General features: G+C 35.3%; 14 protein-coding genes, 1 long non-coding RNA gene and 1 pseudogene across 23 annotated transcripts; 8 read left to right on the plus strand and 8 right to left on the minus strand.

Moving 5' to 3' along the window:
• Positions 1-4,809: 4,809 nt before the first annotated feature.
• LOC113737967 (7-hydroxymethyl chlorophyll a reductase, chloroplastic) lies at positions 4,810-14,388 on the minus strand. Its single transcript, XM_027265099.2, has 19 exons — positions 14,280-14,388; positions 13,958-14,066; positions 13,706-13,790; positions 12,269-12,380; positions 11,440-11,524; positions 11,279-11,320; positions 11,080-11,158; positions 10,118-10,169; positions 9,959-10,021; positions 9,626-9,723; positions 8,962-8,997; positions 8,820-8,881; positions 8,372-8,399; positions 7,346-7,425; positions 7,134-7,203; positions 6,992-7,049; positions 5,714-5,778; positions 5,529-5,623; positions 4,810-5,443 (listed from the first exon to the last, which is right to left on the minus strand). Exons 3-19 carry the CDS (start codon positions 13,718-13,720, stop codon positions 5,353-5,355), a joined length of 1,131 nt encoding a protein of 376 aa, XP_027120900.2. The 5' UTR covers positions 13,721-13,790; positions 13,958-14,066; positions 14,280-14,388; the 3' UTR covers positions 4,810-5,352.
• Positions 14,389-15,749: 1,361 nt separating this feature from the next.
• LOC113736259 (protein BLISTER) lies at positions 15,750-30,230 on the minus strand. Of its 2 annotated transcripts, none has more exons than XM_027263147.2 (13): positions 29,811-30,230; positions 28,082-28,778; positions 27,437-27,870; positions 26,727-26,846; positions 25,604-25,669; positions 24,197-24,307; positions 23,047-23,123; positions 22,042-22,109; positions 20,673-20,786; positions 18,673-18,854; positions 18,517-18,585; positions 17,220-17,375; positions 15,750-16,327 (listed from the first exon to the last, which is right to left on the minus strand). In XM_027263147.2, exons 1-13 carry the CDS (start codon positions 29,865-29,867, stop codon positions 16,247-16,249), a joined length of 2,232 nt encoding a protein of 743 aa, XP_027118948.1. In that variant the 5' UTR covers positions 29,868-30,230; the 3' UTR covers positions 15,750-16,246. The 2 variants fall into 2 exon arrangements, with proteins under 2 accessions (XP_027118948.1, XP_027118949.1); XM_027263148.2 differs by having other exon boundaries at positions 27,437-27,819; positions 29,811-30,225.
• A 6,947-nt stretch (positions 30,231-37,177) lies between these two features.
• LOC140038614 (uncharacterized) lies at positions 37,178-38,128 on the minus strand. Its single transcript, XR_011842189.1, has 2 exons — positions 37,592-38,128; positions 37,178-37,509 (listed from the first exon to the last, which is right to left on the minus strand). It is a non-coding gene; the product is annotated as an uncharacterized lncRNA (long non-coding RNA).
• A 6,416-nt stretch (positions 38,129-44,544) lies between these two features.
• LOC113737968 (uncharacterized) lies at positions 44,545-47,948 on the plus strand. Of its 5 annotated transcripts, none has more exons than XR_011842431.1 (4): positions 44,545-45,244; positions 46,749-46,853; positions 46,985-47,111; positions 47,479-47,948. XR_011842431.1 is itself a non-coding variant. In XM_027265100.2 (4 exons), the coding sequence occupies exons 1-4, from the start codon at positions 44,846-44,848 to the stop codon at positions 47,536-47,538; spliced, it is 621 nt and encodes a 206-aa protein (XP_027120901.2). In that variant the 5' UTR covers positions 44,545-44,845; the 3' UTR covers positions 47,539-47,948. The 5 variants fall into 5 exon arrangements, 4 of the variants coding, with proteins under 4 accessions (XP_027120901.2, XP_071940688.1, XP_071940690.1 ...); XM_027265100.2 differs by having other exon boundaries at positions 47,055-47,111; XM_072084589.1 differs by having other exon boundaries at positions 44,547-45,244; positions 47,042-47,111.
• Positions 47,949-51,727: 3,779 nt separating this feature from the next.
• LOC113736260 (chaperonin CPN60-2, mitochondrial) lies at positions 51,728-56,998 on the plus strand. The gene is made up of 17 exons (XM_027263149.2): positions 51,728-51,911; positions 52,040-52,064; positions 52,168-52,299; positions 53,014-53,173; positions 53,312-53,487; positions 53,901-53,996; positions 54,557-54,661; positions 54,779-54,865; positions 54,971-55,060; positions 55,143-55,223; positions 55,304-55,372; positions 55,511-55,588; positions 55,701-55,796; positions 55,920-56,123; positions 56,250-56,355; positions 56,453-56,531; positions 56,640-56,998. The coding sequence occupies exons 1-17, from the start codon at positions 51,874-51,876 to the stop codon at positions 56,743-56,745; spliced, it is 1,728 nt and encodes a 575-aa protein (XP_027118950.1). The 5' UTR covers positions 51,728-51,873; the 3' UTR covers positions 56,746-56,998.
• A 382-nt stretch (positions 56,999-57,380) lies between these two features.
• Positions 57,381-61,041, minus strand: LOC113736261 (PHD finger protein ING1). The gene is made up of 7 exons (XM_027263150.2): positions 60,887-61,041; positions 60,693-60,764; positions 59,783-59,970; positions 58,954-59,017; positions 58,724-58,820; positions 57,733-57,922; positions 57,381-57,637 (listed from the first exon to the last, which is right to left on the minus strand). Exons 1-7 carry the CDS (start codon positions 60,912-60,914, stop codon positions 57,524-57,526), a joined length of 753 nt encoding a protein of 250 aa, XP_027118951.2. The 5' UTR covers positions 60,915-61,041; the 3' UTR covers positions 57,381-57,523.
• Positions 61,042-65,985: 4,944 nt separating this feature from the next.
• Positions 65,986-71,663, plus strand: LOC113737167 (uncharacterized). The gene is made up of 13 exons (XM_027264426.2): positions 65,986-66,038; positions 66,620-66,968; positions 67,370-67,446; positions 67,946-68,105; positions 68,318-68,342; positions 68,850-68,939; positions 69,207-69,378; positions 69,695-69,768; positions 70,348-70,417; positions 70,553-70,624; positions 70,776-70,909; positions 70,997-71,070; positions 71,426-71,663. Exons 2-13 carry the CDS (start codon positions 66,731-66,733, stop codon positions 71,497-71,499), a joined length of 1,260 nt encoding a protein of 419 aa, XP_027120227.1. The 5' UTR covers positions 65,986-66,038; positions 66,620-66,730; the 3' UTR covers positions 71,500-71,663.
• Positions 71,664-73,033: 1,370 nt separating this feature from the next.
• Positions 73,034-74,254, minus strand: LOC113737969 (F-box protein At2g05970-like). Its single transcript, XM_027265101.1, has one exon. The coding sequence runs from the start codon at positions 74,252-74,254 to the stop codon at positions 73,034-73,036; it is 1,221 nt and encodes a 406-aa protein (XP_027120902.1).
• Positions 74,255-77,062: 2,808 nt separating this feature from the next.
• Positions 77,063-77,929, plus strand: LOC113736263 (dirigent protein 18). Its single transcript, XM_027263152.2, has one exon. It carries the CDS (start codon positions 77,063-77,065, stop codon positions 77,807-77,809), a length of 747 nt encoding a protein of 248 aa, XP_027118953.1. The 3' UTR covers positions 77,810-77,929.
• Positions 77,930-78,513: 584 nt separating this feature from the next.
• On the minus strand, positions 78,514-81,377 carry LOC113736262 (hydroxyethylthiazole kinase). The gene is made up of 2 exons (XM_027263151.2): positions 80,875-81,377; positions 78,514-79,077 (listed from the first exon to the last, which is right to left on the minus strand). Exons 1-2 carry the CDS (start codon positions 81,304-81,306, stop codon positions 78,688-78,690), a joined length of 822 nt encoding a protein of 273 aa, XP_027118952.1. The 5' UTR covers positions 81,307-81,377; the 3' UTR covers positions 78,514-78,687.
• A 2,356-nt stretch (positions 81,378-83,733) lies between these two features.
• On the plus strand, positions 83,734-87,941 carry LOC113736554 (beta-glucuronosyltransferase GlcAT14A-like). Its single transcript, XM_027263584.2, has 4 exons — positions 83,734-84,526; positions 85,248-85,323; positions 85,495-85,610; positions 87,129-87,941. The coding sequence occupies exons 1-4, from the start codon at positions 83,917-83,919 to the stop codon at positions 87,635-87,637; spliced, it is 1,311 nt and encodes a 436-aa protein (XP_027119385.1). The 5' UTR covers positions 83,734-83,916; the 3' UTR covers positions 87,638-87,941.
• Positions 87,942-88,329: 388 nt separating this feature from the next.
• On the minus strand, positions 88,330-94,821 carry LOC113736264 (protein PAM71-homolog, chloroplastic). 2 transcript variants are annotated; one of them, XM_027263153.2, is made up of 10 exons: positions 94,390-94,821; positions 93,276-93,432; positions 92,577-92,760; positions 92,022-92,069; positions 91,182-91,278; positions 89,682-89,845; positions 89,401-89,466; positions 89,000-89,050; positions 88,811-88,915; positions 88,330-88,722 (listed from the first exon to the last, which is right to left on the minus strand). In XM_027263153.2, exons 1-10 carry the CDS (start codon positions 94,556-94,558, stop codon positions 88,657-88,659), a joined length of 1,107 nt encoding a protein of 368 aa, XP_027118954.1. In that variant the 5' UTR covers positions 94,559-94,821; the 3' UTR covers positions 88,330-88,656. The 2 variants fall into 2 exon arrangements, with proteins under 2 accessions (XP_027118954.1, XP_071940692.1); XM_072084591.1 differs by lacking the exon at positions 92,022-92,069.
• A 5,798-nt stretch (positions 94,822-100,619) lies between these two features.
• On the plus strand, positions 100,620-106,659 carry LOC113736266 (RAF-like serine/threonine-protein kinase PRAF). Its single transcript, XM_027263154.2, has 8 exons — positions 100,620-101,315; positions 102,246-102,314; positions 103,461-103,607; positions 103,714-103,874; positions 103,958-104,105; positions 104,361-104,483; positions 104,598-104,685; positions 106,105-106,659. Exons 1-8 carry the CDS (start codon positions 100,857-100,859, stop codon positions 106,278-106,280), a joined length of 1,371 nt encoding a protein of 456 aa, XP_027118955.1. The 5' UTR covers positions 100,620-100,856; the 3' UTR covers positions 106,281-106,659.
• Positions 106,660-109,879: 3,220 nt separating this feature from the next.
• LOC113736916 (protein ROOT HAIR DEFECTIVE 3-like) lies at positions 109,880-117,137 on the minus strand. 3 transcript variants are annotated; one of them, XM_027264123.2, is made up of 13 exons: positions 114,190-114,214; positions 114,043-114,111; positions 113,889-113,936; positions 113,757-113,818; positions 112,407-112,463; positions 112,067-112,216; positions 111,886-111,954; positions 111,687-111,778; positions 111,243-111,321; positions 110,941-111,097; positions 110,722-110,843; positions 110,450-110,589; positions 109,880-110,264 (listed from the first exon to the last, which is right to left on the minus strand). In XM_027264123.2, exons 4-12 carry the CDS (start codon positions 113,814-113,816, stop codon positions 110,485-110,487), a joined length of 891 nt encoding a protein of 296 aa, XP_027119924.1. In that variant the 5' UTR covers positions 113,817-113,818; positions 113,889-113,936; positions 114,043-114,111; positions 114,190-114,214; the 3' UTR covers positions 109,880-110,264; positions 110,450-110,484. The 3 variants fall into 3 exon arrangements, 2 of the variants coding, with proteins under 2 accessions (XP_027119924.1, XP_027119922.1); XM_027264121.2 differs by having other exon boundaries at positions 110,701-110,843; XR_003459856.2 differs by lacking the exons at positions 109,880-110,264; positions 110,450-110,589; positions 110,722-110,843; ... (2 more) ...; positions 111,687-111,778; positions 111,886-111,954 and adding exons at positions 116,097-116,167; positions 116,323-116,434; positions 116,586-116,652; positions 116,761-116,901; positions 117,002-117,137 and having other exon boundaries at positions 112,105-112,216; positions 114,190-114,253.
• A 9,800-nt stretch (positions 117,138-126,937) lies between these two features.
• LOC140038615 (RNA-binding protein 1-like) lies at positions 126,938-128,176 on the plus strand (annotated as a pseudogene).
• Positions 128,177-129,325: 1,149 nt separating this feature from the next.
• On the plus strand, positions 129,326-138,803 carry LOC113736727 (protein ROOT HAIR DEFECTIVE 3-like). The gene is made up of 19 exons (XM_027263807.2): positions 129,326-129,616; positions 129,778-129,879; positions 129,973-130,110; positions 130,218-130,284; positions 130,463-130,574; positions 130,730-130,800; positions 134,720-134,783; positions 134,860-134,928; positions 135,030-135,077; positions 135,147-135,209; positions 135,549-135,605; positions 135,795-135,944; positions 136,053-136,121; positions 136,231-136,316; positions 136,693-136,771; positions 137,351-137,507; positions 137,634-137,755; positions 137,882-138,021; positions 138,460-138,803. The coding sequence occupies exons 2-18, from the start codon at positions 129,876-129,878 to the stop codon at positions 137,984-137,986; spliced, it is 1,461 nt and encodes a 486-aa protein (XP_027119608.1). The 5' UTR covers positions 129,326-129,616; positions 129,778-129,875; the 3' UTR covers positions 137,987-138,021; positions 138,460-138,803.
• Positions 138,804-141,153: the final 2,350 nt, after the last annotated feature.

Here is a 141,153-nt window from a genome sequence, read left to right on the forward strand (position 1 = left end):
GTGTCATACGACTGCTCCAAGCCCTTTTCATCCAGAAATTTCTTTCTCAAAGTCAAAATACAATACATACGTTTATCCAATTTGCGAAATGTCATCTTTCATTTCTAGCACAAAACGGATAGAGATAAACATTGATGCTCCACAGTCAATACCGCCTAACTCATAAACAGACATGAGCGTAATGTTCCATGTGAGAAGTGAGTAATAGCTAACTTATCTGATAAATTATTCTTTTCCATCCAAACAGAAAAGAAAATCAATGTAACATAATCTTGCTTTCTTTTCATCACTTTATACTTCAGATATAAACAGGAGCTAAGTAGATTTCTTCGCATGTTTGCTCACAAACTCTCTAAATTCAACGAACAATTAGTGAACTCAATTTTCGGTTTGCAGATCCAGCATAATTTCATTTCCGATAGAGCAATCGACCAACATGGGTTCTTTTAACATAGAACTTGGAAGAAAAAGTTAAAATGCAGTGCAAAAATATAGACACCCCATATGTGCACCCATGCTGTTGATTCAACCATGCATTAAAGCCTTTATATAAGTGGCCCATCTAAAGTTGCTCCACCACCACACAGTAAAATCTCATTAGAAAATACAAACTTGTCAACCTCAAACCTTAATGAACATGAACTTAAGCTCACCTTAGTCAACTTGGCTCCACAGAAAGATCGTGTTTGAATTTTGCTCTAGTTCCAGTCAGTGACATGGAAGCTACAGTTGTACTTCTGTCTTATTGCATTGGAACATTCTAAAGTTGTTCTCAGTTCTGCAATGTCCTACTTAGATATTGCTATTTCCAAGAGAATAAAACACACGCGATCTGGTCACAAACACTACTCAACATCCTCTAGTTCATTAAAAAAAGACCCCCATTCCTACTTGTTTTGATGCATCTTGACAGATATCTGTTGATAGCTTCAAAGTCCTGGAAATTTGATGGTGGGCAAATGCCTTTTGTCCTTCTTCCAGAGTTACCTTCGAAAAATATAACCATTTCAAGTTGCCATATATCTACAATTATTTCCAAGATGTTTTCACGCTTAATTTTGTCCTTTAATGGCTACAAGGGATAGAAATTAGACGGTGGGTACTTTGTGTCCTTTGGTCATTTAAGTTCTGATGTTTCCTTAATCATACCCAAAGCATTCGTGCACTTCATTTTGACTATATCTCAATGTAGTCTAGTACAGGTTACATTAGCTGGATTATGAGCTTAAATCAGATGAATTACAGGAATACATCAGAGGACTGTACTAGGTACATCAAGAAGCCTTACTGTCAAAGGACTTACAAGGATGAAGTTTTTTAATCATTTTTGGCATCCATCTTGACAGGTTCCAGACATTTTCTCAGACTTCAGAAGGAAAAAAAACAGGAGGACAACAAAAGAATCTAAAACCATTCCTATACATGACTAAACAAACTTCCCTTCCCTCCCCAGTAAGATGTGAGTTGTCATCTGAGTTCATCAGTGCAGAACAGTTGACCTAATGAAGACTATGAACTAGCTGCGGCACTCTGGATTATACATAGCTCAAACTAGTTTGCAGACTGAAAACTTTAATAGCAAGTTTTAACAGATTTAGTCAATTGATTTCAAGCAACAAACTTGATCAAGTACTAATCTACCTATCTGAACCGGAACAGTTATCAGCAGTCATTTGCAACCCCAGATAAAAGACCACTGTATTGTCAAAGCATGAGGATAACAAAAATATTCGTGTGAGGAAACCAATTTACTTGAGCTAAGAAAATTATATACTCCATACAGGACCTGTCTCAGTAAACTAGTAATTCCCTCTAGGAAGATTCACAAATAATACTAAACCTGATTAAGGATGTTGGAGAGCATAAACTACACTGAGTTATTAACAGAAATCCATGCAAAATTTACCAGTAAACAAACTTATTCTTCAGATTAAAAACTCTCTATTATGTATGCTCAATGTGAACATTCCAACATGGCGATCTCTTTTGAAAGAAAAACTAGTCTGAACGCTAATAGAAGTTGAAGTTCAGAATACAATGAGCAAAGTTAACTGGAAAATCATGGCCCTATCACATTCTTAGTCATGCTAGAATTTGTGGAATATCTATCTGAGTCACACAGCTTAGTTGACTTCTAAACTAACTGTCGATTAAATACAAAATTTACATTTATAAGGGCCTGGAACATGGAACATATGGGACATGAACTATGACCAAGTTGAAAGGTGCTGCTACCATTGTTGACAACAATGCTCATTCATCTGCGTAAGATATAGCGAACATTCAACATGGAAGAAAAATCAGTTCCTTCACTTGTTCTACTCATTAGAAGGTTTATCAAGCTATACATGCTTGAGCCCACTTTTATCTTTCTAGACAAAAGACAAATTGCAAATCAGACGATTGCTATGGTCCCTTTTTAAAATGGTTATGACTGCATGTTGTGCATTTTCAGGCTACACAACGTTTGGACTTTTTAAAATTTATGTCCACAGCAAAAATTTATGCTGTGGACAGAAATTTATGTTGAAAAAAGGTACTATAAATTTATACTTTTTATGTCAACATAAACTTATGTCAAATTTATAAGGGCCTGGAACATGGAACTTATGGGACATGAACTATGACCAAGTTGAAAGGTGCTGCTACCATTGTTGACAACAATGCTCATTCATCTGCGTAAGATATAGCGAACATTCAACATGGAAGAAAAATCAGTTCCTTCACTTGTTCTACTCGTTAGAAGGTTTATCAAGCTATACATGCTTGAGCCCACTTTTATCTTTCTAGACAAAAGACAAATTGCAAATCAGACGATTGCTATGGTCCCTTTTTAAAATGGCTATGACTGCATGTTGTGCATTTTCAGGCTACACAACGTTTGGACTTTTTAAAATTTATGTCCACAGCAAAAATTTATGCTGTGGACAGAAATTTATGTTGAAAAAAGGTACTATAAATTTATACTTTTTATGTCAACATAAACTTATGTCAAATTTATGTGACAAATTTATGTGACTAAATTTATACACAACGTCAAATTTATGTCCCCAGCAAAAAAAGTACACATAAATTTGACTTTTTAAGACTATCCAATTATCAAGTGACTCTCCCAACCACCAGCTCTTGGGCTGGTGGCCAGGGGAAGGGGTTAAAGCCCTTCCCTGCTGACTGGTCAGGCAATCAATCCCCTGGCCAGCCAGTTGGGGTGGGAGGGAATTGGGGAGGGGGGAAGGGGGAAGGGATTCCCAAAAAAAAAAAAAAAGTGACTACTCATGCTACTGTCATTGGATTCACTAGTTGTCCTCTATCAATGCACTACACAGTAGCATCAGTGTGATCTACCACCATCTCACCTGTCCTAAGCGTTGACGGGATATCAGGTGAATGCACTCAAATTTCAAGAATCCACTTAAAGAAATACTCATATGTTCTGGCTTTCAAAGGATGTGCACTTAACATGCCTAATGCAAGGTTCCTCCGAGTGATTCTAAAACAACATGCAGAGTCTTGTCTTAAAAACACATGTATTGGGATGATGCAAAATTCAAACTATGGTTATGTGAGCTTGGCAAGGAAGGTTATATAAGTATATTTCTGTCCTCCTTTCATTGTGTTCACAGGTTATTATACCCATCGTTACTTTATTGGTGCACAAGAACAAGTGCCAATGCAAGATATATGCAAAAGCAATACCAAACAATTTAACACCACCAAGTGGAAGCTAATAATGACTTAACAAAACAAAAATCTTAGATAGGGAAGGTCGCAATGTTTCATAAGTAGAGTGGAGACAAGCGAGAGGTACCTTTTAGTATTAATAGACTATCCCAATTAAATTTTAAGAAAAAAACTATATATGGAATCTTCAGTGAGCCATGTCTGAGATAATACTATTACTCACGGATCCCCTCACTTTCTGGTGAAATAACAAGTAATGAATTGATAATGAGAGAAATAAGAGAGGGTTGTTGACAAACCGAAGACGATTTCCTTACTTTTGGAACACTAATGATCCATAAAACAATCAATATTTTTGTTTTTAAGATTTCAATACAATTAACAACGTTATGTGAAATAACCCCACATGTACCCATATGGTTTATTGCTATTCAATTTTAACTTTTTCCTATTATTCTTTATCTTTCTTTTCTATTAATCTGCTAGTTTGTTTTATGAGGCATAGATAAGAAAGATAGACATTATAAAACTGAAGTAGAATATATAAAAAGACTCTTTGTTTCTTCTGATTTACTCAATTTTTAACAATTACTTAACAAAATTTGTTTACAGCTGCAATTCATGCTTTGACATCTATCTCAAAATTTTTAATGTTAAACAAATTAATTACGATTCAAAGGATTAAACAGCTCTAAACTATTCTATTAAAAAATAACAATCACTTGAAGAATGAGATAGCATGATTTAAAAATGACAGATCAAAATCTCCATTCAAGGCCATAAACTGTTTCTCTAGAAATAAAGTCCATTTTTCAGTGTGCATCCAGTAATTTAAGAATCAAGTGCCATGAGGACTCAAACTCAAGTCACAGGTACTTGAGAAAAAAAAATCACGTGATATTGCCTTTATGAACTACCATAGGGAAAACAAATTTCATTGTATCCTCAGATTATGATGTGTCTTAGTGAATCGCACATTAAAAAAGGAACTGGTTCAGTCAAACTTTTCTTTATCTCCTTTCTTTGGAATAAAAATTACTAAAACATTTGAATTGGTTTGGAGTTCATGCATAATAGAAAAACAGTTGTTGGCTAGGTTGGTTTCTTTTCTAATTAGTGCACTACTGATAATCAGAATTTCTTGATCCAAGTTTTCATACAAGCATTAGTTTGACTTGCTGTGAAGCAATGAGTTTTGTGCAGAACAGTCAAGTATCTCTAATTACAAAATCTAAAGGAACACTTGGTACTACTCTTTTCTGGAGACGAATTAAGATGGAGGGCAAAAAATTAGACGAGTTGAACTCAATCTAACACAAGCCTAGGGAATGATAAGGGTCAGTGAGTGAAAATATCATTTTGTACACAATTCAGACAGTTTGAAATTTTACAACTGCCAGGATAAATGAGGGTCCACCAAATAGGCCAAAAGCCCATTTCCTCAGAATTTAAAACCTTTTCTTCTATTAAATGCTGGCCACTTCAGGTACTGATGAAACTTGGAGCGGAATAAAGACTGACCTCAAATAACTATGATGTTTGCCTTCAATGTGGCGTTATCACTACATGGCCACATTTCAGGAGCCCATCACCATATATAGAAGCAGCAATGCACGGAAGTCCTCATACATGGGAATGTGAAGGGAATTTCCACCTTTTGCTGTGTTTTCATCACTTAGTCAAGAGCATTTGATCAATTTCCCCATTCTGGTTATAAAAAGAAACAATTTTCTTTGCATATGATGGCATGTGCCTATCAGCTCTGCATACATCAAAATAAGATATAAACCAGAAAAATTAGAGAGAGAGAGAGAGAGAGCCTTCAATCTTATGCCAGGAAAGGATACCTTTGTTTTCCCCATGTGCGATTTACATGTAGATAATTTCTGATGGTATGGTAATCTAATGAATAACGAGCAAATTCCAGACCTTTTGGGCCAATCTGAAGCAAACGGAACAGTAATAATGGTAAACTTCTGTACAGTCACTCCGCTTGACAAATAATTAAGCAAGTGGAATTGTTACTACTTACTAAGTTCAATACAAATGCTAAAAAGTTGCCAACAAACTTTGGGGCAGGTTGAGAAGGACCCTGTCCTGGGAAATCAATAACAATATGCATGGTGGAAATATTCAAAAGTAAGAACTTATAAGTTAATCTGGAAACTACAAGTTGTCATGCATTTCTTTCATGATTTAAAGACAAATTTAATCTTGAATCTAACAGAGATCATGAGAAAAGCACTAAATCTTGTACTGCTAGAAGGTTATGCCAATGCCCACAAACAATCAGCATATCAAATTGGAACTTTTTATCTGCCATGTCCGATGCAAAAACAGAGTCATTAAAAAAGAGAGTTGACTGGCAGATAGATAGCTATTCAGTTCTTACACAATAGTATCCTTGTAGATAATGCGAATTATGTCAACATCGAGTGTGTAAGACAGGCAAAAGATGCATTTCCTTGTTACTAATATGTCTCTTTAAGCAGGGAAAAGTTGTTCTCTTCAAGTTAGATCAAAAGACAGTAGCTTGAATCCGGGTAGAAGGATGTTATCACTGCTCAATTATATATTAAATGGCCTCTACTCTATGCATTCAAAGCTCTTTTAAAACTTCTAATCCATTGGAGGTATTGATGTAGCACCAAAAAAGAGAGATTATGGACAGAATTTATTGACAAAATATTAGTTGTAGAAACTAGCAAGGCCAAAATGACAGGAAACCAGGGAAGAAAGTAGAAAAGCAAGAGACTCTAAGCAATTCTTTATGATAAAATCAAATCCAAAGTACTTTTCATTCCTTCATAAAACAATTACAACTCATTTACCAACAAAAAGACATGGAGGCCTGCATTGACGAACTTAATATCCAAAGAAACTAAACGGTTTAAGGATACTTGAAGATTAAGGAAAATATGGATCCAAGTTTGACTTGAAGATCTAAAGATTGACATTAAAAAGTCTACTTTCAGGAATTAATTACTTGCGTGCCTAGTAAAGCGATATTTCAGTATTCACGATAAGAGAAAACGCCCTCAACATTCCAAACTCACGAAACACATCGAAAAAACATAGAATGAAAAATAAACAGAGAATAGTGATTATGGTGTTACTACAGATCAGAAAAAGAATACATTAGAGAAGCAAATAAATGAGAGGGACAAACATAATGAGCAGGCATTCTTTGATCTCAAATCCAGATGCTAGAGGGCCAGTACTACTATAAAGGAAGAGTGAATATATTACTGCTTCAGGTCAAATGAGATGCATTTCTTGAATAAAATGGACAAACTTAATCACAACATACCCAACTTGGCTTTATCGTCTGCCTTCACTGTCTCCATGACAAATGGTTGTCGATTCCCCTGGATAACAAACATATTTGAGTCAATTTCACTGCTAGGATTACTTGAAATCAAAAGCATACTAGCTGGAGTATGGTGCATTACCAGACTAGTTGTAGGAGTAATTTCCAAAAGGTTTTCAACAAGTTTCAGCATTTCTCGTCCTCTTTCATTTCTTCCATTTGAATAAAAGGAAAGACAGCACCTTAGGAACTTTATCTCAAATTAAGGTATGACAGGAAGAAAAAATACTAAATGTGCCAGCTAAGAAAAAAATCACATAATGCACAGCATAACAGCTGCTAGCACTGGTTTACCTGACAGTAACATACTGTGGATGCTGTGTCATGCTGACACCACTATACTTTGGCACACCCATGTATCCCACCACCAAATCCTGATGTAGTCAAAGAAGAGTAGTAAGACGTTTCACTTGACATATGAAGAAGACAAGCTACAATTTCAAAGGGATATACAATTTTTATCAATCATGACAAGGCCTCTGAAGATGTTTATTGTTATTTTCTAAGGGAAAGGAGATGAAATCACCAGTGTATAGAGAAAGATGGGGAACGGCTTTCTTTCAATTTTTTTTTTTTTTTTTTGGTGTTTGGGCAGGGGGGAGAGGGGAGGGGGGACGGAGTGGTGACAAGTAGGGCTAGTCCGTAACAAACTAGGGGAAAATACTGTTAGTGACTGGCCATAGATCAAGTAAGGTAACATATAGAAGTGCATTTAAAACAGTAAAAGGTTATGAAAAAAAACATCAGAATTTATTATGTATATAATTGAAAAACTAGAAAACGCAGTTACATTACAGAACCTCCAATCCATCCCTTTCTGTCTTCAGAGCTAGAAAAAGGCATTTTTTTGAATGTTTTTAAAATTCAAAATTTCAGCAGCAACCAGAAAAGGAGGAAGTGGCCTACCCAAACTTATATGTCTATAAGAGATTTAAAGGACACATATCCAGTGAGAAGACTTACAAAGGATGTGTTTAAGCCCACAGGCTTGTTCGGTTGATCATTTTAGCTGAATATAGATTCTGATTTTAGATAATCAGTTTTTTCTGATGTTCTCATTTGCTTTTGCATTTAGCTTATAGATCCAAAAAGCTAAAATCCCTAATCTACCAAGGAGTAGCTTTTGCTGATTTTGATTATTTGCTACAATCACTTTCATAATCAGTTTTGCAAAATCTAAAGCAAATGAGAACAAGGCTGCAAATCCAAATTCTCTAACTTGGCACAGCTGTAAACAACAAATAGGCACATATACATTCATTATATATGAATTACATAAACATCAAGCCTCTATCCCAGACTCGGGTAGAAAAAACTCACCGCTAAACCATTTGTGTAGTCAAAACAGCTGTAAGACACAACAAAAGCTAATAGTTTAGCACGAGCTTATATGAAAGAATAAGTTGAAGAGTACCACAACTTTCTGACAGAAATATAAACATTTTAAAAGAACAAAATCTCATAAAATTGATATAAAAACAAAATTTATCAACAGCTGTGATTACAGCAGCACATTAAGATGGTGAATGATAATCACCATCATGGTACAAAATTAACACGTAGGACTAGGTATTACCATTTTCTAATCCTAACTGGCTTTGAAAAACAGGCCTAGTTGCAAAGACAATCTTTCTTGACCAAATGCATGACACCCACTTCATTGACATGTCAGTTATATGCATCATGAATCTCTAGGAGGTAATTACAATTAAATGATAATCACGCAGTTGAATAATTCCAATGAGTTCAATAACCAACTAGCAATTACCTGTAGCAAGATGGTGCAATGACATCTACTAAATCATTTGCTGGTAAACAGAAATAGGGAACCTGCTTTAGTGAAATATATATTTCGATGAAGTGGCATACTACCAAGAGTTTAGAAGCTAAAAGAAGGATAAGGGTGTTACCTCTTCAATATGTCCATCCAAATGCTTCAAATGAACCTATCAAAGTGTTAGAGAGAGAAAATTCTTTAGCATAGGGAATCGAAATATGTAAGCATCGGTAACTATAGTGGAGCAGCACTAATATGTACTTTTTCCTTCCTAGAAATTTAAGAACATGTGCTTATAGATAACCAGCAAAACTGCTCATAAGTATCTTAAAAGTCAAATTCATTTGGAAAAAGCAATTTAGATTAGCTACCCAATTCTGATTTTATTTTGTCGAGGAGAATGAGTCATAGGAGGATAAAATATACACACTAATATAGAACTATAGGTAGACAAAGAGATAGTTCAGAATTGAAAAACTACCTCACAACCAAGTATTGCATCTCGAAGTTCACCAGTTGAACTCCAAAAACTCCAAGACACAAACTTTTCAGACACCACTAGACTCGAATAATTGTAAGCATTTTCATTAAGTTTGATATGAACTTTAGTGTTCATCATGTTCAAAAGAAACCAAAACTGCACATTTTTCTACTGTTCAACGTTGGCAAGATTTCAAACTTGAAAATACTATTTCAGTTCTATAATTTTAGTGGAAGAAAAAACAAATTAACCATATAATTCTGCTGCCAAACTGTTAGGTTGGAAGCACAAAAAGCAAGAGTAAAAGATATAGAACCTTATAATCTTGCATAAACTCGTAATGGAGGACAGTTTCTGGCTCACTGCTAGCTGCTTTCAGGAATTTATCTAAGCCTTCTCTTGTTCCGTTATCAACTATAGAAAATAGGAAAAATAAGAATCAGTATCCAAGACCTAAGCAAACATACTGGAGAAGAAAATGGGAAAGATTATTTTAATCCCCTCAAACAACAAGCAGAACTACTACTACAGATCAAGTACAAGTTTGAGGACTAAAAGCAAAAGGATATCTAGCAAGCAGAACATTGGGTCACTAGAGAACTCCAATTCAATTCCAATCATGTATTCCCATGATTGAGTTTCTACTTACCACAATTAGTACCTAGAACATAAAGCTTCTCCAGATTCAAGTGGTGCTCAACAGATCTCAATGCTGCAGTTTAAAAAATTACTCTGCATTATGATAGTAATAGTCACAAAAAAGAAACTGGAGAAATCAGCACATACCCAGATGATAAACATGTAATACCTTGCACTTGGCACCCTACACCACAAAAAAGAAGGCGTTTCACTCCAGCTGCCTGTCACAAGGAAGATCCAAATTAATAGAGACCAAAACCAAGATATGTATATGCAGAAGTGAAGAAGTTACATGAAAGACCACCAATGACTCACTTCATCAAATTAAAACATAGAAACACAGAAATCCAATTATAAAAAGGAAAGACTATACTAAAGAAGATTTAGAAACTAATGCTTCCAGGAAATACAAAGAGAAGATCGAAAGGAAACATTGCTCAGCTCATGCATTATTTCTGAATATTGACATAGTATTCTCTTTTTAATGCATGTAATCAAAACTAACAGAGGCAATTCAGCAATTAAAATTCATCTCGCAGTCCACAAGTAACAAACATGAAGAATTACTGAAATGGGAAGACAAATGAAAAATGTGGATGCTCACAATTGAGACTTTTGTCATCACTAACCAAGAAGAAAACATTCGTGTACAGATTAAAGGCTCAAATACTTGGTCGTGCATATCATTGCAGACAAAAAGGAACTCAACTCAAATAAACCAGCAGAAGGACCTTCTGTACAGGTTAAAGGCTCAAATACTTGGTCATGCATATCATTGCAGACAAAAAGGAACTCAACTCAAATGAACCAGCAGGAGGACCTTCAAAAAAAAAACCATGCGAGATGATTTAAAAATTGTGGCAACTTTCATAAGCACATTTTGTGGGCAATGGTTTGGCGCAAAATCGCTCTTGATGAAATTGAAAATTGAAGCACTTTTCTATGAGAAGCACTTCAACACTTACAACTCTCTCAGTTTACTTTCTCAGTTCAACAAAGGCTCTATCGCATACCATCTAATGTCAGCTAAGCTGAGTTAGTTTATGTCAAGTAACAATAAGTACCACAAGTGTAATATATGTATAAAGATATAAACAGAAAGTAACAATGCTAAAGAGCTGTAGGAAGAACCTCAACAAGGGCCAGGGTGTTAAGATTAGGGGATAGTGTAGGCTTAACACCTTTGGCTGCTATGACTTCCTCTGGTGTCCTACATGTACATCAACATTAGACACAAGAACATAAGTAGAAGGCAATTTGAAAAGATTTAATGAAGAGGTCTCTTAATAAATGAAGACTAAGCTGAAGTGAGAAATTGAACTCAGCAAACCTTGCTAGGACAGGTCTTGGGGTAAATCTATCTTCAGGATCACTTGAGCAAATTAAAGAGACAATTAGGAACCCAGACAACAGAAGAAATGAAAACTTTTCAAAATTAAATCCATTGTAGAATAAACAAACTTCTTGGAACATCACGAAATGGTAAACTACCTCTGGACACAAATAACAGCTTCTACCATGCCAGTTTTAAGCATTTCCACGGCAATTGTTGTAACTATTCCAGTCCACTGAGCTCCTACAAATCAACAGCATAAGTCAAGACATATGAATCACCTAATGCATCTCAAAAAGAATAAAGGACATAAAGCTGTCCAGCAATTCAAGATGCCACAAAATCAAAGCCGCAATCACCAGAGCCATGAGTTATTCAACAGCATTAATCAGGACATATAAATCACCTAATACATATCAAAAAGAATCTGTCAGGTAATTCAAGATGCCTCAAAATCAAAGCCGGAATCACCAGATACACGGATTAAAAAGAATTCATCATAACTGTTAGCTTAAGACAGGTATGTTTCGACAGAAAACCAACTTCAGCCAATTTTTCACCTACGAGAATAGAAAAATCACAGACATAGAGGGGCAAAAGAAGAAAAGTACAAAAGCGTCTGGAAGATCCTCGCTGCCTGCATTCCGATTCTATTGGCCAAATTGATTATATACACAGTTTAAATGTAACATACAATAATTTTGTAACTCTTATTAAAACTCTTATATTATAGATTTATTTAAAAATTTTGGAATATAGAAATCTTGAGAGTGAAAAACATTAATGATAAAACTAAATGAAGGGCATTTTATTTAATTAGCTATAATATTTTATGGAATCACCAAACTCCTTCCAAATAAACTCAGATGAGCCTCTATCAAGAAGTAGCAGCACCGGATAAAAGACAAAAGCATCAAGTTTAAGTTAGTTATCTAGCATCTAAATTTCTCTACTTATAAAATGTGTTCAAGAACTCAATATGCTTACCATCAACAGGCTTAATTTTTCGAGCATACAAAAGATTCTCATAGACCCCCAGGTACACCTCATCCAGCGAATCTGCTTTCCTCCCTCGGCCATGGACCATCTGTTCTAAGGCCTGAGGCAAAACGAACAAGAAAACAGCACAGACTGTAATTCACAGTCAAGAAATATTTGTTATTGCAAGATACTGCACGCACAAAACTGGAAACTTTTTACCGATCTCAAAGAGTCACTATTGCTAAACCAGGGCTTAGGAGGAAATTCCTAGGACACTTTGAATGTAAAGATATACAGCATTATGGTTATCTCTTACCATGTGAGAAAACATTTATTTGGTGCATAATTTCAATTGTCTACCACATCCAAAAAACAACTATGCAGCTTAATTGACTTCAAAAATTTAATTCTTAAATTTAGACATAACTCTATCCTGAAGCAAATGCCAATGAGAAATAACTTAAATCACGACTAGAGTCACAAGGTTTGTAGAAAAGAGAAATTTAACATCCTCTTAAAGAATCTGGTTTTTTTGCATATCTACAGGAGTTCATCTACTTCACGTGACTATAAATTTAAATATTTCACAAGAATCTGTGCTGCATAACATTAGCACCAGTACAAACTCTATTGATGGCTCAGAGGCCTAAGGAAGAAAATGTGGCACATCAAATAAGACTTGAATGTTGGACAAACCTATCTTTACATGCTAAATAGCTCGTCAAAATGAACATCGGATAGTTTAGAAAGAGAAAATTCTTTGATTTAGTAGAAAATTTGTATAGCTAACTACTTTCTTCCTAAGCTAAAAGTTCCAGAGTACTTAATCAAACAACATTTGTACTTCATTTTTCCAATTCTCAAAGATTTCATATGCAAGAATTTTTTGACTTCAGAGACAAAGTTTCAGATCACTGAACCACCAAAGGACAAGCTAAAATGTACTAGGTGGGTGCCAACAGACTTCTGTCTAATGCTCCACTTTGGCTATTAGAGACTACCACAATGCACCTACAAATTACAGAATCCTAAAAGCTGCACCATGCACGGTGGGAGCTACCTTTAGAATCCTTACAGGTGACATAGGGAGTTTGTGGAGGGAGATCAAATTGCATTTATTCCAAATAGATTACTTAGAGATTCTTTTATAAGTAAGTAAAACTTAGGATGGTATTCTTCCAGCAAGCCACTCCGTTCGGGCTGTTACAATATACTAATACTCAATAAGCCTCTCACTTTAATTATGATTGCCACCTGTTATCTCATTCCAATAGATGGAGATTAAGAAATAATATCACTCCCCCAGCTTTATATTGCACGCTCGAACAGTTTAAACTGTTAAATAAAACATTAGTTCCATATCATACAAAATATTATCCCCGTATGCTACAGAAATTGGACAACTAAAAAGCATGATAAATAGACAAAGCTGGAAAAACTCACTTCAATTCTGGACATGCCATCTCCTAGAAAAGCACAAGCATTCTTGACATGGGCAATATAATAAGTATCACACAACCCGCATTTACTGCCAAACCAAGAAATCAAGGGAACCAATTTCAGCCACTTCAAAATTTAATTACCGTTACTGTAACTAAGCATAAAGAAACAAAATCCAAGTAGATTATTCTTTATAAAAATAAAAAATACAATGATTCCCAACAAGGGCTTTCAAGAAAATGCGAAAATTTAAACCTGCAGTGGTCCTTTGCTGGATAGACCCCACCAGGAGGAATTGGTCTGGACTTTTTCCTCCAGTCCTCCCTTAATTTCACTGACTTTGAGCTTGAATTTGAACTTGTTTCTGCAAAATTCTCCGCAGCATTAGCAAAAATGAGCATAAAAGAAGAACATGTACAACATATCTATATTTGAAGAGAAAAAAAAGAAAAGAAAGAAACTATTTTTCAGCTTTTTATCAAACATTTTCTTAAACACTCAAGACGTGTCTTTTTCTGTATAACTTGCGTGAGATTTTGTGTGTGTTTTAGAGTGTGACAGAGAAAGAGTGAGGGACCTTTGGAGGAAGAAACAACCGAGAAGGAGAAGGGGGGAGAGGGAAATGGGCAGTACGTTCCACTGACTACGGCCGTGGAGAAAGGTGCAAGGACTGAAGAGAAGTGTGTGTTCTGTGTGTAAAAGCTACTTAGGCACCATTAATATTGGATAACGGTGAAAATGAGCCACGCCAAGACGACGATGCCGTTTTGGATCCTGTAACTGTATTGGTAAACTGTAATGGCCTATAGGTGTAGAATTGACAGCGCCTAAATTTCAGCATACATACTTTTAGTCTCAGAAAAAGGAGAAAAAAAAAACTACATTCATTTATTTTATTTTTTATTTTTAAGGTAATATTTATTGATATTCCATAAAAATTTAAAGCTTCTTTGTACTGTTAGAGTTTTATGATTGTAAGAGACGAATAAAATATATTCAGAAAATATTAATATGTAATTAATATATATGTATAACATGCCTTAAGTTGAACTGTCTACATTATTCTAAGGTTACTAATGTATTAAGATTGAACCATATAAATAAAAATATTATATTTGCGGGCATTTCATGTATCCATCTTATGAGTAATCTTCAATATTTTCTCTTTCTTTTTCTTTTTTTTTTGGTTTTTATGTAGAAGAAGAAATGTGAATCTTTCATTTTTCATGATTTATTCTTTGGTGGAAAGTCCATAATTATAAAACACAGTTCGATCAAATGGCCAAACTGATCAACTAGGTGAACCGACCATAGAATCGGATTGGATTACTAATTAAACCAGTTATACAATGTTGACCAATTAACGATTCGACGGTTCAATCAATGAATTAAAAAAAAAATCGTCCATTGAACCACTAATTTAAATTTTTATAATTTAAAATGTATTATTATATTATATAATATGACTATTATGCAACGCCCGATTAAACCAATGATCCAATGACCTCTATGAGTTGAGCTCCGGACTAGGTTTAATAACTATAACTTAAAACTTGTAAATAATTCTGTTTGGAGGCTAAAATGTAAATGGGGACCTAATAATGATGGTTTAGATAAAATTAGACTTAAGTGTCATAGGGCAATGGGAAATTCATGTTTCAGTAATTGCCCACATCATTTTACTATCTGCTTAGCAGTGATGAACTGACTGCTAAGGTTGGACAGATTACTAGAAAGTAGAAACACTTGCATTAAAATGTGAAAGATATTTCTCTAAGATGGGATCACCCCTTCAAAAGGTAGACAAAGGCAATGGTAAAAGATGGGGGGAAAGTTTACATGAATCTACTGAACAAAAGTTGCCCCTTAGCAAGGGCGTAACATAAAGAAAATCTGCTCAAGGGTTGGGGGCTGGGGCAGGAAGAGGTCTGCTCTGTATTCTCAGAATAGATGTGTCCAGCTTCAAGTTCAACAAAAGGAGGGAAAGCAGAGAGAAAACCTGATAACGAGTCCATGTACAATCTAAGATCTCTAAGGAGATCTGAAATTCTCAAATGTTCTTTCTTTCATATATTGGCATTTAATCTTTCAGTAAGTGTAACAAACTACAAATAGAACTGTAACTGGAAGAATAAAGAATACAAGTCACTTTCTCCAAAAGAACCAAGTACATTTGCCTTTCTTCCTTTTCAACTGTAACAAAATTATGATACAATCTCACGTTCCTGCACTAACATCTATCTTTCTAACACCTGTTTCAAATGTTTACCTTGTGGTTCACAATCGATGCACCCAATAGCTTTTCATAGACCCATCTGTAGATTTAAAATGAGCGTCTATCTTTATTGCCAACTCTTTCAAGAAGTGACAATAGCATTTCCCAATATTACCAACAACACCATTGTCTTTCTGAGACAAAAGAATGGACTATATCGGTCACTCACAATATACAACTGCAACCGTCATCTTGTACAAAAATTTGATTGTGTTTGAACCAAAACACATCTGCTAGAAGCCCCAACTAAGAAAGTGTCCACTGGAAAGTCAAAGTAGCTTGCTACTTCGCCGCCTTGATGGCCCTCCAGGAAAGAGCTTCATAATCCATCCCAATACCCTTTCCACCACCTATTCCAGACAAAGGAATCAGCAAATTAATTCGAAGAGTCCAACAAATGAATCAGCAAAAAAAAAAAATTTGACCACAAAAAAGAAATTCTAGTAGCTATCAAGATGGACTAATTTGGCTGATATTATGGAAGGAAAATATTCGAGGATCAAGGACTTGCTTCAAATTTTATCATGTGAGTAAAGCAAAACTAAATTAGCCAGTATCTAGCAGCTCCTCAACATAAATAGCAGTCCATTTACTTGTAATTATAAGTAACAAATTTCATTGCCTTAACACATATAGAGCTTATGACTCATCTATCTGAAAGGTTTCCATAGTGGCTATCTATTTAAATAGGCTTCTTAGTCTACTGATGCTTTGTCTACCCTTACCCCTCATACCAGATGAGACAAATTTCTTATTTGAAATTTCAGTAGGCACCAAAACATAAACCAAAAATTGAGATAAAAAACCAGAGAGAACAGAGCATAATTCAAGGAGAAGAGATCATAGAGCAGAAGACAACATTTAAAACACGAGTAGATTTTAATCACATGATCCCATTTTGGAAAAGGTGTTCATAGAAATACTACTGTTAAGGATCATCCTTTCCCTCTAATTAGCAAATCACAACTGAGAATGCCCAACCTACAAGCTTATATCTGCCAGTCCAAATGAAATGTCCAAAACTAATTAATTACCAAAGGTTAAGCCCAACCCTGACAATTTGAGTAGAATTTGAATTAAATAAGTATCACTACCACAATATCAGTAGGATGAGTAAATAAGACTCAAATCAATCCTTCCACCATAAAGGTATTATAATCAGAAGACTCCTAAAAATAAAATCATAGAGCTGGAGTAACTGAAATGTCTAAGGAAGCTGAATGAAGGAAATAGATTAAGTACCTCATCTCCTTCATCTGCATATGGAATATTATCGTTCACTGTACGAGTATCAGGTTGTCTTACTGGGATAACGTCATTCACCATACTCTGGGCAGTCAAAAGCTCTAATCTTTGAGTTTGAACTTCAAGTTTTCGAGTTAACTCCTTATTCAAGTCCTTCAGTGAGACAAGTCCAACAATCAAATTTTACAGAGGAATCTTCAAATGCAGCACCAAGAAGGAATCTCTATGATAACACAGTTTCATGCAACTACAATATGCTTTAGTATGCTTGTAACCTCAAGGAAAAAATAATTAAAAAACAAAGTATACTTGTAACCTCAAATGCCCTAAAGCAATTGTGGCAACTTTCTATTTTAAAAACTTTTTGGAATGTTTTGTATTAGTTACACGAGTTAGAAAACAAGCAATAGATGGAAGCATCAAAAACTCACCTATCACCGTAGACAAAAAAAAAATTTATAACATTTAGTTAAAAAAGACATTCCTTTAGCTAGTTAATTCCATCAACTACCGTTTGGCCCAACTTAAACTAATTCTTTTCAGGGCATTATGCAGAACCTTTTTTCCCTATTGCTGGTGACAAAATGAAGTTGCCGATGAAATGAATAGCAGCAAAGGCTTTGCAGAGCTCTAAGATGCCTAGTACACTTGTTAAACACTCGTTTGTTGGGGTTGGGGGGGAGAGGCACTCATCTAGGCTAGGTATCCAAAATGCCTCAACCATCAAAATGATTTTTCAGCAAAGTTGAATCATTGGCAGACTCCTACTGTCATTTTTTTTATTTTATTTTCAAACTCCACTAGACATAACAACATTTCTCGACAGGAGATAACTAAGTTTCAGAACACTACCTTACCTCTTCAAATGAGTTTTATTTACGTGCATGTATTTATAAACGTACATCAAGAGGAGGAGATTTTGAGTGAACTATGTGATGACAGAGATAAAGAAGAGATCCATAGCCTTCTAAGCCAACTTCCATAATTGCCCAAGCGAGAGTTTGAAAAACATGTCATCGTGAGATATATGGTCTAAGTCATCTTAGGAATAAGATTGATATGACCCTCTGTTACAGTATAGAGGGTCAGGTACCTAGCTTTACCTATTATTTCAAACTTCACTGATCCCACAAATAATCAAATTTAATGTTCTGTAACCTTCCTTTCCATACTTCCACCCCACTCCACCAACCACTATACGGTCCGATTATAACACTACAACTATTTGCTTCTAAGCATGTTTGACGATGTTTTTTGACAATGTAACCATTATGATCTGGTTGGAGAGTAATACCTTAAGCTTAGAGCTTTGAGACGATTCAACAAACAAGGCTTGTGCCAACTCTTCTTTTTCCAAGGTTAACTGCAGTTACAGAAGTGCCACATAAGATTAAAGAGCAAAACTGAAAAGCATCTATACAATAAAAGGAGACAAACTACAGAAGTCAACCTCTGAAATTAATGTGTTAATGTTCTCAATCATTCTTGTCTGGTCAGGAGGAATAGCCAAAGATAAATCTTGAAGGTTGAAATCCCTGTTATCATGCAGAAGTGGAATGCTGGAAGAATCATTTCCATGATTGCCTTCCATATTAGAAGTGCTGGTGCTGGTATCTACGTCGTGGTTTTCACCTGAAGAGATAATATATTTTTGGAAATAATAACATGAAAAGAAAGTCTAGACAAACAAAAGGAAAGGGAGTCAGAAATAGTTATTCAAGGAGTACAAGGAAACAGAGCATCCCCTTCGGATAATTTATAAAGCCACCTATAGAAAAATAGTCCTAGTAAGATCCAGTCATAGGAAAATACTAGCAACAGAGTTACATAGTTCTTAAAATAGTGACTGCCCCTGTTTAAACAATCAATCATTTGAAGTAAAAACCACAGTAAACAGCATTGAAAATAAAAAGCCAATGCATAAACCCATTCTAGGTAGAAAAGAGAATTCCTACAGAGCCCAAATCTCCCCACCTTTTTATAAATTAGGAGCCCGTGATGGATTTACTCCACATTGAAGTAGGCAAAGGAAAGGAATCAGACTTGGAGTATTAGAATACTAAATGTTCAAGTGCACAGGGGAGAGAGATGAAAGTTGAAGAATTGGACGACAATTTCAATCTGAGCTAATTGGAACACAACAGGATCCACCCTTGTCTCTTTAGACCTTTTGGTGTGAAGAAGAGAAATTCAGAACCCACTGCAGCTTTCAGTGAGTATATGATCCCCTTCTTCTCCTCCCCCCCTCCCCCTCCTCCTCCCCCAAAAACCTTCTTCAAAACTTAAAAAAAAAATGAAGAGATGTCTACCACAAACAATGCCTTATACCATTTCAATTAACATTTAACTGTTGATCAGAAAATTCCTCATACCCGCTGTCATGGGTTGGGTCTTTCTATAAGTGCTAGACAGTATGTAGATCAAATAGGATAAGATCAAATAGGATAAGGAAAAAAATATTAATGCAGGGAAATTTATGTGTAGAAGCTGTTCTATAGATCAAAATAAGGTGCATTATAGAGCAGGGTTGGGTAAAAAAACCCAGTCAATGATGTCTAAGATATAGACCAGGGAAATAATGTTAAGAATGTTGGATGGTAAATTTTCTGAAATATAAAAATCCTGCCCTGCTGCCATGTTGTTGCATGAAACTAAGCAGATCTAAGTCTACCTGCCATTACACATGGCAAATCTATTTGACTAAAACTAAAACCTCCAAGATCATGATTGTCCAAATGGTGCTGAGGCTTGCACTTACCTCATTCAGCTTTCCGAATGAGAACAAACAGATAACAATTTGTAATATTTAATTTCTTTAATATGTAAGCTTGTTGATCCAATAGGATGGCATGCTTGAAAATACAAACAAAGCTCATTGGAGGCTTGGAACAGTTTTTGATGGGAGTGCCAGCACAGCCTATAAATGGTCCACCAAATTGACAGTGTGGAGAAATTATTCAATGCATAAAGCAGACAAAAAAAAAAGCATATCTTTTTCTTTAACCTGATGCACAGCCAGATGAGTCAATGAACGGATGTCGATTATTGAAGTGTCTGTGATGTACACACCTTGGTTCGACAAATTGGTTTTTTGAATTGGTTAGGCTCTGGATCAATTTTAATTATGCCTTTGATGGAGATCGACAAATTAATTGTAAAGGAAAGATAAACATACATCATAAAGTGCTACAGGCAGAAAGATATCAAAGTATCATAGCTTCCAATACCTTCTTGTAATTGAAAAACAGGGTACCTGAAAATGGTTTCAACACCAATGGCAAATTGAAATAAAATATATGACATATTGCACAAGGATTTCAGTTAATGGGTTTTGTGTTATGCCAACAGCCACAAACAGCAAAAGGATCAATAAAGCCGCGGATACAACTCAAACACGAAAACATATACATCCATTCTTTCATAGATAAGAAAAGTGTCAGAATAACATACCAAGATCTTCTGTCGAGGTTGAAACATCTTTCTTACTAGTTGGGCTCTTGCTAACCTCAACAGCCTTACCACTTCCAGATGCTTTTCGTAGCTTGGACTGCAACAGTTTCTTTTCTGTCCAAGAGAAATTTAAATATAGTAAAAAAGAAGTCTAAAATATGTCATGTGGAGTAAGTCAAATTGACATACGAGTTTATAGGTTATACTTCACGAACATAAGTGGCAAATTTCATGGAAATAACTTAGAATGACTCTGGATACATCAAAAAACCCAGCAACCAACAGCAATCTCCACTGATAAATTTGACTTGGCAAAGATTCAAGAACAGAATATTTAGTGAAGCTTATGGAATTTCCAATACCATACTCTTGAATGTTATGGGCCACCACATCAATTTGTTATGCATCAAATATATCAGATTTCAACCAGATATACTGTGAATTCTTTACAGTATCACATACAGCACATTCTGCAGAGTATATGATCATTTAACCTTCATGCAAACAGAACTACTATGAGTTCAAGCAATCCTAGCAAGAATTTCCATCAAAGTAAAATTTCTTTTCACTGCATGGTTTATGAGATGCTTATCATTGCCTAGTCTTTGAAAGCAATCTCAATGCTATAATCATGCCCAATCAACAAATGACACAAAAATTGGCGCATAGAAAGAAGAAAAACATGGACAAAATATTGCCAGGCAAATGCAAATTTATGAACTGGTGAATTCAACATACAAAGGTGTTCCTGCAAACGACCCGTCTATATAGATTTTGTCATAACCAAGAAAAGAGAGTGTGTGTAATATAGCTGTCCAAAAAAGCAGGAATGGTGGACCAAACAAACTCAAGCTTATCTCAGCTTACAAAAATTAAACTTTGTGTTGAATGAGCAAATCATGTGCTACAAGTATGCAAAATAAAGTCATAAATTGATTCATTGACACTACACAACCACCTAGCCTTCAAATTATTAAATCAGAAAACTGTTTCACAACTACTTAAATAAAAGTCCAGAACATGCCAGGTTCAACATCTTTCCCAGTATTACCTTTAAAAAGATTGTTGGACTTTTTCTTCAGACAATGCTAGAGCAGAAGAGCAACCACTACTAGTAAGTTTTATGTCTAGCTAGTCACATAAAAACAGAGTGATATTTAACAAGCTCTGTAAGTAGAAGAAAATTTTTAATAAATCATCTTGTTTGCAGCAATTCTAGGTGTTGTCCTGCCAGAACTCATAGGCATGTACAGCATTTATTTGTGAAATTCTGCAAGATTTACAAGGCACTACAGAGTAATTTCATGAGAAGGAAAAATTAATGTGGATGCAATGATAAGGACATATACCATAGAAGGTTAGGCCTTACCTTCTTGTAATGCAGCAATCGTCGATTGCAGATCCTGACGGTCCTTCTCAAGGCTTGACATTTTCTTCCTGCATAATCCAATTAGGAAACTTTTTTTAAAAATGTCTGATATTTAATGTAAAAAAAATGCCAAGAAAGATCAATTCATGTACGTTAAAGGCATCAATTCACTTTGACCATGCAGCCCATGTAACATCAATGTCAGGGCCAGTTATGTGGAAGAAAGACATTTTACACATAAACCACCAGACAAAGAAATTTTAAAAGATAAGAAAAACAGGCAGCAGCCTTAAAAATCACAAATCTATGCTGTTATGACCTTTGCATAAATCTCTAACAGTCAAGCAGATGGTAAATTGCAACACCCAGAGCCAATATGGGCAATTAAAAAGCGTCAGAATCCATAAGAGTCTGAAAAACACACAAATTTTATACTTTATCCAAACTAATCCTACCTGCCAAAAACATAAAACATCTATGGATCCTAGATATGCAAGTCTTTTATCTCATTACAACTCCACAAAAACCTTTACCCACTACATATGCTTTTCTTCACCTTTACACAAGGAATTAGCAGATCTTCCACATTAGATATAGAAAATAAAACTACATAATATGACCAATTACAAGCTTCATCCAGTGACATATATAACATTTTAAGCAAAAATCAATTTGAACTTGCAAGTTTATTCAAACCTCTGATATAAAAATTTTTCAACTGAAGTTTCAGATACAAGCAAGAAATATCAGAAGCAAGGAAAAACAATATTGAACATTCTTCTCATTGTTGGCCAAAAACTAACCCAGTCAAACTCCTTGTGTTATACTGAAAGAAAACTATCATAAAGTAACTATCATTTTTGTTCAGAAGATATAGCAACTTTTTTAACATTAAATTTGTCAATAAATCATTTATACATTTGCAGATCAGGTAATATAACAACCCCCCCCCCCCCCAAAAAAAAAAAGACACTCATTATCAACACCCAAATGTGAAATTCATACTTGAAAGAAGAAATTTCAGCTTGTGACTCCTCCAGCTGTCTCTCCAGTTTTAGCTCATTAGACCTCAATCGAAGAGCCTAGACAAATGAATAAGCAAATTTATATCACCAAAAGGTTCACAATATCACAAGAAGTTGTTCACCAGGCCATATAAACATATACAGAGTAACAAATTCAAAACCCTTGATGTTAGGCAGCACTCTAGACAAAATAAAAATCATCTTCCCACTGCAGGCTATTCTCAACAAGATAAAACAAGGACACTATCAGGAAATTCTCCAAAAAGTACAGAATTTTTTCTTTTTCCAGACTAAATTCTGAAAGAAACAGACAGTTCACTGGCATTTATCATCCATTTACAAGGAAAGTGAATCTACATAGTTGAGTAAATATCCAAAGGTCCATCTAAAACAAAGAAGTCACTGGTAAGAAGAAGTGCAATTCCAACACCAAACCTGATGTCAAAAAACTCTCTTCCGACTTGAGATATAATGCTCACATAATTCTCTCAAATTAGGGTCTAATTAGAGGTTATCACATCAGAAATCTTTATCAGATAATCAGGTGTTTATTTATTTGCATAATACCTTCAATAATGTCAGTCCACCGCAGAAGTATATTTCAAAGATTGCCTTAAATGACCATTAAAATTTCGCAGAGCCATGAGCATGATATCTTCTAACTTGATTTAAAAGAAAAAAAAAAAAAGAACAATGACAAATTTGAGTCCTATTACTCAGCATCTATTGAAGACAGCATTCCAAAGACTGAAAAAGAAGTTCAAAATTAGGGAAATGGATAAAAGCGTCTCTAATCAAAAGTGATTCACTTTTTGTTACATCCTCTTCAAAACTACAACACCCATTACACAGACCACAAGAGACACCTAATTTCCTTTTTTTGTATCAAAATATTGAGCATCAAGATAACAACACACGTCATTGTATATAATCAAAATCAAACAGCCAATGAAAAAATAAAATTAGCCCTGTGCAGCAATCACCTGTTCAAATTATTACACTAGTAGAGAGATTACTTTATACTGAGTACCTAGTCTATATTTTACCACTGCCGTGCTTTCCTATCATCAAAAGGACCTAAGAATATATGTAACCTGGCAAATTATTGCCATAAGATAAATAAAAAATACCTTCTCTTCCAACCCTATAACTTCAGATGCCAATAACCTGGCACGCTCATCTGCTGCATTACATTCCAATTGTGCGTTTCCATATTCTATTCTCACAGCTTCCAGCTCCACCTACGAAGAGAAATTATTTTCAGAAATAAAAATTATACACCTGAAGAAAGAATGTACAAGAAGTTGATATCATATTATCCATCATACAATGATGACAGAACAGATGGTTGCAATCCCTAGGTCGAAAGCAAAAAAATGGGAAACAAAAATTATTCAAACCTAGTTATCAAACCTGTTTTGGACCCTAAATCGAAAATAGAAACAGTTCCCTTCATAAACTCCTGATGCGTGGAATTATGGCCAGTCAACTAAGTCAATAGATGTTATTCCCTAGAGGTTACACAAGCTTCAGTGACGGTGGCTGGTAATGTTGACCTTGGCTCAAGGTTTGAGTTATTGCCACACATGTCAGACATCCCAGTAAAGCAAATCATGGAAGCCCTCGAATTGAGGTTGTGTCTAATTAATAACAAAATCTCAATCAAATGCCCTAGGGTTGTATCAGCAATCAAAAAATAATCATATCAGAGAAGTTAATTTTATGCATATAATGAGCATGGAGTAAATACAAAACCACATTGATGAGAAAAACACCCTTAGTATCAGCTTCATTGTCACTCTGTTCCTGTTAATTGCCAGAATCTACCTAAGCTGGTAATTACATCTCAAGAACTTTCAGAGAAACCCACCACTATACAGATTACTTGCTAACATTTCCATGCCGACCTTTATGTCCAAAGGAAGACACGGTTATTCTTTATGACTTAAATGATGCCAAAAGATTATGAGGAGAACTTTGTTCCAATTTACTTTTGCACATTGCTAAATTTCCTTAATATTGTTCAAAAGCCAAATATCTACCCAAAAATTGAATTAAGCTTAAAAATTTAGAGAAATATACACTCTCAAAAATGAAAGAATCAAATACTGCAAGAACTGGTCATGAACTAGCCAAAACCCAACTTCATTAAAATTTAGTCCCATCTTTTAACATTCAGCCACACCAATTGTACGGGAAAAATGCAATAAAAGTATAAATCCAGCATCAAAATTGCTTGTAAGATAATCTTAGTTGTATTTTACATCAAGGTAACCATGTTTATGGTCAAGTTTTTGGACAACAGCACGTAAGCAGTTTATGAATAACTCCATCGGTTTATCCTCATATTGTTACAAAATCTAACAATAGAAGATGCAATGCAAATGGCCCCAGAAAGTGTGAGACTCTGAAGCTGTATGGTAATGATGTTGTTTATGAAGCAGAGTAATTTCTGATATAATTGAAAAAGAAAACGTAATATTCAGCAGCATAGAATAACTCAGTAGAGGCAAGGACATTAAACTACAAATGCTAACCAGATTGGCTCTAATTTCCTCTTGTAACTTCTCCATGTCAGATTTTAGTTGGTTCACAGCACTTCCCTGGACAGAAAGAACAAGTCTTTTAAGCCAAAAACACAGGTGACATCGAAAGTTCAAAATGGATACAATAAAATGAAAATGGCCAGTGGGAATAATAAAAATTAATAACATATAAATTGAAATTTAAAAAAAAAAATACAATACAAACAAAACCCACAGCACCGTGAATGGAATTTTACAAAGTCCATTTATAGATAGTCCCAAAATCAATACACTAGAAAATAGTCGATCACAACTGCACTTAACATTCCTTATGATTTATAACAGTTGCATTTGTCAGCGTCAAACCAACTTGAAGATAAAAAAGAGGACAAAAAACACCCCAAAATGATCTACCTTCTATCAAAACTATAAGGCTGCTATACATAGGGATTGAACCACATCATCAGCCAGAAAAATTATTCTAAATATTGCGGTGGACACCACCAAAATAGTAGCACAACCAAAACTATACCCCTTAACACAACACCAATCCAGTATTTAATAACAACAAAGACTGCCCCACCTTTGTCCCTTCAAGAGCCAAAGGAGATTTTTAATCTGTCTTTCCTGTCATTCTCACTATCAATTCTCCAGAAGGCTAATAATTAACAACCAATATAGAAGCTATGTTGGGCTGCCTCCTATGCAGGCATTGTAACAAAGACTCCAAAACCTTACTGATGATAAAGAAAAACTAATAACAATCAAATTTTTCTAGAGATCTTCCAAGTAAAAAATTTGAATTTTGAGGATACAATATGCAAAGAGATGTAAAGTAACAGAGGCACAATAAGTAAAGCATACACATAAAAGAGTCAGTAAAAGCATCATAAGTAAACCATCAATAAAATATGCAAGCAAGAAAAACAGTCAGTAACTTATTCTTATCCAGGCTGTACAAGCTTAATCAGAACATGTAGTTGAATAAGAGACATTGACCAAACAAATCTAAGAAACATACTTACAATCACATAAGCATACACACAATTTTTAAAGAAAAGTAGCGTGTACTTGAAAGAACAATTTCTACAAATAGACACAAAAGTCAAAACGCACAGGTTTGACAAGAAATAACCTGTTGATTATAGTTATCTGTAAGAGCTGAATTTTCAGCAGCCAAGGACTCTGCCAAAGCTCGTGAAGCATCAAGCGCACGTTGCAAAGAAAATTTCTCTTGTGTTAAATCTTCAATATGCTGAAAATCGAGAAGATAGTGAAAACAGAAAAGAAAATAATGTTAGAATGTCACCAGAAAAGCCTGAGTCCATTCCACTTTAATCCATACTACAGTTACATTTCAATGCAACTTCCATGGCTACTTTCATCAATTGGTAAATCGCAATTAGCACATGTGCCACAGCAGTATACAATCATCTCATGCAATTCACTGCCCATGTACACTTACATCTAATTTTGGTATATGAACAAGTATATCAATTTATCCATCTCCAATTGTTCTTCAACTAGCATGTACCTCTAAAAAACAGACCACAACAAAGGTATACATGTATCAGTCACAAAAGAAAACATAGACTCCAACCAAAACCTAACCCAAAATGTCCTTTACATGCTTCAAACAAAAACTCTAAAATAGATCAAAGGTTAAGCCTTCCAATTTGATCTCCCTTTATCTACCCAGTTTTAAATAGAAAATGATTACTTAGAAAAGCTACTGCAGCATAACCCAAAAGGACAAAATAGAATGAAAATGAGCGCCCACATAATGAATGTATAGATGAAGTAATGTTCAGCAATACAAAAAAGAGGGAAGAAAACACTAAAAACCTGTTCTAGCGCAGCAAAATCTTCATCTTGTTTCCGTGGATAAAGCTCTTGTCTATTATCCAAGCCTTTGTCCATAACTTGCTTGAACATGTCCGCCCCATTACCCAAAGCAACGGAAGATTGTGTTGAGTTCTGTGCAGGATACGAGCTTAAAGTGTCCTCTGGGTGTACTTTTGAACCAAGTAGCTCAACCTTTGGTCCAGACATAGGAGGCGATGCAGAAGGACCTCGTGATATATTGATGGAATCAAGGAAAGATGGACGAGACCTCCTGACATTAGTTTCTGAGGATAGAGTTTGTTGCCTATAATTTGATGAGCTCCATGGAGATAAATTATTGGCACCAGACAACTGAGCTGAGCCGCTATTAAACTTGCTCTCTCCTAGACCAGAAACCATGAAATTATTATAGTCATAAGCGCCCATCTTCTCCACTACAAAAGAAAAGTAGTGACTATTACTCATTGTGGACTGCATGGAGACTTCCATTGAAAAACAAAAAGCCTTAGACAGCTTTGTCAGAAAACAACCATCCATTTTACAAGAAAAGTTCTAGGTAGTCAAGAGCAATGGATATTTCAATTATGTGTTATAAAATCACAAGAATGCATCGACACAAAACCAATTAAACAACAATGGAATTACCTCCAAAAGATGAGGACATATGGTTGCTAAACATGTGATTCCCATAACCTGAGTTTTCAGGTAGAAAAACAGTTCCAGAATCCTCAGGAAAGCCATTTGCAGTGAAAGAATGAGACCTTTTAGAATTAGTTACTGAGAGATCTTTCAAGTAACTATCACTGTTACTAGACAAGGTATCATACAACCCATCATAACCAAAGGGTCTTGAAGTACTGCCAATGTTCTCAGATGGCAGATGAAGAGCAAAAGTTTGATCTATTGCAACTCCAGATGATGTGCTGTCTAAGGCTCCATCAATTCCTTTTTTGTTTTGTGGGCCATAATCCGCATTAAGTTGTGAAGTGTCATCACCTCTAAATTCTTTGTCTGATGACTGAGAATGCAATGGTACAAAAGTGTTAACTGCAAATTCATTTACAGGAGGAAGGTTTGCACTTTCATCATGAGAAAAAGTAAAGCTACTTTTCTGGGATGCCTCAGTTTCTTTGCTATCTTTGTTAATTACTACACCAGAAGGTTCTGAAACAGCTGCTCCAACTGCATCAGATGTACCAGCTACATCAGAATCAACAAGCCGTACACGTTCAGAATCCGAAAGTTGCTTCTCATGGGACCCCCCATCAGAGGTGTTAATTTGGGTAACAGAGGTAGTCTTTTTGGACCTTTCAGCAGCTTTTTTTTTACGGAACTCCTCTAGCTGTGAGGCAATAAATAAGGTAGTCAGAGTGATCAAAACATCACAGTTTGTATCCTACTTTTCTATATAACAAGATTCCTTTAAATTTGCCATTTACTATGATAAACTATTTAACAAGGGCTAGACAACATCTGAAAAAATTTGAAATGCATAAGAAATTTCATTCCAACCAGTATATTCCTTAACCTTTACCACACAGGTCACTGAACAAGAAGTAGCAAGAACAAATCCACTGAACAACAAACCCACTATTGCCTGAGTATATATTTCTATATTTTTTATAACTCTTCCCCTTAGATAGGAAAGTTACTCCACACAACAATCCCTTGATGCCCACAACATAAAGGAGCTGTGCCAAGACTTGTCTTGTGGTCTAGTACCAAGCAACGACCAACAAAACGAAGTGGAAAACCTGGCTGTTTAGCTAACAAAACAAGCTATGACTTCAAAACAAAAAACTCCATCTTGACCGTATCAAAAAATACTTCTTTTGACAGCCTAAGTTTCTCGTTTCTAGTATGATATTATTCAAAAAGAACTCTTTAGAGCACCCATGTTAGTATATTTCTTTTTCCAACTTTTGCTAAAATCTAGAAGCATAGAAGAGGAGGGAAGAAGTAGCCAAGCAAATGTGGGATGGTGTCGGCAGGAATGGAACTTTTTCTGAAACTTTAAAACGTGGACCAAAAAAATCTTAGTTAATGGGCTACATACGCAATGCAAGGTTTAATTGGCTTTAGTCTTCCTATTTGTGAGCACCAGTTACACGCTGCAACAGATGATATAGACACCTAAAGAACCATAATCTCCCAAAATACAAGATAAACAAGCACATATGCAGCTAGATCAATAAATTCAAATTGAAAATGCTACCACAATCTTTAAACTACCATTATTGAATCAGCCATCATCCACCTTCCAACAAATATAATCCCAGAAAATATATCCAGAGAAACAATGTAACTTCAAGCAAGTAGCAAACCCAATTGGAAATCCAAAAATTTTAACTAAGAAATTAAACAAATTTGGCACCTTTCTTTTTCCAGCTTCCAAATGGTCTTGCTTTCTCATAACCTGCGCCGACGCCATTCAAATTCTTCAATTCCAAAAATCTTCCCCTTACCACTTCCACCTTCCCCCTTCTATATCCCTATCAAAAACCTTGAATTTGAGAGCAACCCTAGTTTCAAATATTACCACGACGATCAAATCAAATGTGTATATACAAATACATTCAGGTACGAGTAAATTCCGAAAAATAAATTGTTCTTTTGAACAGAAAAACGGTCGAATTTTCACCCAAAGATTTCAAAATTTTGAAATCAGAATTCTGGCAAAAGGGTAAAAACCGTGAAATTTTCGAATCCGATCTGATCGGAGAGAGAGAGTTCCTTTTTCTTTTTCCTTTTTCGGTTTATTTGTTCGAGCAGATCTCCTGTTCTCTCTCCATTTCTTAATTTTCCGGTAATGTTTGTACATTTATTTCTTCTTTTTTTTTCCGGCTTGCTTTTTTTTCCCGTCCCTGGTGGCTGGTCATGAATTTCACTTTTAGTCCCTTACGTTCAATACTAGTTCCATTTTAGTCCATAATGTTTCATTCCAAAACATTTGTTGTTTTTTGTTCAACAAATTTTTTTTAGACATGAGCATTATAAGGAGGAAATTCTATGGGAGGCAATAATTGAATTGTCCTATGTGTATTCTTAAAAATGAAAATTTTTAATTTTTTTCTTGATTTTATCTTATTTTTCCCTTATGTACTACAATAATGAATTGACCAGGTATGATTATACCATGAGTTGTACGCATGTTATTTCTTGAAAAACGAATTTACATGCGTCACATAAACAATTCAAATTGAAGAATATTGACTTTACTCATTTTAAACATTTATTATTCAACTCTCATTCGTTTTGGCATTCTAAATATAAACTCTATTAGTTAAAATTTTGATCATATGCATATTTGCTAATTTATCTATCATTGTTGGAGGACAACAAACAACTTACTGAGTCATCTTAGACTCTTTGAAAAAGATCAAATGTGTTAAAGTTTAAAAATGAAAAACTTAGAGTCTGTTTGGAAAGGCATTTTTCTCATAAAATTTTTATATTTTTCGTGAACACATTTTTCAATTATCCTCTTATCTCACATACATTAAATTATTACAGTATATTTTTTTGTAAAAACTCCAAAGAAATAGCAATCCAAACAAGGCCTTAGTTACAATTAGTACAAATATATGAACTTAAAAATGTTAAACGAATACAAGTGAGCTGAAAAACAAAATACAGTAAACATAAAGGATGATAACTGCAATTATCCCTTATGATTTAGGTAATATACTAGTACTCTTAGATTCGAGGGTGTTACACATACCTGTTGGTTACGGTGAGCTAAGATTGTGACGCATTAGAAGGCAAGCTAAGAGGACACGTGTAAAATTATCGATTCGGTTGGTGAGGTTTGGAAGGTGACAGATACGGGGCTGGCTTCCATCAGGTTGGAGCTCTAAACCGGTTTAAATGGGTTTCAACTTTTCGTCCATAAATGGGTGTAAAGGGAAAATCGCCAATTTAGTCCCTAAACTTTTTTTTTCCGTCAATTTAGTCCCTATATATTATTTCTAGCCAATTGGATCCCTAAACCTATATATCGGTTCCAATCAAGGATCTTTGCAGCGGCGCCACCGTATAATTTCCATTAGGTTCATAATCGTGCAATACAAAAGGGGCATTTTAGGGAATTCCATTCTGGCGCCTTTTCCAATTAAAAAGTAAACGAAACAAGTCTGCGATAAATACACACCCAAAAATCCAAAATGAAAACAAAAAATGTCTTGGACAAAATCCAGGGCTTGAGTCGATGATCTGCTAAATAAAATCAAAGCAAATCGTGTTAAATAAGGAATCGGAGGGCATAAGAAAGCAAATGATGGAGGCAGTGGGGGACAATATGCAGGAAAGGAGCAATGTTGAGGAGAGGAAGTCAAGAAAAGCAAGTAAGTTTAAGGACTATAATGCTGTCTGTTTTGTTAAGTTAATAGCATAATCATGGTTGGTGGGGTTATCTTATGTTAACTAGCAAACATTTTACTGCAACTGATGGTCGGGAATTTGTTTAGGTTATTTTTTTTGTCGTTGTTTGTAGAGATGGGTTCATGTGGTCCCTATCCCTTAAGTTTAATGTGTAATGTTGCTTTCATGTTGTGAAAAAGGTAGACAATGGTACCCTAAATCATGTGCTTGTAAACTACTAGATTGTGGTGTAAATTAATTTAATTTGTTTGAAAATGAAACAGGTGCTGAGTCGGCTGAGTTTACTCTGTATGTCTACTATGGTGGGGCATATTTTGAAAAACCAGAAACAAAATATTTGGGTGGTAGCATGGAGCTTTTTGAGGGGGTTTTGGCCGAAAAAATTAATATGGCTGCTGTCAGAGGTTTTGGCTACTTACTTGGGTGTCATGCAGATGCTAACTATAGGTATAGAATCCCAACTGAAAATGGTGGGTTGAGACTTAGGCAGATAGATGGTGAAGATGATGTAATAGACATGGTTGCCATAGGTAAACAAACTGGAAAAGTTGAAGTTTATGTTGTATATGACTTTCATATTAGATCCATAGATCTTGGTTTGAAGAACTCCTCACCTGTTGAAAGTGAAACTAAGAAGGAAAATGAGGATTTATGGAATGTGGACATCACATTTGATGACTTCATTGGGAATGAAGAACTTCCAGTTCATGTTCCCGTCCAAGAATTGAACAATGGTAAACGGAGAGGTCCTGAAACTGAAGAAGAGGATGGTGCTGAGGCTAAAAATGAGGCAGAATCTGAGTCAGGTGATGATGGTGAAGGATTTCATGATAGTGACTACGATTTTAGTAAAGATGAGGATGACATAATATTTAATCATTGTAGTACTACTGTTGACAATGCAATTGATGGCCAGAATGTCATATGTAATGTTGGTGTTGGAGGGAAAGCTGGTATACCAAATGCTGAAGAGAAGAAAGTACCAGTACAATCACATAGGCAAGAACAAGCAAAAGTAAAAGAAAGTCTTGCTGCTGACTTGCATTTTGATGTTTATGACGGGGACCAAATTCCTGTCCAAGAGGAATCAGATTCCATAAACACAGAGGAGTTACACAGTTGCCATGATTCCTCAGATGAAAACACTTCAAGAAGTAAGCCGAAATATGTGAGATTTAGGCCAGAAGTTGACATGCAGAAACCTAAATTGTTTGTTGGTTTACTGTTTGACACAAAGATGCTCTTTAAGAGAGCTGTTGAATTATATTCTGTGCAGTGGGGTAAGGAGCATACTTGGGAGAAAAATGACCATAAAAGAATCAGGGCAAAATGCAAGAATAAACAATGCATGTGGTTTACTTATGCTGCAAAAGAACCAGATTCTGATGCATTCGTAATTAGAACAATGGGACCACAACATCAGTGTGGTAGAACTTTCCATCACAAACATGCGAACTCTGGTTTTTTGGCTAGATATTACATGGAGTTTTTGCGCATGAATAGAAAAGTTACAGTTGGTGCATTTAAAGAGAAGGTGCATAAGGAGTTGAATGTGAATATCACAAAGGATCAAGTCTACAAGACCTTTGCAAAAGCCAAAATCCTGATTCAAGGGAAGTATCAGCAACAATACACAAGGATTTGGGACTACTGTGAGGAATTATTGAACTCAAATCCAGGTTCCACAGTGCATGTCGAGACAGAGGTTGATGAGGATAGTGGAAAAGAAAGATTCCAGAGGTTGTATATTTGTTTTGCAGCCTTGAAAAAAGGTTTTAAGGAAGGTTGCCGCCCTATACTTGGTGTTGATGGCTGCCACCTAAGAGGACCACACCCGGGAGTACTCTTGACTGCTGTAGGTCTTGATGCTAATGATTGCATCTATCCTATTGCCTATGCAATTGTGGAGACTGAAAACAAGATGTCTTGGAAATGGTTCATCGAGTTCTTAAAGTTTGATCTTAAAATCCATGACCAGAAAAGATGGACATTTATTAGTGACAGGCAGAAGGTGAACATTTATGTTTTCTAATAATACTACTGTTGCAAAAAAATGTGAGTTTATACTAATTTGTGAACTTTTTTTTTTTTTGTAATTTCAACATCAGGGATTGGGTTCTGCAATCCAAGAAATTATTCCAGGAGTGGAGCACAGACATTGCGTTAGACATCTACACAACAATTTTAAGAAGCACCATCCTGGTGAAACTATTAAGGGAATGTTTTGGGCATGTGCAAGGAGCTCATATGTTAATAAGTTTGAAGCTGAAATGGAGGGATTGAGGCAATATGATGAGAGTGCATACCAATGGCTGGTTGATAACACATCACCCAACCATTGGTCAAGGTCACATTTTAGGACTACTTGCAAGTGTGACATACTTCTTAATAATGTATGTGAGAGCTTTAATTCTGTGATATTAGAGGCAAGAGAAAAGCCCATCCTTGGTATGTTAGAAAATATTAGGATATACCTAATGGAAAGATTGAGAACAAAAAGAGAGTGGATGAGAAAAAGAAATGATGTTATCTGCCCAAAAATTCAAAAAAAACTTGAAAAGATTAAGGAGGACTCTAGATCAAGTATTGCTAGGTGGTCTGATGAATCCAGATTTGAGGTGACACCTATGTATGGGAGTACATTTGTTGTTGATTTAAAGGCAATGACTTGTACATGCAGAAAGTGGGAGTTGACTGGTTTACCTTGCTCTCATGCTGTTGGTTGCATTGCATTGACTGGAGCTGCACCAGAAAGTCTAGTGCACCAATGTTATTCTAGAGATGCTTATCTGAAAGCTTATGAGCCAGCTATTGGTCCAATTAATGGACCTAATAACTGGAAGAGATCTAAAAACGTCCCTATGTGTGCACCAAAGAAGTTGAAGCTGCCTGGAAGGCCTAAAAAGGCAAGAAGGAGAGAATCTGATGAGCCAAGGCCTGATTCTAGAGGTTGTACAAAGCTATCCAGGAAGGGTGTCACACGGATGACTTGCTCAAAGTGTCATCAGAAGGGTCACACTAAAAGAAAATGCCAACTGAATGTTAAAGGAGATAACAGCAGTGAAAGAAGACCACCTTTGAACATTAACAAGTGCTCAAAGTGTAAGGTGCTTGGTCACAATGCTAGAACCTGCCCAATGGTTGCCAAAGGAGAAGAAGATATTGATCATGTTTCTGGTATGGATCAAGACGATGCTGATCATGTTTCTGGTATGGTTCAAGAAGATGTTGATCATGTTTCTGGTATAGTTCAAGAAGATGATAATCATATTTCTGGTATGGTGCAAGAAGATGCTGATCATGTTTCTGGTAAGGTTCAAGTGTAATGAAGTTCATTCAGTTCTTTCTTTTCTTGGATTAGTAATACTTTTGTTGTTGTTTATTTGGTTTTGGTTATTTAATGAAGTGCAAGCTACTGAAATTGCTGAAGAAATTGATGTACAACTCAGTGCACCGACTAAAAGCTCACAGAGGCCAAAGAAAAGGACTATGTGTTGTTATTTTTGTCATATTCCAGGCCAGAGCAAACGTACTTGCACTTGTAGTCAAGCACAATCTTGGCGAAAAAGGATGGCTGTTGTGAGTAGAAGAAAACTCAGAGTGAGTTTTTTACTTACTATTGTTACTATTGTTGTGAGTAGAAGGATGGTTGTTTCAGTGTTACTATTGTTCTTGTGTTTCTCACTAGACATGCATTTATAGGCTCATAGGATACTTGATGAGCAAGATGACCAGTGAAGAAGAATGGAATTGATGTCTGCTGACGTAGTTGCAAGCTGGAGATGTTCTACTTTGTTTGCTGCTGAAGATATATAGATGGAAAGCTGTCTTTTGTCCAATTTTGTATCCATCTGAAAGCTTTTGTACTAGCTTTCTTTTGTCCACTTTTGTATCTACTCTGGTTTTGTGGTCCTTAATCAACAACCGAACCTAGTTCTTTTGGCTGGTAGGACTTGGATTACTTTTGAGAATTGTACAGCTGAAATCAGTTATATACTTTTGGGAAATTGATTACTTTTGCTAGAAATTGATATATCAGTTGTTGATTATATATTGCATTGTTCCAATTGAAGATGTTCGTATTAGCCGATGACTATATATTGCATTCATTCAAGCAATGGTCATCACTTCTGCAATATTTTTAAGTTGATGAATATATATTGCATTCATTCAAGCAATGGTCATCACTTCTGCAATTTTTTTAAGCTGATGACTATATATTGCATTCATTCAAGCAATGGTCATCACTTATGCAATTCACTCAAGTTGATGACTACATATGACTCGACTGAGCAACAATTTTTTAGGGTAAACAACAAAAAAGCCCCCTGTGGTTAAGCAATCATACATAAAAGCCCCATGTGGTTTCATATCATACCAGTCGATACCCCGTGGTTTGAATTAATCTGAAAAGTGGACGGAAATCGGCAAAACAGACGGAGCTGAGTGAATAGACGAAAATACCCTTTTGAAGAACGCAGCTTGCATGTAAATTTTTTTTTTTTAAGTAATTTGTTAAATAGCCTGCCTGAAACCCGCTTGCGGGTTTCCCCCTTATGTAAAATGACTAAAAGCTGCGTTTCTGTTCTATTTATATCAAACACATACTCTCAAACCCTCACCTGAAGGGTGAGGATGAGAGGGGAGGTTTGCTGGGCATCCTAGGGCCCTCCGATGGGCATGTGCAACTCAACGCAGCTTGCATGTAAAAAAAATTTTTTTTTTTTAAGTAATTTGTTAAATAGCCTGAAACCCGCTTGCGGGTTTCCCTCTTTTTTTTTTTTTAAAAAAAAATAAATTCTATGCTAAAATGACTTAAAACAAAAATAAAAGACTAAAAGTAAATAAAAACTAGCATGAAAAATAAAAATAACAATAAATAAAAATACACTAAAAATTTGGTGTCTACAGTAGTTAATGAATAATCTGGAAACAGATTGAATGAAGACTCAGAAGAAACGGAAGCTGGTCTCTTATTATTAAAGAGTGAAGGCTAAAATAGGCATATCAGGTGAAAGTTTGTGGTGGAAATCTGTTTTTCGCATATGCACGCGCCTTTGCAGTTCGTTTAAGACACACGCCGAATATTTGACGATTTCCGTCCACTTTTCAGGTTAATTCAAACCACGGGGTATCGACTGGTATGATATGAAACCACAAGGGGTTTTTATGTATGATTGCCTAACCACAGGGGGCTTTTTTGTTGTTTACCCAATTTTTTAATGGCCATCACTTCTGCAATTCTTCCACTTCAGTCAACATTGTCAGCATAACATTGAACTTGTCACAGAAACTTACATGAGCAATCCAGATGCAAAACAGAGTAATAACAAATCCAGAAGCAAAACAGAGTCAAACATAGATGAAAACTCAATTGTATTTACTTCATTTTAAAGTACAGATGAACCATACAATTCCATACATTCTTCAAAACTACTGCAACATCTTCAATTCCAGCAAACCTTGTTTCTTCCTTTCCTTGCCTCCAAGTACAAAAACAAGTAAAACGCCAAAACAGATACAAATTATAAACAATATTTTCACTTTTGCCTTCAACTTGTTCATTTCAATCAATAATGCTGCGTTTTCTCTCTCAACACTTCTCAGGTCCCTTAAAAGTGCACCCATTATATTTTCATCTTTTGGGGTATGGGTGGATCATACCACAAAAAAAATCTGCAAGCACCACGTTTCTGCATTTACCACCATTTCATAGTTAAAAGACAAGAAATATTTTAACAAATTCTAAACTTTATGCACATACAAAAAAATTACCCCATAATTTCTGCAACCATGAAACCTTCTTGATGGATTTGCCTCTGTCCAAGCAGTCACAATTCGGCATTGTTCTTGGCAATAGCATCGCACGATGTTGTCTCCACTGTAGTATTTCTCGTTTCCTTCATAAATCGAGTTTCCTGTTTCTGAACCATTTGATCCTTTGACGGTGTTAATAAATTGATCACTGGCTGAGCTTGAGGATGCTTTGTCCCAATTCTTTCTCGAATGCATTGAATTACAGTGCTTTTTCTACGCGGGTCTGCAAAAATTGGACAGCTCTCTTTGGTGCAAGAGAGGTAGTACCTAGATTTGGGCTTTACATCGATTTACTTTTTAATTGGAAAAGGCGCCAGAATGGAATTCCCTAAAATGCCCCTTTTGTATTGCACGATTATGAACCTAATGGAAATTATACGGTGGCGCCGCTGCAAAGATCCTTGATTGGAACCGATATATAGGTTTAGGGATCCAATTGGCTAGAAATAATATATAGGGACTAAATTGACGGAAAAAAAAAGTTTAGGGACTAAATTGGCGATTTTCCCTGGGTGTAAACTTTTAAACCAATTAAATGGTTTTAAGGAGGGTTTCAACTTTTCAATTTTCTTCACAAATTTATTCGGGTTATACATATCCGATTCTAAGCAGCTTATGTCCCACATGATTTAGCTCCCCCTGGGGTTGCAATGCATTTATCCAAAAAAAAAAAAAAAAAAAAAACCCCCACTTTTAAGCACTAAATTTTTTTTTAAAGTGTTTGGTAATTAATTTTTCATGATTTAAGGAATTGAACTTTTGATAATTTAAAGCACTTGTGTCAGACATAGTTCTTTATAAATCATCGCAATTCCAAACAATACCTTAGAATAATTGAACTTTTATGAATTTCTTGTTGTAGGAAACATGACATTTCAGTATTTCACATAAGACTTGTTATTCATTGAACCTAATGTTTACAAGTAATTATGCTTCACTCGGATCCTGGTTCTTTTGATAATCAAAACTGTAAAATGAAGGAAAGTAAAAAAACAAAAAAATAAAGTTGAAATTTAGACAGCTAGACCTTATTGTGAGTTAGTTATGAATCTGATTCACTAGAAGTCCTTGGTCACCAGATTTTATTTTATTTGGCTCTTTCAACTTTGATTTCTACGGTTCAAGCGCTAATGCTTAAATTAGTAAGTTGCTGCTCAAGTGCTCATTTCATTAACTATTGCTGCTCATTACATCAGATATATTCTACTTTAAACACAAAAGCTAATTAGCTTAAAAAGTGCAAAGTGCCACTCAGAGAAGTGTGCATCACATTTCTTACCTTATTACTGGGTGATGGCTAAATATTAAAGACAAGATGGCGGTTAAGCAGGTTGAGAGAGAGGAGTGATAGGTTGGGTGGTATTAGGAGAGAAAGCATAAGTAAGAAGTTCTGAATTCGAAACCTTTCACTTACACTAAAAAATGATAGGATAATATGAATGGAAGCTACATGTAGATCCATAGAAGGTAACCTCAGGAAAAGAAAATTTTGTTTTTTTGGGACTGGGAAAAGAAAATTAGACACTAAAATACCATATATAAGCACGGATTTCTTTAATAGTTGTAGTTAGTATACTAAAATTAAAAAAGCATTTTCAAGAATTCGTTAACACATTTAAAATTCACCTAACCTATCATGTATGTATATACACATACTAACAATCATTACCTTCTCTTGCATATATATATTTTTTCCATTTGATCTTATATACCCTCTCTTATATTTATTTACTTTCCCCAATTAATCTTACTTTTTTAAAAATATAACACATGAAATATATCCAAGCGAGTGCCCGGTGACCCTAAAAAAATTATACTTAATTATACTTGACTTATTATGTAAATGCATATATTCATATTTAATATATGTATTTAAGACACTCTCTCATATGCGGACTTTGTGTACCAATTCAAGACAGTTAGAATCGGTATCTAACTTTTGCTTTTTAACCAAAAAACAGACATCATAAGTAACAGTTTATACACATTCATGCTATATCATAAATTAACATGTATACATTCAAGGAATAGGTATTCCTTTCTGACTTTTTTTTTTCAATAAGTAGAAGATTTTGAATATCAGATCTTTTATTTACAATCCTTCCCACCCTTACCCAGAGGTATAAATGAGACTAATCAAACCAAATACCCTAGTGTTCAAATTTATTTGATTATTTTAACAAGTTTGAAATTTTATTCAAATTTAACATGTTTATTTGCCGAATCGAATTTGAACGAACTTTTTATCAAATTTGAATGTTATTAAACATAAAATGCTTTTCAATCTTGGTTTGACTAGTTGGTGAACCAAAATCTTACCAAGTTGAGTTTGATTCGAGTATCAAGTAGTTCTTTTTAGTTTGATTCATCTTTCAGATATAACTTTAATATCCAACTTAATATTTCCCTCATTCAAGGAATATTTATAATTATCTTTTCATCTACAAATTTAGCTCTACATTTTTTTTTGTCATATAACATACTCTTTACTAATAAGCATTCAATATCATTAGGCACTCATTAAGAGGGTTTTCAAGTGTCAGTTTTCTGGAAAATTAGTTAATTTGAAAAAAATCACAATTTAGGGATATAACAAATGTGAGTGTATGTATTATTTACATAGTGACTTAAGTGTGATTTAGGTGTCTCAACGAGCATCCAATTACATAATAATTTAAGTGTAATTTAGGTGTCTAGATTAGATTCTATAACATATAACATCCATTGTATTTTTGCAACGATATGTAAACTTACGAGCCAAAAAATAATACCCCCTTCATCCCATTTTGATTGTCTTGATTTTTGTTTCACGCAGTTAAAAAAAACTAGTTAACTTTGTTAGAATAGTAAATATAGCCATCTGTTTTTCTAAAATACCCTTACATTAATATTAGGAGTACCACTAATCACTATACATTTATATTAATTAGGGATAATTGCAGAAACCTCCCCTGAGGTTTCTGACATTTGCACTGACCTCTCCTGTGGTTTGAAAAATTACACTAACCTCCCCTGAGGTTACTAATCCTTTACAAATTTAGTCCAAACGATTAAAATATTGTTTTAGGGAGTGAAATTAGAATTTTTTACCAAATTTGTCCTTTGTACTACATATCCAATGAATGACAAAATATTACAAATCAATTAACAATTAATAAACTTTAAGGAGTATAATTTATAGGCAAATACACATTACCTATTTAAAGTACCGGCTCTTTATGGGTATTTTACTTTCAAACATTTAATTTAATACAAATATTTACGCGGTATTTACTTTCAAATATTTAATTTTTATTAAATACAAAAACTATCAATCTCTCTTCCGTAAAAATATTAATATAACACTTTTTCAATTTTAGTTATAAACATTTATGTATTTAATATAAATTAAATGATTCAAAATAAAATACCCATAAAGAGCCAATACTTTATTCATGTAATGGATGAAAGTCATAAAGAATTAATACTTTATGGGCCATTTCTTTTTTTAAAAAAATATTTAATTTATATTAAATAAATAACCTACCGATTTCCTTTTTGCAAGAATATTACTGTAACACTTTTTGAATTTTACTTACAAACATTGATATATTTATCAAAAATTAAATGTTTGAAAGTAAAATACTCGTAAAAAATCGGTACTTTAAATGAGTAATGCGTGTTTGCCTATAAAGAGGCGATAACTATTTAAAGTACTGGTTCTTTAAGGGTATTTTACTTTCAAACATTTAATTTAATACAAATATTTACGCTCAAATACAGATTTGTATTTACTTTCAAATATTTAATTTTTGTTAAATACAAAACCTACCAATCTCTCTTCCGTAAAAATATTAATATAACACTTTTTCAATTTTAGTTACAAACATTTATGTATTTAACATAAATTAAATGATTCAAAATAAAATGCACATAAAGAGCGAATACTTTAATCGTGTAATGGATGAAAAACATAAAAAATTAATACTTTATGGGCCATTTATTTTTTAAAAAAATATTTAATTTATATTAAATAAATAACCTATCGATTTTCTTTTTGCAAGAATATTACTATAACAATTTTTGAATTTTACTCACAAATATTGATATATTGATCATAAATTAAATATTTGAAAGTAAAATACCCGTAAAGAACCGGTACTTTGTCAGAATCAAGCACTTAGCATTGCACCAAAAGCTATAGCTATTAGCAAAGACACAATTTTATTTCTTTAACCACAATGGCAGCACAAAGCATCGTACCACGCTCGACCAGCATGAGGGGCTGGACCCCTGAGTGCCACGGGTTGGGCGGTTAGTCTTTTTGATCCGAGATCTGAAGGATGTTGCTGATTAGGCCAACATACTTTAAATGAGTAATGCGTGTTTGCCCATAAATTATACTCCTTAAAGTTTATTAATTGTTAATTGATTTATAGTACTTTGTTATTCATTGGACATGTGGTACAAAGGACAAATTTGGTAAAAAATTCTAATTTCACTCTCTAAAATAATATTTTAATCGTTTGGACTGAATTTGTAAAGGATTAGTAACCTCAAGGGAGGTTAGTGTAATTTTTCAAACCACAAGGGAGGTCAGTGCAAATCTTAGAAACCTCAGGGGAGGTTTCTGCAATTATCCCTATTAATTATAAACCAATATCATGAAAAGTTTTATTATTCAAAACGTGAATCAAAACAATTATCGAATAAAGTAGATCATACTCACTAATAACAAATTACATTAAATAAAGGTATTTTATAAAAGTTACAAATTAACTACATTTTTAAATTGAAATGTGGCCAAATCCATTCCCTACCCTTGGTTCCACCGACAAAACAGATGTATTTAATAAATAAAATTTTTTTTCCAGAAAAAGATTCTGCAAAAGTGCATGGTTTAGATCCCTCCTCCACACGTGCAGCCTCAGACATCGTACTGACACGTAGCATTTTCTGTATCCATGTGGCGTTACATGATTGGTGGTTCTCGTGAAAAGGTTTCCGCTTTCGGCAACCATTTACCACGTCAGCAAAAGCTTCCCCGTGTCGGCTGACTTTTACTCCACCAGTCCACGGAGGCACAAACGGTGCACAGAGTTGACAGTTCCAAGGGAACTACTGCTAAGTGCCAAATGACAAACATTAACATTTCTAGTTCTCGAGTTATAAGATCGTTTTTAATTTTCCCCCAATCTTTTTTCTTGTTGCCAAATTAGAACCTGGATTAGCCATAAGATTCACGTTCAAGTTTAGATGAATCGATATGATAATTCTTTTATTTTTTGGAGAAAAACAAACCAGCATAATGTATGTTGCTTGGTTGATGTTAGAATTAGCCATAGGATTCACGTTCAAGTTCAAAACCAAGTTTGAAGGCAATCATTTTTGCTTGGTTGATGTTGATTGCAACTTTATTTATTTAAATGTGTAATGTGATTGGGTGAAGTTGCCATAAGTTGTCAAATTGAATTTGACTTCTAATTAATTTAAATATTGATTAATTGTTAAGGAAATAATTTTGATTGGATGATTTCGGGCTGCAATGTGTTGATTCAAAACACTAGTACTTTAGGTTATAAATCATATTATTTTGTTGATTGGTTTCTTGAGTCGGATGCCAACCGTCAAATATATCTGTATATATATATATGAATGTAATGAAATGAAGTTATGGTGAAATTGAGGAATTAAAATTGTGTTTTGCCTCCCAAAGCTTTATATGGTTTGCCTCAATATTTAACTCATATCTCGTGTAGTGTTAGTGGTTAACTTGTGCATGTGTTATGGGTAGAAATATGATAAGTTGTAACTAATGACATAATTTATTTAAATACTCCAACTTAACTTCTAGTTAATTTATTTTATTTTTAGTATAAGTGGAATCTTGAATTCGATATCTCTCACTTACATTTTCCTCTTCTTGTACCACCTAATTCATTAGAAGAGATTAAATCATTTTTTCTACTTCGAAATATGAAATAGTACTTTAAATTGTCTCTAGACTTTAAAAAAATATACCAAAGTGGACTTTAGTCTCCTCGACTAAGGGAGGTTCATATAATTAATGATTAATAAAGTAACTAAATTACATTACACCTACTTTGATTTGAGTATTTGATAAACGGATTTTGTCTATAACTTGTACTATTGATAATTCCACAACCCATTATTATTGAATCACATTCAATGGATTTTTTATTTTGGAGCTTTCACGACTTAAATATGCATTTTCGGAAAAAAAAAAAAACACATGAGCCAAGTTACAAATTCTTGTGAAATTCACTTGATCATAAGCATGGAGTGATTGTTTCTAATCCAAAATTGTATGCCCACAAAATTTCATTTTTCTCCTTTTATTATTTTCTTTAAGTCTTGAAAGAGCTAAGAAATGTTATGAGATGCATGAGATTTACACTAGCGCTATATCTTGCCTACTAACATTTATCAAAACAATTTGATAGAAAAGTAGAAGAGTAAATCCTATATATACTGATAGTATATACACTATCACCGTTTAATTCATGACAGTGCGCAAAAGGTTAATAATATACTTCAAAATTGTTATAGCATCAATAGATGCATTTTTTGACATTCTGTAGTTGAGAAATCAATGTGGTGTTGTTCCTTTAATTATTTAATATTTAAAGGTTAAGTTTATACTGTCTAAAAAAATGTATTATTAGATTTTTCTAAAATCTCATACACTGCAAAAAATATAAATTTATTGAATAAATAATTATAGTTTCATTTTCATTTGTATGTTTACATCATTTAACAAAACTAATTAATCAAAAATTAAATTATCAAGTCTAATTGTCTCATTATAAATCTTGACGACATACAAATTAACAAAAAAACAGATACAAATTAGTAACAATATATCTTTTTCCTATGCCTGCATGCATGATTCTTCTCGTCTTCCAAATTGTACAAGGTGAAGTAAGTGTAATACAAACAAAAGTGAACATTCATCGGTCTATTAATCCGAATGAGGTGATTCAATTAGTAGGGATGGTTGATCAGACAAATATACCTAAATTTAGAGGTCACACAACAATATGTCCAAGTACACCTAGAAATTGCAATTTCTCTAAATCTGACGTTACCCGAGTCCCATTTTTCTTGTTCTCATCTTCAGCTGATGAATCGGTCCTCTGTTCAACTGTCTCACTCCACTCGTGTATACCTTTCCAATTTCCACCGTTTGATTTCATCCTTTGTTCCTCTTGAATGGCCTTCACAAAAATGGCTGAGGAAGATGGCCAAATATTGATAAAAAATCACCAGAAAAAGACTAAAATTGAAGAAAATGGAGATTGGTCATCAAGATTTCCTTGTATTGGGGACAATCTATGTGATGGTGGATACATTGATATTGTAGAAAGCAGAGTGAAGAAGAGAAAAAGAAGGAAGAAATTGGATAAAGAAGAAGAAGATAAATTCACAGTTGAAAAGGGTCATGATTTGCCAATTGAATCAGTGAAGAAGCAGGACCCTTTGGTTGTACTTGGCTATGATATCATGCTTATGATATTCGGCTACCTTGACGCACGCAGCGTGGTACTATCTCTCCTTGCCTCTTGTAGATGGCATGGAGTTGCTTGCAGTGATAGACTCTGGGCTCCCAAGGTTTCATTTTTCTCTGTTTTTAGCTTTTTGTTATCTTTTTCTGGTGAAGAGTCATGCAATAACTTTGATAAAGTTTTGATATTTATTGAAATTTTACAAGATTTTTCTGTTGGTTGGTTCTAATATGAAAGATTATTCTTTTTGCAACGATGCTTTTGCTTAGTGCCGGGATCATGCACTTAAAGCTTGATTTTAATTTTAATTTTTTTGAATATTTTGCGTTTGTTTTGTATTATTCTTAAGGATGATGCTGGTATTCTTGGAATGAACTTTCATTGGAATTTTGATTGTTAAAGCCTTAAATGGGTGTTTTTAATTGTTTCTAAAATGTAGTAGTCTAGCTATTGTAAAAATCGTACATAAATTTGGAAGAATTGAAAGATGTTATTAATCTTTTTTGGTGTCTTTAGAGGGGTGGAGATGGAGGTTGTGACATAATTTGGAGGGTATGTAATTCTCCTTATTCGTGGTCGGGGTTCTTTAGTAGAGCTATACAACTAAGCCCAAGGGAGTAGGTGAAGCAATAGTGTAGTTAACAGCTAGTACATATGATTAAGAATGCGATAAGAGCTATATTAGGTTGTTAGTTTTGCGCTGCAGGCAGTGATTTGTGATGATATATAGCCTGATTCATCCTATGAGAGGCTGCATGTCACTGCAGTGCATCTAATTTTAGTTCAAGAAGTTTTGCTTCTAAACATTCTATTAAAAACCGTTGAGGACTATCTAATACTCTATTAATTTCCATTTGATCTGCTTGTTTAAGTTCTAGTTGGATAAAAAGAAGGATTGGATAGAGAAATTAAAAAGTTGAGGTAGACAAGCGATGGGCTTAATGCTTGTTTCCTCCTAGATGCAGGATGCCATATGGACAGTCTGCTTGCAATAGTAAGAGTTCAAAATCCTGATAGTGAATCCCAAAAACCCGGGGGGGGGGGGAGGGAGCATGCACTGGCCTACACAATGATTTGGTACACTAGTATCTTCTACTTGTTTGAAGTCTGCAAATCTCTAGGGAATTTTCACCGTTATGCTCATTTTCTGTTAGGCTTATAACAGGTAAATGGGAAAGTGGGGAATTAGATGGAATGGTTAATGATGTCTAGATTAGCCAAACAACCCCGCTTTTAGTGAATGTGTTGCAAATTCGGCACAATTAGTTCTGTCGAAATTTGGTAAAGATTTCTCTTCCATTGTATAGTTTCCTTTTTGTAATCAAGAAGCCTGTCTGAAACTATCTGAGGAAATTCATTTACAGAATGAATACAAGTGACCCAAATTGTTGTGCACATTATTCATCACATTCGACTTTTCTTGAAAATGCTCATTGTTTCATCTGCAACTAGTTGTAGTTTGCTATGTTTCTAACTAAATCTATGCTTTTGTATTATATTTGCAGCAGAAAAAATATTGGTTCTATGAATTGATAACAAGAAATGAATCAAACAGATAGGTGTTGGTTTGGTTTTCAATGAAATAAGCTGAAGTTTCTTTTCTGATGTAGTGTGAGGAGTTATGGCATGGTAAAGCTCACATATCTCGCATATCAAAATTCCGGGGATTGTCAAAGTTAGCTGCTTACTCATTGTCCACTTTGGATGGCAAACGTGTAAGTAACCAAAAATATGACTATTATCTCCTTTTCTTCTTCTTTCTTTCTCTTGTGGCTGTTTGCTTTTACTATTTCTCTCTCTCTTGTGCATGGCAAATATATCTTCAACAAATAAATTTGTCTGATAGATACCTGTGCTGAGAATAATCATCTCTTCTGTGCCTGATGCATCTGCTAATGCATAGTTGCTAATGTTAGACCCGGATAATGAGGGATAACTTGTGCGATCATATCTGGGAGTTCCGTTTCACTGAGGTATGTATGTTCTGGGATGTCCTGGATTTCTTGTAGACTTCACTTGCACTTGTACTTTTGGATCTTGGCACTAGGATGATTTTTTTATATGTTTAAACTTCTCTTTTAGGCTAAAACTTTCATGGGAGTAAAGTGTTGATTTTTCAAACACAAGAAGGTGGAAAAAAAATTTGCTTTCTCCCTTTTCCCGTTGTCCCCATTGCTTGCTGTTACATATGATGCCGTGATTCTCTCTTATTTCTAAAAGTTATAATGTGCAATATACCTACCACCTCATAATATTAATCCACTGATCAATTAAAACTATATGGTTTCTGTATTCATGCCGCTCCACAATACTGGCGGGACCTTGATCCTTATTGGAAAGGGACAAGAAAGTCCATGCACCTTTATTTCCATCAAGATGGAAGCCAAACTACAGACCTAGGTGATGAGGTATGGGGCGGTCACGAGGCATGTTATTCTATAGTCACTGGATTACAGGTTGACGGGAACGTGAGAGAACATTATGTGAGGGTAAGTCGTTGGCCACGGATGTATATTGCAAGGAAGCAGGACTGGAGCTGGGAAATGAGTAACAGCCTGTGTCGTTATTCCAGTATGCCTGATCCCGACAAGGAATACGGCACAGGCCCCTATTATGCTGTTATCTAGTCGCAATTCTATATGTTTTACAGGTTGTGGTAGAATCTTGAAATTCTAATTATAGTTTGCTCTTTTTCCTTGTTTTTTCTGTTAGTTTGTTTTTGTTCTTGAGTGTGTTCTTTGTAGATTAATCTATGCACGTGTTTGTCTTGTTTCAAATGTGGCATAAAGCTTTAGGAGCTTTTACTTCTATTCTTATTATGTGTTTGTCTATTCTTTTTTATTTCTTGCACTCTTTAGGAGCTTGTAACTGTATCCTTAAAAAGCATATGCTTTAGGTTCAGGCTGGCATATCTGGATTGATCTTTTGACATTAAATGCCTAAGGGATAAAAAAAAAAAAAGAATGGCAACACAAAAATGTTGATTGGTTGTGTTCAAGGACAAAAGAACAGCAGTTTGAACTACGTAAAATTGCAGTGACAAGCATTGCCTTTTTTTTTTATTTTTCATCTTCTTTCCCTTTTGGATAGGTAAGAAGTTTATTGATAGCCAAATGAGATACAAAACTACAAGGGGCATATCCCAGGAAATGCAATCACAAAAAATCCATCAGGAAGAGACTACTTTTAACATTAATGTACTTGAACATCTCCATGATCAAGAATGGTGTCTGGTAGCTACCAAGTCATTTGAAGCCAAAGGTTTCTGTTAGACAATATAACTCTATATAGTGGAAAGAAACTTACATGTAACTAAACAGAAAAACACCTTTACCAATTGCCAATTCGCCATAACTACAAACTGAACAGAAAATACATCTTCTAGCCTTATAGTGACCCTTCTCTCTACTTCGCATTGCATAAAAACTACCTCAGCAAGCTCACAATTTGAGGAGGCCAGTAGTGCCTTGTTCTCTACTGGAAATGATACGGTAGCAGTCCCATTTACTCTTATGATCGTACCCACAACATGATCAGAAAGTGAAGCGAATCTCATTAATAATTGCAGGAGTACTGCTATTAGCTCCCAGACCAAAAAAAATTATATATTCAGCTCCAGCCTATAGCTGGATGGTTGTCAAAAGGACCGGGGACGTTGTGATGTTGTTGTCCCGTAAAATAGAAACCATCTTCTTTTACTAGCCAATAGCAATACTTGTCAGATTGATGATAATGACCACAATAGTAAGCCCAGGTGTCATTGTACACATCAAACATTGCAGATTTTGCGCCCCGCCAAAAATGGCAGAAGTATAAAGTATTCCTGAAGAAATTCATGTGAAAACTCCATGTCAAATCCTGATTAACAGTAAGATTATGATATCCAATATCATCATTTCCTGAGGCACAATGAACTGTTAACGGGGTAGAATCGTCAGGCAGGCCATTGTGCACGTAGAGATAATATCGTCCGAAGAAACCAACCACTTTGCCTGCCTGGAAACTGAAAGTTGCCAAGAAAAGTAAGAAGCAAAGGCTTCTGAATATGGTATGATTCATCTTGTGAGACGCAAAAAAAAAATGATGTTCTTTCCTAGCTAAAATGGGATGATGATTTTCTAGCTAACCTATTAAGTTTAGTTGCACACGTTCTCAATTGCTTTTAAAACCATAATTCAACAGCACATCATTTGCTGCTTCTTGGGACAATTGAGAACAGACACTTATATCTAGTAATGTAGGTAGTTAATCTTTCATGGCTAAGTTTCAAAAGTTCAATTCTACGGTGCTAATGGCATATTAGATGTTTCTTATACCCAATAACATAGGCAGTCCACAATGGATTCCACGGACTCTTCGGGCTGATGCAGAATGAGTTTGCAAAGAGCAAAGGTTGCCATCAAAAACATTTTGCTCCTAGATAAAGGGATGGTAGAGAATTGGTGGTTAATTTTTTTTTTATTTTTTTTGGTGGTTAATGCACATTTCCAAATGCTAAATATAAGTTTGATTTTCTTGCTTCATTATTTCACTCTTTTATAAAGCGGACTATATCTGTAGAATTAATAGAAATATTTTCACTGGTTCGATGGATTATAGAGATAAATAAACTTATTAATAGCTAATTGGACTAATTGGAAATCATTAATAAACCAATCACAATAGAGATCCATAAATGAGTAAATTCACTAAGTTTGGTATAACTCTCCAACAGTTCTTGTTGTAGTTCTCAATCTGTGTTAAAGCCGTGTTTATTTACTACTAACAACCGGTCATATCCACCAAAAGAAAGAGAATGCCATGCAAGGCTTCAAAGGAGGATATATGAATTTTACAGGTAATTAATTGTTGCATGTGTTTTAGATTTGAATTAACATGGTTACTATGCAAAGTTAAATAATGCAATAGACAGTTATGGTGTTCATATAGCTGACGTTTATTTCATACTTAACATCATGCTAAATGCTTTTCTTTAAACAAAGAATTTTTTAACATCTAAGCATTGTGCCAAAAGTTATCTAGACAACTACTTTTTTAAAGTTGATTTAAGCCATTTCTTGTATTTTTGAAAGTATATCGTGCAGGTTAACCGCATGCATCTAACTAGTTTCACCAATGAGAACTGGAGTACAATAAAAGGTAGGAAATAGCAATATCAAGAACAAAAAAGTTTTCTAGTAAGAAACCCGAGAAATTCACCCTTCAAATGTCTTATCATTTGTAAAGAAAATGAAAAACCAATCTACTATATGGCATCTTCTATACTTCAAAATAGAGTTTGGGTTCTATATATGAAACACATGTTTATCAGTTACATAGCGCAATGAGAATTGAACCCTTCGTGTGAAATTGATATGCACTCCTTTTGCTGATTTTTAAGATTTAACCTGCACCAAAGCAACAAATTTCCACTACAATGACTACATAAAAAGGTTAAAAAAAGGGAGCTTATCATAAAAAACCTCCTAAAGAACCTTTGGCAGATTTATTTAACTTCCTCTATGGTTTAGTCAATTTTCTTAAGTAAAAGATGCAGAAGCATTTGTATTTGTTTTGGTCCAACTTGGTTGTTAATTATCTCTTTTCAAGATTACAAATCTTTCTTTGCCAAGGAGAAAATGGTAAGGTATCAAGATTAGTGAAGACATGATTGTGCAAAGTTTTTATCAGTGTAATTTAGAAACTTCAACTATGGCCTTTACTTCTAAGAAATCTTATCAAATTATAAATGGTGTACCTTTTTACTACAACAAATAATTTATATTATTCCTCGTTTCACTATATGAAATGAAATATAGTGCTTATGCACTTTTTTTTTTTTTTTTTCTGAAAGGCTTATAAACCTTCTTGAATTTCATTTTCTAACCTTATTCTCTAATTAACGTTATGAGGTAATTTGATATAATGCATTTCACCTTTCTTGCCAATTTTGGAAAAAATCACACTCATCTTTCCAAATTAAACTTTTAATTATGCCCTCCTTTCTTACCTCTTTTTTTTTTTTTTTTTTATAATTATGCCCTCCTTAGGTGATCAAGAAAATTCAACCACTCATCCTTTTTAGATATTCAATCAATTTCCAGCCCAAGTACCAATAAGCCATTACAATTTGCACTTAGTTATCAGAACACAAAATTTACCATTCATTTTTTTCATAGCACAGTCTTCTGAAACTTCAACTATTTTATGTAAAATCGGGCACTTGAAAATTCATTCAAATATTCAGGTTACAGTTAAGAGTCATTTTTTAAACTAAAATTTCAAAAAAAAAAAAGAAAAATCCTTGTGAATTGAGGAGTAGCCAAAATTTGAGGGGTTCAAAGCTGCAAACTAATAAAATAAAAAATAAGGAAATAGAGTTAAACAAAAAAAAAAAGAGTAAATTATAAATATTTGTGACAAGGACTAGAGTTGAAAAGAGCAAAAAAGTTAAAAATTAAAAATTACCACTACTAATTTCTTTCCTTTGTCTTACTTATTTGGCCTGCAATGTAAAGACTTGTTTTGACCCTTAAACCCTTTGGTAGAAGGTTTATATAATTCTTCATTAAACCCTAAAACCCTAGAAGTTCCTCCTTCTAGACCCTTCTCTTCCCTTCTTTAAAATTACCACCACTTCTCCTGTATTCTTCTCCTTCCCCTACTCCATTACAGGTACATACACTCGCTAACTTTCTCCCTCACACACAAACGTTCTTCGCTCTCCCAAGTCCCAATTAGTCTTCGCAATTAATCATGTATCGGTTTGCAGCAAATCTTGCCTCCAAAGCCAGGTACTTTATCCTTTTTCAACTTCAAAGAAGTCGCAATATTCACTTCAATTTTATTAAATTTCTCAACTTTATTGAACCCAATTGTCCAATCATTGTTTGATGAGAAACCCATTTGTCTTTTCTTGCAGGGTTGCCAGAAACAGCAGCCAACAGGTGATTTATTTTGAGTTAGAAATTTTGAAGGACTGATTTTTCTGGTGCCTTCTTATTGTTTTATTGGTGTTTTTGATCAATTTGTGGAATTGGGTTGGTGCAGATTTCTAGTCGATTGGGATGGAGCAGAAATTATGCGGCAAAAGATATTAGATTTGGAGTAGACGCCAGGGCTTTGATGCTAAAGGGCGTCGAGGATCTTGCTGAGGCTGTCAAAGTTACTATGGGTCCAAAGGTGACATTTTGTTTTCTGTTTTGATCAATCTTTGTGGTTAGCATTGTTTTCTATTGCATTATTGATGGGTTTATGGATTTTTAAAGCTGAGTGTATGGAGCTCTTAACATTGATTTGGTTTTGAATTTCAAATTGCTTGTCTGGAATTTGTTTCACTTTCCTGTTTGAGTTCAATTGTGAAGACGTGCACATCAATGATTTGGTTATAAAGCTCTTGAGCGAAATTTACACGTAAGTTAGTGTGATTTTAGATTCATCTTTTAAAGATTTTATTATCCATCATAAACACTGGGACTGATATAATTGTATGTGCTTTGTTCTTTGTTTACTTTGACTTGTTCTGGTAAAAGTTTGATTGCGCGCTATAATTGCAAAGGTGCACGTGTGATGTGATAGTTTATTATTCCACCTATGAGCTTAGGGCAGTCCTTTTAATTATTGCTGCTGCCTATGACTGACCAGAGTAATATGCTTACTGCCATTTTCCTTCTGGCCGTTTCATCTATCACTTGCCCATCACTAAAATATAGGAAAAGAATGTAGGAAAAGATGAATTAGGATCGATGGAAAGGAGAGAAGCAGAATGAATAGGAAGAAGTTGTTGCTTTTACCTTGTTGTATTGTGGTTCAATTGTTTATCTGGTTGATTGTTTGAATGTCAGAAGATTGGCAGAGTTGGTGATAATTGCCTTCTTGTCACTGTCTTTTGTACAGGGCCGTAATGTGGTTATTGAACAAAGTTGGGGTGCTCCCAAAGTAACAAAAGATGGTGTAACGGTAGCAAAAAGTATTGAATTCAAGGACAAAGTCAAGAACATAGGTGCAAGCCTAGTTAAGCAAGTTGCAAATGCAACTAATGATGCTGCTGGTGATGGTGAGCTGATTACTTTCTGTTATCTTGTTAAGGGAGGAGTTTATAAAACTCTTGCTGTTTCGTTATGGAATCTGTTCAGTTAATTTATTGTGTATTTTCCATGAAAGTGAATTGAGCACTTCCATTATGTGTTTGTAGGAACTACTTGTGCTACAGTTCTCACCCGTGCAATATTTGCGGAGGGTTGCAAGTCTGTTGCAGCTGGTATGAATGCAATGGACCTTAGGCGTGGAATCAACATGGCTGTAGATGATGTAGTAACAACGTTAAAGAGCAGGGCAAGGATGATAAGCACATCAGAAGAAATAGCACAGGTTTGTTTGCTAGCTTGGGATGCTAGAGTAATGTTATAAAATTGGACTCTGCTTCTGCAAGGGCTTTTTACTACAATGCCCTGGTGAGATTCTCTCATCCGTGATGCAGAAGTGTTTTCGATGCTAAGCTCGTGCGCCATCTGTCCTCCTATTGGGAGTTTGGGATTTAAACTCCAATTGTCATTGCTAGTTAGGGCCTGGAATCACTTGCCCATATCATCAAAGTACTAGGATAATTCGCCTATACCTTGCCTATCTCTTCCCCTCACCCGCCACCCCAACTCCTCGAAAACAAAAGAGAGAATTGAAGGTGATGGGGAACAAATCACAATGCCTGGATGTGGAGAAGTGTTTGTCTCCTATACTTTTCCCTTGCAAGTACACTGATCTTCTTGCAATTTATATCTAAATAGGTAGGGACAATCTCTTCAAATGGAGAAAGAGAAATTGGTGAGTTGATTGCTAAGGCAATGGAGAAAGTAGGCAAGGAGGGAGTTATCACTATTCAAGTAAGTATTCTATGTCTTGTGCAAGGGTCTCTTGACATTGTTGGTTGTGGTTGCAAAAAAGGGTCACAATGGTCTTTATCTCAAGTTTTCAATTGAATAACACGAGCTTCCTGATTTATTAACAGCGTCAACCTTCATTCTGAAGATGTGGATGCTTTATGTTCGATTTTCATATACAGAGAATATGCTAATGTTCTAAAATGAAATTCAGTGATGTTACCATTTTCATTTGTCACATTCGGATTGTCAAGTAGCATTAGGTGGGTATAAATCCAGCAAACATTGTGTGCACGGAGAGCTTTAAATGGTAAAAAATATTGCAGTTCTTAAAGTTAAAGGTGGAGTACTGAAAGAGTGATCTTTAGTTTAGTACATGTAGAAAAATACTATTAGTGATGTTATCCGTATGGTACATTTATTGTATGTGTTGTTATATATTTTCTCAATATGCATGCAATATGTCTCATCTATCTTTTGCTTAAATCACTATTTTGAGTAATGGTTGGTAGGTACCTGAAATCTCCTAAACAAATCTATTAAACTTCTTTTCTCCTCTTTAGGATGGAAAAACACTCTTTAATGAGCTTGAAGTTGTTGAAGGAATGAAGTTAGAGAGGGGCTACATATCACCATATTTCATTACAAATACGAAGACCCAGAAATGTGTAAGTTTTTTTCCCCTAATATCCTTCTTCTTCTTGGGTTCACATGATCTGTTTGCTTTGTAAGACCTATTATTGCATGAAAAATGAATACTTGTAACTGTTATTGACTTACTGCAGGAGTTGGATGACCCCCTGATTCTGATCCATGAGAAGAAAATATCAAGCATTAATGCTGTTGTAAAGGTGTTAGAATTGGCTCTAAAGGTACTATCATTTGCCTTATTGTTCACTGATATTCACCTTTTAGAATATCCTAGCCCTGAGAATTTGTATTGAAAGTATTGACCTTGTTTTGTCCTATTCCTTCAGAGACAAAGACCCCTTCTGATTGTTTCTGAAGATGTGGATAGTGAAGCCCTTGCTACTCTGATTCTCAACAAGCTTCGTGCTGGAATCAAGGTTTTTCTCTACTCATCAGACTCTGAATTCTCCTTTTCCTTTTAGACTTGTAGATTGGTTTCATAACAGATGGATAACACAGGTTTGTGCAATAAAAGCTCCTGGGTTTGGTGAAAATAGAAAGGCCAGTCTGCAGGATCTTGCGGCTCTAACCGGTGGCCAAGTAAGACCACATTTCTATGAGCTTTTATGAATTTGATGTGTCAGAATGATGTTTACAAGTTGATTCATGCGTAATTGTAGGTGATAACTGAAGAGCTTGGATTGAACATTGACAATGTTGAATTGGACATGTTAGGCTCATGTAAAAAGGTAAGTTGCCCAACTATGTGTCAAGTTTTCCTTTCAGTAAAAGTTAACACATGATGAACTCTTATTTTCTGTTAATAACATAGATGATTCTCACTTTTATGTTGAATAATGGTGAATCTGAATTGATTTTGCTTTCAGGTCACTGTATCCAAGGATGACACTGTGATCCTTGATGGTGCTGGAGACAAGAAGGCAATAGAGGAAAGATGCGAACAGGTTTGAATTACCTCTATTTGCATATTTACTGTTCTCATTTTGTTATTCAGCACTTTTCAACTCTTTATATGCTTCAGCTAAATTTACTCAATCCCTGTCCTGCATGTATCAGATTCGATCTGGTATCGAGTTGAGTACATCTGACTATGACAAGGAGAAGCTGCAAGAGAGGCTGGCTAAGCTTTCTGGTGGTGTGGCAGTTTTGAAGGTGTGCAGTTGTTTTCCTTTTTGGCTATCCTAGAGTGATGACTATGATTGGTCGAGCTAGCTTGATTCATGTCATTTGCCTCCCACTTCAAGTTTGACAGGAGTGAGCTTTAATTTATTGCAGATTGGAGGGGCTAGTGAAGCTGAAGTTGGTGAAAAGAAAGACAGAGTTACAGATGCTCTAAATGCCACCAAGGCTGCTGTGGAAGAAGGAATTCTACCAGGTGGTGGCGTAGCTCTTCTCTATGCTTCTAAAGAGTTGGAAAAACTGCAAACAGCCAACTTTGATCAGAAGATTGGTGTTCAGATTATTCAGAATGCATTGAAGGTTTGGAACTACTACTAAATTTATTTGCATGTGGCTAAAGCCTTGAATCTCTTTGTTTGTTTCTGTCTTCTTATTCCTGAATGTATCCCATCTGCTAATCTATACACATGGAACCTCTTGATGCAGACCCCAGTACATACGATTGCCTCCAATGCTGGAGTAGAGGGTGCTGTTGTTGTCGGCAAGTTGTTGGAGCAAGATAACCCTGATCTCGGATATGATGCTGCTAAAGGTCCTAATCTAGATTGTCATATATTGTCAAACAACATGATGTTCTGCTTTCTTCTAATCCCATAAACTCAATTTCTGGTGTTTCTGGTATACCTCAGGTGAATATGTAGATATGGTAAAAGCAGGAATTATTGATCCACTGAAAGTATTAAGAACAGCTTTGGTTGATGCCGCAAGGTAACTGAGTCAACCACTCCCTTTTTGCCGATAACATAATCAAGGTTCCAATTTTGGTTGTGTTTGCTGCCTTAAGACTGATCTGCCTGCTTGTTTTGGCATATGCAGTGTTTCTTCTCTACTGACTACAACTGAGGCCGTGGTAGTCGAGCTCCCCAAGGAAGAGAAAGCAGCTCCTGCCATGGGTGGTGGCATGGGTGATATGGACTACTGATCGCTGGACTTATCCTAAATGGCTGACTTACACTGAAATAAGTTTTAGGAGTTCTTGCCATTCGAAACTGTGTAGGACCAAACGCATCCCCTGTAATCATAGTGAAGAGTCATTACTTCTAGGAACTGGGAGAATTGGTAGTTGCTTTATCTCAGTACGGGATTGCCATTCTTGATTTTGAGGAAATGAGTTCTCCTTTAGTTGGATTATATGTTGGCTACTGTCAATTTATTGGACATTGACTATTCTTCAAGCAGGTTATGCACTTTGTCCAAAAAAAAAAAAAAGGAAAACCTTGTTTATAAACTGATAATGGAAAAATTTCCCCCCAGGGAAGGGGCAAAGCTTGGATTACCGTATCATAGCATAGCTCTATAAAATTGAATTACTATCATAGCTTGGACGACTTGTTACTTTTTTTGTCAAGCCAAAATGCATTACCGTAAACTAAAACAGAAACAAGAACAGTTACTTTCCTGTAATAAGCAACTTCTCTCAAAACATTATTGGTTGACATTTTCTCCAAAAACAAGATGCAAATGTAAGAAAAAATGAATCTTTCTTCCAAATTCTTTCCTAGTTATTCAGCTTTTCCCACACTTGCAAATATTAGCATTTATCGCCAAACAATAAACTGGCCAAGAAATAGAAGAATTTCCTCACAATATTCAGTCACATGGACGCATATGCAATGATACAACATTACTAAAAGCAAGAAGAGAGAGAGAGAGAGAGAGAGAGAGAGAGTTGAATACAGCCTGAGGCATTATATCAAACTCTATGATTTGCCTTTGCGACGCCTTTGTGTTCCAACACAATCTGGACAGTACCAATTCCCTTTGGGCGGCTCTATGAGACCAACGCAGCCATAATGGAACCATTCTATCTTGCACTGTTTGAAGATGCATATCCATGAGAACAAAATCCAAACCGAGATAAATGAAATAAGGAAAAGAAATCAAAAGCTAAAGGGGCACAAGTACGTACACCAGGGTTATCGCATGCAACCATTTCTCCATAGCTAACTTGGTTGCAGATGCAATATGTTGGTTCATTGGGATCTACTGGTAGATCCAACTCCACACCAGTAGGATTTGTTGATGTTGTTGTGGCTGCAGCTGCAGCTGCTGCCGCCGCAGCAGCGGCAGCGGCTGCTGTTGCAGTAGCAAGGCGGGTCCTGCAGATATAAATGCCGCCGCATCAAATGTCACAATTTTCAGTGAGCAAGCACAACATGAATAACTAAAGGAATGCTTTTTAATCCACACAGAGAGAACCAAATGTCTAATTAACTGAAAAATTGTGATTAAGAGCATTCCAGGTTTTTTCTCCTGATGCCATCCAGAGTACGAAGCATTTTGAATCATCAATATGATGGCAAAAACACGTTCCTATGTTTTCCTTCCCAAGCCCAGCATGCTACTTTATCGTATCAATCCATACAGAAGCTATTAGTGTCTGTTATATTGTCTACCTACAAATTCAAGGCCTGCCATTTTGACTCTAATGTGTAATCTATTGCTTGTAATTCAATGTAACTCTAATGTCCTTAACTAAGAGACAGTTAACACCTTATGTGCATCTAGACAGAGCAGCAGGAGGACACTCTCTTGGTGAAGGATCTCTCATGTCATCTGAATTTTCAGACTATAATTAAATTCCCAGTCTTATATTTACCTGCAGATTACCCTCTCTAATCACGTACAACATGACAATAAGATCCCTCTAACCCATTATATAAAAAAAGGGAGGAAAGAACCAAGTAGAAAGTCAAATATGATATAAACTAGCTTTTAGACATCCTATTTTAAATGTCATATTCTTTACAGGCAAAAAAAATTGCAGAGTGCCAAAATGAAACTTTGATGTTAACAGACTGTTGGTCTTCATGCTAAACCTAGCACATAGTATGGTTCAGACAGTGGTTCCAGAAAAAGAATAAAGAAAGTGGTGGCCGCTCATGAGAAGAGAAAGTTACTTTTTACGCCCTCTACTACTTTCACCAGCTTTTCCAGATTTCACATTGTTATCAACAGCTGGAGCAGCAGATCCAGTTGAAGCCACAGTATCTCCTTCTGCAACAAGTCAAAATGAGAATGATGTAAAAAACAAGAAGATGGAATGGACATACTCCATATAGAAAGAAAAGCAATGATTAACCACAACTCTTAAACAGGGACAGAGGAAAAAGATAGCAAAAGGCATTACCGCGACGAATCTCTTCATCGAGTTTTTTCAAGTATTGGTCAAGCTGTTGAATATGGGCATCTACCTGTCAAAAAATCACACCATACATAGAACTTTTCAAATCAGGGACAGAATAGTCCACTCCAGCACCAGTTAAAAGAATATGACAAAGAAAATCAAACCCCATCTAGATAAAACAAGAAACAAACCACAGCTATCATAGGCATTGTGCGCACAAAATTAACTAAACCACAAGGTTCCTTCCTTTAAACTGAAGTTTTGTGCAAAATAGGCACAATGCAGACACAGGTAGGTAGCATTATCATCCTGCAACAAACTACCCAAAAAAAAAAAAAAGAAAACTTACAACAAAAGCAAGCAGAATCCTATAGAAGAAAATAAGTCATATGATGAGCAAGAAAGTTCATACTACACAATTCTGCCCTAGTCTGTGTTTTCATACTAAAATCAGAAAGTAATGGCTTTTCTTTCGCTCATGCTGTTATTTTTCTCTCTTTATCCTCTCCACATTCTGTAAGATTCTCCTAGTATGTTTATGGAGATGCTTTTAAACCCAATCACTTAACTCCCCACTCCACCTCACACAACTCCTTCATACCTCATCTAAAATTCAGGAGACCCATCTAATGTGATCTTTACCCTACATTAGTTTGTTGCCTCAATCATTTGAACAAAATTTTCTTTTTCCCCAGCAATTTTTTCATCATACATTAATACAGAACTCCTTCAATGATTCTCATAGAATTTCCAGTTAAACTAAAAGCAACAAGAAAAATAGTTATGCAAAACCAAACTAAAATAAGGAGTGACAGAACTTCAGTTTCACTACCAAGTCATATGCCTGCAGAGCTAATGCAATTTTCTCATCAGCAATCCTGATGGCATGCTTTTGCTCATCAAGCGCCTCATCTGAAAATTTCATAAATGAAGAATCGGGCGTAACACCACCATCCTTAATACGATTCTTCATATCCTCGATTTCCTGTCCGCAACGCTGCTCATTCTGTCTTTGGATTTCTGTTCATATTCAAGTTGGAAAAAATAACCTAATTACTACATAGCAAACTAAAAACAGAAATGACTTGATAGTGATATCGTCAGAATAATGCTAAGTAGAAATAAGGATGTTACCGAAAGCTATCATTCTTTGATGTTTAGAACCCTTGGTTCAGGAACACACACAAACAAACACATACAAAAGAAGTGTAGCTATGCAGAGAAGAAGCAAAACACGCGCACAGACAGGCAGACACCTACGCTGGTATACAAAAGCTATTTGTTAGGAACATTGCACAACAGAGCATTCAATCCTGTTTTCCCAAACCAAAGAGCTATGTGGTTAAGGGTCTTTATTTCTCATCTTGGACACTGAGGTTTTTGGTTTCACCATCTCCAATCCCCTTTCCACATTAAGCTCCTTCTCAACCCTTTCCTGCTAAAATTTCCAACAATTTATAATGTACATCACTATCATCATGTTGATGCAATTTGAGGACAACTTACAGCTCATGCACTCATGCACTCCAAAAAAAAAAAGGAAAGAAATAATTAACCAAAAAAAAATAAAAATACCCCAACAATAAAGCTGGCTATTTCAAGAATTCAAACTCATTAATTTTCTTTATTTTAAATTTGTTCCATTTCCCTTTAACATAATACTTATTATCAACTTCATAACAGAAAATTAAAAGAATCAAGAAAACAGATTAAAAATGAAAATGGATAAGAAAATATTTTACCATGTAAACTTTTATCCAAATCCCGCAACAATGCATACTTCTTCTGTAAAATATTCGGCAGCACCTCTAAATCTGTTAAATCCAAATAATAATATTAGTAAAATAAATAAAATAACCCTTAACAAAACCCCCAGACAATTATAAAGAAGAGAATTTTAGTGAAGTAAAATCAACGGCGCTGTTGAAGGGCATACTAGCTTGAAAATCATCTATGAAAGACATCTAATTGTATAGATAATTAAGGAATTTCCGGGTATTCCTGGGTCTGGGTTGGCAATTTAGCGCAATAATTCACGTATTTGTAAAAAATTCCTGATGCTTGGAGCCGCGAAGGATTAGGATTTGAGCCCTAATTATAGGATTGGGGATAATGGAGTTACTTGAATTTACAAAACTAGGCTTTCATTTTCTGGTATTACGAGAATGCCATGATTTCGTTACATTGGCGGTATTTTTTGAAATCTTAGAATTGCAAGAAAGCCCCAAATTTTCAAAAGTATACTTTTTAAACCATGGCCATCCTAAATTTCCAAGACTAGACTAATTTGAAACGTTGGATTTTTTGTCAGTTCAAAAGGCAAATAAAATAAGCCCATCATCCCCACTTTGATCGGTTTCTTATACCACAAATTGACCATGTTATATTTCTGTATCATCGGATATGTCTATCCATATCTAGTTTATTATTTCAACCGTTAAACAGCTGATATATAATTAACTCATTTAATATGGTGTTAGATGCTCTCTTGTTATATTTTTAGTCCATTAGGATAGTTTGTTGGGCACATTGGACGAAATTTATGTAATGCATTATTGTCTTAATGGCTGTATTATGAGATTGTGCTATGATAATGGTTTTTTAAAATTGTATTTGGATACCTAAGGGTCATGTTTGCTGTTCAAATGTTCTTGACGTTTTATGCAATATTTTTTTTATCTTGTCAAATGTTGGAAAGAGCTGATCTTTGCACCAACCAATATTGATGAGTCTTGAATGCCTAAATGGAAACCTAGGACATGTATGAAATTAATCTAGATGTTGACCTTAAACCGACAGCAAACAAGAAAGAGTCACAAGATTAGATTATTGTCGAATTTCACTTATAATGTCTATCTCAAAGAATGCTACTCTTACTTTTTTTTTTTTTTTTGCCCTAAAGGTATTGTAGTATCATCAATTGAATTCTTTTTAACCGGCAGAGAGATCGGGAATGATTAAAATCTCATTTGAAATTTTACACTTTTAATTATTTTACCTAATTTCCAATAGGTAATTCGTATGGTAATCACTTTTGAGTAGTTATTTGAGATCACCAGATCGACCCTGCTAGTAAAATGCTGTGTATCTTGGATAGATTTTGCATAACCGCAGAGGATTAGTTTGATGTAAGCAAGAGCTATGTCGACCAAAAAAAAAACTCTTTTACCTAAGAGGTAATGTTACTTCATTTCCTTTAGTGTGATTTCTTGCTCTTGAACCCAAAAATGTATCTTCATGCATATCGCTATCCCATTGCTTCTGGTAAAAATTTGTGCACAGTACACTCCTTGAAGAAATTTGCAACAACATTACAATCTCTAATCACTCAATAAACTCTAGGAGTAGGTCATAAAACCTAAGCAGGAAATTTGGTCCTTTTAGTTTTATTGGAACCCAACATTAGATGGAACGATCAACGGTATACCACAAATAGATAATGCACAAAGTTTAGCAGTGACATCTATGTTTTTACCCTGTAAATTTTATTTTCAAAATATAAACTTTTAGAAGTTGAATCTCTGATGTGAAGTGACCACAAAAAGACAATGCAGATAGTTCAATGACGTCTAGATATTTTACTCCATAACTTTTATTTTTAAAAGATAAACATTTTCATTGGGATGGACCAAAAAGAATCTTAGGAACAAAATGGGTTCTATCAAACAAAAGTTTTTATTTTAGAATTAATCTTTCCTATACTGACAGTGTATACACTGTTAGTTTTTTATGAATGACAATTATGTAAAAATTGAAATTAAACACTCACTTTTGTATATGTGTCATAAATCTAACAAAGATAATACATACATTGTTAGTGTATATAAGATTTACTCTTATCCTTCTTTGCGAGAACAGAGAATAAAAGCTTTCATACGACTAGGTTAACACTTCTTCAACCAATAAACAAAAAAAATTCCTCCATATGCAAGTACGCATCTTACTGGTCCGAAATTATCCTTTCTTTCTACCGAGGAAGTATTTTTTTTTTTGTTAAAAAAAGGATATAAAGTTATACTTCATGTGCATTCAAATTTTGTAATAATTTTCATTTTAATTCTCAAGTAGAAAAAAATCTGAATCCAGAAGTGTTATACCTAAGTGGACCTTTGAAACTAGTTCTTGGTAAATAACAAGCTGGATTGCACTTCATAACCCAATAATGAATGAAAGGCCTTGGATGAAACCCAAACGGGTGCTCACATGCCGACCCATGGGAGAGAGTACTAGCTGTATGCTGTTGTCATTTCACATCCAAGTGTAAAACTGTTTCATGATTAGTATCCAGTTTAGGCCCCTCTAATTGGCGACATTAAAAGGGAGCTAACAAGTTTAGAGGTGTCTAATATTTCTTGAGTGATTAGGAATTATAATAAAGTTGCTCATGTGCATTCTTTAATAATTCTTGAGTGAGTAGGAATCATAATAAAGTTGCCAATGTGCAATTAAAGAATGTAAACTTCATATATGATCATGTTTTTTAAAGGAAAGATCCTCCAGATTTTGCTGTGCCATTTTCTAATGATGGATTTGTTAGGAAGTTAATGAAATTTCGATGTTTCCATGACTCAATTTGTAATCTAATTTGTCTACCAAAAACTAAAACTGAATTTGTGATCCAGTCAATGTAAGAAAATTTCTAGTTTGGGAGGCAAATGATATTGTTGTAATAACCCACATTTTATTTCTATAATAACTTTTGTTAATACGCTTTTAAGTTCAAACTGCATCTGGACGTGAGAAGGGCAAGTTCAACATTTCATGCAAAATTATCTTGAAAATAGAAACTAAGCTGTTTATGCATTAACACTACTATAAGTTAATTATCATCATCATGGCAGCATTTTCTGTTTCTTGCTTGTATTTCTTCCAAATCTTGTGGAAGGAGTTGAGAGAAGTCCTCACTCAGGAGGCTCACTGCATTAGTCCTGCCAACTTCCACCAAATCCATTTTGCCTTTCTCTTTTGGCATTGATTCCTGCCCAGAGAGAGCGAGAGCTCAATGACTCAACCTAAAGGACACACCTAAATCCAATCATAAGGCCAACTAACCACACAACAACACGTACAATGTTTTGAATTGTGAACCAACTCATCCCATAATCAACGAGTGTAAAAACAAAAACAGCAAAAAAGTTCAAAAGGGTTAAGTAACAATCATGCTCCAGATATTTTGCATAAGATTGCCAAATAATTTGGTAGCACCACTATAGCTAGTAGTGTTAGTAAAGCGCAAATTGTACCACAATGTGCAATGCTATTCACTTTTGCATATTCTGTGGCATAGTATGTATGAAACTATGAGCTCACTTATAAAAAAATTTATCGAAAATCACGATATGTTTTTAACACGGTAGATATAAACGTGAGAATCCTTTATAAAGAAGGTGTGCCATCTTTTACTTTATCTTTATCGTGCGAAGTCGAGTATCGTGTATAAAGTGACATTTTCTCGGCTATGAAATAACAATAATATTAGCTATTTTGGGGTGGTCACCTTCTTTGTAAATGTTACTTAACCCATCAGAATAGCATTTGAAACAATTGATTTTGCCACTTGGTCACAAAATTTATTTCTTGAACAGACAGATACCTGGCAATCAATGCCTCCTCTAATTTTGGTCATTTCATTTGATAAAGACAATGGACCTCAAGATTTCTTGCTTTACTCTGTTTCAGCAGTGAAACCGATAGTAATTGCTTATGGCCGAATGGTGATGGTATTTGTTAAATAATTAGTCACCAATTCTCGAGCACCGTCCTGTTGCTACTTTCTTGTAACGGTTACTATAGAGTCCCCTTAAACGCGTTATGGGGACCCCAGCTTTCAAGAAATCAATGAGGTTTCCATCCAGGCATCCATAGTCAACCTGCTTGGCCCAACCAAACATGTCCTCTTCTATTTGTTGTTGCATGCAACTACATTTTTCTATTTTAGTAAGTCAGCAAAAACAGCTTCCTTTTTATCTTCCGGGCTTGTCTTGTAAGCACGTAAAGCACAAACATGAGAGGAATAAGGGTCTTGAATGATTTTAAACCACTGGAAAACTTCGATTTTGGATTTAGCTAATTACTCTTTATTAAAGGAGGAAAAATATTAACGGGATTGTAGATTGCACTTAATGGTGGGAATTCGTTTGATTTGAAATTAGATAAATGGAATTGATTTTAGGCTACAACTTTCAGTGAATTTCTTGGTTTAGTTTACAATTATATGTGAACCATTATATATCAGCTAAATTAATTTCTCAGGGACTATAAAATTCTGTAATTAAAAACAAGAGTGCTTGTTAAGGTTTGACAACAATTATGCCTTAATTAAGGTTGTGAAAATGAGGGCAGAGAAGGTGCAGAATTTGGAGGATATTCTTCTTTAGTGAGATTTGATTAATTAGCACGCATGTGACCAATTGTGGGCTGTTGTTTATTGCTTTTTCCATTTGGCCTTTTGTCTAGAAGATCAGAAGCTGAGAGTTTTGTTGGTTCTATATTTAAATAGGGCAAATTACATTTTACCCCCCTGTGGTTTACCCTTTTTTTTACATAACCCCCCTATGGTTTCAAAAGCTATACATAACCCCCTCATGGTTTGGATTAAAGTGTCAAAGTGACGGAAATAGTCACTCGTAACGGAACTTTTAAAAATGTCGAAATTACCCTTATAAATACATGACACATTAACCCCGTATGCTTTTTATATTTTACCATATAACCCCCTTATGGTTTAGTACTTTACCATATAACCCCCTTATGATTTTTAAAATATACACATAACCCCCATTGGTTAATAAATAATTTTCAACTTTACATAAGGGTAATTTTGACATTTTACATGACGCCGTTATGAATGATCATTTCCGTCACTTTGACACTTTAATCCAAACCATAAGGGGGTTATGTATAGCTTTTGAAACCACTGGGGGGTTATGTGAAAAAACGCTAAACCACAAGGGGGTAAAGTGGAATTTCTGGCTGAGAGTCGCACTAACTTCTGGCTGAAGAGCTTCACTAACTTCTGGCTGAAGAAGTGCGACTCTCAAGTCTCAAGCCTCAACCCAGTCCTCTCTCCAAAACCAAAACAGAGAAAGGTTAGCCATTTACTCTATCATTTTGACACTTCTTCAGCTGTCCTGTATCAGTTAGTTGCAACACTATCAGACCAGTGCTAGCTGTCATTCTAGGAGTGTTTTACAAGTAATTGTACAATTCATGTTTTCAAGGTTTTGGTAGTGTATTAATTTTTTTAGTCAATCTACATTCCTCAAACTCAGATTTAATTTAATCCAATCCTCCTCTAGAAGTTTAGCTATGTCTGACATATTCTTTAGCCAGCTTGCATTGTTCTAGGACTCATTTTTCTGCTGCATTTTGTTCTTGCAATTGGAACTTCTTTTACATACGGAGAACTAATACTAACTTGTTTAACATCCTTACTGTGACTTTGACGAAAATGAATTTGGTTGGTGAAGCATGCTGATAAATTTATCAGGGAATAATTATTTGGACATCTAAACTTGCATACCATATAAAGAACTGCTCATTTCACATCTAAGCTGCATTATCAAATGGAAAAGTGCTCCTTAAGTCATTATTGTCCTTGAGTGTAAAAGGGATTTCCAAAATCGGAAGCCTGAGCTCACTGTTGCACAATTTTACTTACTGGGCTCAGGATACAATGGCATTGGCAGATAATTGACTTAGCCAGAGCATTTTGCCTTGGATGATTATAGATTGTCGTATCTGAAGTTCCTGTTCAGAATATTGCAGCCGGAATTGTAGGATGGTTGAGTCTGCTGCACCAGATGAAGCCACCATGGTGGAAGTCAAATTAAGTGACAATGTGGCTATACATCCAGCAGAAAAGCGCGGACAACTGGAACAGAAGAGTAACGAGAGCTTGGTTAAAAAGAAGAAATCTCTTCGAGCCCGTTATGCTTATGGCATGATTTTCTTGATAATAAATCTTACAGCTTGGTTCTTTCGTGACTATGGAGAAAAGATTCTCCCTCTACTTCACTGTAAGTCTAGAGTCCAGTTTCAAGTTGTCATGAATTTACTGTTTTTATAAATTATTTCTATTTTTTTTAAAGGACCGTGAACTCTAAAGGATAATTTACTTGAAGTTTACGATGATGGATGCTTTCATTTTCTCTGTCTTTCTACCAGATGTTCATTGAATGTTCATATATTTGTTGGATGTCCCTAATATTTTCATTTCAGTCTTATTTGATGAGAATATTACAGGAAAAGACTGCATGGTTTTGTCATTCAATTTTTTCCTCTTAATCTAAAGTGTATGAAGTAGTTCATATACGCTCATGTCATTTGACTATCCTCATTCATGTGCAATACACATGTATAAGAGGACAGGTGTTTATAATATCATCTGTTATGACCCCTTTCCCATCTTTTTCTGCAGATTCAAAAGCATGTAGAGTTGGACAAACTGGTTGCTTTCACACGCTCGGTGTTCTTCGTGTCAGTTTAGGATGCTTTGTATCTTTTTCTTGAAAGAGTCATCAGTGCTTAATTCTTGCTTATTGAGAATTAATTGAGTTTGCATAAAGCCTTAACCGGGAAGGCCTCCCAGCTTATATTTGAGTAAGTGAATTATTGAAAATGTTCTGTTTAGGTGTTTACTGGAAAAATGTGAGTTCAATTTCGATACCAGGGTTAGACTTTGGAGCATGAATGCCAGATAAAGCGATTTTTGTCTTAGTTAGACAATTATCATAGGCCATCTAGCTTGATCCTGTAATATATCATGTCTAGATAGAATTGATGCATGATTTCATGAGTTAATACTTTCCAGAATTGCTATTGGGCTCCAACTTCTCTTTCTCTTGCATGGATTTTTTCCTCATTGCCTGTATACCCATGAGAATTTATCAGGCTACTGAACAGCAGTTATTCATCCTTCACTAGAAAGTTCAAATTATCTAAATTGCATACTTCTGCGTAATATCAAAAGTGGACACCTTGACATGAAATTCAGATATTCTTTTTCGGAATGTTTCTTACAACATGTAACACGAAGAAGTTGCATCAAGCCCGCAACCAATGGCATTCTGGATGGTGGGCTCTGAAGTTTGTTATACTGATTATCTCCTTGGTGATTCCATTCTTTGTCCCGTCCGATTATATTCAAGTTTATGGTACGTCCGCTGAAATCCAATTTGAATATACAAGATTTGTTTCACGAGTCGTGACCACTTGATTCTGTTGTTAAACCTAATGCAACACAAAATTCTTACATTTCGAACATGAAAGCTTTTCCTTGGCATTCCGCAATATAGTCAATTCCTGTCTTATGTCGTTTTTCTTTCTTAGTCAAGAACTAATTTAGTTTACTTGCTTCTTCTCGCAGGTGAAATTGCTCGCATTGGCGCGGGGTAGCCTTCAAAACTTCTCCTACCTTAAAATTTCACTAGAACAATCTGATTGTTTAGAACTGCACGTCCACTTCAAAATTCTTCACATTTTAATGATGGAGCTTTTCCTTCAAGTTCTGTAATATAATCATTCTAGGCAGTGTTTTCTTATACACTAATTGGAACTGCATGTCTGAAATCAGTCAGCGTACCAAGTATTTTTCCTTCTTAAATGTGTCAAAAATTGGTTCTGCATATCTTTCCACATGAATATTACATAAAGAAGATGGCTTACACATCCAAAGCCTAGCAAAGAATTACAGCTTTTTCCCATTGGCACAATGAGCCTGAGAATTTACCATATCTGTTCATGTCCTTAACAAATATATTTGTTAAGTACGAGTCTCAATTATCTTAGGCCTGCTGGATTTATATAGTGAGAAATTGTCGCCTTTTGGCTTCAATTATAGCAAATGCTCCTTGTTGATTTTGGGCTCCTGGAGTCACATTTTACTTCATATGCTGCAGGATATTTCTTCTTCTCCAACTTGTAAGTGTTATTGAGTTCATCACGTGGTGGAATGACTACTGGATGCCTGATGAGAAAAAGAAACATAGGTATGTGATCTTGATTTGCAGTAAACATAGTCCTATCTAAGCTCATATCATCTGTCGTTTTGTAAATGAATACGAATTAAAAGTAGGGAACTTTTGAAAGACTATGATGACTTAAACGGCTGTATCCTAGATCAAACATCAGCTATGGAGCTTATTTTACTCCAGGCGCCCCACTGGCTCAAGGGAATTAAGTTCTTTTTTTTTTTTTTTTCACATATATGGACCATTATGATGTTTAACTTGCATTGCACTTAACATCCCTTGCAGCTGCTCTCTGGGAATATTCATGTCAACCTTATTCTACATTGGTTCAGTTTGCGGGATTGTTTTGATGTTTGTGCTCTATGCCTCAAAGGCATCCTGCACTCTCAACATATTCTTCATCTCCTGGACAGGAATTTTGCTAGCCGTAATGATGATTATATCCTTGCATTCTAAGGTAAGTTCCAAGAGAATGCATTTCCAAGTATTGTAACTTCATCGATATACAAAGCTTCCACTAATAATGAAGTTACTTCATTGAAAGATTATTTGACTTGTACATGCCCAAATTTAAGTTACAGCCCATACATTGCATGTAATCTGTCTGCCAACTATAGAACAAAAGTGCAGATTCTCTTATATGCTCTCACTTCAAAGTTACACCATGTTTGCAGTCCAAAATATATATGTGTGTGTGTGTGTGTGTACTTCATTTATGATGTTGATGTGCCATACTTACATCTAATTCATGGTTATTTCCATGCTTAGGACAGGTGAATAGAGGTCTTTTGTCTTCAGGGATTATGGCTTCTTATATTGTTTTCCTTTGTTGGAGTGCTATCAGAAGGTGAGAGTTTTCATGCATGAAAGTAATCAGAAAATTATACAGATAGAACAAGCATTTTGTCAAGAAGTTCTGAGTTTCAGATTCTTTGCTGGAGAATTCTACATGTGCATTGCTAATATATTAAGCTCATTATAGGTTGTCCGGCCTAATATTTCCGTCTTAAATCTTAACGTGTAGGCATTTCGTCATTTTTTCAATTCTGCTGGATTAGCATAGTGGATAAAGAGAGAGTATTGCTAGTTAGAAATTGATGATTTTGAACAAGATCTAATTCTATATATATAAAAATAACCCTTTTCTCACCAGCAAAAGCAACCAAATATTCTGAATAAGCATCGATTATTTTCTGTTTCAGTTGAAAGATTTTGGTTAGAATTTCCTATGTTCACTTTTATCAAGTCTCCCTTCAAACTTTGATAGTAGCTTTGATTGATACTTGACAAATCACTATATTCATTCCAGCTCAAACATTTACAGTTACTTCAGCCTTATAATGTGGATTAAGAAAATCTTCAAATTTTTTGACATTTTGTTTTAAACTAACTTAATGCTTTCTGCTTTTGCCTATATGTTTTCCAGTGAACCAGCTACTGCTAAATGTAGCCCTCAGACCCAAGATAGCGGACATGGAGGTTGGACAACTGTAATTGTAAGAGAAAACATCCTTTTGATATACCTATTCCCCTATCAGTCGTAACTGCCAAAAATGGAGAGCTAAGAAAACTTTCCTACTTTGCATTAAACTATTCAACTGAAGTGCACATCTCCATTCTGTTGCTTCCAGGGCTTTTTTATAGCTGTTTGTGCAATTGTCATGGCAACTTTTTCCACTGGAATTGATTCACAAACCTTTCAGGTGAACTGAGGTTCTTTATCAATGAAACCACAGATGCAGTCATTCTGTTGCACCAGAAGCGCACTTTATTCTGATAATATCAGGCATCGTTTAGCAGATAATTTCTTCATCTTCCGGAGGGATTATTGATTTTGCTTTCATTGTCTTCCAGTTTCGTAAAGACGACATTCAATCGGAGGATGATATCCCATATAAGTATGGCTTTTTCCACTTGGTGTTCTCCCTGGGGGCCATGTACTTTGCAATGCTATTCATCAGTTGGAATCTAGATAGCTTGACAAAAAGGTAACAACTATGCTCTCAATGCTCCATAGACCTCTTTTCCTGCTCAAGTTTGATCTACTTTCCTCATGAATCAATCTCAAACAACAGATGGTGCATTGATGTTGGCTGGGCTAGTACATGGGTGAAGATCATCAATGAATGGTTTGCGGCCACAATATACTGTGAGTTAATTTAACTGTTATCCCTAACTCTCGAATTCCTTCTGTGATCAAAGCTTCTGTTTCAGATTTACTTTGTGTATGCATCTAGCCATTGTTGGAGTTCCACAGCTGATTGTCATGGTCATGGCCTTTGCAAAGCTTCTCTTTACCTTTTCCCAGTTCCAAGCCACATAAAGAGTACACCATAAGAGTACCCCATAATCTGTACAGGTTTCCAACAGGAGGAATGACAGATTTGCATGCCATCATAAAATTGAAAATCAGCAGAGTCTAGATTTTGGAGATAAACAATCTGAGTCTTGTCATGCTAGGCAATTCTTGCTGTTTGTAATACTGTTTACATTTTTCATTGCAGTGTGGAAATTGATTTCCCCTGTAGTGAGACAGAACAAAGTTATGCACCACGAAGAGCCTGTGCAGGGAGTATAAAATCTAGCTTCAGGATTTTGGATTTTGTTCTTCCACGAATGTATAAATCGAGCACAAGTTCTTTTTTTTGGCAGATTTGTATCTCTATTTTTTTTCTTCATTTGTTGTGGCAATCAAATTGTGTGTCAGAGTACAAAATAAAGATAACCCCTGAAAAACAATAAGTAGTATTTAATGTCCCTACTAAGCAAATAAAGCACATGCTTCGTCCACGCCTTTCATCAATCTTTACTCGTTTAAGTAGAAGGCGCGAAATATAACACAACATTGCTCAATAAAATGACACTCATTAAAAAATGTAATAATCATTTCATTTATTTTGAGTTTCAGATTCTCAAATTGCCAATAAGTTTTTGTTTTTGGATTATATCTCATGTCATCTCAGCAGCAATCACTTTATAGTTATTATCATTTTCATTGTTTCCATCTTTTCAAGATCCTCAAAAACCATTTTGCATTCTTGCACTTAACTTAATTGCAGTGAATTTTTTTTTTTTTTGGTACAAGGAGCTAATCATAATCTGTAAAGTGAACAAATCAAAATCAAGACCATTAAACGCAATGGAAATACTAGGAGATTAATTATCCAAGCACATAATTAATTTTCTCGCCCCAAATTTTTTTTTAAAGAAGTAAGTACTTACTATGTATTTTTGCAACTCAAAAACTGAAAAAATTAGTTTCTTAAAATGTTAATCACCAAAAAAAATAAGATGTTTTCTTTGTCATTAGCTTTTTGGCCTCATCTTCATGATTGAATTGTGAAGCAAGTATTTTACAATAATATGACATTGTCGAAACAAATACTGAGAATTTAAGAAAAACGAAGCTGTATCAATCTAACATTTATTCTCTGTATCATAATTTGGTAATCCCCCTCTTGGCCTTTGCCCTCCTCTTCTGTAGTTTTTTTCTGTTAAATTTCTGTACGAGTTATCATTCATAAATAGGCCAAATAAATTAGCAAATTCAAGAATGAAAATGGGGGCTGGAAGAGATTGGATGGAATGAGGGACAAGAATTTAATACACCTGAAAATGGAAGAAGGTGCCAATCTTGCCTCCTGCGAATTCACCAATCTTGCATACTACATTGATACCTGTTTTGGTCAATTGGAATGAGAAGAAGGAAAGAAGGTGCCATCAAGTTCTGTAAGAAGTTTGGAGATATGAAATCACAGATGCCATCCAGAAATACTATACAAATATTACACCACTAGACTGTTACATTTGTTTCCAAGTTCTTCACTCAGACAGAGAGGTAACATCACAGAGCAATATTTCTTTGATAATGCAACTGAGGCCTTGCTTTGATCAAGATTTGACATTTCAATTTTAAGGTCTGAAGATTGTCGATGCATCACAAAAATATGCCCTGAAGACAATTAGTTAAACAAAAAAGGAAAAATTGGGATGCTATTTCTAATAATTAATTTTTTTGATTTGAAAGTAAGAAAATGTTTCATAATATGGGAAGGGAAAAAAAATCATCAAGTTCATTTGTACGTGTCCATTACTACTAGTTACAAGCCTCACTAATTTGGCAAAACCCAAAAGGGTGTTGGATCAAATCTCTCCACACAATAAGGCACAAGTGAAGCAATGCTGTTTTCTTCTAAGCTGTATGAGCCAAAATCATGACCTCCATACAAGTAATCTTCATGCATCCGATCCCAATAATTATCAGTGTAATAAATCGAGTTCGGCATGAATTCTGGATAATCCTTAACAGAGAGTGAAATCCCATGATTTCCACCCAAAAAGATCACCTGATCCTTCAACGATGTCACTTTTTCCAATTTCTTTTCGATCATATTTAACTTGTAAACCTGGAAGCTGAACGTTTTATAAGGAAAAAGCAGAGGGTGGCTATCTTCATCTGTCAGAAGATCTCCCTCAGGATGAAGCTGGCCTTGATCATCCACGAACTCCCCGATAAACCTCTCAATGAGCAGAAGTTCCCCCAATGATGGCACCAAGTACCATTGAGTACAGCAAATCTCTCTTGGATAACTCGAGTCTGTTGTGTAACAACATTCCAGGCATATCTTTTTGGTAGGAGAACAAGAATCAGAAATTTCCCATACCTCGATTTGCCCTTCCCTCAATGTATATAGCAGCATATCATAGCATACAACATCATCATAGCCTTCAGAATTGCTAAATCTCACCCATTCTTGGTCTCCAAAGCCACAAAAAGCAAGTTTCTCGCGGCAACCGTATATGATGATGACCTTGTAGTTCTCATCTAATGATGGATTAGCAGTTAATATTGCTTTCTGAATCATTGTGGGAGATTGAATCAAAGAAAACTTAGGCCCATAACTCTGTGTTGTTGGAATGGTGCCTTTTCCAGGGAGTGGGATGCAGGTTCTGGAGAAAACATTCAGCAAATAAAGCTCCGAACCCTTGTCTTCAGCCACCATCCAGCCATGTGAGGAACCTATAAATCGAAAACCATCAGATGCTGAAAAAACATCTTCAGGTTTTTCGAATTCCATGTTGAGATCGTAGATTGTTCCGTCTTTTATGCTGCATGCACCAAGTCTTACATGTTCAGCGTCAGTTTCTCGAGTTAAAGGACAAAGCAGAAGTGGCCCTGGTGAAGAATATCTCTCAGCCGCAGCAAACCATGAAGAACAAACTGCTTTGAAACGTATGATATCTGGGTATAACAGCTTTGAAGCTATAATTCCAAGAAGGTCTTGATTCAGCTCAGACCAATTTGGCCGTGATTTCTTGTTATTCCCAGTCATTTTTCTGCTGAATTTTTTGGAGAATAATGGAGTTTCACGAGTAGCAAAGATTTGATTGAAGAGGGACGTGCATATATGAAGCATAATAATGTAAGAGTTCTATAGTTATACGAGTTGGTCTTTCTCTAATTCGCTGAATTTTTTGGAGAATAATGGAGTCTCACGAGTAGCAATGATTTGATTGAAGAGGGACGTGTATATATGAAGTATAATAATGTAAGAGTTCTACAGGTAGACGAGTTGGTCTTTCCCTAATTTGCTGAATTTTTTGGAGAATAATGGAGTCTCACGAGTAGCAAAGATTTGATTGAAGAGGGACATGTATATATGAAGCATAATAATGTAAGAGTTCTATAGTTATACGAGTTGGTCTTTCTCTAATTCTTAAAGGAATCGAAGATGTAGGTTTGCGTTTGATGTTTCCAACAATTGTTGGGGGATCAGGATTTAGGAAATTACCACGGCGGTGGCAATTTGGAATTTCTTGTAGTTTAATAAACTTCTCCAATTTTGACCTGGATTTGACTTTTCAATTGGTTTCCAAAAATTTCACCCCCGTTATATGCAGATTTTAACTGCTGTAAATGATTCAGGACCTCGTCAAATTGCTACAGAGGTATTAACTCCTAAGCCAAAAAGAAGCAAGGATGGGATTTGGGGTTTTTGATCCGAAGATAGGAGATTCAATTGAAATGAAGGCGCTGTTCTTTCCCTTGTCAGAATCACGCCTTTGGATTGGAATGTTAGGGAAGTCCTTATATGTTCATTTTCTTGATCACGCCTTTATGGAGAGCATTGTTTAGGTATCTGTTGCACTTCAATTTTCACCAAAGCAAAAAATAAGAATAACAAATACTAAACAAATTTGCCCTTGAAGGACCAAGGTTTTACCTTAACCAAAATTCACAAAATTGGATATTGTTGCAGAGGCTTAATATGTTATTGCTGTGTTTAATACAGTTTATAAGGAGTCTTGTAGGAATTGGCTTATTACCGGATTAAGGATGTTGAATACATAAATTTCCTAAATTCAAAATCACCTACTAAAGTGCAGTCATGGGTACAATGCATGATTAGCAATGAGGGAACAATCTTTGAAGAGTAAATTCTGAAACTAAATCCACATATTCAAAAGTATAATTCATGAATTGGTCGACTTCTTCCTCTACAAAAATCCCAAGTTGCAGGGCAAATAAAATTTAAGATTAATGTTCTATACATTGACAGTGCATGCACTTTTATCATTAGACACATAACACATAATTCAAATTTTGCATACGTATCGTATATCCAACCGTGATAGTGTATACACCATCGATATATATAAGATTTACTTATAGATTTAGTGTAAGATCTAGCCCAATTCTTGAGAATGAAAAAAAAAATGCAGAATTTAAAAACGAGTCCTTTGAAGCTAGAACCATGACATCCGGATATGGAAGTAAAGAAACAATCATTGACAGAGGAAACATCCATCTAAATTATGATTAAAGAACCATGTAAGGACCAGAGTCCATTGGCTTTTTTTTTTTTTGTCAAACATTGGCTTTGGTACATCTCATAATCTCGGCAAATTTACTTCCATAAGCACTTTTCACTAAAACCATTCTAGTGTTCTGAGATCCCCCCCTTCATATTCAAGAATTCTAGTCTTCATGTGTGGTTAATAACTTGCTGCAGTGAAGAGGTCACAACTCTATTTTGTTCCACCCTCAGAAACTAGTTTAACTTGATTGAGGTCAAAACGGATTGGTTTGTACTAATGGGATAATACCTAATCGATCTCTAGAGAAGAGAATATAAACAGAAGTACAAAACTAAAACAGATATTGTGGAAAGATCTTGTGACAAATTCATAAGGGACTTAAATTCCCAAATTTGTATTCTATTCTCCTTTTTCCTTTTTTCCCTCTTTCCTCTCCAACTTTAAGCAACAGCTCTAACTTCATTCTGGAATCTAGCAAGAATTCCAACACCTGCACAACAGACAAGCAAACAAACAGTTTTTACCTGTAATGAACACAGCAACCTTTTCAGGGAAATGTGTAAAAGAAGTATTGGATTTATTATCATTTGATCATTTTACCTGATTATTTTGAAAAATCAAAATTTTTAATGGTCTCTTTTAACATTGTATTCCGATTATAAACTGGCATTATTCTCTATAATTAGTTTTTATAATCAAATTTTGGATAATTTAAAACAAACGAGAACCAAGCCATTCTCAAATCTTCTTCTTCTTTTTTTCCCCGAAAATAGTGACAATCCAAATGGAACCTTTTATATTACAGTTTACCGCAAAGAAAAGATCAGGAGGCAATAATCTGGTATAGCCAAAAAATTGATTGAACTAAGTGTATAGCTTTTGAATTATTTACCAAAGTGGATAAACTCAACAAGGGCCTTATTCACTCGGATGTAACAAAATCATATCTCTAAACAAAGCCCTCAAATTTCCAAAAAGAAACACAGGAAATGCAATATTCCTCCCTCTGTGGATGGCCTGGGGAGAAGTGGAAGCGTTCTAGTTTAAGATATTCCAATCTCCAACAACTTCACCATTTTTTTCCTCTTTTTTATGCTAAACAACAACTGCACCATTTTTCTCTTCTTTATGATGCCAAACAACAACTTCACTATCATTTCCAGCCAAATAACAACTCCACGAAATGCTCTAACATTCTCTGATCACTATATATACAGGAGACCAAAAACAATTGTGCATCCTGAATTTAGAAAAACATTTTCTTCTTCATTATACATCAGAAAATCCCTTGAAATCCAAGGTTGAAATCCATAATTCTCAACATGTTCAAGCAATCTTCAATATCCATTTTCCTTGCAATGGTATTTGCAGCCATACATGCTATTGTAGATGCAGTTGATCCTGCACCAGTAGGAGAGCCAATTCTCGAGTTATACATGCATGACATTCTTGGAGGCAGCAATCCCACAGCCAGACCCATCACTGGCTTGCTAGGCAACATATACAGTGGCCAAGTGCCTTTCGCAAGGCCTCTAGGTTTCGTTCCCCCTCAGAATGGTGTTGTCATCCCCAACGCCAATGGCGCAATCCCAACCGTCAACATCAATGGCATTCCCTTGGGTACTGGCTTAGCAGGTACAGCTTTTACTGGTCAAAACAATGTCAATAACAATGGTAATCCAATCACTACCCAACTTGGACCTGATGGCCTGGGACTCGGCTTTGGAACAATAACTGTGATTGATGATATTTTAACCTCTTCACCTGAGTTTGGCACCCAGCCATTGGGGCAAGCCCAGGGAGTGTATGTTGCAAGCTCTGCTGATGGGAGTACACAGATGATGGCATTCACAGCTATGATGGAAGGAGGGGAATATGGTGATAGCTTGAACTTCTTTGGAGTTTACAAGATTGGAAGTACCATGTCACGTCTGTCAGTTACAGGAGGCACTGGCAACTTCAAGAATGCTTGTGGGTTTGCGGAAGTCCGATCACTCATACCATCTGGGCAGCATGTTATAGATGGTGCAGAGACATTGCTGAGGCTCACAGTCCATCTTACTTATTGAGATTGTTTTGCTACTCAACAGAAACATGTTGGTTTGTTTGTGTGAAAATTGAGTGAGCTTGTTGTGCATTTCATCATATCAACATACCATTGCTCAAAAAGAAACAAAAAATTATGTTTCCATCTTATCTATTCATGAATTTGTTGTCAATGGCTTTCTGTATCAGCAGACTCGGCAAAGAAAATTAAGAATTGCTTGTTGTACAAAAAATCATGGATAACGATATTTTTCACATTAAAATTAAATGCCTATGTTGATGCCTCAAAGAGCAAGAGAGAGAGAGAGAGAGTAAAACACAGAAACCAGAAATAAGAAAGTCAATGAAGAAAGAATAACAGAATATTTAAAGTTACTGTTTCCAAAACAACATTTAATCATTTCCTTCCTTAACATAATGACCATAGTAATAAATGGAAACTAATTCATTTATTGCTCCATGAACAGAATGAAAGAGAGTAAACTAAAAGTAATTACAAGGTGATCATCTTTCGACTGTGATCTCCATTATTGAGTTTGTAGCTTTGCTTTCCATACATTAGAAGATAAAGTTCAATGTAAACAACTTCAAGATGGATATTACCAAAGCCCAATGATATTGAAACTAAGTACAGACAATTTCTATTCCAATAGCTTGCAAATTATATTCAAAGATGGAAGACAGTAGTAAGTGCATAAAACAATACAGCTCGATTATTTACTACAAATGATCTAGAACTGATTTTCATATAGTATAGACCTTAAGATGATCATAATCTATTTTTCAAGAAGTCAGATCCTTAAGAATGATCATGCATCATGGGCTCAATACAGACTGCAAAAATGACTCAAATAGGTGGAATAGTTATTGCCTATGTACATTCTATTGCACTAATGCATTATTACAACTTGGTTATCTTCACTCGATTAAAAACTGTACCTTGATCAAGCCCATAAAGTGAATCAATCAAGTGCATCCGCAATGAAGCTGGACCTTTTGCCATGTCCATCCCTATCTCACTGGCTACACCAAACAAAGACAATGCAGAAGCTGTGGCTTCGACTACGTGTAGAGGATCAATTGCAACAAACGCAGCAATGAGGGCAGTGACCGAGCACCCTGTTGCTGTAATCTTCTGCAGCATGGCTACTCCATTTCGTATGCTGACAGCTTGCTGTCCATCTGTGACAACATCAACAGCTCCAGACACTGCTACCACACATCCACTCAGTTGAGCCAGGGATTTTGCTGCTTCCACTACATCTGTAGATTCATGTCTGCTGTCCACACCCTTTTACAAAAGAAAAATGTATTAGAACTCAAAATTAACCAACTATGTTATGTTGAAGTTTAGTTAACTCAACATCAAAGATAGTCGCCCTTGCTATGACTCTTCAACAAGATTTTTGTCACTCACAAAATAAACTAAATAGCTGAAACTGAAAATAGAGATTTTATTACGAGTATCTTATACACACCCTAATCTGACTTCCATTTCCACAACCTGTATTATCATTTCCACAGATTGGAATTATCATTTGCCAGAGAAAGGAACTGGAAGCCAAGAAAGACAACAGAACCACAAAAGAAATTGCAGATATGTTTATTTTGTTTAGATGGTAAGCATTAGATGATACTGGATGTTCCAGGATCAGCTGTCACCTCAATGAAACACTCAAATCCGTGTATTCTTGCAAGAGATACCAAAGGAAGGGTAATATGGCTAGTAACCAAGTTATCTGATGCATTAATTTAGTTACATCAAGGTGCAGGTCCAAGTAATCAGGAGCTGAGAGTTCTCAGCTTAACAGCAAGTAAAATGGGACTGATGATCCTTAAAGAAAAATATTTCGCCTGTCGCAAAATCAAACACAGGCTCTCAGTAAAATCAGCATCCAAAAAGTATCTAGCACGACATTCAGTCGAGTAGTCTGGGAGACGAGCATGGGACTATAAGCACCGCCAAATGCTTCTAATCTTAAGTCAAGTATGCCAAGAAACTGAGGGCGTTAAATTGCTCCTGCAGTCCACTCTCACCTAAGACACGAATATGAACTCCGTGTACCAATCACATGCATTGCTTTGGTGAAATATATGAACCAAGTTATTCAACAACTTTGGTCTTTTATGCAAAGCAAAATACAGCAAATATGCAAAGTACACAGGCACCGATCTATCTAAGTTCCATATTTATTAGAAACATTTCTTCCATGAAGCACAAGTAATCTATTTTATTTCTCCATTCTTCTCAGCATTCAGATTGAACAAGACTAAGAACTTAAAAATCAATAAGACAATGAAAATTATATATAAAAAGGACGTATAGTTCATGTACAGACATCCACAGAAACAATATTTCTTTTTGCAATAAAGATTCACCCTTTCAAAAGCAAGACAGATATTTGTCATATGATAGGATTACAGAGCTGTACCTCTCAAAGGTAATAAGAAAGAAGCCTGACTTCTAAGTTTCATACAAGAACACAATAGCCCATCTACAAAACCTGCAGGACCATACCTACCCAATAATGCGGGGTAAACTTGTCAGAAGATAAAGTAAAACTAACGAAAAACAAACTCAAAGGACATGAATCTCCTATGAAAGATTCAATTTATCCCCTTTCTCCTATTTTAGGGATTTGTAATGAACACAGCGACCTTTTCAGGGCAAGGTACTTGGGCATTATCTCCCACTGAAAATAGGACGAGGCTGCAAAAATCCATTTGTATTAACTTTGCATGGATTTATATCCATTAACAATGGAGCAACAGCAGTTAAGAAAATTGAATACTTTACAACTGTTTCCAATGCATAAAAGATTTAGACTATTCAAATCTCTTCCGAAATTTCCATAACTTTTACGCTTTTAGCACAGAGAAACTCATTCAAGAAATGCATAAAAGATAAAACAATAATTACTTCAAAGTAAAAGCCTTCTATATTGTCCTCCCAGTCTTTCTCTGAATTATATCATAAATAAAAGAGCCAACGTAATAAACACCAAAGTGTATTCATCATCACCAACACACGTCTAAACAATAATTGCGAACTCAAGAAATTTTCAAAAAATTCAATCTTGAAACTAACCTTTGAATTGGGGTCGACAGAACCCTTAAAAAGTGCCAGAATCTCAGACCCATTACCCCTAATAACACTAGGCTTCATCCCAAGAAGTTCAAGACAGGCCATCAACCGGAAACTGGAAGCACCAGCTGCCACAGGGTCCAGAACCCAAGGCTTCCCTTCTTTGTTCGCCGTCTCTGCAGCCACCTTCATGGCCGGTAGCCAGTCAGGAGTGAGTGTGCCCACGTTAATGCAGAGCGCGTGAACTTTAGGAGTGAATTCAGGGATTTCATCAATTGAGTGAACCATGGCCGGCGATGCTCCGGCGGATAAAAGCACGTTGGCCATTAAATCCATTGATACAAAGTTCGTGATACACTGGACTAATGGGCACTCTTGCCGGAGTTTTGTCAAGTGGGCCCATGCCTGTTGTCTCCATTCTTCTGGGTTGTCCATATTGTTGCTGCTTTTTTTGTTTTTAGCTGCTTGATTTTGGGAGATAATCCGATGGGGAAGAGAAAAGGGAGACCTTGATCGCTTGATGGGGATATTGCAACTGAAGGCCCTCAATTTGTGCACTAGTTTGTTTTAGCCTATCAAATTCACTTCAGACTTCATTGGTTGCTCTTTTATGAAATGATTATATATGTCATACACAACATGCAAAGCATTGCACAAATTTTAAATTTCATATGAAACATTTTAAATAAAGTATTTTAAATATAAGAGATAGTTTACTTTAGTGTGTTTGGATACAAGCTTATTTGGGATGATTTTTCAAAAAATACTATAATACTTTTTTGATGTTATATATGTGAGATAAAATATAATTGAGAAATATGTCCATCATACAAACAAATAAATTTTTAGAAATAATTCACTATCCAAACAACTGAATATGGTTTATATCTATTTATAGGGATTTAGGATCAATCGGGGTAGCGTACTTTATTGGGACGATTGTATTTTGGCAATTATCTCAGCTTGTATTTACTTGCTTTAATCTTTTATGTTTAGTATTCATGTACGTGTTTGGTTATTTGTTTAAATACTCGTCTTAATTTAGTCCTAATCTTTTCATATTTACCACTTATTTGCTAGTGTTTGTGTAAGTCAAAAATTTAGAACTAATTGTGTTAAAATATGAAGAGCAAATTATCCGGTTGGTCATTAAATTTTTGCGATCGTCGAGTTTTGGTCACTCAACTTTTAAAAATCTGGTTTTGGCCACTAAATTATATAAAGGTAAGACGCGAGGTCATTCTATTACATTTAGCCGTTAAATTCTTTGATCTGTCCGTTAGTGCGATATTCTGTTACATTTAGCCGTTAAATTCTTTGATCTGTCCGTTAGTGCGATTTTCAAGACAAAAGACAGGGTCTTTTTAGGATGTTCAAAATAGCATTCAATGCTTTCTCAAAAATTGAAAAATGTGGAAAAGAGAAGGAAATGAAAGAAGCCCAGTTTGGAGAGCGAAACTCCGGCGATCTGGTCCCGGCGATTGACATAATGCAGTGTAACATTTGGAGCTCAAGACCCATGAACTCATTCGCATCTGCTACAGGGACTACTTCTCTAGATCAAAGACATCGTCGTCATCATCAGCTGGATTCAAGACCCTGCCTTCGAACAAGGACTCTAAAGGCCTATGGGATTTGACAAGAAAAAAATCATAGGTGTAAACAGATAGGGAAAACCAACTTTCAAAAAAAAAAATCCCATCTCTTCGCTGCCTCATTCTTCATAGAGCTAAAATTTCAATGAATCCATAATAGCAGGCAGTACTAGCAAGCCAAAAATAAGCAACAGTAAAGAAGGTTGGCTCAGATCTATTCTTTTGATCAGAGGAAGGAGGACGCCACAATGGCTGCAAAAACCTAATTACATGCAAGTGAGAAAGAACCCATTTTCGAATCCTTCTCATCTCACACATGATTCAGGTTGCCCTGCCAAGACATGGGCCGGCTTTTCACAGATGTCACAGATAAAGAAAACATCATCATCATAGCCAATTACTTGAACAAGAGAAGACGCGCTGTTGCTTTATAAGGCATCCCCTTCTTTTCTACCAAGGCTGTTAGTTCCATCCATCTTTAACTGACGGTGAATAATGAAATTGTTGGCATCCAGATGGGCCACCTCCTTAACAAATTCCCATCCTCTGCAACGGAGGCGTAGACGAAGAAGACGTAGCGGAGGTGGTGGGGTCCGATGGTGACTTCTACCAACCACCAGATGGTGAGATCGAGCGAGGGTCTGAGGGAAGAAAAGCCCTCTAGTTAAAAAAACAAAAAACAAAAACAGAACAGCTATTTTGAACTTCCTAAAAAGACCTTGCCTTTTGTCTTGAAAACCGTGCTAACGGACAGATCAAAGAACTTAACGGCTAAATGTAACAGAATGACCTCGCATCTTACTTTTATATAATTTAGTGGCCAAAACCAGACCTTTAAAAGTTGAGTGACCAAAACTTGACGATCGCAAAAGTTTAATGGTCAACCGAATAATTTGCTCAAATATGAATCAACTTGTACAAATATAAAGAGTTGGAATGCCTCTTTAACAAACTACAAAAGTGTCATAAGTGATCAATAGTTGCATACATAAAGGCATTGAAGACAAGTGAATGGATATGACTGCATTCAATGTCAATAATGTATTTTGATTTCAAATCAAGCACATGTAAAAAACATATTCACTGCTATAAGACATAGAGTCATTCAGTACTAAACCAAGCAATTCTTATCTGTTTATGTAATTTGAAATGTTAGGGTATAGTTAATCCAAATAAGGCTTGCATAGCATATGAAAATAGGCATAATAATCTTGTGGGGCAGGGTCACATATCCTATAATTTTCAGAGTTACATTTGTGTATTAGGCATTTAGGCCATCTCCTAAATGAACCATTTATGTCAATTTTCTCTTCCTTCTAGATACAAATATTCCTTGCTTGTATTCCCTCTCTCTTTCTTTCCATCATCATCGTGCCATCAACTCCCAAAAGAGTAGCGGGGAGTGTCTAAGCCAAGACTGAAATACCAAAGCAAAAAAAACACACACACAATGCTAAACCACCCCAACCACCACCATCAACCACCCTCCACCACCACCAGCATTAGACCCTCCACCCCCTGCATCCTCCTCTCCACCATCCTCTTTTCCCTCCTCCTTATACTATTCTTCTCTACCTCCACTCATCCTCCACCATCCCTTCCTCCACTCGACCCTTCACTCTTCCCACCTGATTCCCCCCAGCGCCACCTCTTCCTCAGCAGCAGCAACACCTCGTCTCACAAATCCAAGCAAAATCCACCTTCCCCTCCGCCTCCTCCATCAATAGCCTACCTCATCTCCGGATCCTCAAATGAAACGGGTCGGATCCTACGCCTCCTCTTCTCAATCTACCACCCCAAGAACATTTATCTCCTCCACGTAGATTCCAGAGCTTCCCAAGCTGAACGTGATAATTTAGCGGTCAAAATCCAATCTTTCCCACTTTTTAAAGCTGCCCAGAATGTTAATGTTGTTGGAAAAGCTGATGTTGTTTATCAACAAGGGTCGTCCACTTTATCAGCTATACTTCATGGGGCTTCTACTTTCCTACGTATTTCGAAGAACTGGGATTGGTTCATCAATCTCTCTGTTGATGATTATCCACTTGTTACTCAAGATGGTAACTTTGTAATTTCAAAATTTTTAGGACTTATTATATACGTGTGCTTGTTGGACTTTTGTATTTGGTTCTCGAGTAATTTAGTGAAAGTTTGTTGATCATTTGGCTTTCCGGTGATCTTTTGGTTTTGCTTGGCTTTAGATGTTGGTTGCATTATAGTACGGAAAGGAATGAGGAAGATAAAAAAGAGAAGGACGAAGGAAATGAGAGAAAAATGAAAGGAAAACAAAGAGAGTATTGTCTTAATGTCATTGGATAGTGGTAGTTATTACGATGATCAAAACTCAAAGGGATATCTTTTGCTCTTTTTTTTTAAGAGATGATTAACGTTAATGTCCATTTATTACGTGGTTTTATGTTGGATCCTGAGATTACCTGGTCATTGAAATGTGTCCTGCTGATTGACATATTGCATAATTTTCTTTCTTATGGGTTCTGCTGATAGTGTCTTTGTGTTGGGGATTGTTAATTTGCTAGTTGAGAGCTTAAGTGTGGACGAAAAGTGTTCCCGAATCCTTCTTGTGATCTGTGTTATCTAACTGTTTTCTACCCTACAAAGTCAAAGAGTGCATTTTTGTATGATTTTTCTGTTCAAATCGTAATTGTAAATCTATATGTTCTAAGAATGTGTATCTCTGTTTACTGATGTTGCTGTATTTGTACCATGGGAAATCTGTTGATCGGCTTTTTAGTCATACGAGATTTTTTTTTTCTTTTCCAGATCTTCTGCACATAATGTCATACTTGCCTAAGGATCTCAATTTTGTGAATCACACAAGCTATATTGGCTGGATTGAGTAAGGATATCTATTTTCACCACTTTTGCTAGATAAAGAAATGCATTTATACGTAGACACCCAAATACATGCACAGGCACACATGTACATACACTCAACAGAGTATTGCTGACGGTTCCACTTTTGATCCTTTGCAATGGAAGTAATATGTCTCTACATTAAATGTGGCAGATCTCGGAAATTGAAACCGATAATAGTTGATCCCGGGCTCTATATTTTGGAGGAAAATGAGGTGTTTTATGCCACTCAAAAAAGGCCCCTGCCAGATGCATTTCGTTTGTTCACAGGTGAGTCTTTAAGTATGCTACTATAACATGGACATAACAGCAAAATTTTTCACAGCGAGTAGGATATTGGTTTTTTGGTTTTGCATATTGCATGTTGCCTATTGTACTGATAGAGGCATTTATCATGTTGAATGAGTTCGAATTTTCTTGAATTCAAATAATTGCATAAATGATATCTTACATATATTAAATTCTCTCTTTCAATGATGTTAAACAAATTTATTCTTTCCCTTCCCTTTTATAAAGTTTTGCGGTTGGGGTCCTTTTTTTTTCCTCTTCAATATTGGGGTGGGTTTTTTTTTTTTGGGGGTGGGGGGGGGGGGGGGGTGTTGGAGGAGGTCAGGGAAGGTGGTTGTGGTGGTAAGAAGCTTCATTGCTGGAAGAAGGTAACGAATCCTTGTGCCTTAAATTAAGGAATGGAGCTTGGTTATAAGATGCAGTTCAAGTACATCAGGGTTAATCTAGTTAAGGGTTTAGTAAGAGAAACTTTGGATAACTACAGCAAGAATTCATATGCTTTCTATTATATTATTTTAGCTAAAGAATCTGGATATAACAAGGCTCAAATGAAGGTGGATTTATCAACGATTTGGTTACTTGGTGAGTTATAAATAAAGAATTTGAAGACAAAAAAGGTGTTTAACATGAGAAGTTCCAAAGTACAGGTTTGAAAGAGGTATATTTCCGAGGATGGTATGATTTGGCTAATTGTTTTCATAATTATGAGATTAACTAAAATATGTCATTGCTCAGCATTGGACCAAAATCATTTATGATGTTTCTAATAACTTGGAAATTTATGATCAATGGGATGAAGACACTCGGTTAGTTCAAGGACTTAACTTGGAAAACCTTGGCTGTGTAATCTTGTCCAAACTGATGGACAAAGTGCTGAAAATGGAATGATAGGTGTAGCTGCGTATACTAAATATCTATGCCTCTTTAATTTCAGAAAACAACCTTAACTTATTTTTTGGAAGCTTTCGACCTTACGTAAACGTGGTTCTTGCCATCTTTTGTTAATGGAAGACATGTCTTGGCTCTGTTTTGCTTTAATGGTTTTCAGAGAGACTTAGAGACGGCAGGATAAAGCAATTTTTGGATAAAATAACCAACTTACTAGACTTGCAGCTGGAAGATTGTCCTCTTGGTCTTGATTTTACAGCTTTACTAATGATTGATTCTGCTAAAATATTGGAGGGATTAGAGACGCATTAAATTGTCATTAACTGATGTCCTGTCGATTTGCTCAATTCAGTCCATTTCGATACAATGGACGTGCACCTGGCTTTTCTTGGCTCATGATTGAGGAAGTTTTGTCATGATAAGGATGCGATGGTTTTCATGTCAGTTACTAAACATTCTCGTGATTGGCTGAAAATTGTGGTTCTTTTTCATCCTGTTGATGCAAGATATTTACTAGCTCTGTATTGCATATTTCTTAGATTGCCAAACGGAATCAGGAAAGTCTCTGTAGATCATTAACTGAGGAGTTCAAATTTTTTTCTTTCTGGACAGGTTCATCATCAGCTATTTTGAGTCGCAAATTTATCGAATTCTGCATCTTAGGTACAGATAATCTACCCCGGACAGTGTTGATGTACTTGGCAAACACTCCCTCAGCAAATTCTGTTTACTTTCCAACCATTTTGTGCAACGCTCAGAAATTCAATAGAACAATTATCAACCACAACTTGCAGTATGTTTCATTAAACCTGAGAAAGGAACCCCACCTGCTCAATTCTAGTTACTACACTGACCTAGTCCAAAGTGGAGCAGCATTTGCTTCCCGTTTTCGTCCAGATGATCCAACTCTTGACAGAATAGACAGAGAAATTCTCCATCGAGCACCCGGGAAACCAGTACCTGGTGGATGGTGTCTAGGTGAGTCTGGACTTGACTCGTGTAAGGTGTGGGGAGATGCTGACATTTTACGGCCTGGTTTAGGAGCAAAACGGCTTGAAAATCGTCTTCTTGAACTTCTTTCGAAGGAAACATTTCTGTCTCAACAATGTGCTGTCAATTGACTATTAGCAAGAATGATAATGCAAAGAAGTTTAATTTGGGTAAAGTGAAGAACGAATCAAGAGAAAAGGCATAATATACAGGATGACTTATCTCACATGACAGATACCTGTTTGAAATTTTGTTGTGTATTAGTTTACTTGGTACGATTCTTTTGTAGCTAGTTCAGGTGTTGTACAATTAGCTTACAGTATTCGAGATTGTTGTATATTGAAAGGAGAATATATGTCCACAGTTGCTGAAGATATTTCTTCAATTTTTCCAGCAACACGGATTCATCATCAATGAAATCTTCATTTTTGTAAATGCCAAACCCATTTCCGCTCTATCATCCAGGAATTTCCAAGCTAAAGGGTATTTCTGGGTTCATATTCCAGTGTTAAATTTGAATGCAGATGCAGAAGGTATTGATAGGTGCATGAATACTGCATAATATTTTATTTTATTTGGCCTCTGATTATAATTCATTGAGTCAAGTAAAATAGCTTTGTTTTTAATGAGTTTAGCTAATGAGTACTTGCTAAAACACACATTCATGTGAGTTAATTTTTGACCAAAAAAAAAGTGGAGTTGAACTAAAGACTTGCATTCATTATCTGTTCTTGGGACTAGTCTTCTTTTAGAATCTGTCTAATATTTATTTGTTGTGGGTGAATTCAAAAAATATTTCTCCATACTACCGTTCTGGCATGCATTTGCCAATCATGAACCAAATACTTATTCTTGGAACTGCAATTAGCAGTCATTGCTGCATGTTTCCCTGGCGTCTACGGGTAATTCTCTACACGCTCAGAGGATCCTCTAATCTAATATACAAAAAAATAGTACATTATTGTACAATAGTAACTCATTTCCGTTGGCCAAATTTTAAACCTATAAGCTAATGAATGGAGCACCCACAGGCCTCGTCCATGAGCAACTGGTGGTCTTGTGGGGTTCTCTCCAAAACAATTGTCACTATTGATTTTGATCCTCGAGGCTGTATGAAACAATCTCTCTTCGTCGATGATGTAGTGCTTCACTAAAAGACTCCAAAAAATGTGGCAACAGCAAAGACAATGAACAAAGCTCCACCCAAGTACCCAACCTGATTCACAATAAACCAGTAAGATATATACAAACCAAATCACTGGGTTTCTTCAATAGACTGTGTATGACTGACTATATGGTCTTACCAGCTTCTCAGAGATGTAGTTGGCCAGAAATGCACCTCCCAGTATGGCAAGACTCGTGGCAACTAGGTGTCCGACAATGGCTCCAATTGCCACACCCCAAGGAGACTGACCGGATACAGCAGTTGAAACGTATAAGTTATTTGCGAGAAATATAAAAATAAAAACTCAGATGAATTTCAGAATTCACACCTGCGCTGCCCCTAAAGCTATTGTTGCAAGCATAGAGCGATCTCCCCATTCCTGAAAAGCAAACAAACAGCATATTAACTTAGACATGTACACAAGGGCATTACACTTCTTAAATGCTTCATCAAAACAGAGCTCCTTGCAGCTTATGGGTGGACTATTATCTGAATATGTCACCACAAATAAGTCAACTGAGTACACAGATGAAAAATGGGAAACAAAAAATGCAGGTACTAAATAAGAGGAATTAGATTCCACAAGCTGATATGGAGGAGGCATAGAGCAACACCAGATTAAGATTGTATAAGAGTGTCTCATGCGTGTTTATTTGTAAGAAAAACATAAAAAAAAATGCATACAACTGATCATCTAGAAAGGAGTACTCAAAGTGAGAAAATGCTTACAGCTAAAAATACAAGGCTGAATGATTTCCACAAAATTTCAAGAGGATTAGTAAGCCGTTTTGACACCTGGAGATATCACACGTGTTAGAGAACACCAAAAATGAACAGCCAGAACGAGGGGTTAGAGAGAGTCTGCGTCTCCATTTGAAAGCTTGAAGAAGTTCAAATTAAATACATGTATAGCAATCTTAACCTGATCATCTTTTTAAATTTTAAGAAACATGACCATAAGAGATATCTTGTGAAGCTCCATTAGTGCAATGAACTGGATTAAAAGTTACCTTTTCTTTTACAAGCTCCTCGGCTTCGACAAATTCACCAAGCTCATTGCTGCTCTTTTCTCCAGTTTTAGCAGTATCAGATGGAATATCCCACGCATCTTTGATTGATTTGAGGCCAAAGAACATCAGAAGTGTTACTGCAGCATATTCACCTATAGGAATTGCTATTTGCAGACAAAAAGTAATAATCAAAATAAGGAACCATAAAATGTACAATAACTAGCAGGCGGTGAGTAAAATATCACGATTAATTGAAGGATTTTAAAGTTGAGATACAACAAGCTGGGTCAATTGCCTTTTCTTATTCCAGGAGACATGGATATCTGGTAGTTTACAAGATAACCTACAGCTATACTATGATACTATCTACATATATGACCACTTTCAGAACAATGAAAACCAGTAAAGCATTTATTGAAATATGTTGCCATATCTGATGCTACATAAAACTCATTGAAATATATGTTACACAAGCATTAGGATAATTAATGGCTAAGTTCTTGCCGGTTGTTCTTGAAAATTGTCCAATGAAATGCGTCTAGCTGAACTTAAACAGCATCCAGACCTTCTCAATCTCTATAAAATAGCAAGTCTCTTGTTCCTATGAAGTACCTCATTGTGGAAGTCCGGTTACAGACAATCAGAGGCATCGCTAAGTACCTCATTGTGGAAGTCCTACTGAATGAGTCAGCATAGGGAGTACCTAGCAGGTAGTAGCCTATTCTAACAGAAAGGACCCTTGATGCAGCTCTTGTACACTGAAATATTTATGGTCCACTACACATATACTAGTTCAAGACAAACACTAATTCTCTATTAGGACAGTTTCTCAATGTTCGTCATTCTGCATTTTATGGTGCTTACTGCTAAAACGGACAATCTTTTAGGACCAAACTATTATCTTTGGCAAGACTGTTATCCATGGGATAATTTCTACATAATGTGGATATGTTGCATTAAAGCAGTACATAACAAACTCAAAAGAAGCCAATCAACAATTTTCTTCTTAGGCCCTTTTTTAAAAGAAAAAAATAAAAATCAGATTTTCTTGGTAGGTCTGTCTCCCATGTAACACTGCTTTGGAGTATTAAGAAATTAACACCCTTCTTACAGGCCACGAATGACCAAACAAGAAGACAAAGATGCATTATCAACTATATAACAACCATCATGCAGGAAACCTTAAATTCATCATGTCCTCACCAACAAAAACTAATGAAGAAGAACCCCAAAGATACAGGTTCTGCAACCAAAAATATTGTCAAGCATACATAAACTGAAGGCCACATAGAGTCCTATGACTAAGAAAGCCTTAGCATGCTGCTTAACTGCTCCAAAAACAAATTATTTGTTTGCAGGAACTCCATCCTTCCTTCATTGATTAAATTTTTCTTTTTATGTGCTGAAAATAACACTGTAAAGCCAGACTATTATTCTTTGCATGATATCATAATTATTGCAAAGAAATGAACTGGGAAGAAAAGAGAGAGCTCAACTCACTCGTCTGAAACTGAGCAGGTACTGAATTAAAAACCCGTCCTATAATGACTGACAGGACTGTCATAAGGGACAAAGCAACCATCGATCCTAGAAGGACCTGGTCCATAATTTAACAGCAGTTAGGCACAGCAAGTCTCATTGTCAACATCATAAACCAGTTCAACTCAACATTCATCCCTCAGCAAGGTTAAAAAAAGTCAGCATTAGAAAATGCCATAGGATAGCAAATATATGCTGAGCTTAAACTGCTAGAGTTTAAAAGATGTAACACAAGAAAACTGAACAGAAGTTATCCAAGGATGATGAAAAGATGGTAAAAATCTTTCTTTGAGAAATAAGGAATTCACCAAAGAAAACTTCCAAATGTAAAAAAGATAATAAATTGCTGCAGGTGATCACTCTCACTACTAAAGCTTCCACAGTAACCTAGCCAAACAAGAGTCATAATGACAACTTTTTCTCAGCCATGTCTCAAGAAAATGAAAAATTTGTGCTTCTGTACCTATTACACCTTCAGAAAATTTAGACAAGCAAAGCCAGCACTGCCATTTGAATTCTGCCTATATCTGCCACAATGCGCACTTAACCCTTTATCTATTATATCTTACAATTTCCACATATTCATCACCATCATGTGTCTTTTTGTTTTGTTTTTACTTAATTTCTTCTTTTGGTTTCTAGGGCATTAAAGATGTAAATTTGATAAAATGAAAGCTAAAGCTCATCCATTTAGCACATTCGAAGATACAATATGAAAACAAGAGTCTTAGAAGAACTCACTAGATGATGGTCATAAACTAGTAGAAGTTGAGAGAGAGAGAGAGAGAGAGAGATTTGTACCAGTAGTTTCTCATACTGCATCGCTAATAGTGCAGCAATGAAAAATGTCTGTCAAATAAAATTTAAAAAAGAAAAAATGCCTGAGTTCCACAACACAAGATACGAATTTGAAAGGAATCAGTAGTCAATCATAATGTAATACCACTATGCAAAATCACTTCACTGAGTATCTAACATGGAAAAAACATGGTCTTTTAGTTTTGTGGAGATTGATCATGGAATTCTATGGAGTTGGCCAACAAGAATGCCACAGGCTGGGACAATTGGGTCAGTTTTGGCGACGAAGGTATATTTGGAGTATTATTTTATAATTTTTATGATACTATCACTTTGACAGTTGATCTCAAAAGGTCACAGACAAGGGCCAAAAAGTACCCGAAAAGGAATATATACAAGATGTACCATATGGGAAATTATAAATTGATTTGGCAGAGAGAATGTGCCATACAGAACAGAAATAAACACACTGAGGTAAAAAAGGAACTGTATGAGAAAATACTAACACTTGCAAAGACGATACAAGCTATTAACTCATGTCTTGGCAGGATCATTTACCTTATCCCCAATCTCTGAAACAAAAATCAAAGAGAATGCAGCAGTGAAGCCTGACTTTGCTATTGCTGATAATACTGCTGAAGGGCTCCCTTTAATGAAGGCAATCAGGCAAAATACTAAAGCACATCCACATAGTACAATAGCTATAGCAAGAGGATAAGGAATTTGATTAGGACGCCTCTCACTGCCATTCATGAAAAGAATAAAATGAGTATCAGATGGAATTGCGCAGCTCTAGGTCCATTGGCAACAAAAGAGTCATTCCACGGTCAATAAATCGATGACTCCTGATTAATTACTTCTTGGCTTCTTGCTGATAATATAAATCTTTACTTTTTATCATTTCATCCTGGAACCACTATTGATACACAGAGCTAAAAGAAGGAAAAACACAAAGTAACAGATTTGACAGTTTTTCACTCCAAAATACTGAAACATGAGGGAAGCAGTAAAGTAGGATGCCTCTATGTGGAAAATCAAATAAATGATTTTATTGTTGGAGAATTACAGATTCTCAATTACGTCAGGCCAGAAGCTTGTTTGGACTAAAGATTCAAGGAAAACAAGCTCAACCACAAAAAACATCCATGAGACACTGTTGTTCAACAATCTAATATGGAACCAACAATAAGAATATATTGCTGGGTTGTTGCTGATGCAATTATTATCTTCTAACAAGTGAATAAAGTAATAACTTACGTCTCAGAAGAATTATCACTTGAAGGCCCAGTGGAATAAATATTCTGGTTATTCTCCTGGCTCCCTTCAAAGCCACCAGATCCAACGCCAACACTGGATGCATGTGTTGTAACTGTCTTGTACCTTACAAGTGATCTGGATATCCACCTACATTGTGCTATAAAGAAATCTAAATTATATGAATTCCTATGTGACAGAAACCAACTAGTATATGAAAATCAATAAAATAGAACAGATATTCCACTCAGCAAGTCATTCCTATGTGACAGAATTCTTTAATTATGGAAAACCAAATTAACCAAGTCTCTTTTTGTCAATTCATGCAAGAATATTGGAGAAGCACCTAAAGAATACAGACTAAAACATAAGTTCCGCACTTCTGTCAGTGCTTTTCTTCCTTTATTCTACCATCCTCTTCAAGCCTGAAGGCTACCAGCCCCAGGGCCAATCCACACATTCAAAGCACCTAAAACCAATAGAAAAGTGCAGACCATGGCTCTTTCCAAAAAACAATGCCAATTTTCTCCCTTGCATACACGGTATCCTAATATGAAATACTTTTTAGTCTTCTTTAAGTACTAAAACCTTTTGAATTAGCTTGGACATCAATGATTAGCTAGCAGTGGTGCTGCTCATTCTCTCGTCTTCATCACTACACTTGTTAACAACTCATTCAAGTAACCATACACGTAGGAGGTTTCAGTTCTATACTGCTACCCTCCAACTGATTGATTCGCCGTGTTAACAACATAGGATCTACAAAAAGGTCAAATATGGTAATGCAGCCTCGAATTCATCTCATTTATGTTCTGGTTTGAGTAAACAAACCGTATGTCCTAAAAGACCAACTTATTCCATTCCAGCATTAAAACTAGAATTATAATCTTCCTCTAGCACATTTGAATTATAACCGCACTAGGCAGAAATGTACTCCAAAATGGAAAACCCCAGAAAATTCCCATTCTAAATCATTAGACCAAGTCTCAACAGTGCCACTTAAAATTCAACTAAATCAGCTTCACTAGTAACAAAGATTCAGTCTTTCTTGAACTTATTGATCAAAGCAGAAAAAAATCCAATCAAGAAAGCTAATAACCAGCTAATAAGAACTTACTTAGCGAAGGTAACGACGACGACGATGAAGCTGGTGAAATAAGCCCTCTTGGAGAACAAGGCAAAGAACCAAGAAAAGGGCTGAAGGGAAGCTTTCTTTTCTTCTTATAATTCGCCCCTTTATTGGATGCTGCTAGTACTTGGGGTACCTGAACAGCCAAGCCCTGCATTTTCTAATCACCACAAAATTTCTATCTAGGAATTCATATCAAATCCTATCCAGTTGCAGCCGTTTCCCCCTTGAATAGAAACAAGATCTCCAGAGAAAATTAGGATTCTTGGGATGCAGACTGGGGATACTTGGCAGTAACAAAACAGTGAAGGAAGAGTGAAAAGAGTTGAGATGGGGGAGCTCAGGATTGACAGTTGAGAGACTGTTATCAGATTTGGGCATTTGAGCGGTGCCACGTGCATTGGGTAGGGAGTAGGAAGATAGCGTATGATGTTTGAAACGACGTCGTTGGTTGGTTCTTTCGGCATTTTGAGTTTTTAACAAAGAAAATGATTGGGCCCAAGCCCCAAGGCTTGGATGAATTTGCTAGTACAAACGAGAGAGAGAGAGAGAGAGAAGATCAATTTACGAATTTTATGTTTTAACCAGTTACATTTGATTTTGAAAAAATTCAGCAAATTTCTCAGTATATTGTGAAACCAAGAAAATATCACAAAAGTAGCGTTGGTTGGCGTTGGTTTTTAGTTCAAGGGTCGTAGCAAATGATAAAAGAGAATTCATTAAAAAATTATTTTAAGTTTCATTTTTTTTCATCGAGGTAATAAAAGAACCTTTTTTTTTGTTTTTCGTGAAAAGGGTTTGCAGCATCTCAAATAAGCAGCGAAAGAAAGGGATCTCCGCTGATTTGAGGTGCAGCGAACCTTTAATTTATTTTTTAATTTCTAAAAAATGACAAGCATCTAACCAATTGTAGCTCCTTTCGAGTTTTTTAATAGATTATATACGTTCATCCCCTTCCTTTTTCCCCTGGTACCGGATCAATTGCAACAATGTTATATTTTTAAAAAAGAAAAAAGAAAAAAAGACAAGCACCGAACTCTTCGCGGCCAGGCCTCCCAACTACGCAATGCTAGAGATGGCAATGGGGCAGGGGACACCTCTCCCAACCTCCGTCCCGTTGCATTTTAATTCTCCCCGTCTTTCGCTCCTGGCTTTCCCCTGGGAGCATCCGTGGGGTTAAAAAATTTTATTATATAATTTTATTATAATTAAATTTGAGCAAATAATTAAGTACTAAAATATCAATACATCACTAAATTATTATTCATTATAATTTTACAATTGAAACTCATAAAAATAATTAAACAAAGATTATTTGAATACAATCTAATATGATAAAACAAATATAACTAAAATAATCAAGTTTTCACTTTTGATACAAATACAATCACGAAATTATTATTGTGTTTTTTTTAGAAAAAAAGTGTTATTGAATTAAGTGTAGTTAGAAATTTAACATAAATGTATTAATAAATTTAGTATAATTAATTAATAATTTTTTTTAATAGACATGTATAATTAGTAATATAATTGATAATATCATTATATATATAATTATGTACATATATATTTTTTTTTTTCGAATTGGTGGCGGGGCGAGGGAGTATACCCCCGCCCCATTTCTAAACGGGGCAAAAAATTCCCTTTGCCCCCGCCTCCATTGCCATCCCTGCTCACCGCCCTCGCATTCAGACATTTTGAAGACGCGTACCGCTTACCACGCCCGTCTAGTGTCGTCATATGCTTAACAGATGTAATTAACTTTTAAGAAGTTTCCAAGCGGTCCCCTATTCCGAGATAGCAACCATTAACGTTTTCAGCAGTGCCTCAAATCTTTTTTGACGTCTGACGTTAATTAATTAGCAGATGCCAATTGATGATGGAAATGTTATAGCGCTATATTCTAGACGCCTCCTTTCATAGTTCTCGTTTGGTAAGTAAATTTTTTTGGATATTTATCTAAAATATTACTGTAATTTATCGTAAAAATTATAGAAAATATTTTTGAAATGTGTAAATTTTTGGATATTTTGAAGTGTATAGTTTAAAATTTTTGAAATTTTTTTTGAGATTATTGTAACTAAGGTTGTTAAAAAACTTGTAACAGATAAACTTGGCCAAAAATTTGCTTTCCAAATATGCAATAATCAGAGGCTTTTTTATTTATCTGCATGATGTTGACATTTTCCTTCTTTTATTCACCTATCGTTGAGGAATGGCTGACAATTTTCTTTGACAAAGAAATGAGGAAAAGGCTCAACCCCAAGTCATAGGCGAAACACAAATTATTTAAGATTAGACCCAACATATGTCATTTCCCCCACAATTCCACTCTACGCCCAAGCCAAAGCCAAAGCCAAGAAGTCAAACAGCCAATTACCTTAGGCTATTACGAGCGACGCAGGACACAATTTTGCTTGCTGTTGCTTTCCTATTATGGAAAGGACGAGTTACCGTGACTTTGTCATTATTTTCATTAAAATACTTGTACAGCTAGCTGGTCGTTAGTGGACCCCCGCACCATAGATGGGCACTTTTAGCGACGCTTCTATTACTGTTCATTGAGCTTTCCGTTATTTGGAAACTTATAAAGCTATCATATATATAAATCACATATGATGATAGCATACTAGCGCGCCACTAGCCATTTGGTCCAGTGGTCATCACCATTAAAGGTGATGCTGGAGGTCAGAAGTTCAATCCCTGCCTCCCACAAATTTACCACAATTTGTGGCGTTCGCATTGCCACCTTCCATAGTTATGGATAATTATAGGTAATTAAAATAAAAGTAGTTTTATAAGGGCAGAGAAAAAGGTTCATAAAGTGACATAAATATAACCCCAATATTAAGTTTATAAATATTAATCCCACTATTAACCCCAAAATCAATCAGGTTTTAGGGACCACATTAGAGATCTGGGGGTTTAGGGGATGGTGCTGGGCTTCTGGACATTTTTTTAAAAAAAAAAATTTGTAATGATGGTTTAAGAGGAGATTTCATGGGATTTTTGGTAAAATTAAGTAAAGAATTGGTAAGTTTCAATGTAAAAATGGTAAATTTTGGCACTGAAGAAGTAATTTTTATCACAATCATACCTTATAATTTTTAGAGATAATTTCAAAAACTTCCATTGAGATTTTTTCTAATCACACCTAACACCTCTCAAGTTTCTAAAATCACACTTAACATCCTTAAAATGATAACCTTCGTAACATGTCAGCCCTTTTATGTAAAAAAAATATTAAAGACATATTTTTAGTAGAGGGACTATAGCATTCTTCCAATTTTGCCCTTTTGTAAGTTGATTTTTGAATTTTAGAAGATGAAAATGAAAACAAATAGAATTGCCATATTTACATAGAAATTGAGTGGGTGTAAGTACAATAACTGCTAAATTGTATATTTTTTGTTGATTCATGTGACCGTTATAAGATCTATGCCAAAGTTTTGGATAGAAAGGAAATAAAATTTTTTGAATACCATTTGTTAACCAATTTTTCAAAAAATTTTTTCGATCATTGAACACCATTATAGGTATATTTAACATACATTTTTTTCATGATTTGAACTGCATCCTAGCCTTTTTTTCACAAAAGGAATGATTTTAACCATTTTTCCCTCACCTCGTACTGATTAAATTAGATAACAAGATAAAATCGTAGTTAAAAAAGGATAGATTTCCTATGTTTAGATTGTCTAAATGCCTCAAGTCCTATATTTGGTTGCATATGCGCAAAAAAAAGGCCCAAAATGTGCCCAAAATTTATGGCTTTTTTGTTGCTTTATTTTTACTTAATCAAACATAAATGTTTTTTTTTTTACCTTTTCCTGCATAAGAAAGGGATTGCCACTGATGAGCGGCGAAACGGACCCTTAATTTATTTTTTAATTCCTAAAAAATGACAAGCATGTAACCAATTGTAGCTCCTTTCGAGTTTTTTAATAGATTAGATAGGTTCATTTCCTCCCCCTTTCTCCCTAGTATCGGACCAATAGTAACAATGTTGTAATTTAAAAAAAAAAAGAAAAAGAAAAGAAGACTAGCATCGAACTCTTCATGGCCAGGCCTCCCAACTACTCAACACCCTCCTATTCAGACATTTTGAAGACGTGCACCGCTTACCACGCCTATCTAGTGTCTGTAATTAACTTTTAGGGATAATTACATCTACACCCCTTATGATTTAGCCAAACTACCTTTGTATCCCTTGAACTTCTGAAAATAACAGTCACACCCTTTGACTTAACAGAGGCTAGATGGTGTTAAACTTATTCTTGTGTGGTCACAACTACCCTCCCAAAACTTTATACATTATTAAATACAAAAAAGAAAAATAGCAATCATAAGAAATGGCTGACATTTATTTATATCTGATGATGCTGACATTTTCCTTCTTTATTCATCTATCGTAGGACTGTCAATGGGGTTGGGCCAACCCGAACTCGACTCGTTCAACCCGACAAAAAGTCCGATGAGCCCGATATTTTAGTGAGTCAGTCTAAGATTGAACCTAAAATTTAAGCCCAAATTAAATATGAGCCGAGCTTGGGTCTTATTAGAATCAAACCCGATATAAGCCCGACCCTTTAATTATATATATATAATATTTATATTTTGATATTATGTATGATTATATATCCAAATATATTATTATTAAATACTAAATATATATATATATTACAAAATATAAAAATACATCTAAAGACTCTTCCACGAGCTTTCTTGAGAGCTAGTATTAGTGATATATAACTGGATCTCTAACTTTTTTTATTGGTTGAATAATTTTTTGTGTTGGCATAATATTGGTTGATTTCTTTTTGATCTACAGACACAAATCATCAAGCATGTTTGGATTCAAATCACAAGATTATAAAAAAAGTTTCAACTTTTAAAGATGTATTGGCTTATGATCGCATGTTCTATTACTATTTTTCATGCATTTTGAACGAATCAAATATAAATATTGTTGAAAAAGTTTTGGTTTATATACTTTTTAAGAACTATTATTTGTTCATGTTTAGTTTTAATATTATAGTCTTGTAAATGTTAAATTAGTTTTACAACTTAATAGTTATAGTAATTATATTAAGAAAATGAAGGAGTAATAAGTGAACTTGGGTTAAACCCGATTAAGGCTCACAACCCGAATATTATGTGAGTTGAGTATGAGTTTCACATTTATGAACTCGAAACTCATGGCATGAAATTTAAAAATGTTCCAAATTAAATGAATTGAGTTTGAAGTTACGAAAGTCTGGCTCATTAGGCCATCTAATCTATCGTTGAGACAAAGAAATGAGGAAAAGGGTCAACCCCAAGTCAGTCATTCGGTTAATTAGCAGTAGTCACTATGTCGTCATTTCCCCCACAATTCCACTCTTCGCTCAAGCCAATGGCTTTTAATTAGCAGTAGTAACTAATAGGCGAAACACAAATTACTTAAGATTAGACCCAACATAATGTCGTCATTTCCTCCCCCCCCCCCCCCCCCCCCCCCCAAACACAATTCCACTCTTCGCCCAAGCCAAAGCCAAACAACCAATCACCTTGGGCATGGCTATTTTGATTTTTGACCCACGCAGCACACAATTTTGCTTGCTGTTGCTTTCCTATTATTTTGACGGTCGGTTTTTCTCAGAATCATCATGAATGCATTATTGATTTTTCTTAGACAGCATTGCCCTGGAAGCCTTGTGTACGTATTTCGTTGCCGCACATCAGATGTGCGGTTTCAAAATAACTTTTTTTTTTTTAAAAAAATTGCCGCACATTAGATTAGATTTCCTATGTTTAGATTATCTAAATATTTCAAAACCTATATTCGGTTGCACATGCAAAAAAAACAACGCCCAAAATGTGCCCAAATTTTATGGCTTTTTTGTTACTTTATTTTTACATAATCGAATATAAATTTTTTTTCTTGCCTTTTCTGCATAAAAAAAATTTGAAAAGGGCAGAAAAAGAACCAACTAGTTTTATTCTCATCTTCTAGTTTTCAAAAATCAACTTGCAAAAAGACAAAGGTGAAAGAATTATATATTATGATCTCTATCCTAAATATATTTTTTAATATTTTTTACGGGGTCCACTAACTACCAGCCAGCTGCACAAGTATTTTAATGTAAAATAATGACAAAATCGCTGTAACTTATCGATGCCGAAACATTTCCTATAGCTCATATTATATGATCGCAAACTGACCCGTGTGGTTGAATATACAAAACTAAGCCACCATTCCAACTCTGGCGTTGGTTTTAACTTCCCTATAAAAGGCCACCAGGCCATCCAACGGCTGCAACAAACCGCCTTCTATACGTAGAAGCTTCTAAGAAACAAAACAACTGAAGAATTTCTTACTGACGGGGTGGCGAACAGAGCACAGCACAACCATCCCCATTATCCTTTCCTTCTCTCCACCGTCTTTAACTGCCATTAACCACCACCGCCTCACCATGGATGCTATTAGCTTATCCGCTTTAAGCGCCCCAAAACCCTTCGTTGTAAAAACCAGCACAGGACTCCTTCTTCGGTGCCCAGGCTTCCCCAGACTAGCCGTCCGAGCATGCACGGTTCAGGCTACACCATCAAACTCAAATTCTCTGAGCATCGCACTCAATTTCAGGCTACACTCGAGCTCGGTTGTTCTCAATGTGCCCGAGTCCCAAGGTTTCTCGCCGGCAGAACCCCCAGTCCTAGATGATGGCTTGCGTGAACCTGAAACTGGAATTTCATCAATTCAGCATGGAGAAAATCCTTCTCGACCTCCTCAAGATGTTACAGAAGATAGTGAAGAGCTTAAGGCTGCTACCCTTCGTATTATGATGGCGAGAAAGAAGGGATATTTCCGATTTGTTGTTGAAGCTGATGAAAGAATTGGTGATGCCTTTTCTATCCCTGGTTATGATAAAAGTGTAAGGCCTTTTATCTTTTTGTTTATTGCAACGGTGTTTTTCGATGCAAATCGGTTAGTACTTTCTGATAAAAAAGAAAAAAAAAGAATTATTATTATTTTTTTGGAGCTTTTCAATAGCGCTCAATTAATCTCCGAGTGTAGAGAACAGTTCTTTTTTCGGGATTTTTTTTGTCTCTGCGATGCTATACGAGGACTTCTTTTTTCTTATGGACAAATTATCTATTTGGCCCTTGAACTCTTAATATAGCTAAAATTTAGCTCTCCAACTGTTAAAAGTCTATTTTTAACCCTCCAACTTGTAAAATAGGAATCCGTGGCCCTCCCTTTTGTCGAGGTTAGTGGCCCTTTTGTCCGCTTTATATCCGGTTTTGCCACCGAAGAGACCAACGGCACTAATATGCTTTGTAGAAGGATCTTTTTTCCACACACACATACAAAAGACGGCAAAAAGCAAGATATCCATCATCTTCCCTCTGTAGAGGCGATGGTCGGTCGATTTGTTGCCGGAATCGGAGTTGGGTATGCTATGATGATAGCCCTTGTATATTCTGGTGGGATATCTCCAAGATCAATTCGGGGATTAATCACTTCTTTTACGGAAGCGTTCATCAACCTTGGCGAGCTGTTGGAACACGTGTCCAACTATTCTTTCCCCAAGCCTGCTGCCAACTTGGGTCTAAGGGTTACAGGTTCCCAAATTTATAAGTTGAAGGGCTAAAAGTTGATTTTTAATAGTTGGAGGGTTAAGTTTTGTCTATATTAAAAGTTTAAGGGCCAAATAGATAATTTGGCCTTTTCTTATTTTGGAACTAATTTGTTACTTACTATATTTTGATTACTATGATGAGATGCTGTTCACTCTCTTTGTTTCGTTACTGATTATTATTATTGATCGTGAAGTTTGATAAATTAACTATGCATTCTGTAGGTTGTCAGAACCGATCATGATGGTGATCCTGCTGGAATTGATATGGACTATCGATTATGTGGCTTACCGGTAAGAACGTTTAGTTACTTCTGAATGACATATACTAAGAGGTGTCTTCTTTTCTTTTTCTCAAAACATTTGCTGAATTTACATTTTTTCTTGAGCTTAGAAGTGAAAAATGCTCGAGTTACATCTTAGTATTAAGTGTAGATTCTGGTTCATGATATGATACTTGGTGGAGTCACCCAAACATTTGCCAGGAAAGCTATCCAATTATTGTATGATGGACATCACAATATTAATTATATTCCATTTTAGTAAGAACAGAGAAAATATGAAATCTAAAAGATGATTTTATTGTTTCAAAACTTAATACAATACAGATTATGTGATTATGCTTTCTTTCTTGGACCTGGCTACTTTAACTTTTACTATTTGATCGATGCATCTTTTTATTGAAACTCTATCAGCAGTCAGTGCTTATAAAATTTTGAACCATAAACTCGAAACAAGTCAGAGTTGAGTAATGAAATATCCAAGTAGGTCTATTTTCATCATTTATCTAGAATTTGATTGTATGATGATTACGCTGATGAACTTTTTGGTGTGTGTAAAAATATGAAATATTGCAATGGAAAGGGAGGGAGGAAGGGACGGAAAGAGGAGGATGGGTTTTATGATATGTGATTGGCACCAGCTGTGATGCTGACTCATGTTCCATAGCTTCGAGTTATTGTTATCTTTTTTCCTTATGTTGCTATCTCAGAATTGCAATGTAGTTTTATCCTGGAATCCCCATTTAGCAGGGCTGTCGTATGAACATGCTTACTCTTCATCATCATGACCTAATTTAGCCATTTAGGGATGCAAAGAGTCTTGTGCGCTTTCTCAGACTTGCCTTGGGTACTTAAATAATGTTCTGACATACTTGGAGTGTTAATTAAGAACTTAAGATATTTGGCAAATCCTTCTGTACAGTAATTTTATGTCGTAGTGTTGTATTGTAATCATTTCGGATCTACTATCTGAAGACATGGAAATGATTGGTCCTTTGTAAAGTGGTTGAGTTACTATTTCCAATGCATAATATTATCTCTTATAGCATACCAAATCAGTGATTCAAATAATATTTGAATCTCCATAGTGAACTCTTGCTTTTCATGTATAGGCATACTTTGTTTGAATGTGATTGATTAATTCATAAACTATTTGCAGATAATATCATATGCTGATCTTGAGGAGCTGAAAGTATTAGGATCTGGTAGATATGGTATTGTTTACCACGGAAAGTGGATGGGAACAGATGTTGCCATCAAGAGATTTGATAAGAGCCGTGTTGCTAAGGATGATTTAGACAGATTGGTGGGTTCTTTTCTTTCTATTACAAGAAGATGAAGAAATAGTACATTGCTTGAATACAATTTTTAGACTTGATGGCCAGTAAAGTCGTTGCATTTTACTCTTGCAGACCAAAACTTTCTGGAGAGAGGTTCGGATCCTATCTAAACTACACCATCCACAAGTTGTCGCATTCTTTGGGGTAGTTCCTGATGATCCTGAAGGAACATTGGCATATGTAACTGAATATATGGTTGATGGATCGCTAAGATGTGCCCTCTTAGAGAAGGGGTAAGTTGTCAAGTTCTTCTGTTTTTTAGGCAATGAATGTTTGTAGATGAAACTGAACCATGGACTTGGTGCTCCATTTTCAGAGAACTTGATCAGCATACAAAACTTATGGTTCTATTGCATGTTGCTTCTGGCATGGAGTATTTGCATTCAATGAATGTCATACATTTTGACTTGAAGGGTGCTAACTTGCTAGTCAACTTCGGAGATCCTCAAAGGCCCGTATGCAAGGTATTTACCATTGTGAATTTAATGCAGAACTAAGTAACCGGAAAATTGGTCCAAAGACTAGTTTAAAATAGCCTGTTCTGATTGTTTTTTCAAACTTCTTTATATTGCTAATTTCTACTAAGTTCAGTGCCTTTATAGTAAAATAGAAGGTTATTGTTCAAGATGTTTAATTTAGCCCGAAACCATTTCAACGTGGTTTCATGTGGTAAATTGATTGCATACCTGAGACATGATAACTGACCTCATGGTTTTCAGGTTGCTGATTTTGGACTATCAAAAATAAAACAAAATGCACTTGTTTCTGGGCGTAAGCGAGGACCGCTCCGCTGGATGGCTCCAGAATTGCTGAACGGAAGGAGGAATAAAGTCTCTGATAAGGTTAGTTCTCGATTCACAGAGTTCTTGATTCTGTCGAGCGAGTAATCAGGGAGATTGGAATATGAATCTTGCACATTGTCCAGTCGCTGATTTGCCTTTTGTGGCTTTTTACAGGTTGACGTATACACATTTGGAATCACGACATGGGAGACCCTAACAGGAGAGGTGCCATATGGAGATATGCACCCTGACCTCATAAGATGTAAGATTTCTGGTCAATTTGGCATGGATCAATGCAAAAACATACTATGCCTGATACAGACTCTGGAATATTATTTTGGAACTTTAGTAACAATTAAGCTTCGATAAAAAGCCACATATGTTGTAAAAATTGAAAAAATAATGCTGCTTATGACTAGAGTGAGCTGTGACTTCTGAGTATGAAACGCCGTTTCATGATGGTTCTTATATTAGTAACTATCTGTGGAACTGCCGCTACATGGCCACAACTTGATTGTGGAAAAGCAGCTGATGATATTCTCAAGTATACCATGTGCTTGTTTGAGCAGTAACTTATCTTGAAGCTATATTAGCCATCATAATAGGAATGACAGAATGTGACTTTTGTATTCACTAAATTGTCACCCTTTAGTTGTAAAAAACAATAATCCCTTTTTAACCTTCTGAACTGTTGTTTGGAGAAACAGCAAAACCAGGACTTGAAAAACTCGGTTCATGTAAAAGGAGAAGAAAAGGCAACTGAGCTGTGAGATTCTGCATTTTGTTGGGATAACATTTTATGGCAGTTAAGACTTTGTTATAAGCTTCTGCAGACACAAATTTTGAAGGCAACTAGGACCTCTAGCATAAGCTTAAAGTAGGAGACTGAACTTTCTTTTCACTCTTGGCTTATTATCTAACAATGGAGGGAACTTAAATGAGAATCTAAATTGCCGCTCAGGTATTTCATGGGCCACTGTCTGTTACTACACTAGAGATACGACATTTGCTATGTATGATATTTGAAGGTTACTTTTTAAGTTCCTGACACGTACAATACCTTGTCGATCAACATATGCCTTGCTATTGTATTTTGTTTATTTACTTACAAAATCAACTGGAATGGGGGCAGTTCCACAAAAGAATTTCTGAAAATGATGTTTTTTTGGCATTAGAAATTCAATCTTTTAACGTTTGCTTCTAGAGATTCTTATCAAGTTGTGACATAAGATCTTGTAATTTTTATTATGTCGTGCGATTTTTCAACGCTTGTTGTCTTTAGGTTCTATGAAGTAATCATGATAGATAAGCATCAGATTCTACAGCTTCTGGACAACCTACGTAGAATGAACATGTTAGTAGCACAGACAATTGAAGTTGTATTGATTGAAGTTATACCCTTCAATGTAGGTAACTGTTAAATGATGAAAATAAATTAGAGATACTGTATTCTCTTAAAAATCAGGCGGTGCTATGGAAAAACTTGTTGAATCACATTATGGCTTCCTCATTGAATCATAAATTGTACATAATCAGTGATGAGATGCCTTTCAATACTGAATTGTCACTTTGCAGTTTGCTCTTTAGCATATTATCCTACTATCCTCTTTCTATTGTTAAATTTCTCAAAGTTCAGTTTGCTGCATTTTAGTTATTAATTCATTTTATCAACTCTTTGTAGTTGGGGTTACACATTTCAATCTCAGGCCTCCCATCCCTGAACACTGTGATCCTGAATTGAGAAAGTTGATGGAAGAATGCTGGTCCCCAGATCCAGCTGCAAGGCCATCGTTCACCCAAGCAAGGGAGAGGCTGCAGGCTATGTTAATGGCACTGCAGCTAGAGATACAAAACTGAGCTATAGAAGATGTGATCCTACAATCTGATGTAGGTCATTAAAAGAGAAAAAGACTTTTTCAGAATAAGATACAAACACATGCATGTGTGTAAGAGGGATTTTGCAGAGCTTCCATTCTCAAATGTATTTGTAAATTAGGCCCAGGCTATCTTCTTGTATTAAGGAAAGAACCAGTTACCGTAGTGAGTTATTTGTAATTGGTGGCTGCCTGTAAGTTCATGTAGTACGGAAGTCGTAGAAGTGAGTGATCCAATGTAGGCTATGCCTGCGTTTGCAACCAAACAATAGTAGTCATTCTCATGTATTATTCGCATACAGCATTTAGAATAGAGTTTTGGTATCTGGACTGTGAATCAAGGTGGTTTGTTGAGTGTGCAACGGTCTGATCTAGTTACAAGACATGATAAATGTCGTTTTGGTCCTCCAAAGTAGGTTATGGTCTCGTTTAAGTCCTTCAAACCAGGAAATTTGTTTCAATTACAGCCTTGGGTCATTCGATTTACGGATAACCCTAGTCATATTCGAAGGATTTGAGTCTGATAAATGTGTTTTTGGCCTAACGGTGTTAAATAGGAGGCATAATTGGAACACACTTCTTACTTTCAAAGGCTAAATTGACCGTCTCATTTTTCAAGGATGACCTTTTCATCTTAACAATTGGTACTGTTAATTCTTTCAAGTTGATCAAAACTACTTTGGACCAATTCTAGAGTCTATGAGAATTGAAGCCGAGCTTACGGAAGTGTCAAGTATTTTGTGCTGGTATGGATGAAAGTTTGCAACAAACCCTTAGAAACCTAATCCAGATGCCAATAGGCTCTCTTCCAGTGAAGTATCTTGGCTTACCACTTATCTTATGAATCTAGACTAAACTACAAGGACTGCTTGCCTCTTTTCAACAATTTGCAGCAAAACAATATCAAGTTGGGCTAATAAGAAGCTAAGCTATGGAGGGAGGCTCTAGTTCATAAAATCTGTACTTACTGGAGTACAGTTATACTGGGCTAGTGCTTTTATTTTACCAAAGGGGATGATAAAAAAATAAAATAAAAAGTCTCATGTCTTCTTTCCTTTGGGCTGGGAAGATAGATTAAGAGGCATTGTGGAGCAAAAGTGTGCTGGGGAGATATAAGCAAATCCACAAAGGAAGGCGGGTTGGGACTACATGATCTAATCCTATGGAACTCAAGCAGCTCTGGAACATTTGCTCCAAGAAGGACAATATGCAGGTAAAATGGGTACACATCACCACCTTAAGAAGACGTCATTCTGGGGTGCCAAAATACTATTTGACTGTTCTTGGGCCTGGAGGAAAATCCATAACTAAGGCCTAAAGCCCAACTTCATATCAAGCAAGTGATAGGTAATGGTTGTGAAACTTTTTCTGGTACGATCACTGGCATCCTGTAGGGCCGTTATACCAGAGCCTCTACTGTCAGGATGTAGCTTAACTAAGAATGATCTTGTTCCTAATTGTATGCGAGGTGCTAAATGGAGATGGCCATGTGGGAGGAAATTTAATGCTGAGGTACGAAGATTGAAGTACTTTACTCCCTGTGAGCTTGTCCCTGTACCAAATGAGGAGGATACTACTGTTTAGAAAAGGTCAAGAGGAGGATACTACAATACAATTTGGCTTCCAAGTAGGTCTAGCACATTGGATGTGCAGTCTGCTTTGAAGGTCACTTCACAAGAAGCATCCTGGCATAAACTTGGATGGGATAAGGGGTCCATTCCAAGATTCTCATTTATCCTTTGGTTGTTATGCGAGAGCAGACTATATACCAAGGATAGAATGAGAAAGTGAGGAAGATTAAGTAGTAACTTTGAATGTGTGTTGTGCACTGACGTGAAGGAATCGATGAATCATACCTTCTTTAAATGTCCTTTTTCAGCTGCCATTTAGCAAAAAATTCTAAAAATGGTTTCAGTTTTCAGATATCCTTTGCCATTTGGTCAATGGAATTTTCTTGGGTTTGTGGGCATTGGATGTCTACATCCTTTAGTGATAAATTTCGAAGGCTTGCTCTAATTATCTCTATGTACTTCATCTGGAAAGCCGGTGCTATTCCAAATTAAAAATATATCTGTTATGGCAATAGCAGGTCAGATTATCGATGTCATCCGGTATATTTGAGCCTCATAGAGAGATGTGCCAAAGATTCAGGAGACTTGTTTGCTGATTGTTGAGTGGGGTATTTCCCAAAAGTGTTTTGATAGAGTTTGATAGATGAATAGAAATTTGGATTGTAAAAAGTTGTAGAGAATTAGTGATGTACAGTTAGCATGTATATGCTACTTTGAATATGTTTCAATTCTCTATCAAAAAAATTTTGCAATTTTATTTGAAAAAAAAGAATAACCTATTGAATTTCATAGAAAAAGCAAGCTCCCATTGTATACTTATATTAATATAACTAGTGATTGAGACACACCCTAATTGGTGTACAATTAATAGAAGTTACCTATATGAAATTTTGTCTTTATAAAGTCTTTATTTTCGGTCACAGTCAAAGCTATTAATATTTGAAATATTGGTATCAAACCATAGCTATGTCCATAAAGGAATTAGTGGACCAAAAGTTTGGGAAAATAATTAAGCTAAGAATTCCTGGAGGCCAATACTCAACCTATTATGACTTCACCCTAGAGTGCTCAATTGAAATGGTCAACCCCACCTTCTACCCACTTTAAAATTAATTTGATGCTGCCACATCCACAAGTCAAAGAATCTTTGGTGTTGGAGTAGTGGTCCGTGACTATGACGGCTCTTTTATTGCTTGCCTTGCAAAGAAATTCGTTGGTACTGTGAGTGTAGAAATAGCGGAAGCCCATGCTGCTAGAGAAGCGGTCTATCTGGCAAAAAATCTAATGATTCTAAGCTTTATTTTAGAGGGCGATGCAGCTTCAATTATTAGGCTCATCCTTGATAAGGAAGACATCCTATCTGACTTAGGCTCGATTATTGAGGATATTGCATTTAGCTTTACTAGATCAACATTGTATTGATGTCAAATGGATATCAAGGGAGGCAAATAAGGTTACGCATACCTTAACCAATCAAGCTAAGAATGCTAGCCTTTCTAAATCTCTTTGGAATGTTCCTCCAATTTTTGTCAAGCAAATCATGATGGACGATTTCCAACAACCTCAGTAATAAAATTTTTCTGTTTGTTTTCTTATAGTAAAAAAAAAAAAAACTCTAGCGGCAACAGAGTTCATAGCGGAAGGAAATAAAAAAAAAATTTACAGCAATTCATAATTAAAAGACCAGAAATCTCCATCTATTCCTAGTACATATTGAACCATCTTCTGAAACTGCTGAGAAACTTGAATTCATCTATCCTTGGTTTCTTAGATTTTCCTAGTTTTGTTTTATTTATTTTGTGAGTAAGGTTGCATTGAAATGATTTTGAAACAGAACAAGAATGTTAAAGGATAGGTGGACATTTATATCTTGATCCTTTGGTGCTATTCAAATCAAAGTTTGATGAAATTGGTATGCATGAAACTGTGATGAACATTCTATAACCTCACAGGCTCGGTATCTTGAATGCGAATCATGGTACAGTAAATAACGTGATTGTCTTGATCAGGCTTTGATCAACATGTTTCTTCTAATTACTCAACAATATAAAGGTCACCACTAAAAGTAAAAGCATGATTGGGGAACCTAAGCAATTTTCTTTCATCAGAAAAACAAACTAAGCATGTTTCCTTAGCCCAAATACAATCAATCAGCAAATTTATACGTTGTCCACAAACATTATTATAACCAACAACATCAATGTCGCAAATGAGGCAATTAGAAACAATCTTATCAAGAAAAAAAGGATAAAAATTGAGTTGCCCCAACTCAAAGCAAAGCCCCTGGAAGAGCACCAAAAATCCTTCAAAGAGTACAAAACAAACAGAGAAAACCGGTACGCAAATAATAGCAAACAACAAATCTTCAAGTCTTTGTATTATTAATATAGAATGACCTGCAACATATGACAACCAGTGTAATCTTGTCAATGTTGTGAATCTGTCACAGAAACACATCTAATAATTATGCTAATTAGGGAAAAAAAAAAACACCATGGAACTTGAGATTTTTCTCATTGGAAATGTATTTTACCTTTAAAAATATATTTTTGCAGACAGTTAGAAAACCTCTCTTAATTACCTGTAATGACTTCGTGGCCAGCAGTTTTTCCCAGATTAAGCGTGTCCTGCTACCATAATTACAGAAGCCACACTTGCGGCAGTATTCAACACATTTGCCCCAATTGATGCACTGTTCAACCAGAACTCTCGTTTATCTTTCTGGAAAGTCAGACAGAAGTAAGTAATCAATCAAGTTATACTAATACCACAGCCAACTTAGAAACTAGATGATCATTGATGATTTCATCAGCCAACTTCCTAAATAGATACATTAATTTGTAGTTTCCTCGCCTTTTGCTGTTCAAGCAGTTCATTGGTGGCACGAATCCCTTCTACGGTGCGGGCTATTTCTGACTCCAGTTGGGCCAATTGTTCGGTATCTTGATTCCAGTTTGCTTGTTTGACAGCAGCATCTAAAAAGACAAAGTTATACACGAAATTTCAATGTAAATTGGGGCATATCTACGGTGATGTATGATTATGACGTAGTTTACTAGTAATAATACGTACCTTTGAGCTGGTTCTTGAATTCAATGATGTATTTGTGGGTCTTCATAGCTACGAGTACTCCGTTTTTCTTTAACTCATCCACAGCTGCTTCCTCGAATTTTGCTCGAATTGCATGCCTCATATGTTCCACCACAGAAAGGTAGGTTGGCTTAACAACCTAAAGCATTTTGAACTCTTTAAGCAATGAATATACAAATTTAGCTGAGAACAAATAATACATAGTTGAATTTTCAATCGATGAATAATAGTTGTAAATCAAATTTAACTTCACCAATATATCATTGTAACAATTCCTAGGGTACCTTCATGATGTTTTCAATTAGCTGCTTCCTGCTTGCGTCCCTTTTGGTCTCATCATAGTGTTGAGCTTCCTCATCATACCTGGATAAAAGCTTTGAACAATCATCAATAACCTCTTGATAGATTTAACTATCCAAATTATCAAAAAATATGAGCACACAATCAGCAATGCAAAGGATTTTTTTTTTTGGGTACGAGTTTCTTTGTGGAATTTATAATCACACCATGCACATAGAATAATAGTTTGGATTACATTTTCTAGAGAGTGTTCTGGGAAAAAGTTACTATAGTACCTTTTAGACTATGATATATTTAAGATAAAACGGTAACTGAGAAATGTGCAAAATAAATATAGCATCAGACTAAGGAATTTTACATAGTACTACCATAAAGAGTATCAATTCTAAAAACTCGAGAATCCTAAGGATATTGCAAGGCACACTTACTCAGACAGATTAATGGCAATTATTGGACTGACTTTAGCGCCAAAGCCTTGTACTGCACCTGAGATTGCATCCTTCTCAATTTGAAGCCAGGACTGGGAACCATTTTCAATGAAATTACAATAATTAATTATTATGGTCACGCACATATACATATGTCCTGTGAAATCCAAATCAAAAGCAAGAAATGTGTGCTTGTTACCCTATTCTCGTAAAAATTCTGATACTTCTCTTCAGCAATTTTGTTACAGCGTATTTCAGCAACCATGATCTACCAATTAATTGAAAACAGAATATTAATTAACATTGCAAGGAAACTGAAAACAGTATACAAGACCACTACTACAGTGACTTTTAATTAATCAATTAATTAATGTTTTTACTCGGTAATGAGGTAAGTCAAGGTCCTTGTCCTCCTTAATTTTGTCCCAGATTTTCTTTGCATAATCAGCAAAACCCGAGGCTGGCGTACTCCCTGCAGCACCTTCACCAGATGTAGAAATGGAGATAATCCGCTCTCTCAGACCAGCAACCTTCTCAATGGAATATCAAATTTTATTGGAAAAAAAAAAAGACGAAAGGGTTAACCATGACCAAAAATCGCCAAATAATAATAATAACATAAAAAAAGCAGACCACACACATCGATAGACAAGTGTGTGAGGTACAGTAAACACCATATTCGTACTCTAAGAGAGAATGGAATATTGGAAGTATAAGTACCTCATTTTCAAACTGTTCTGGCTTGTCTTCAAAATTCGATAGTGCTACCACTTTAATCTGAGCAATCACAAGCCGATAAATCAAACAAGATATACCAACTAAGATTTTGATTTAAGTTCTCAAATTTTGATTTTGTTTTATTCAGTCGTTTATTTTCGGATTTTGTTTTAATTATATCACTTTGGAGCTCATGTCATGTTGTAGATCGACTCAAGATTTGGAGGATAAAGTATACCAGGAAAAAACTAGGCAAGTTTCATGCTCTAGGTTTATTTAATTTCTGCTTCTGTTTCTTTCTTGTTTTCGTCCTTTAGTTTACACAAATTAAAGAATAGAATTCAGATCCAAATTAAAAGAGGGGAAAAAGATGTGCAATGGTTCGCCATATCGTCCGATTTCGAGATGATTCTGACGATATGTAATCGGAACGGTGCTTGCCGGTACGAGATCGATGGCCAAATCAATGAATGACCTGTCTCCGAGTTGACTCCAGCTGACTCAGCTCGGCTGATATTAGCCGAGTCAATTCAACGAGACAAGAAATCAGCCAAAATTGGGCGATTCATGATGATCCGACAAGCGATATAGAAGTTCATGGAACGTTTTGATATTTGAGTATATTGATGTTTGGGGCTTTCTCTGAAGCTTTTTTCATTTTCTAGTTAAGATATGAGTTTTTTTTCATGAATTTTGATGATAAAATCATCTTTTTCAAACAAAAGAATCATAAGGTTTTTGGCCAAAATTTTGCTTCAGTAGAACTGTAGAAGGCAGAGCCGAAGTTCGCTAAAGAAGACGATGAGCAATCTCTAGGTTTAAATTTTAGACAATTAAGGCAAAGATTTCACACTATTTACCAAAATATCACCTATATTCTCTACTATATGTTGGTTTAACCGTGGCGCCTATGCAACTACTTCTTATCTTTTTCAAAATAAAATAAATTTATAAAAAGGCCAAAATCCTTTTATGTCTTAGTATGATTAAAAAAAAACCATTTTCACTAAATAAATATTCTTCATTTTTCACTAAATAAATTAAAATTAAAATATTTTATGGTAAACTTCATAAGTATTAGCTATCGCAATATACATATTAAAATTAAAATATTAAAATGAAATACTTTATGTAATCGCAATAAATTAAAATTAATGAACCATGTACAATTTTTTATGAAATTCTCTATTTTTTAGTAATTTTTTTTAAAATTTTTTGAAAATTTTTACATGTTATAATATACATATCATCCGATATTCAACCGATATACTGTAACGGATGTGAAACAATTGCGACCATGATCCGCAATCGCGAATCATGTGTGCAAAGATTATTAGAAGTCGCAGGTCTTACATTGAAGAAATCTTCTAGTGAAGCATTCAGCTGTGCTTCGGGCTTCTTCATTCCTCCCATATCTACAATATTATATAAAACATCAGTAGCACGATATCATGAGAATTTATAACAATTACAGATGATTTTTACCTTGTACATTCCTTCTTTCAGCTGTTCTTCCAACTTATCCAGAGGGCACTAGATTCAAAACAATTCATCAGATGAATTGTTGTGATTAAGCACTAGTTAATTAATCAACGGAATATCAAGAAAATAGAAAAGAAAAGGAAATAATAATCTATACCTTGTTTTTGTCACGGAGAACAAACACTAGATTCACCTTTCGTCGAGTACAAAATTTTCTAATCATTACCTGAGGAGCACAGTGTTATAGAGATAATACTATATACCACAAACACCAACAAATTATTGAGCCGTGAAAGTTGCTTACCTCAAATATAGTTCGTAAGAGTGGCCGATTCCCTCCATTATTAAGGTTAACAGTATAACACTTCCTGTTTGATTAATAAAAAGTTGGCTTAATATGTTGTATGAAGTACCTCCTTCGATGAGTAGATTTTAAGGAGAATATATATACATAAAAATTAACAACTTCAGCTACATTTAATGAAATTGAATTACCAATTTAAAAGTTTGAACATTTATGGTACCTTGAGTTAATTAATCGTAAGAAAATAGCGGACAATTGCTAATGAAATTACTGAATAACATGTCCATAATTTTGCGTACTGAAAATGTTAAAATGTAGAGTTGACTTCGTTAAAAAAGAAAAAAAAAATAGAGACAACCGTGGTTGGCAAGGAGGCGATATTATATAAGGGTAAATTACATACAACCTCCAATGGTTTCGTCTATTGCCACATGATCCACTTAATGTTTCAAATATCCACTTTATGCCCTTATGATTTTATTTAAAGTGGAAACTTTATGAAAAATAGCCTATGTAACATCTTTAATTGAAATACCATTAGTGCCCTTACTTAAACATTAAATCGGTTGATAGCTTAACTACCTTATATAAAAGTAATGCAAAAATTACAAGGGGACAAAGTGGATATTTATACAAACCATAAGGGATTTACATGGAGATTAAAATTTTATCACATGTACTTTTAGAGCGCGTTTGGTATAAATGCCGTAATTAATTGTGCATTCCATCCATTTTTTCACTTTATATAAACCATAGGGGATTACGTGGCTATGTTGAAAACTTAGAAAGGATATCTGACATTATGTAAAATTGCAGGGTGTTATAAGTAATTTACCCTATTTATAAGGGTAAAATTGTCCTCCTATTCTGGATAACCAACGGAAAGTATGTGACTCGACGCACTTATGGGTATAAAGTATATATCAGTCCATACTAACTAGGGGTGCAAACGAATCGAGCCGCTCCCGAGCGGCTCGATTCAAGCTCGAGTTCAAAACATTAAGCTCGTTAGCTCACGAGCTCGAGTATATATATATATATATATATATTTTTTTTATTTTTATTTTAATAGTAAAATTACATAAATATCCTTAATATTTTATTATTTATTAAGAAAAAATATTATATTATTTATTTTTTTAAAAATAAAATAATTATTTTTATTTTTTTCGAGCTCGAGCTCGAACTCAAGCTCAAACTCGGCTCGAATCGAGTCGAGCTCGAGCTCGAGCTTGAAAATTGCCAGCTCGTCGAGCTCGAGCTCGAGTTCGAGTTCGAGTTCGATGAAATTAAGTCAAGACTCGGCTCGATAAGGCCAAAACTCGACTCGGCTCGGCTCGTTTGCAGCCCAACCAAATACCAAATTGGTTTATAATGGGTTAATCATATTTTATCCCCTTAAAGAATATCCTATTTCTCAGTTTACCCCCTAACCTTTAATTTTGCTCACTTAACTCCCTTTAGGACAAAATTGCCCTTGCACTATTTTGACTTTTCATTTACTTTGTTTTCCTTTCTTTTATTTCTTTTTCTCTTTCTTCTTTTTAAAATATCTTAAGATTGAATTAAATAAAGAAGAAAGAGAAAAAGAAATAAAAGAAAGGAAAACAAGGTAAATAAAAAGTCAAAATAATGCAAGGGCAATTTTGTCCTAAAGGGGATTAAGTGAGCAAAATTAAAGGTTTGGGGGTAAACTGAAAAATGTGGTATTCTTTAAGGGGATAAATGGAGAAGTGATAGATGAATTTTTTAAACTATTCCCTCTTGGATGCTTACCTCTTAAGAATTTCAATAATCCTACTTGATTAACTTTAACTTTTAAAGCTGTTTATCTTTTCTCGAATTTAGGGAAAGGAAAAGACAAGACCGTTTGACATTGTGCTGCTTAAATTTAAAACCAAGCTTACATGTTGATTATGACTGTGTTTGAAACAGCCAAGCAAAATAGCGCAGTTTGTTTCTCAAACTTCGTATCATCCTGGAAAAAGACACAGGAAAACTGAATCAGAAAGTGAAGGCAATCAAATCTGGACAATTTAACCAGCAAAGTGGAGCACTCTTTACACTAATTAAGGTACGGTTTCCTAAGACATGTAAACTCTGTCATTTGAAGACAATAAATTTGAAAACTACCTCTCGCTCTGAGCCATCACTTCCTTCCGTATCAACAGCGAGGATTTCAGGGCCACCATTTGGATTTGGTAATGGGCATTTTGCCACCCAAATACCTTTTGTCGTTTGATGCCTAATGAGGTAATTAAAAGTAACCCAGAACAAAAAGAACACACAAGAAGTTAAAAGGGAAGGGGAGGGAGAGAGAGAGATATTGTACATGGATTATATAATTAAGCATGAAATTTGTCATTGTTATTAAAAATCGAATAAGGTCTTCATACATTCCCTGGCTGGCATCCATCACTTTGAATTTAGTGGAGTGCAGAGAATTCATAAGTGTGCTCTTTCCTGCATAAATCAAAACTTGCTGTGTAATTGGTCCCAAATCACAGATTTTGACTTGGATGGAAATTTGTAATAACAACTTGAGATGCACCCAACTAAAATATGTATTACCGGTACTTTGCACGCCGAAGACGGAGACAACAGCAACGGGACGGCTCACGGCAGCCAGTTTCAGATCATCTACAAATTTTGAGTTGAAATTTCCATCTCCATCTATGAGCAGAGTTGGATGGTTGCCCTCAACTTGTTGTGCTGAAGAAAATATTCACCTTTTAGCTAGTTATGCAAAATAAGCTGATAAAGGAAGCATAAATATATGAAAGAATCACCATCCTGTGAATCAAGAACTTACCCATGTAGACAAGATGAGAGGATGGAATTTGTGGAAGGAGGTAGAAGTCGTGCGAGATGATATCAAGAAAGGTTTATGACGGAGAATGGGTTGATGCAATCCGTGGTTTTCCAAAAGTGTGGAAAGTTTTGGGTGATTTCTCAAGACCTTTATATCAAAAAATGTAACTCGTTAGGTTAGACTAATCCGGAGTGGAAACTTTTAAAAAGCGTCTTTTGTGTCTTTTCGTGTTCCTGTGTTGGTTTCCATCTGTCACTTACCGTTAAATTATATAGAAATGATTGTATGACATAAACTAAGATTAATGCACTGCATTGACTCATTGGCCATGCCCTTCATTTGTTTGGACAACAATTTATTTTGCCAAATATATTTGCTTACATCATTATTACAATTTCCAATACACCTTTTTACCTTTTCAATTACCTTTTTATCTCACATACATCACATCACAAAAAGTGCTACAGTAAAAATATCTCAAATAATTTACAATTCAAACAGAGCCTACCTTCATCGTGTCTGTTTGATCAAATGTTAGCCTATTTTCAGAGGGGAAAAAAACTTGGCCATCTTTTACACCCTAAAATTATTCAGGCAGTTTTTATTTTGACAACATAAATTTTCTAATTTAATCATTGAAAAGATCTATCGATTATTTTTCCAATAAAATTAGTAGTATTTCTCCAATGAAAGGAAAAGGAAGAAGAAGCTCTTATGGCTAAGGACTCAATGTGTATTGACTGACTCCACGATGACTATTTTTCTTTGTTTCAGTGCAAGACTTCCATTTACCTTCGTCCATGTTTCTTTCCCATTTCTCAAATGTTGAGAGATGGTATTAAGATGGCTTGACGATGGAGAAAAAATGCCTATACTCAATGGTTTCCAAACTTTTGAAAGTTATGGATTATTTCACAAGACTTTACATAAAAATAATTTACAGCATATTAGATGAATATACAAAGACATTTTTATAGATATCCAAGTATCAAGACTTTACTTCAAAATAATTAATGTACAGCATAATAGGTGCATCTGCAAGAAATACAGTATATGGTGTGATTTTGACTGCTATGATTATAAAAGTCGATACTATTTGCTTACCTAACAAATTGCCCGGAACAATTATTGGAACAAATATTGCTGATTTTGTGTCTTTTGCGCGTTTCCTCATAATAGCCACATCAAGAGATAATAAGCTTCGTGATGTTGATAGGGTTTCCAATACTCAACATTTAATTTTATTGCTACCACCATATACATATGTGTTAAACAAAGTTGGTCCCTGCTATATATAGGGATAATTTTACAAACCTCCCCAGAAATTTCTTATAATGTCACTTAGTTCCCTTGAAATTTTTAAAATCTCACTTGCCTCTTTTGGTTTGATATTTCTTGTAACATTATAATCCCTTTGGAAGAAAAACACAAGAAAGATGAAACTTTTGTTCCAATACTACCCTTATATTATCCTACTTATCAAAATTCATAACAACAATAAAAAATAAAATAAGGTTAAATTTTTATAACATGTAAATATCTTGAAAAATTCACACATATGAATAGATTATTTTAGTTTTCAATACAACTTAAACAATACCATGAATTAAAACATATTTTTCCAAAAAATATTTTGATTTCCTTAATTGTAACTTAACTGTGCACGAAATTTTTTAAGGTATTAATTACTCACCAAAATCCTCCTAAGTGGTTGACCTTGATTGGATTTAATTTATCCACGTCCTTTGCTATCTCACCACGATCCCAATGTAAAGAAATATGGACCATTATTAGATAATAATTTATTTTTTTAATTTACATTTTTTGGTTTTAAAATTTTATTTTGTTTTGACTTTTTGGTTAAATAGTTATTAAGAGAAAGGGTAATATTGTCAATTTGTGGCATTTAATAAGAATATTTAGTCTTGTCAAGTTGACAAGGGAGTTAAGCGAGATTTTAAAAACTTCAGGGGAGCTAAGTGATATTATGACAAATCTCAAGGGAGGCTTCTGAAATTATCCCATATATATATATATATATATATATATATATATATATATGAATTAGACACCTTTGAATTAACTTTTTTTCTTCAAAAAATTTATTTATTTTTTATTGTGCTAATCATTTAATTTTTAAAAAATTAAACATATAATTTGAAGATCCATAGTCAATTGCCCGCCCAGGAAAACAATCCCGGTTCCGTCACTAACTTCCTCTAAGAACGATGGAATAATGCATAGAAAAGGAGGTATCAAAATGAGGAGACTTCTTCTGATGGGGATGATTCTTTAAAGTATTTGAAAATTTTTTTTTTACTTAATATCTTAATTGGTACATGTTCCTGTGAGATAAAAAAGATGACTAGAAAATGTATTTCAATTTTCTAAAAGAAAACATTTCTGAAAAAAACGTCGAAACAAACAAGCTGTTTGCATACAAGAATTCCACCATCCTCTCTCCATTTTCGTTTGGCATTTCGCAGATGTGCATTGCAGCGAAGCTTCAAGTCAATTACCATTAAGGCGGACATTAGCCACCTCAGCTCTCAAAGGTCTTTTCTTCTCCCTGGCCACACCTACACACATACAACATCATCCTTACAAGAATTATTCAGCCCATTCAATTGTTGTACATCAACATATTTCTATAATAAACCATTGCTTTTTTTCACACACAAAAAAAAAAAGCATGTTAGGCAAGAGATGACTTTCAAGTATTTAGCATATTTTATCACGTTATTGGATGCCCATTGTCTGCATATACCCTGACAAAAGGGTTACGAATACGAATTTGGGTCCTTGGGCAATCAATTGAGTCCTCAGCCATCAGTGCTTTTTCTCCCTTTTCTTTCATTGGAGCAATGCTACTTTTATTGGGGAAAAAAGTAGATCTTTCAACGATTACATTTGAAACTTTATGTTAAACAAATAGTGGAAGCCTTGAAATGCCTCAAAAAATCAGTCAAAATTAACCGTGTCTCCACATTGTCAATGAAATTTCAGACTTTTTTTTTTCATACGTGCACCTAAACTTATAACGTTGCATTTTTTGTTGATATAGAAGCCGTGTGAAATCACCCAAAAATTTCCACACTTTTGGAAACCACGGATTATATGAAACCCATTCTCCATCATAAACCCTTCTTCGTATCATCTCTCACCATTTCTACTTCCTTCAACAAATTTGATGTATGGCTAAAAAGTATGGCTATTGCTAATTAACTTATTCCTACATGCATGGTCTATAAAATGATGAAGTTGCACAAAAGTTAACTATCCAATGCCATATATCATAAACTATAAGTTGATGAATCAATGAAGAGCGTTACAATGATAGCAGGACACGCTTCTGCAATTATGGTAGCAGGACACGCTTAATCTGGGAAAAACTGCTGGCCACGAAATCATTACATGTAATTAAGAGATATTTTCTAACTATCTGCAAAAATATATTTTTAAAGGTAATATACATTTCCAATGAGAAAAATCTCAAGTTCTATGGCGTTTTTTTGTAATTAGCATAATTATCAGATGCGTTTCTGTGACAGATTCACAGCATTGACAAGATTATACTGGTTGTCATATGTTGCAGGTCATTCTATATTAAGAATACAAAGACTTGAAGATTTGTTGTTTGCTATTATTTGCGTACCGGTTTTCACTGTTTGTTTTGTCCACTTTGAAGGATTTTTTGGTGCTCTTCCAGGGGCTTTGCTTTGAGTTGGGGCAACTCAATTTTTATCCTTCTTTTTTACAGGGCGTCAGCCTGTGCAATAATAAAAATAAAACCTAACTATCACTAAAAGCAGTTAATAATTAATCTTAGGTACTGGAGTAGGGACTCTAGATGTGCAATGGGTTACTTGATTCACCCTGTTCCCGAAAAGTTTGCTTAATCCGATATACCAGAATTAATTAATTGACAAAATTTACTAAATAGTAGACAGTGGTAAGTAGGGTTGTCTTCTCATGGACTGGGAATAATTTGTTTCTTCTAGAGTTCAGTGCATGGGGGATTTTTGGAGAATATAAAATAACTGATTAACTCACTAATAAAACAACGAATAGAAATAAATAGAAATTAATCAATAACCAATACGACTCTAGCCAAAGGTACAACTTTTCAGACACGGTCCATTCACTTGATTATCGATGCAAAGATAATCCAATTACTCATTACTAGATTGGTTATAGTTGTCACACACGCGATGAACAACCAGCCTTTCCTTAATTTCTCGATAGTTAAGGTACGACCGTTAACTATTTTCCTAACCAAGAAATAACCCTAAGTACGACCATAGGATTTAATTACCCGATTGCATTAGTAATTAGAAAAACCCAACCCTAACCAACAAACACGCTACGAGGGTTTGTTTAAGTTAGATCATACGTTTTCCTAACATGAAACCAATCACGCTAGTCGCCACTGGTATTAATCAATTGAACAATTACGAATTCAATCAATTAATTTGGCATTAGATCATTAGGTTAATTCGAATATCAGACCCTTGACATTCAAATAACATAACAGGCATAAGCAATTAAATCAGGAAACGTACAAATACCAATGAATAAAAGAAATAAATAAAATTAATTCGATCTCACAGATATTTGGAACCGTGCCTTCAAATTGGCTTTCGACTAGATGAGAAACTTAGCCACGCCTCATGAGAAAATTTCCAAAGTAATTTTACTGAGGTCCAGGCCATCAAAGGAACTAAGAAAAAAAAAACTAAACTATGCTAAAAGCTATTGATCAGCCCCCCTAGCCTCTGTAATTCTCCTTTCTAAAGCCGAAAGGAAGATGACTAATGCTTTCCTTTATCCCGTGGTCCCCGCACGAATTGAGAGTCCAATTCCATTTCACAAGCCTTTGTACGTTTCTTTTCCAAGAGCCCAAATGACTCGTACTTCTTATCTCCGTGGTCCCCCCGAGATTCCCCAATCAAAGTACAAAAGGGTAAGGCCTCTTAATGTTTCCTCTTTTCTCGTTTCTCATTGCTCCTAGGACTCCTAGGATTCAAGGCACTCCTCATCAGCAAAAGAAATGCAGTCCGTCTCTTCCTCTCCTTGTGGGCCAGGTCGATGGAGCCTTCTTGAAGTCTCTCACTTATGGAGCAAGTCCCTCCTTTTTTTGTAGTTTCTTGCTCCAATTCCTGAAATTAAGTCCAAATATCAAATATAAGTAAATATTACTAATTAAAACAATATTTGGTAAGGACAAAGGGGAAATTAATAATAAAATTACTAACAATTAACACTCTATCACTTTTCTTGATAAGATTGTTTCTTCTAAAAGCCTCATTTGCGACATTGATGTTGTTGGTTATAATAATGTTTGTGGAAAACGTATAAATTTGCAGATCGATTGTATTTGGGCTAAGGAAACATGCTTAGTTTGTTTTTCTGATGAAAAAAAATTACTTAGGTTCACCAATCATGCTTTTAGTGGTGACCTTTATATTGTCGAGTAATTAGAAGAAACATGTTGATCAAAGCCTGATCAAGACAATCACGTTATTTACTGTACCATGATTCGCATTCAAGATACCGAGCCTCTGAGGTTATAGAATGTTCATCACAGTTTCATGCATACCAATTTCATCAAACTTTGATTCGAATAGCACCAAAGGATCAAGATATTTATGTCCACCTATCCTTTAACATTCTTGTTCTGTTTCAAAATCATTTCAATACAACCTTCCTCATAAAATAAATTAAACAAAACTAGGAAAATCTAAGAAACCAAGGAGAGATGAATTCAAGTTTCTCAGCAGTTTCAGGAGATGGTTCGATGTGTACTAGGAATAGATGGAGATTTCTGGTCATTTATGAATTGCTGTAAATTTTTTTGTTTGGTTTTATTTCCTTCCACTATGAACTCTGTTGCCGCCAAAGAGTGTTAAAGTGCAATAGGGGCTCAAATATAATTCCAAAAATTTGTTTTACGGGTCTTGGTTTAAATTTTCAGACTAAATGGGTCTTGCAATATCTGCAGCCTTTTGTTTGAGAAATTTTTACAACTGCAAAATAGTCACTTTGCGTAACTAATTCTTGGCTTAATTATTTTCCCAAACATTTGGTCCACTAATTCCTTTATGGACACAGATATGGTTTGATACCAATATTTCAAATATTAATAAAGGACTGTGACCGAAGATAAAGACTTTATAAAGACATAATTTCATATATGTAACTTCTATTAATTGTACACCCATTAGGGTGTGCCTCAATCACTAGTTATATTAATAAAAGTATACAATGGGAGCTTACTTTTTCTGTGAAATTCAATAGGTTATTCATTTTTTTAAAGTAAAATTGCAAAATTTTATTGATAGAGAACTGAAACATATACAAAGTAGCATATATATGCTAACTGTACATCACTAATTTTTTACAACATTTTACAATCCAAATTTTTATTCGTCGCACTTTTGGGAAATACCCCACTCAACAATCAGCAAACGATTCTCCTGTATTTTTGGCACATCTTGTTAGGGAGAAACACCTCGAGAGAGTCCACTAAAGAGCCAAATATGTAAGTCAGGAACCCAACTCTGACCCAAAAGCTTAAGCTATTAGGTCTTGAGCCCTTACTTACATATTAACCGCTCTTTTTCCATCTCTCGGACCGATGTGAGACACAACCCCTTACTCATGAACCCAACAAATCTCCCCCTTCATGAGTAACCCCCACATTAAACCCAAATTTACAAGCTCTTGTTTTTCGGAGCCCACTTTAATACTCAACACAAGGCCACCTTATCATTTAAGGTCACCTCTTCTTCCAAACATGGACCCACTCTTCTTCAACATCCAAACTATATTTTTGGACCCCTACCAACCCTTGGCTTCTTGGTCTAACATCAACCGGAACCCCTGCCAAACCCATGGCACATCTGGTCCAACACCAATCAAACTCCTTGGCACTTCGGTCCACCATCAAGAAGAGAATTTTTTCACCGATCCAATTCTGAGAAGAATCCACTTGCCCATGAGTAACCCAGTTTTGCAACCTGAAACTCTGATACCAATTTGTTAGGGAGAAGCACCTCGAGAGAGTCCACTAACGAGCCAAATATGTAAGTCAGGAACCCAACTCTGACCCAAAAACTTAAACTATTAGGTCTTGAGCCCTTACTTACATATTAACCGCTCTTTTTCCATCTCTCGGACCGATGTGAGACACAACCCCTTACTCATGAACCCAACACATCTCTCCATGAGGCTCCAATGTATCGGATGGTATCGATAATCTAACCTACTATAGCCACAACAGATACATTCTCAATTTGGAATAGCACCGGCTTTCTAGATGAAGTACACATAGATAGTTAGAGCAAGCCTCCGAAATTTATCAATAAAGGATGTAGACATCCAATGCCCACAAACACAGGACAATTCCATTGACCAAATGGCAAAGGATATCTGAAAACTGAAACCATTTTTAGAATCTTTTGCTAAATGGCAGCTGAAAAAGGACATTTAAAGAAGGTATGATTCATCGATTCCTTCACGCCAATGCACAACACACATTCAAAGTTACTACTTAATCTTCCTCACTCTCTCATTCTATCCTTGGTATATAGTCTGCTCTTGCATAACAACCAAAGGATAAATGAGAATCTTGGAATGGACCCCCTTATCCCATACAAGTTTATGCCAGGAGGCTTCTTGTGAAGTGACCTTCAAAGCAGACTGCACATTGTATGTGCTAGACCTACTTGGGAGCCAAATTGTTGTATCCTCCTCATTTGGCATAGGGACAAGCTCACGCTCACAGGGAGTAAGCTGCTCCAATCTTTGTACCTCAGTGTTAAATTTCCTCCCACATGGCCATCTCCATTTGCATACACTTAGCAACAAGATCATTCCCAGTTAAGCCAAATCCTGACAGTAGAGGCTCAGCAAAATTCTGGTATCATGGCCCTAAAGGATGCCATTGATCATACCAGAAAAAAGTTCCATAGCCATTACGTTTCACCTGCTTGATATGAAGTTGGGCTTTAGACATCAGTTAGAGGATATTCCTCCAGGCCCAAGAACAGTCAAATGGTCTTTTGGCACCCTAGAATGAAGTCTTCTTAAGGTGGATGGTGTGTAACCATTTACCTAGGGTTGTAATCGAGTCGAGTCGAGCTCGAGTATACTTGACATACAGATAGGGTGCTCGAGCTCGAGTTCGAAGCTTGCTCGCAGTACTCGAGCTCGACTCGCATGGGCTCGAGTCCATGCGAGCCTTATCGAGCTCGGTCAAGTTCGAGTTATTAAATTTCATTTTCTTGATAATTTTTGAGCGAAAAGACATTATTACTCTTTTAAAATTTTTATATGACTTGAAACATTTCGTAATTTCAACAATTCTTTTGGGTATAAGGGTAAATTTATAATAATAATAATATATTAAATAATTAAAATTAAAATGCTCGATAAGGCTCATCGAGCCTTCGAGCATCGCTTCTGGATGCTCGAACTCGACTCAATAATCTTATCGAGCTGCTCGAACTCGACTCGAACTCGGTTTGACCGAGTTCGAGTCAAGCTCTCGCGCAGCTCGGTTCGATTACATCCCTACATTTACCCACATATTATCAGCTCGGTTCGATTACATCCCTACATTTACCCAAATATTATCCTTCTTGGAGCAAATGTTCCATAGGATTAGATCATTTAGTCCCAACCCGCCTTCCTTTGTGGGTTTACATATATCTCCCCAGAACACTTTTGCTCCATAATGCCTTTTAACCTCACCAGCCCAAAGGAAAGAAGACACGAGACTTTCGATTTTTTTTTATCACTCCCTTTGCCAAAATAAAAGCACTAGCCCAATACAACTGTACTCCAGTAAGTATAGTTTTTATGAGCTGGAGGCTCCCTCCATAGCTTAGCTTCTTATTAGCCCAACTTGATATTTTTTGCTGCAGATTGTTGAAAAGAGACAAGCAGTCCTTGTAGTTTAGTCTAGAACTCTAGATGAGATAAGTGACACTTCCATAAGCTCGGCTTCAATTCTGACAGACTCTAGAATTGGTCCAAAGTAGTTTTGATCAACTTGAAAGAATTAAAAGTACCAGCGGTTAAGATGAAAAGGTCGTCTGCAAATGCTACATGGGTTAATCCCAGCTGGCTACATCTTGGATGGTAATCATAACCTTGATGAAGAATATTGTGGGCAACTAAGTGTGAAAAAACTCCATGGCAATGAGAAAGAGATGAGGAGATATTGGATCTCCCTATCGGATCCCGCTTTTACTTTGAAAAAAACCCCACAAATGAACCATTCAAATTGACAGAAAACTGTGCAGTGCATCCAGGGGTTTTGCTTTGAGTATGGGCAACTCAATTTTTATCCTTCTTTTCTTGATAAGATTGTTTCTTCTAAAGGCCTCATTTGCGACATTGATGTTGTTGGTTATAATAATGTTTGTGGACAACTTGTAAATTTGCAGATTGATTGCAATTGGGCTAAGGAAACATGCGTTTTTCTGATGAAAGAAACCATTCTTCGGTTCACCAATCATGCTTTTGGTTGTGAGCTTGACATCGTCGAGTAATTAGAAGAAACATGTTGATCAAAGCCCGATCAAGACAAACACGTTATAAAATGTTCATCACTGTTTCATGCATTACCAATTTCATCCAACTTTGATCTGAATAGCACCAAAAGGATCAAGGTATTTATGCCAGCCGATCCTTTAATATTCTTATTCTCTATTAAGTTCATTTTAATATTACCTTCCACATAAAATAAATTAAACAAAATTTGGAAAATCTAAGAAACCAGGGAGAGATGAATTCAAGTTTCTCAGCAGTTTCACAAGATGGTTCAATGTGTACTAGGAATAGATGGAAATTTTTGGTCTTTTATGAATTGCAATAAACTTTTTGTTTTGTTTTATTTCCTTCCACTATGAACTCTGTTGCCGCAGTCAATCAGTAGCAGCTCTCCTTCCCCCGCCTTGCCATTTTCTCTTCTGCAGCTGATGACGTTAAATTCGCTGAATAATAATTGAAAAAAAGGAGAAAAAGAATTTATTTCCCGTGGATGATCGTTACTGGAGATGTCGTGTTCCTCCTCAGCCTGAGAGGAAGCAACCCAAAACAAAGCTTTGTTGGGTACTTGTCATCTGAGGCATCTATGCTGATGACTCCTCATCTGTGGAGCTCTAATGATGGGAAAGGTAGTTCAGACTGCTTGGGGAAAGATATGTCAGGCATATTCATCCTGAAACTGGTGTTGGTGGACTAACAAGTGGGACCAGCATTAGAGGTTATCCATCTCCATTGAGAGATCCTAGTTCACTAAGCCAAAGACCGGATGTTGCTTCTCATCCGAGTCCAAGAATCCATGATAACATCTTTGATAGGCCCAGCTCTTTGAGAAGGATTAATGGCCTTCCAGTTACGGAGGAGAATCAAACATTCTTTTTGTTGATGGGCTTCCAACTGACTGTTCAAGAAGAGGAGTAGGCCATCTTTTCTGTCCTTTTATTGGCTTCAGAGAGCTTAGAGTTGTTCACAAGGAGCCCAGACATGTTATAAATTTGATGACAAGAAGCCTGACTCCCTATCTTAAGCATCCATTTTGCCACTTTTCCTTTCCGTTTACCATCTGATCAAGATGATCAATGGTCTGGAGGTTTGCGGTGATATTGCAGAAGTTCTGAGGCGCTGAAAAGTCAGGGTAGCCCAAGTTATGCAGCTCGCAAATTCGGCAGTTTAGGTTCTGAATTCTGGAGGTAGCTATGTTACTATAGCATGTCAAACGTTGGTTTCAGTTCGAGCTCAATCAGCCCTACAGCTGTAATTCCTGTTTTTAACCTCTTCCTCAAGACTGAACCAGCTAATCCAACTGCAAGGGGTCATCATGTGGAAAAGTAAAGTTTGAGAGAGCCAGACTGATGTATTACAACTTGGATAAACTACACATTGCAAGGAAGAAAATTTTTGTGCATGTCTATATGCCAAGCTTTCGTAAATGTCTGTAAACGCAACTTTTAGGTTCCTGTGTGTTTTTGTGTGTGGCAGAATTGGAACCGGGACCTTGATCAGCAGTGATTTTCCACCTTAAAGACAGACCTTCTTTGTTGGTCCAGGTTGGTTTCAGCTCACTCATAATTAATTCTTGTTGAAAAAAATCAACTGCTGAATTGCTAATGAATACGAATTTCCTGTGAGCACCTAGACTGTGGTGTAAGATGACAGGAGGCAAAAAAAAAAAAGAGTCAATGAGTAGCTTCTTCTTGAGAGCTTGAGGTATTGGTTACATGATTTCTTCTTAAGTGAAAAGTTGTTCAAAGTGTAATCAATCCATTGTATGATTTATGCCTTTACTTTATGTTAACTTTCAATCAAGCAAATCGAAAAAGAAAAAAATGATTTCGAGAGAAGTAATTTGAAAGTATTATCTTCTGTTTGATAGTTTATAAAGTGTTTCTATGAGTAGTTTTTAGCTTGAAACGGTTATAAAAGGAAACAAAATTTCTACACTTTTTTGACAAATTGTTTAAGAATCGATTTAAACCAAGAAATTGTAAGGCGTCGAAAACAAACTCTAATTTAGGACCTTTAAGAATCCCTGCATTTTTTTTCTTTTTAATTGTATTAAAGAAAAAAAAAAAATTGGGTTCTTGCAGTTAATGCATGGAGGGGCTAGGTCCTTGCATTTAATTTATAGAGGAATCTTTTCATTTCATTTTTTTAAAATTTCTCGAGTCAGTCAACCTTTCGGTTCCACCCCACAAGATATAAATTAAACTAAGCGGTCACCTTTCTTCTCCTCTTGACCTCTTCCAGAAAAAAAAAATTGATCTTCTCATTTTGTTTAGATATGGGTAAGTTTTTTGTCCCATGACGATCTCTGAAGAAAAAGAGTTATATGTTCTTGATGATTATCTGAATCTACAGGAAATAAAAATTCTTCAGCAGCAAAGTTGAACGACGGTTTTCCTGTCCAGCTCATAGATGGCAATGGAAACTTCAACGTGGATATGCTCAGACTTGCAAAAGAGAAGTAGGCCATCTTTTGTATTGGATTGCTAGCTGCAAAGAGGCGACTAAAATAATATTTTGTAGATTAAGTTCCAAAATTGAATCGAAAGAATTGACACATTGGCTGGGTACTTATTAGTGATTGGTATTTGTTTGGAAATTTTTTTATTTACCTGCACATATTTTTCAATCAGTTTTTAACATAAAAAAAAAATGCTGCAATATTCTTTTTCAAAAATTATCTCACGTGATCTCTTATCCAAACGTACTAGAGTAATTTTTTTTGGTTTCCGTCGTTCACAATCTCGTCGCAAGGCATCATTGTGCTTCGGATGTTTTGAAAGCCAACCCAGAAAGGGTGAGATGCTTGAGATATTGGCGTCCACTCTATACTGTACTACCAGCCACATATGAATGTGAGGACAACAAATCCAAAGATCAATGGCCCAGTTATCAGCTGCTCGAACAAGGTTGACCGCAGAATATCGGAAACCATCCTGTTCCATCTCCGACTCCAGAAGTCGCTCAAAGAAGTGGAGAGATCAGAGATGAGGGGAATCGAAGGGCACCTCCGGCTCCATGACCGCCCCAAGCATGAGATCCAAGCGCGCCCGAGTAAAGGTACATGCAATATAAATAAAAAATAAATGAATTTTGTTTGAAGAAAAAAATTAATTCAAAGGTGGCTATTATGAGGAAATGCGCACGCACATTTTGACAAAGTATTCGCCTTATTTAACGTGTTACATTTTTTGAGTCAACTTTCCACACTTGAAAACCAGGGATTGTACCAACCAATTCTCCATCATAAACTGCTCTTGGTATCAGCTCGCACCATTCCTACTTCCTTCCACAAATTCCATCCTCTCATCTTGGCTACATGGGTAAGTTCTTGATTCACAGGATAGTGATTCTTTCATCTATTTATGCCTTTTTTTTGGTCCCTTTATCAGCTAAAAGGTGAATATTTTCTTCAGCACAAGTTGAGGGCAACCATCCAACTCTGCTCATAGATGGAGATGGAAATTTCAACTCAAAGTTTGTAGAGGATCTGAAACTGGCTGCCGTGAGCCGTCCGGTTGCTGTAGTCTCCGTCTTCGGCGTGCAAAGTACCGGTAATACATATTTTAGTTGTTGCATCTCAAGTTGTTATTTACAAATTTCCATCCAAGTCAAAATCTATGATTTGGGACCAATTACCAGCAAGTTTTGATTTATGCAGGAAAGAGCACACTTATGAATTCTCTGTTCTCTACTAAATTCAAAGTGATGGATGCTAGCCAGGGGATGTATGAAGACCTTATTCAATTTTTAATAACACTGGATTTCTTTCTTTTTAGTTAGTAACAATGACAAATTTCATGCTTAATTATACAATCCATGTACAAGATCTCTCTCTCACTCACCTACCCTTTTAACTTCTTGTGTGTTCTTTTTGTTCTGGTTTACTTTTAATTACCTCATTAGGCATCAAACGACAAAAGGTATTTGGGTGGCAAAATACCCTTTACCAAATCCAAATGGTGGCCATGAAATCCTCGCTGTTGATACGGAAGGAAGTGATGGAATAGAGCGAGAGGTAGTTTTCAAATTTATTGTCTTCAAATGACAGAGTTAACATCTCTCAGGAAACCGTACCTTAATTACTGTAAAGAGTACTCCACTTTGCTAGTTAAATTGTCCAAATTAGATTGAATTCACTTTCTGATTCAATTTTCCTGTGTCTTTTTCCAGGATGATACGAAGTTTGAGAAACAAACTGCGCTATTTTGCTTGGCTGTTTCAAACACCGTCATAGTCAACATGTAAGCTTGGTTTTGAGGCACCACAACTCCATAACCTTTAAATTTTAGTAGCACAATGTCAAACGGTCTTGTCTTTTCCTTCTCATGATGTCCCTAAATTTGAGAAAGATAAACAGCTTTAAAAGTTAAAATCAAGTAGAATTATTGAAATTCCAAAGAGGTAAGCATTTAAAGGGTATAGTTTAAACAATTCATCTATCACTTCTCCCTTTCTTTTGGGCTTGTTAAGGTCAATAAATAAAGCAATTTGGTATTTGGTTGGTATGGATTGATATACACTTTACCATAAGCTAAACGGCTAATATGTATTTTTGAGAGAAATATATACACTAAGATGAGGTAGGGGATTGGAAGCGCATTGAGTCACATACTTCCATTGGTTATCCAGAATAGAAGGACAATTTTTACCCTTGTATACAGGGTAAATTACTTATAATCCACTGTGATTCTACATAATGCCTGATGACTTTCCTAAAATTTCAAGATAGCCATATAGCCCCCTATAATTTTATGTAAAATAAAAAATAGATGGAATGCATAATCAAGGAAGGCGTTTATACCAAATGCACAATAAAAGTACGTGTGACAAAATTTTAGTCTCCATGTAAACCTCTTATGATTTGTATAAATATCTATTTTATTCTCCTGTGATTTTTGCATTTATTCACGTAATCCCTTTATGCTTTTATATAAGGTAGTTAAGCCATCAATTGAATTAACATTTAAGTGAGGGTACAATTGGTGTTTCAATTAACGACATTACATAGGTTATTTTCCATCAAGTTTTGATTTTATATAAAATCATAGGGGGGTGAAATGGATATTTTGAAATGTTAAGGAGGTCATGTAGCAATAAACGAAACCACAGGAAAATTATGTGTAATTTACCCTTATATATATATATATATATATATATATATATCTCCTCCTTACCAACCAGAATGACAGTTGTCTCCATTTTTTAAAAAAATGAAGTTAACTCCACATTTTTTACATTTTCACTACACAAAATTTCTGATACGTTATTCAGTAATTTCATTAGCAATTGTCCACTGTTTTCATACGATTAATTAACTCAAGGTACCATAAATGTTCATACTTTTAAACTGGTAATTCAATTTCATTAAGGGTCCGTTAGTTTTGGGTGAAAATATTTTCCAGGAAAATATTTTCCTAATTTCCCGTGTTTGGTTGCACAAAAGTTACTGAAAACATTTTCCTATGTAAAATATTTTCACTCATCTTATGGAAAACAACTTCCCTTCTAAACTTACTGAAGTTGTTTTCCGAAATGCATGCATCCCGCCTGTAATATGTTCCAAACTTACTGAAAATATCTTGTAGTATGTTCTTTTTTTTTTTTAGTGTAAACAGGAGGACTCGAACCCAAAACCTCTTCCTTACACTCCCTCCCCCGTACCACCCAACCCAACCCAACCCTCCCCCTAGTATATTCAAAATAAAAAAAAAACCTCATCCTGCTCATCCTATGCTAGTAATTAATTATGTATAATAGGGACATTTTTTTCTAGAGAAACTTTCAGCAGTGAGAGTGCAAGATATATGTCACAATAAGCATTGCATGTGATTGATATTTGACACTAAATGGCCAGCAATTTGTTTATTGCTTAAGGAGATATTGTTTATTCATATATATACATTTCTCCAAGATTTTTTAAAGTTAAACAATGAGATAAATTTTCTTATTTTGCATGGGAAGAAATATGTAGTTATAATGTGTAGAAAGTAAAGATAGAGATAAAAGTGAAAATATTTCAAAAGTTAAACAAACACCAGAAAAATGAAGTAAGAAAATATTTTCAATAAGCTAACCAAACACCTGAAAATGATGAAAGGGAAATGATTTTCATGGAAAATTACTTCCACGGAAAATATTTTCCCAAGGAAAACATTTTACTTCCAACCAAACAGACCCTAAATGTAGCTGAAGTTGTTAATTTTTATGTGTGTGTCTATATACTAGCATGGACTGGCTGTGCGTAGCCCACCAAAAGATGATGCATTTGTAGTTTTGAAATTGGTTATGGAATGAGTTGTGTTTTTAAACTTTTAGTTATATTTCTAATAGATGAGAAATAAACCACCATTCAATCATCAATAACAAACCAAGCAAAGTAAAAAAAAAAAAGCCAGTCTATAGTAATTAAACTTTCAGTGGAACATATATTTAGAGAAGCAAACTCAAGTCAAAATGTAGGTCATTCGTATATTACATTAAAGTGATAGGGTAATAGATCATAATATTATAGGGCAATGTTCAATTATTTACATTCGTATTATTTGAGTTGCTTTTCCTTTTCATTTAGAACATCTACTATCTAATCATTTAGAACCAAAAAAATAAATATAAACTAAAGTAACTTGCTTGCCGTCCGCTATGCCTAAACTATCAACTAAATATTTGACTAAACTAACTCAGTAGTTCGCAATAAGACTATAGGATAGAATGATGATAGCCAGAATCAACAGGTACTTATAGTAAAAAACATGGCACTTCTATATGATCCGCATGTATAAATTAACAAATATATATATGTGTAGGAAGAGGCTGTAACGCTAGCAGTGCACTTTACTTTAGACTGGGCAAGATTTGCTAGTTAACAGCAAGAAGAGGGAGGGAGGGGAAAGGATGGCCCTATCTCGTTTGAATGATACTAGTAGTATAGCTAATAGCAGTAATTGTTACACTGCTCCTACTAATGCTATAATCAACAATATCCGAAGTAGATCAATCAAAGTATTTTAAAGATTCTAACCAATCTAAACTATTGTCTTAATCATTCTTTACAAATCAAATCGAAACTGTCTCTAAGACAATTCATCTAACAAATAGTAAACAATAACAACAGTAGTTCAAGACAAACCTGCAAACCAAGACCTTTGTGAATATGCTACTATTTGTTGATTTTCAAAATCTGTGAAAAGAGATAAATTATCTGATGAAGGCAAATTTATGAAAACAATGATATAGCAAACTTGCAACTAATTATCTAATGAAGACAAATTTATGAAAACAATGGTACGGCAAATAATTTTTTATTGTTATACCCTTCTATCCAAATGCAATTAAAAAGGGAAAAATTAATCAAATTACTGGTGATTCTCTATCCATGCAACATTTATTTTGTGTTTTCGATGCAAATAAAACAACTAAAACAAATAGAAAATTCCCTTACCAAAGAGCACCGTGAGCATTGGTTGATTAATATTGGTTGTGAGCACTTTTTCTCCAAGAAAGAAACGTGTGTCTGAAAGCTTCCAAAGCAGGTTATGCTTTTCATCTGAAATCGAACACTAAGGAACACCAAAAGAATCTGAAACCGAAGAAATCAAAAAGACCAAAATGGAAGATTGCAAGCAATTAAGGCTTCAACTCATATTGTAAGAGTGAGATTGCCGTTTGAGTGCCTTCCCAATTTTTTGGCTCATTTAATTGAAATTGAAACGGTAAAATGAGTGGTAAATTAATGTAAGGGTTAAAGCCCTTTGAGTGCCTTCCCAATTTTCTGGCTCATTTAATTGAAATTGAAAAGGTTAAATGAGTGGTAAATTAATGTAAGGGTTAAATGTGTCCATAGGTATTTGTATCATATGCATCACTGATTTCAACCAAGCACTCATATTCCTAAACCAACCCTCCATGGTTAAACATATACCAAAGGCACACGATCAAGTAGTCAATTGCAGATGACAATTGTTTGTGAAGGTAGTGTTAAAATAATAAACCAATCAAAGAATGCCAAGCCAGTTTATGTTGTTCACATGGCACTTATTGATGGAAGTAGTCTTAGGTTATAATATAGTAGTTAGATATATATTCCCCTTAAAATCTACTCATCGAAGGCGGTACTTCATAGTTCATACAGCATATTAAGACAGCTTTTTATTAATCAAACAGGAAGTGTTATACTGTTAATCTTAATAATGGAGGGAATCAGCCACTCTTACGAACTGTATTTGAGGTAAGCAACTTTCATGGCTCAATAATTTGTTGGTGTTTCTGGTACAGTATTATCTCTATAACAGTGTACCCCTCAGGTAATGATTAGAAAATTTTGTACTCCGCGGAAAGTGAATCTAGTGTTTGTTCTCCGTGACAAAAACAAGGTATAGATTATTAATTCCTTTTCTATTTTTTTGATATTCCGTTGATTAATTAACTAGTGCTTAATCACAACAATTCATCTTATAAATTGTCTTGAATCTAGTGCCCTCAGCATAAGTTGGAAGAACAGTTGAAAGCAGGAATGTATAAGGTAAAAATCATCTGTGGTTGTTGTAAATTCTCATGACATCGTGCTACTAATGTTTTATATATTTTGTAGATATGGGAAGAAATGAAGAAGCCCAAAGCACAGCTGAATGCTTCACTGGAAGATTTCTTCAATGTAAGAGCTGCAACTTCTAATAATCTTTGCCCATCTTTTTTCCCTCTTTTGGCTCTGAATTCTGTTCTTTATTTTGTGTAAACTGGAGGACGAAAACAAGAAAGAAACAAAAGCAGAAATTAAATAAACCTAGAGCATGAAACTTGTATAGTTTTTCCCAAGAATACTTTATCCTCCAAATCTTGAGTCGATCTACAACATGACATGAGCTCCAAAGTGATATAATTAAAACAAAATCCGAAAATAAATGACTGAATAAAACAAAATCAAAATTTGAGAACCTAAATCAAAATCTTAGTTGGTATATCTTGTGTGATTTATCGGCTTGTGATTGCTCAGATTGAAGTGGTAGCACTATCGAGTTTTGAAGACAAGCCAGAACAGTTTGAAAATGAGGTACTTATACTTCCAATACTCCATTCTCTCTTAGAGTACGAATATGGTGTTTACTGTACCTCACATACTAGTCTATCGATGTGTGTGGTCTGCTTTTTTTATGTTATTATTATTATTTGGCGATTTTTGGTCATGGTTAACCTTTTCGTCTTTTTTTTTTTCAATAAAATTTGATATTCCATTGAGAAGGTTGCCGGTCTGAGAGAACGGATTATCTCCATTTCTACATCTGGTGAAGGTGCTGCAGGGAGTACGCCAGCCTCGGGTTTTGCTGATTATGCAAAGAAAATCTGGGACCAAATTAAGGAGGACAAGGACCTTGACTTACCTCGTTACCGAGTAAAACCATTAATGAATTGATTATCAAGTTACTGTAGTAGCAGTCTTGTATACTGTTTTCAGTTTCTTGCAATGTTAATTAATATTCTGTTTTCAATTAATTGGTAGATCATGGTTGCTGAAATACGCTGTAACGCAATTGCTGAAGAGAAGTATCAGAGTTTTTGCAAGAATAGGGTAACAAGCATACCATTCTTGGTTTTGATTTGGATTTCACAGGACACATATACATGTATGCTTGACCATAATAATGAATTACTGTAATTTCGTTGAAAATGGTTCCCAGTCCTGGCTTCAAATTGAGAAGGATGCAATCAAAGTGCAAGGCTTTGGCGCTAAAGTCAGTCAAATAATTGACATTTATCTGTCTCAGTAAGTGTGCCTTGCAATATCCTTAGGATTCTCAAGTTTTTAGAATTGATGCTCTTTATGGTAATACTGTAAAATTCCTTGGAATGATGCTGTATTCATGTTACGGATTTCTCAATTACAATTTTATCTTAAATATGTCATGACCTAAAAGGTACTATAGTTACTTTTTCCCAAAAAAAATACTCTCCAGAAAGTGTAATCCAAACCATTATTCTATGTGCATGGTGTGATTGTAAATCTCACAAAGAAACTCGGATCCCAAAAAAATAAAAATAAAAATCCTTTGCATTGCTGATTGTGTACTCATATTTTTCGATAATTTGGATAGTTAAATCTATCATGAGGTTACTGATGATTGTTCAAAGCTTTTATCCAGGTATGATGAGGAAGCTCAACACTATGATGAGACCAAAAGGGACGCAAGCAGGAAGCAGCTAACTGAAGACATCATGAAGGTACCCTAGGAATTGTTAACCTTTTTCTTACTTATTTTGCAATTCTTTTGGGGCACCACACACCATAACAACTATTTAATCAAATATCTTCATGCAAGAATCTGCCAGTTTGGTTCTCTTTTCTCAAAAGGTAAAAATGCAGTTGCTAGTAAAATGGGATAACTTTACAAGCCTCCCTTGAGAACTCTACCAATTTCGCTGATGAGTATTTTTTAAGTTTTCAATGCTAGACTTACCTCCCTTATTTTTGAATTTATGCAGTCACAAAGTCAGCTAGCCCATGTAAACAAAAGCTACATAAAAGTTCAAAAAGGAAATGCTAAAAAGTATGTCTATTACTAATTAACTTATTCCTACATGCATGGTCTATAAAATGATGAAGTTGCACAAAAGTTAACTATCCAATGCCATATATCATAAACTATAAGTTCATGATTCAATGAAGAGCGTTACAATGACATATTAGTGAAGCTAAATTTGATCTACAACTATTATTCATTGATTGAAAATTCAGCTATATATTATTTGTTCTCCGCTAAATTTGTATATTCATTGCTTAAAGAGTTCAAAATGCTTTAGGTTGTTAAGCCAACCTACCTTTCTGTGGTGGAACATATGAGGCATCAAATTCTAGAAAAATTCGAGGAAGCAGCCATGGATGAGTTAAAGGAAAACGGAGTACTCGTGGCTATGAACACCAACAAATACATCAATCGATTCAAGAACCAGCTCAAAGGTACGTATTATTACTAGTAAACTGCGTCATAGTCATACATCACCTTTGAGTCCTTTATGATTTACTCCACGGTTCAGATATGCCCGAATTTACATTGAAATTTCATGTATAACTTTGTATTTTTAGATGCTGCTGTCAAACAAGCAAACTGGAATCAATATGCAGGACAATTGATCCAACTGGAGTCAGAAATAGACCACGCCATAAAAATAATTCGTGACACGAATGAACTGCTGGAACAGAAAAAGGTAAGGAAGCTACAAATTAATGTATCTATTTAGGAAGTTTGCTGATGAAATCATCAATGATCATCTAGTTTCTAAGTTGGCTGGAGTATAAGTCTAACTTGGTTGTTTAATTGTCTGACTTTCCAGAAAGATAAACGAGCGTTTTGGTTTAAACTTGGATCAGTTGGGACAGGTGCGCTGACTGCTGCCACTGCTGTGGGTAGTCTAATTTTGGCAGTAGCACTCGGTTAATCTGGAAAGAACTGCTGGACACGAAATTATTAGAGGTAATTATTTCCTAGCTATCTGTTTAATATTTTTTTAAAGTAAAATACCTTTTATCAGAAATAGATAAAAAAGCGTTTCCAATGAGAAAAATCTTAAGTTCCATGGCATTTAAAAAAAAAAAATCTGCAAAGATTTCTCAAGTTTGTCTCAAAACATATATTGCTCGTTCTAACCTTTCATCAAATTAGTTTCTACACGATATAATTTAGTGGAGCCAATATTATACCCTTGCCAATTTCTCACTTAACATTATCAATTGTTACGATGAACGCTAGATTGGACAGCAATGGCATGCCTGCAAGCAATAAGATTCAATTATATCACACAACAGTTGTTAGAACTTCTAATTGTAATTTCTAATTAGCTTAATTATTAGATGTGTTTCTGTGACAGATTCACAACATTGACAAGATTATACTGGTTGTCATTTGTTGCAGGCCATTCTTACCGGCAGTCAATATCAAGAATACAAGACTTGAAGATTGTTGTTTGCTATTATTGTCCCTTATTTGCGTGCCGGTTTTCACTGTTTGTTTTGTTTTCTTTGAAGGATTTTTTTTGTGCTCTTCCAGGGGCTTTGCTTTGAGTTTGGGCAACTCAATTTTTATCTTTCTTTTCTTGATAAGATTGTTTCTTCTAAAGGCCTCATTTGCGACATTGATGTTGTTGGTTATAATAATGTTTGTGGACAAAATATAAATTTGCAGATTGATTGTAATTGGGCTAAGGAAACATGCTTAGTTTGTTTTTCTGATGAAAGAAAATTGCTTAGGTTCACCAATCATGCTTTTAGTCGTGACCTTGATATCGTCGAGTAATTAGAAGAAACATATTGATCAAAGCCTGATCAAGACAAACACGTTATTCATCTTAGATGGAGTAAATAAATGTTTATGTTCAACCAGCTTGACAAAATAATAAATCCTGGAAAACAGATCAGTGTGAAGCTCGGACTTGATCATAATAGGGGCTGCCGCTAGAGAGTTTGGACTTGATCAACTGAGGATGGATGAATTCAAGTTTCTTAGCAGTTTCAGAAGATGGTTCAATGTGTACTAGGAATAGATGGAAATTTCTGGTCTTTTATGAATTGCTGTATTTTTTTTTTCTTTGTTTTATTTCCTTCCACTAGGAACTCTGTTGCCGCCAAAGACTGTTAAACTGCAAAAGGGCTCAAATATAATTTCAAAAATTTGATTTATGGATCTTGGTTTAAATTTTCAGACTAAATGGGTCTTTGGGTCTTGCAGTATGTGGCTGGATATGCAGCTCTTTGTTTGAGAAATTTTTACAACTGCAAAATAGTCACTTTTGTGTAACTAATTCTTGGCTTAATTATTTTCCCAAACTTTTGGTCCACTAATTCCTTTATGGACATAGATATGGTTTGATACCAATATTTCAAATATTAATAAAGGACTGCGACCGAAAATAAAGACTTTATAATTAAAGACATATATGTAACTTCTATTAATTGTGGGTGTGCCTCAGTCACTAGTTATATTAATATAGGTACACAATGGGAGCTTGCTTTTTCTGTGCAATTCAATAGGTTATTCAATTCAGTTTTATTTTTCTTTTGATGTTTCATCTTACATAATCACTCCTCTTTCCATACCGATGGTTAGGTAATTTTAGAGTTTTATATGAACTATTCAATTATTTCAGCAACTTAATTTGCTTTTATATTTTTTTTTAATAAATGACATGGGTCATTTCGTTGATTCAGACCACAAATATCCTAATAAGTAAATTAGAAAAGAAGACTTAATAATGTGGCTATGGGAATTGTAAGAAGAAATTTAAGATGGTAGGCCCTAGCATTGTCGTGCACTTCTTGATGAACAAGACTAGATAGGAATTTCATTTAGGGCAAATTACACTTTACCTCCCTATGGTTTAGTATTTTTTATACATAACCTTCATATGGTTTCAAAAACTATACATAACCTACTCATAATTTAGATTAAAATATCAAAGTAATGAAATTTGCAATTCGTAACGAAATCACCTAAAATGTCAAAACATACCTCTATGTAAAGTTGAAATTATTTATTAACCACAGGAGGGTTATGTATATATTTTGAAAATTATAAGGGGGTTATATAATAAAACATTAAACCATGAGAGGATTATATGATAAAATATAAAATTATATGGGGTTAGTGCGTCATGTATATTATATTCATATATTTTGATTACTTCAACCATTTTATTTTTTAAATAAAAGTAATTTCGACATTTTCAAAAGTTCTATTACGAATGATCATTTCCATCACTTTAACACTTTAATCCAAACCATGAAAGGGTTATGTATAGTTTTTGAAATCAAAGAGGATTATATACAAAAAAATACTAAATTATGGGGGGTAAAATGTAATTTGTCCTTTCATTTATGTTTCTTGGGTACATCTAATTGATAGAAAAGGCTCGGAGTCTTCGACCCTTTACGTTTTCTCATCTATTTCTGCATTGCTATGAGTTGCGATTCAACGTATACATCCCCTTTCTCAGTTTTTTTGTCCATTATTTGTAGACCATATATGTAACTTAGTCCTTTTACCCTTTAATGTTGTTTTCAACTCTTCTGAGTTTAAATCTTTCAATCAAAAATGATGGACCCAAACAATAAACAAACATAAACCCACATGAACAATCAGGAAAAAACGATATTGAGGCAAAGGAAATTCTTCTTTTGTTAACCAGAGGAGGGTACGACTTTCTTTCAAATCTTCTCACAAAAAAAAAAAAAAAAGATGAACCGAGAGACTACTATTCTAATCACAATGCCTTGCATATTACAACTACCGCTAGTAATAAGGGATTCAATCCCACGTGACCACTCTAATAACCAAACAATAATACTAACCAATCCACCAATGCCACATGGCAACATAAATAAATAACCAAAGGCTTGATTTATATTTCTACAAAGAAGTTTCTCAATTTAGGAATCCAGCCTAATTGGACACATGCCATTCGTGTTGAAACCTTAGGTCCTCGCAAACCCCTAATTCTTAAGGGAAGGAAGAAACCATGTGAAGATGACCTCTAAGAATCTTGATTCATCGAGTTAGAAGAAATTCCATATTTTGAATAAATTTACTATTTGCATTTATATAATATATATA

Source organism: Coffea arabica, chromosome 3e (genome assembly GCF_036785885.1).
Source record: "Coffea arabica cultivar ET-39 chromosome 3e, Coffea Arabica ET-39 HiFi, whole genome shotgun sequence".
In the NCBI taxonomy this organism is placed as follows: Eukaryota; Viridiplantae; Streptophyta; class Magnoliopsida; order Gentianales; family Rubiaceae; genus Coffea; species Coffea arabica.

Excerpts from the sequence above, each read along its gene's own strand:
- LOC113737967 (XM_027265099.2), bottom strand. Across the intron at positions 9,724-9,958 it reads TGTTCTAGGTACTAATTGTG|TTGATAACGGAACAAGAGAA; the intron begins GTAAGTAGAAAC and ends TATTTTCTATAG. Across the intron at positions 7,204-7,345 it reads CCACAGTATGTTACTGTCAG|AAATGAAAGAGGACGAGAAA; the intron begins GTAAACCAGTGC and ends TTCAAATGGAAG.
- LOC113736259 (XM_027263147.2), bottom strand. The coding sequence starts at position 29,867 with ATGGCGTCGGCGCAGGTTATGAGAAAGCAAGACCATTTGGAAGCTGGA. Across the intron at positions 20,787-22,041 it reads GATTGCTGCATTACAAGAAG|AAAAGAAACTGTTGCAGTCC; the intron begins GTAAGGCCTAAC and ends TCTCTTGGACAG. Across the intron at positions 16,328-17,219 it reads ATGCAGATGAAGGAGATGAG|GTGGTGGAAAGGGTATTGGG; the intron begins GTACTTAATCTA and ends TGTCTGGAATAG.
- LOC113737968 (XM_027265100.2), top strand. The coding sequence starts at position 44,846 with ATGGCCTTCACAAAAATGGCTGAGGAAGATGGCCAAATATTGATAAAA. Across the intron at positions 45,245-46,748 it reads ATAGACTCTGGGCTCCCAAG|TGTGAGGAGTTATGGCATGG; the intron begins GTTTCATTTTTC and ends TTTCTGATGTAG. Across the intron at positions 47,112-47,478 it reads GGGAGTTCCGTTTCACTGAG|GGACAAGAAAGTCCATGCAC; the intron begins GTATGTATGTTC and ends CTTATTGGAAAG.
- LOC113736260 (XM_027263149.2), top strand. The coding sequence starts at position 51,874 with ATGTATCGGTTTGCAGCAAATCTTGCCTCCAAAGCCAG. Across the intron at positions 51,912-52,039 it reads AATCTTGCCTCCAAAGCCAG|GGTTGCCAGAAACAGCAGCC; the intron begins GTACTTTATCCT and ends CTTTTCTTGCAG. Across the intron at positions 56,356-56,452 it reads CGGATATGATGCTGCTAAAG|GTGAATATGTAGATATGGTA; the intron begins GTCCTAATCTAG and ends GGTATACCTCAG.
- LOC113736261 (XM_027263150.2), bottom strand. The coding sequence starts at position 60,914 with ATGTCTTTCATAGATGATTTTCAAGCTA. Across the intron at positions 58,821-58,953 it reads CGATGAAGAGATTCGTCGCG|AAGGAGATACTGTGGCTTCA; the intron begins GTAATGCCTTTT and ends GACTTGTTGCAG. Across the intron at positions 57,638-57,732 it reads TTGCATGCGATAACCCTGGT|TGCAAGATAGAATGGTTCCA; the intron begins GTACGTACTTGT and ends ATCTTCAAACAG.
- LOC113737167 (XM_027264426.2), top strand. The coding sequence starts at position 66,731 with ATGGTTGAGTCTGCTGCACCAGATGAAGCCACCATGGTGGAAGTCAAA. Across the intron at positions 67,447-67,945 it reads GTGTCAGTTTAGGATGCTTT|ATATTCTTTTTCGGAATGTT; the intron begins GTATCTTTTTCT and ends CATGAAATTCAG. Across the intron at positions 69,769-70,347 it reads TGTTGGAGTGCTATCAGAAG|TGAACCAGCTACTGCTAAAT; the intron begins GTGAGAGTTTTC and ends TATGTTTTCCAG.
- LOC113737969 (XM_027265101.1), bottom strand. The coding sequence starts at position 74,254 with ATGACTGGGAATAACAAGAAATCACGGCCAAATTGGTCTGAGCTGAAT.
- LOC113736263 (XM_027263152.2), top strand. The coding sequence starts at position 77,063 with ATGTTCAAGCAATCTTCAATATCCATTTTCCTTGCAATGGTATTTGCA.
- LOC113736262 (XM_027263151.2), bottom strand. The coding sequence starts at position 81,306 with ATGGACAACCCAGAAGAATGGAGACAACAGGCATGGGCCCACTTGACA. Across the intron at positions 79,078-80,874 it reads CTGTCGACCCCAATTCAAAG|GGTGTGGACAGCAGACATGA; the intron begins GTTAGTTTCAAG and ends CTTTTGTAAAAG.
- LOC113736554 (XM_027263584.2), top strand. The coding sequence starts at position 83,917 with ATGCTAAACCACCCCAACCACCACCATCAACCACCCTCCACCACCACC. Across the intron at positions 84,527-85,247 it reads TCCACTTGTTACTCAAGATG|ATCTTCTGCACATAATGTCA; the intron begins GTAACTTTGTAA and ends TTTCTTTTCCAG. Across the intron at positions 85,324-85,494 it reads AGCTATATTGGCTGGATTGA|ATCTCGGAAATTGAAACCGA; the intron begins GTAAGGATATCT and ends TAAATGTGGCAG.
- LOC113736264 (XM_027263153.2), bottom strand. The coding sequence starts at position 94,558 with ATGCAGGGCTTGGCTGTTCAGGTACCCCAAGTACTAGCAGCATCCAAT. Across the intron at positions 92,070-92,576 it reads TTTCAGAGATTGGGGATAAG|ACATTTTTCATTGCTGCACT; the intron begins GTAAATGATCCT and ends TTTATTTGACAG. Across the intron at positions 88,916-88,999 it reads TAGCTTTAGGGGCAGCGCAG|TCTCCTTGGGGTGTGGCAAT; the intron begins GTGTGAATTCTG and ends GTATCCGGTCAG.
- LOC113736266 (XM_027263154.2), top strand. The coding sequence starts at position 100,857 with ATGGATGCTATTAGCTTATCCGCTTTAAGCGCCCCAAAACCCTTCGTT. Across the intron at positions 102,315-103,460 it reads ATCGATTATGTGGCTTACCG|ATAATATCATATGCTGATCT; the intron begins GTAAGAACGTTT and ends AACTATTTGCAG. Across the intron at positions 104,686-106,104 it reads GCACCCTGACCTCATAAGAT|TTGGGGTTACACATTTCAAT; the intron begins GTAAGATTTCTG and ends AACTCTTTGTAG.
- LOC113736916 (XM_027264121.2), bottom strand. The coding sequence starts at position 113,816 with ATGGGAGGAATGAAGAAGCCCGAAGCACAGCTGAATGCTTCACTAGAA. Across the intron at positions 112,217-112,406 it reads CAGAACAGTTTGAAAATGAG|GTTGCTGGTCTGAGAGAGCG; the intron begins GTACTTATACTT and ends TCCATTGAGAAG. Across the intron at positions 110,590-110,700 it reads CGAGGAAACTACAAATTAAT|AAAGATAAACGAGAGTTCTG; the intron begins GTATCTATTTAG and ends CTGACTTTCCAG.
- LOC113736727 (XM_027263807.2), top strand. Across the intron at positions 130,285-130,462 it reads ATGGATGCTAGCCAGGGGAT|GCATCAAACGACAAAAGGTA; the intron begins GTATGAAGACCT and ends TTACCTCATTAG. Across the intron at positions 135,606-135,794 it reads CAGAACAGTTTGAAAATGAG|GTTGCCGGTCTGAGAGAACG; the intron begins GTACTTATACTT and ends TCCATTGAGAAG.